Here is a 144,179-nt window from a genome sequence, read left to right as displayed (position 1 = left end):
ACATATGAGGAGAGGTTGAGTAGATTGGGACTCTACTCATTGGAGTTCAGAAGAATGAGAGGCGATCTTATTGAAACATATAAGATTGTGAAGGGGTTGGATCGGGTGGATGCAGGGAAGATGTTCCCGATGATGGGTGAAACTAGAACTAGGGGGCATAGTCTTAGAATAAGGGGCTGCTCTTTCAAAACTGAGATGAGGAGGAACTACTTCACTCAGAGGGTGGTAGGTCTATGGAATATGCTGCCCCAAAAAGCTGTAGAAGCTACATCATTACATAAATTTAAAACAGAAATAGACAGTTTCCTCGAAGTAAAGGGAATTAAGGGTTACGGGGAGTGGGCAGGAATTTGGACATGAGTCTAGGTTCGGATCGGTCATGGCCCTGTGGGTGGCGGAGCGGGCCCAGGGGCCATGTAGCCTGATCCTGCTCCTATTTCATGTGTCTAATTCTGTTAAATTCAGGAGATGGTTCTGTGATAGTGGATTGGCGGTTAGGATCAGATCAGCCATGATCTTATTGAATGGCGGAGCAGGCTCGAGGGGCTGATTGGCCTACTCCTGCTCCTATTTCTTATGTTCTTATGTTCTAATTCGAGCAAATTTGTCAAACATGACTTCCCCTTCATAAAACCATGCTGACTCTGTCCGATTAAATTATGCTTATCCAAATGTCCTGTTACTGCTTCGTTAATAATGGACTCCAACATTTTACCAACCACAGATGTTAGGCTAACTGGTCTATAGTTTTCAGCCTTTTGTCTACTTCCCTTTTTAAATAAGGGCATTACATTAGCAGTTTTCCAATCCGCTGGGACCTTTCCTGAATCCAGGGAGTTTTGGAAAATTACCACTAATGCATCCACAATCCCTACCGCTACTTCTCTCAAGACCCTAGGGTGTAAGCCATCAGGTCCAGGGGATTTATCCGCCTTTAGTCCCATTATCTTACCGAGTACCACCTCCTTAGTGATTTTAATCGTGTTTAGCTCCTCCCCCCCTATAGCCCCTTTTTTGTCCAGTGTTGGGATATTATTAGTGTCCTCTACTGTAAAGACTGATACAAAATATTTGTTCAGCGTTTTTGCCATCTCCATGTTCCCCACCACTAATTTCCCGTTCTCGTCCTCTAAGGGACCAACATTCACTATAGCCACCCTTTTTCTTTTTATATAACTGCAGAAACTCTTGCTATCTGTTTTTATATTTTTTGCTAGTTTACTTTCATAATCTATCTTCCCTTTCTTAATTAATCTTTTAGTTATTCTTTGCTGGCTATTAAATGCTTCCCAATCTTCTATCCTCCCACTAGATTTGGCTTCAGTCGGATACTATCCTTTATTACTTTACGTAGTCACGGATGGCTGTCTTTTCTTTTACGCCCCTTTTTCCTCAGTGGAATATATTTTTCTTGAAAGTTGTGAAATATCTCCTTGAATGTACACCACTGCTCATGTACTGTCTTACACTTTAATCTGTTTTCCCAGTCCACTTTAGGCAACTCTGCTCTCATACCTTCATAGTCTCCTTTATTTAAGCTTAGTATGCTGGTTTAAGATCCAATTCTCTCACCCTCCAACTGAATTTGGAATTCAACCATGTTATGTTCACTCATTCCAAGGGGATCCTTTACTAAGACATTTTTTATTAATCCTGTCTCATTACACAGGACCAGATCTAAGATTGCCTGCCCCCTGGTTGGTTCAGTAACATACTGCTCAAGGAACCCATTCCTAATGCACTCTATGAACTCTTCCTCAAGGCTGCCCTGCCCAATTTGATTTGTCCAGTCAATATGAAAGTTAAAATCCCCCATGATTATAGCTGTTCCCTTATTACAAGCCCCAACTATTTCCTGATTTATACTCCGACCAACAGAGTTGCAACTGTTAGGAGGCCTATAGACTATGCCCACTAGTGACTTTTTCCCCTTATTATTCCTTATCTCCACCCAAACTGTTTCACTATCCTGATCCTTTGACCCAATATCATTTCTCACTATTGCAGTGATTCCATCCTTTATTAACATAGCCACACCACCTCCCTTTCCTTCCTGTCTGTCCTTCCTAATTGTCAAATACCCCTGGATGTTTCGTTCCCAGTCATGGTCACCTTGCAGCCATGTTTCTGTAATGGCCACCAGATCATACCCATGTGTAGTTATTTGTACCGTCAACTCGTCTATTTTGTTACGAATGCTGCGTGCATTCAGATAAAGAACTTTTAAATATGTTTTGTGACAATTTATTCCTGCTTTTACCCCCTTTACTACTTTACCTTTATCTTTATACATTCTGTCCCTTCCTGACACGCTCTGGCTTCTAATTCCCCCACTGCTACCTTGCTCTATTGCATTCTCCGCTGACATTTTTATTTTTTGCTCTCTTGAAACTCCCCCCCACTAATTAGTTTAAAGCCCTCTCTACAGCCCTAGTTATTCGATTCACCAGCACTCTAGTCCCAGCACTGGCCAAGTGAAGTCCGTCCCAACAGAACAGCTCTCTCCTGTCCCAGTGCTGGTGCCAGTGTCCCAAGAAGCAAAACCCATTTCTCCCACACCAGTCTTTGAGCCACGCATTTAACTCTCTGATTTTATTTACCCGAGCCAAATTTGCTCGTGGCTCAGGTAGTAATCCAGAGATTATTACCCTAGTGGTTCTGTTTTTTAATTTGGCCCCTAGCTGCTCATACTCCCTCAACAGAACCTCTTTCCTTGTCCTATCTATGTTGTTGGTACCAACATGGACCACGACAACTGGATCCTCCCCCTCCCAGTCCAAGTTTCTCTCCAGCCCAGAGGAGATGTCCTTAACCCTGGCACCGGGCAGGCAACACAGCCTTCGGGACTCTCGCTCTCGGCTGCAAAGAACCCTATCTATCCCCCTAATGATACTAACCCCAACCACTACAACATTTCTTTTTACTCCCCCCACTTGAATGGCCCCTCATTCCACGGTGCTGTGGCCAGGTTGCTCATCCTCCCTGCAGTCCCCGTTCCCGTCCCCACAGGGAGCAAGAGCCTCGAACCTGTTGGACAAGAGCAAGGGCTGTGGCTCCTCCAACACTACCTCCTGGATCCCCGTACCTGCCTCACTCATAGTCATACCCTCCTGTCCCTGACCATGGACTACATCTGAATTAGTTAATCTAATTGGTGTGACTACTTCCTGGAACACAGAGCCCAGGTAAATCTCCCCCTCCCTGTTGTGTCGCAGTGTTTGAAGCTCGGACTCCAGCTCATCAACACGGAGCCGGAGTTCCTCGAGCAGCCAACACTTACTGCAAATGTAATCTCCGTGAACATCAATGGTGTCCACCAGCTCCCACATATTGCAGCAGTAACACATCACCTGCTCTGCCATTCTATGTAATTAATTAAATTTATTATTATTATTTTTAAATGATATATTTAAGGGTCTTCACACAAGACAAAACCAAAATAATGAATTTTTACAAAATACCTATTACCATATATGGAATCACGATGACCCTAAATGTAGGACTGGTACCACAATTGGCCTGTTCCCTCATTATAGGACAACCAGACATGAAACATTACCTTAAAATCTCAACCAGACCTGTAGAAGCATCCACAGACCAGGATGACAGGGAAAAACATGTTCGGACACAGCTTGATCGAACTTGCCTAGAGGGGGGAGGCAAAGACCTCCTCGAGCAACTCATTCATAGATACTACCCTTATCTACAACACCATCCAAATCAATGTGGAAAGATAGACATCAAACTCCATCCACTTGATGCTGGCTGGCACAAACCTAAAAAATAGTGGCCTATTCAAGTCCACAAAGGAAAAATGGATCTCCTAACAATGCTCAAAGAACTAACAGAACAAGATGTCTTAATCAAAATGGCATCTAGAACTAATTCACCATTGTTTGATGTTGCTAAACCAGATGGGAGGTGGAGATTAGTGGTCGATTACACAAGGTAACGGCCCCACATACTGCACAACAGCAAAATTCCACAGCCCTTCTCTCTGGAATCATGAGGGGAAAATATAAATCTTGTATTGATCTAGCAAACGGCTTCTGGTCACATCCAATCGAAAAAGCTGATTGGCCAAAAACAGCGATGACTGGATCCAATGGTTATCAGTACTGCTGGACCAGATTGCCCCAGGGATTTCAAAACAGTCCCATTCTCTTTTCAGCCCACATCATTGACCTTTTAAAAGGCCTACCTAACGTCAATTCTTATGTGGACGATATATATCTGTCACATGACAATCTCCAAGGGCACTTGAAAGCCATTGATAGTGTTTTATCCAGACTTACAACTGCTGGGTACTTAATCAACATAAAAAAGAGTCAACTAGTTAGGGAAGAGGTAGATTTTCTGGGCCTGCGAATAACTGGAAACAGTAGAGGATTAACTCAATCCTATAATGAAAAATTAGCCACCATTCAATATCCTAAAACTCTGAAAAATCTGCAAGAAAGTTTAGGACTCCTGAATTTTGCTCGATCCTTTACGCCAACCTTTGCCGAGCTCTCACCACCCCTGTATGCTAGAGTGGGTGAGGCAGCAAAAGGACCATTCATGTTTTCACCCGACGATTACTCAAAATTGCAACAATTATGCCGAATGGTACAAAAAGCAATCGACCTGGAACAGAAGGAACTACATGTTCCCCTCAATATCCATCTCAGGTCATCACCTAAAGTGGCAGTTACAGTTTTCTATAATGAAAAGAGAATAGTGCCCATTCAGTTCCATTCTTATAACTTTTCCAACGTCGAAAGGAGGTACATTAAAAAAGAAATGGCCATGACTATGGTAGTCCAATGCCTCATTAAGGCACGAACCCTTCAAGGGAAATACCCCATTACCATCTATACTGAGATTCCCGATTTAAGATCAGCATTGAGGATGGCCTCTGATGAAAAAAGAGCCACCCAGATCCGATATGATAAATGGGCATCGTTCTTGAATGATCCTACACACATTTTTAAATTCCTCTCCCCGGAAATGGACTTCGAGCGTCTCCCCATCATGGAGGATGATGATACGGAGCAGGGAATCAGACAAATACCTATGAGACCGCTTACAGAATAATATCAAGTCATTTACTGTGATGGATCATCAATGACAATTAAAAAAGGGACATCCCAACAATTCTCAGCTGGGATGGGGAAAGTAGTAGGGACTTTCTGAGATTCCTATTCTTTTTATCCAGAAGAATTACTGTCCATACCCCTTGGCCATAAGACAGCGCAATATACTGAAGCCGCAGCATTACGGTATGCTTTAGAAAAGGTAGACCCTATTAAACCCACACTAACCTGTACGGATAGTGACTACTGTAAAAGAGGATATAACCATGATCTAGTTTTCTGGGAACAAATAAATTTTACCAATCATAAGGGTAAACCCATAAAAGATAAGTCATTGTGGGAAGATATTCTCCGTTCGAGAATGGAGAAACAGAATTGTCAGGTGATTCATGTAAACAGGCATACCACTGGAACAGTACACTCAAAAGGAAACAGCCTTGCACACGAACAAGCGAAACGTTCGGTCTGCATGACACCCCCTCGAGAGGGGCCTGCCAATATTAGTGTAATCACTAGGGCAGAACGGGCAGATGATCAGGATGAGGAACTGATTCAGCTATTAGACCCAACAAAAGAGAATCCACCAGGATATCCACCAAAGTACTTTTACTTGGAAACCCCTACGGGTATTGTGCTAGTTAAATTGCCCAAGGTAAACCGAGAAGTACCCCCGAGACACAAACAAGAACAGCTTGTAAAAGAAGCTCACAAGGGCATAGGTCAAGCACATTGTGGTGCCAGATCAACATTCTGAAAATTGACCCCATTATATTGGTGGCCAGACATGCTTAAGGCCTGTAAAACATACGTGGCAAATTGTGAGCCATGCTATTTAACCAATAAGTCATCACTAATTAAGCCACCACCATTGGCTCCTGTGAAAGCTGATGAGCCAATGGGAAAATTCTTTATTGACTTTATTGGACCACTTCCCCCATCTTTGGGATACAGACATGTTCTTGTTTGTGTAGATGGATGCACTTCCTTCTGCTGGCTGGTCCCCACAAAAACTGTTTCGGGAAACGCAATGCCAATGCTATTACTGACATAATTACTGTAGCTGGTGCAACCAAAATCTTATACTCCGATCAAGGCGGAGCCTTTGTATCCAAGGTCTTCAAAGACTACTGCGAACAAAGGGGGATTGGGTTAGAGCACAGCTCGCCACATCATCCACAATCAGTGGGGCTGGTGGAATGTAAAAACCAGGAAGTAAAAAAGCTATTGGTCAAACTGTTGAGAATTAGGGGGACTAAGTGAACCACCGTCATTCCGGAGGTGCAGCTATCACTTAATAATGTGCCCGCATCTGTATCAGGGACAGTGTCCCCTAAAACTCCATATCATCTGATATATGGGGTTGAGGTGCATACACCGCTTACCCATGGTTCTTTTATTGCCTCTACACACTGAGTCCTTGACCCGACAGCGACAGTTAGATTTAAAAAAAGAAGTAACAGAGGAGATTCATCAAATTGATCAGAGGATAAGGGAGGCAAATAGGCAGAAAAAATTGACAAACAAAGCATAGCAACCCCTAGTAGGAGAATGGGTACAGGAAAAGAAGTTCAAGCAAAAACCTGGTTTAAGACTGAAATGGAAAAAACCTGTTCAAATACATTCTGTTATTAACGAAGGAACAGTTAAAATAAATATTAATCAGCCGAATGGCAAGCATATTCTTAAAACTATCTCCATAGACAATCTCAAAAGATGTCCTGCGGGATACTGAAATGGAGGAACAATACAAGGTGCAGTCGTGCACTGTCTTTAAAGACCCAGCTTGGAGCACGACACAGGAAATGGATGCAATCGAACTACTGATGATGGTCAGCCAAATGGTGTCGCCGACTCCTCCACACGATGCTTGGCAACGCATCAGGAATTGGATTCGCGAAAAGCAACAACCAAAACAAGGAAAGTTCAATGAGTTACTTCAATGAAGGAGGAAGACACCGTGGATGAAGAAGGAATCAACTGAGCGCCTGGCAAGGCCTTTATGAAAACAAGAATCAGTCCACACGCCAGAACAAAGGGACAGCGTGTCAAGCTTCAGCTAGTTCCAAATGACGTCTCCTTGACACGTATGAATAACTCACCTCTACGGAATGTACATCTGGCAATTGGACATTCTAAGTACATATTGTTTCGCTATGTGCATGACAATGTACCTATCATCCTTTTAAATTGTTTTCAATTTAAAATAAGGCAAAACATTGTCCTAGGATGACTTAAAAGGAATTTTCATGTAGCACATGATTGTGAATCTCATGAAATTAATGTGCTATTGTAACCTTATTAGTAACATTGACCAGACTCTGTCTAGATGCTTGAGTTCATTTTTTGGTCAAGAGGGGGTGTGAAGGAATAAGCAATATACCTGTTCAGAAAAATACACCATTCTATGAAAGAATTTTGACTTTATTAAAACATGACATACTGGGCTTGAAAAATCTAAAAGCCTCAACAATGGAAAAACTGTAAACAGCATACAGGATATTGAGTTAAGATAATTTGTTGACACTGAATCAATAGCCTTATTGAAGCAGAAGGTTAGAGGTTCCAGAAAGTCTGAAGCCTTGGAAAGAACACAATGGTATACCGTGTTAAAGTGGCTTAAACCAACACTTTGGAAAGAATCACATAAAATTAAAGAAAAATATGACTTCGTAAAAATAACATCAAATGAAACATGGAGACACGAACCAGTGTTACAAACAGTTGAGGTAACTAAGAAGACAATGGTGCATCCGGTTGAAGTGTTTTTAATTTACACGTTGTAAAAAGATACAAACAGAAGTCTTTGGTAAGAATGACATCAAATAGATGCACCAGCCATCACATTGTTTTTATGATAAGTTTCAAACACCTAAAGGTAGAGACATATGATTCTTAATATTACCAGCTGAACTGACTGTAAAAATAGCAGAAGTCAACAGAAAAATGACTAGAGATAATTATCTTACTTCAGCAGAAAACTTCAAAGAAAATACCACTGAGAAAGGGTATAAAAATTGGACTTTCAAATGGGAAGACAGATTCGTTTGAAGGGGCAAAGCGATTCTCGGCTTCAGAGGCAAGCTCTGTAAGTCTACAACTCTTTGAGTCTCGGGGATCAAGGTACTTGTATTTGATTTTGGTGGATATCCTGGAATAAGACTAAGAAATGTAAAAATGTAACGAAGATAAGATTTGAGAATAATGATCTCTGATAATAAGATTGTAAAAGCTTTTTGTATTTGGAACTATTAATGTTGTGATTGAAATACTTACTGAAATTACATGACGGTTCTTTAATAAATCTATTTATGTTTAGAATTGTCTCACATAGTACTTCTGTATCAAACTCACAAACTCAATCTCTGTAAACTCTTTGGTGAGGAGTTGCATAATTCTGGGGTGTTTGCCGGACCAGCATAATATCTGGAAAGTTACAGTCCAGCTAAACTTATTAAAAGTGCTATCTGGAGGATGGTAACATCTTCAGGCTGTTCCTTTCCTTTAGGAAGAGATAGTCTGGATCATTAGACCGAATTAAGCATCTTTAGGATTCAGCTACCTCTAACTTTAGTTGAAAGTAAATGTCTGGGGAATACGTCTGATCCAGGTAGCCCTAAAGGGGCTAGGACTAGTAATTATCCCTTCAGGTCGGGGGAGATCGTGGGTTGGGAAGAGATCGTGGGTCGGGGGGGAGATCATAGTTCGGGATAGATCATGGGTCAGGGAGAGATTGTGGTCGGAGGGAGATTGTGGGTCGGGGGGGAAATCGTGGGTGGGGGGGAGTTCATGGGCCGCGGTGGGGGAAATCGTGGGTCGGGGGGAGATCGTGGGTCGGGGGGGCGGGAATTGTGGGTCAGGATGAGATCGTGTTTCGGGGGGAGGAATTGTGGGTCAGGAGGAGATTGTGGGTTGGGGGAGTCATGAGTCGGGGGGATATCGTGGGTTGGGGGGAGATCGTGGTTAGGGGGGGCGAAATCATGGGTCGGGGGGGGTGAGTTCGTGGGCCGGGAACCAGGAAATCATGGGTCGGGGGACGAGTTCACGGATTGGGGGGAGATCATGGGTCGGGTAGTGATCGTGGGCCTGCGGGGGGAGATCGGATCATGGGTCAGGAAGTTTGAGGGGCCACTAGCAGTGCTGAAAAGCATTTACATGATGGTTCTGCCTGTTCTTGCCTCCCTTCAGCTGCCGAGTTTCCAGTGCACAGGGAAACCCGGCACATAGCCTCATTAACATATTTAATTAACGACCCGCCTCTCGAGAGCAGGTTAATCACCTGCCCCCCCAACCCGCCTCCACAAAAACCAGGTCGGGTTTCAAATTTTTGAAATTTTAACCCACCTCCTCCCACTCCTCTCCTACCCGTCGTGGGGGGTTAAAATTACCCCCGTTGTAAAAGAGCAGGAGAGGTGTTGAGTGGAGGCCTACAGGGGTCAGTTTCTACTCTACATTAATGACTTGGCTATTCAAACCAAATGTAAGGTTGTCAAATTTGATGATGCCACTATAAAAAGGGAGAGTACTAAAAACCGAGGATATAACAGAAGGTTTAGATTAGTTCTAGGCAGATAAATGACACAAGAAAAGTAACACTTACTACCTTAAAATTTAGAAATGGTCAAATAATATGCATCATAATTATACAATGACTGGAACTGAATTATAGCATGGAGACTTAGAACTGAAATTGGGAGTAACAGAGTACTCATCACTTTCAGTGTCCAGACGATGTGGTGAATTGGTTAAAAAAACTACCAGAATACTAAGATATATAGCAAGAATAGTGAACTCTAAGGCCGTGATATTTAATGGGATGTTGTGGGTGAGTCCAAAAATATCCGAGAAACCCGGAAAGACCTCATTAACATTTTCAATTCCGTTTTCCGCCCGCCAACTGGCCAATTGGACAGCCTGGCCAAAGGGCAGGAGGGAACACCAGTGGCAGGAGACCGCAGCCGGGAAACCTCGGGGACGGACCCCTTTAATCGGGAGGTCAGAGAGGGCCGTGATTGGGAAGAGGAGAGGTCTGTGATCAGGAGGGCTGGGGGTAGGCTGGTGATCGGGAGGGCTGAAACGAGGCTTGCAATCGGGACTGAAATGAGGCTGACAATCGGGGATGGGGGCGGCTGGTGATCGGGTCTGGGGGGCTGGTGATCAGGGCTGGGGGGTGGGCTGGTGATCGGGCTGGGGGGCTGGTGATCGGGTCTGGGGGGCTGGTGATCGGGGCTGGGGGGCTGGTGATCGGGGCTGGGCAGCTGGTGATCGGGGCTGGGGGAGTGGGAGACTGGTGATCCGCGCTGGGGGGCTGGTGATCGGCGCTGGGGGGTGGCTGGTGATCGGGGCTGGGGAGCTGGTGATCGGGGCCGGGGGGCTGGTGATCGGTGCTGGGGGGTGGCTGGTGATCGGTGCTGGGGGCTGGTGATCGGCGCTGGGGGGCGGCTGGTGATCGGCGCTGGGGGGGCGGCTGGTGATCGGGGGAGGCTGGTGATCGGGGCTGGGGAGCTGGTGATCGGGGCTGGGGGGGGCTGGTGATCGGGGCTGGGCGGCTGGTGATCGGGGCTGGGGAGCTGGTGATCGGGGCTGGGGGGGGCTGGTGATCGGGGCTGGGCGGCTGGTGATCGGGGCTGGGGGCTGCTGATCGGCGCTGGGGGGCTGGTGATCAGGGCTGGGCGGCTGGTGATCAGGGCTGGGGGCTGGTGATCGGCGCTGGGGGGCTGGTGATCGGCACTGGGGGGCGGCTGGTGATCGGCGCTGGGGGGCGGCTGGTGATTGGGGGAGGCTGGTGATCGGGGCTGGGGAGCTGGTGATCGGGGCTGGGGGTGGCTGGTGATTGGGGCTGGGCGGCTGGTGATCGGGTCTGAGGGCTGGTGATCGGGGCTGGGGGGCTGGTGATCGGGGCTGGGGCGGCTGGTGATCGGGGCTGTGGGGGTGGTGATCGGAGCTGAGAGACTGGGCAGCTGGTGATTGGGGCTGGGGGGCTGGTGATCGGGCCTGGGGGGCTGGTGATCAGGGCTGGGGGGCTGGTTATCGGGGCTGGGGGGCGGCTGGTGATCGGGGCTGGGGGGCTGGTGATCGGAGCTGGGGGGGGCTGGTGATCGGGGCTGGGGGGGGCTGGTGACCGGGGCTGGGGGGCTGGTGATCGGGGCTGGGGTGGGCTGGTGATCGGGGCTGGGGGGCTGGTGATCGGAGCTGGGAGGGGCTGGTGATCGGGGCTGGGGGCGGCTGGTGATCAGGGCTGGGGGGCTGGTGATCGGGGCTGGGGGGGGCTGGTGATCGGGGCTGGGGGCAGCTGGTGATCGGGGCTGGGGGGCTGGTGATCGGGGCTGGGGGGAGGCTGGTGATCGGGGCTGGGGGGCTGGTGATCGGGGCTGGGGGGAGGCTGGTGATCGGGGCTGGGGGGCTGGTGATCGGGGCTGGGCGGCTGGTAATCGGGGCTGGGGGGCTGGTGATCGTGGCTGGGGGGCTGGTGATCGGGCCTGGGGGGCTGGTGATCAGGGCTGGGGGCGGCTGGTGATCAGGCCTGGGGGGCTGGTGATCAGGGCTGGGGGGCTGACAATTGGGGCTGGGCGGCTGGTGATCGGGGCTGGGGGGCTGGTGATCGGGGCTGGGGGGCTGGCGATCGGGGCTGAGGGGCTGGGCGGCTGGTGACCGGGGCTGGGCGGCTGGTGATCAGGGCTGGGGGTGGCTGGTGATCGGGGCTGTGGTGGTGGTGATCGGAGCTGAGAGGCTGGGCGGCTGGTGATCGGGGCTGGGGGGCTGGTGATCGGGGCTGGGGGGCTGGTGATCGGGGCTGGGGGGCTGGTGATCGTGGCTGGGGGCGGCTGGTGATCGGGGCTGGGGGGGTGGTGATCGGGGCTGGGGGGCTGGGCGGCTGGTGATCGGGGCTGGGGGTGGTTGGTGTTCGGGGCTGGGGGGCTGGTGATCGGGGCTGGGGGAGCTGGTGATCGGGGCTGGAGGGAGAGCCCCTAGGTTGGGAAGGGAGAGAACAAAGGCTACCTTAAAGGGCCCAGGGGAGCATGCCTGCTCTTCCTGGCCCACAAGGAATCATTGAAAGAGGCACTGACCTTGTTGAGTCAGCAGCTCCCGCCTTTGTTTCACTGCCAGGTTTGCTGAACCCTGGGAAACCCGTGCTGCAGCTGTCAATTTTAAATCGAGCTCCTAATTTCACTGTTGTCCAGCTGGGTGGGACTGCACTCGCTTGGTTCCATTTTAGCTATCTAATCGTAACCAGAGAATCACCTGCAATGGCTTCTCTTCCTGCTCCCGCATCATTACCTCTGGCGTCCCCCAAGGATCTATCCTTGGCCCCCCTCCTATTTCTCATCTACATGCTGACCTTTGGCGACATCATCCGAAAACACAGTGTCAGTTTCCACATGTACGCTGACGACACCCAACTCTATCTCACCACCACTTCTCTCGACCTCCTCCATGGTCTCTAAATTGTCAGACTGCTTGTCCGACATCCAGTACTGGATGAGCAGAAATTTTCTCCAATTAAATATTGGTAAGACCAAAGCCATTGTTTTCGGTCCCCACCATAAGCTTCGTTCCCTAGTCACTGACTCCATCCCTCTCCCTAACATCTGTCTCAGACTGAACCACACTGCTCGCAACCTTGGTGTCATATTTGACCCTGAAATGAGCTTCTGACCACATATCCGCGCCACAACGAAGACCACCTATTTCCACCTCCGTAACATCGCCCGTCTCCGCTGCTGAATCCCTCATCCATGGCTTTGTTACCTCTAGACTTGACTATTTTAACCCACTCCTGGCTGGCCTCTCACGTTTTACCCTACGTAAACTTGAGGTCATCCAAAGCTCGGCTGCCCATGTCCTAACTCGTACCAAGTCTTGTTTATCCATCACCCCTGTGCTCGTTGACCTACATTGGCTCCCGGTTAAGCAACACCTCGATTTCAAAATTCTCATTCTTGTTTTCAAATCCCTCCATGGCCTAGCCCTTTCCTATCTCTGGAATCTCCTTCAGCCCCACAACCCCCCCGAGCTATCTGCACTCCCCTAATTCTGCCCTCTTGAGGATCCCTGATTATAATCGCCCAACCATTGGTGGCTGTGCCTTCTGTTGCCTCGATCCTAAGCTCTGGAATTCCCTGCCTAAATCTTTCCGCCTCTCTGTCTCTCTTTCCTCCTTTAAGACATTCCTTAAAACCTACCTCTTAGATCAAGCTTTTGATCATCTTTCCTAATTTCTCCTTATATGGCTCGGTGTCAAATTTGTTTATCTTATAACACTCCTGTGAAGCGCCTAGAATGTTTTACTATGTTAAAGGCGCTATATAAATGCAAGTTGTTGTTGTTGTTGTGGGAGCCTGATTTAAATATGTTAATTAGGTGCCCTGCCTTTTCATATCGAGGCACTTGTACGCCTCAATATCCACCACCATAAAAATTGCAGCAGGTGCATGCGCAGTGGGTTGGGGTTGCGTTCCTTATATTTCACTCTTTAATGCCCCCGCCCTTCACCGGCCCATCATGGGGGGTTGGTATCGAGGCCTATATCTCCGACAACTACTCTCTTTTTCTATTTTTTAATCAACTTCTTATTCTTATCAACTTCTGTCCTGGATTGCTATGTATTTTAGTTTAATGAGTTAGCTTTCAAAGTCCTCTGAAACTCCAAATCATCTATATCATAGTATGTTCCATTATCTATAGCATCCTCAAAGGAGTCAAACAAAATTAACTTCAGGACGTTGCCCTTCTAAATGCATCGTGGCTGTTTTTTATTAAATTATTACTATATAGGTACTCCTCCAGCATAACCCTAAGAATAGTTTCTGTAGTGTATGTACGTTTAAGAGAGAACTACTTTTACAGCTCCTGTATACTGTAGTACCGGCAGTAACCACACCTGTATATAAGCCCTGAGCAGGCATCTGTACTGTTAGTTATTAGACTACCCTCATCCAGTAAACACCTGTTGATTGTTGATCTGCAGTCTCCGTCTATTTATTGAAGAACACCATACCTTAAGATTCACGGATTTAATAGCGGCAACGAGGTCGATTCGAACCTACCTGCAACTCTGCATTTCCTCCCAAGGATTCGCTCCTGGAGGACAGTGGAAGAAAGTCGAGGCCAGAAGCACGGGCGTCAACCACGAGCAACCGCCCAGTCATCCGGCAGATAGTGAGCATCGCAGGGGAGGCTGTTGAGAGCTGGGCTTGGTTCTCCAGCCACGACGATCCAGCAACAGGCTGGCAACAGGTACAGTGCAGGCCCTTCCCGGACAGCGGCGGCTGGAGCCGACCGATGGCACAGAAAAGGCCGAGCAGCGTCGACGGGGTAAGAGAGAGGGTAAAGCGCAGTCGGGGTTCAGGACCGAGCGGCGGCAACAAGAGCGGCGCACAGGAAAACGCGCAGAGCGCAGCCAGGGCTCAAGGGCTGAGCAGCGTCCGCGGGGGAAGAAAGGAAGCGCGGGAGACGCCATTTTGAGCAAGCGGAGAAGAAGGGAGAGCACGGGAGACGCCATTTTAGCCAGTCTAACCACACCCAGGGATGCCGAAGAGTGGCAGTGTCACAGAGTTCGACAATGAAGTCGAAGATTGGGCGATATATGTGGAACGCATTGAGGTGTACTGCAAGCCGAATGAAGTGCCAGATGCCAGGAAAGCACTGGTTTTGTTGAATTCCATGGGTGCAAAAACGTATGGCTTACTGCGAAATCTAATAACCCCAGAGAAGCCAGTGGATAAGGATTTCGCCAACATAGTGGAAATCCTACAGGACCACTTAAACCCCACACCGCTGCTGATAGCAGAAAGTTTTAAGTTTCACAAAAGGAACCAGCATAAAGACGAAAGTAATGCTGAGTATTTAACGGAACTGCACAAGCTATCAAAACACTGCCAGTTTGGAATGGGACTAGCAGATACATTAAGGGACAAGTTTGTGTGTGGGCTTCAAAGTGAAGGAACCCAGAAACGGCTTCTATCAGAAAAGGATCTTACGCTGGACAAGGCTTTCAGCATGGCAGTATCACACGAAGCAGCCGCACGGGGCCCTGCAGAGATACAACGGAGACCGCAAGAATATGGCACCAATGAAATGTCATATGGAGCAGGGAAGTGCTATCGCTGCGGCAGAACAACACACGACCAAAAGGATTGTTGGTTCAAGGACCAAGTGTGCAGACAGTGTGGAAAAGCAGGGCACATAGCAAGAGTCTGCAGGTCGGGGAAGAAAACCAGCAGCAAGAAATCTCCACAAGAGAAGTACAAAAAGGTACATAAGGTGACGGAGAGTAGTTCAGACGAACAGAAAAGTGATACAGACTCCGGAAGCAAGGAGCTGGGTTGTCTGAAACTACATAATGTAATCAAAATGGAGGATCACCAGACTATCTGGGTCATGCTCAAGATAGACGGAGTCCAAGTGAAAATGGAATTGGACACAGGATCAGCCCTAACAGTCATAAACCAAAGGGACTACAAGCGGCTATTCTCAAATATACCCTTGAGAGCTACAGAGATTGTCTTGAAGACGTACACGGGGCAAAAAGTCTACCCCAAAGGAAAAATAAGGGTGAATGTGATATACAACGGCCAGGAAATACCAAAAATGGACCTATATGTATTGCCAGATGGAGGACCACCACTACTAGGACGTGAATGGATCCGGAAGATACCATTAGACTGGCATTCCATACAGGCACTGACGGTAGAGGCCAAAAAGGATGACGACGTCACACCTGGACGACTGTCAAAAATGCTAACTGACGCACAAGAAGTGTTCCAGGAGGGACTCGGAACACTAAAAGGCATAACAGCGATAATTAAAATAGAGGAAAATGCAAGCCCAAAGTTTTTTAAGGCCAGACCGGTGCCTTATGCGATCCGCCCAGCCGTCGAAGCAGAGCTGGAAGGTTTGGAACGTTCAGGAGTACTGTCCAAAGTGGACTGGAGCGAGTGAGCCACACCCGTCGTTCCTGTAATGAAGAGGTCGTTGAGTAATACGCCTGGGGAACCAAAGAAGGTTCGCATCTGTGGGGACTTTATGGTGACAGTGAACCCAGTCCCTCACATGGTACAATATCCGCTTCCGCGGATTAAAGATATTTTCGCCTCGCTATCTGGAGGAAAACGCTTCACTAAGATTGATCTGGCCCAGGCGTACCTGCAAATGGAGGTAGAAGAAGCCTCAAAACAATACCTCACGATCAACACTCACAAAGGACTCTACCAATACAACCGGCTGGTGTTCGGGGTATCATCGGCTCCAGCTATTTGGCAAAGGGCAATGGATCAAGTCCTGCAAGGGATTCCAGGGACCCAGTGTTATTTGAACAACATCCTGGTCACGGGCAAAAATGACAGTGATCACCTCGCCAACCTGGAGCAGGTGCTCACTAGATTGAAGGAATATGGGCTACGAGCTAATCGCCACAAATGCGAGTTTTTCCAGAAGCAGATCTCGTATTGTGGCCACGTTATTGATGAACAGGGGTTACATAAGTCCCCTGAGAAGATTGAGGCAGTAGTCAAGGCTCCAGCAACGGAAAATGTGTCACAACTGAGGTCGTTCCTCGGGCTGGTGAACTACCACCATAAGTTCTTACCAAATTTGTCTACAGTATTACACCCACTGAACACCCTATTGCAGACGGGGGTACCATGGAAGTGGAATGACGAATGTAAACGAGCTTTCCAGAAGTGCAAAGAATTGATCACATCAAAAGAGGTGTTGGCCCATTTCAACCCAGCACTACCAATTTGGTTGGCGTGTGATGCATCACCCTATGGTATTGGAGCGGTGCTGTCGCACAAATTCCCAGACGGGTTGGAGAGGCCAGTAGCCTTTGCGTCTCGGTCACTAACCTCAGCCGAGTGCAACTACGCCCAGATTGACAGGGAGGCCCTCAGCCTAGTATGGGGAGTAAAAAAGTACAACCACTATCTGCACGGGTAGAAGTTCACCTTGCTGACTGACCACCAACCACTTGTCTCCATCTTTAATCCAAAGAAGGGCATTCCGGTGATGACTGCGCAACGGCTACAAAGATGGTCCCTTTTTCTAGGGGCGAACCAATATGAAATAGAGTATAAGGGCACGAAACAGCATGGAATCGCTGATGGGCTATCATGCCTGCCACTGCCTACTGCGGAGGAAGCACCAGCAGTGGACCCTGTCAAAATATTTTATTCATCGATAATTGAACACTTGCCAGTAACTAACGCGGATATAGAGAAGGAGACCCGAAATGATCCGACACTGTCTCGGGTGTATGATTTGACGGTGAACGGATGGCCAACACATGGCGACTCACTGTTGCCAGCATTCTCAACCAGAAGAGAACAGCTGTCAGTATGCCAGGGGACAGTGATGTGTGGATCCCGAGTGGTAATTCCACCCAAGCTAAGGGAGAGAGTGCTCAATGAGCTTCACGAAGGCCATCTGGGAGGGGTGAAAATGAAAAGCCTTGCTAGGGCTTATGTGTGGTGGCCGGGAATCGATCAACAAATTGAGGACCTAACAAAGAGCTGCTCAGGATGCCAGAAGGTCCAAAATGCATAACCACATGCCCCTCTACACCCATGGGAGTGGCCCTCCTCTCCATGGCAACGGGTGCATATTGATTTTGCTGGTCCATTCATGGACTCAATGTTCTTAATCGCAGTGGATGCACACTTGAAATGGCCTGAGGTGATCAAAATGTCCTCCACCACTACGGAGAAATCGATTGCAGTCCTACGGACCATATTTGCCAGTAACGGCTTGCCAGAGCAGATTTGCTCTGATAACGGACCACAGTTTGTGTCCGAAGAGTTTCGGAAATTTATGAGAAGGAATGGGATAAGGCATTACACATCCGCCCCGTATCATCCAGCACAAATGAATTGGCTGAGAGGTTCGTACAAACCTTTAAAAAAGCAGTAAGGGCCACGTGCAATGACGACATTCCACTGCAGCATAAGGTGGACAATTTCCTGTTAGCCTACAGAAATGCGACACATGCAGTTACCAACCAGACCCCGACCATGATGTTCTTTAACCGATGGTTGAGATTTCATCTGGATTTGCTCAGACCAAATGTGCAAAGAAATGTTGAGAATAAGCAATTCTAGCACATCAATGAGAAGCCGACAAGGAGCTTCAATGTAGGACAATCAGTCTTGGCCCGTGACTACCGAACAGAGAAATGGCATCGGAAACTGATGAACTAACCGACGACAGGGGGCCAAAGTCGCCTCCGCACCAAGAACAAGACACTCAGGAAAGGCGCTATCCAGAAAGGATCAGGAAGCCGCCCCAAAGACTGAATCTATAAATGAACTATTTCAGTTACTGTGCATGTTAAAAGTGTTAACTGTTATTTGAATGTTATGGTACTGTTAATCTAAAAGGGGAGGAATTGTAGTGTATGTACCTTTAAGAGAGAACTACTTTTACAGCTCCTGTATACTGTAGTACCGGCAGTGACCACACCTGTATATAAGCCCTGAGCAGGCATCTGTACTGTTAGTTATTGGACTACCCTCATCCAGTAAACACCTGTTGATTGTTGATCTGCAGTCTCCGTCTATTTATTGAAGAACACCATACCTTAAGATTCACGGATTTAATAGTTTCCACCACTTTACTTGTTACGGCTGTTAGACAAATGGGTCTCATAGTTGCCAGAGTCAGGTTTATCACTCTACTTTGCTTATGGTGAGTCTGGGATTAAGTTGATTCATTTGCATTGAGTTTCTGAATCCAAGTAATTGCTGTAACTTTGAAGCAGGAGTGGTCCCAACACCAATCTGTGAGGCATCCTGCTCAGTACTTCTTCCCACCCCAACAGAACTCCAATAAGTACCCATTGCTCTCTACTCTTCAGTAACATTTCTTATCCATTCCCAAGTTTTACCTTGGATCCCAACAACTTTGAACAATTGTGGAGAATGGGGTGTGGGGTGATTAAGGCCCGGAAATGCTCAGTGGGATTGTGTTCTGGGGCCTGGAAGGACTTTGGAGGTGGCTAAGATCTGGCAGCACTAATGGGGTGGGGACTGGAGTATGGGAGTACTTAGAGGGTGGGGTGTGAATCCTCGAATCCTTGCAGAGAGGGGACTGGTGTCTGAAAATACTCAGGGGTTTCACTAGAGGGGAACACATTGCAGATGCAGCCAGCAAATACAGTTTGGGAGCAAAGCACAGTGACAGCAGAAGGGAAAACCAGCATGAGGGGAATGACTTGAGCTGGGAACAACTTGGGGTAAACCAGGATGGGCTCTGAATGACTCTGGATGAATTGGCAAGGCAGTGTGGGAAAGAATCCAGGCTGGTCATGTCAGGCCACCAACAGTGCATGAGAGTCGGTCTATCAGGACACTGAAGGGAGCATGGGAATTGGGGTCAGGTCAAACTCCAGAAGGGACCATGGGGAGTGCGTTTTTGGAACTGCAGTAGTGGCAGTGGAACCAAAATGAAGAGGGGAGGGATTTTCCATGATGTAGGCATTGATGTAGGCATCAGCAAAATAAATGGGCAATATACTTAATACTACCTTTCAGCACCTCCTCATCTTACCTATGTCATTAACTATAATGTAAATAACACTTCCACTCCCACTATCTGCACTGGCCATCTATGGACTTCCTCAATGTTCAAAATCCACGGTGGATAAGTCACCACCCTATTAAGTTTATTTTTACAACATAAGTAACTCCATGAATAGCCTACGACTGTGACTTCCTTTTTCCTCACCACAACTTTCCGCATGGTTTCCCAAACTGCTATAACTTATCTTCAATTTCTCCTTCCTTTCCTCCTCCTGAGTAACATCTTTGAATTATTCTGTGGCTGAAACCTATTTGATAGTTATGCCCTGTATTATTCCATTAATGCCTTTCCTTACTGCAACCACTCCCTGTCTCCTCTGTCAACATCTTCCTCTACTATTAATTCCCTGACATACACTTTATGCCCCTCCTCCAGCTGATCTCCATCTCAACTATTTTTCCTAGTAAGACCAGCACTAGCCACACGTAGCTTCTGTTAACCTACTCATTACCATTCACACTTGTCAAATCTGCGATCATGTGAACCCTACTTTCCAATTCCACCTCCATTCATTGATTTACAAAGAACGTTCACAAAAAGAGTTCTGTGTGAACTCCTCAACTCTGACAACTGTATATATCGTCATAGAATCATAGAATCGTTGGCCTAGAAATTGGCCTCCTTAGTACCTTCCGTTATCGCCTCCAGGGGGAACACCACTAGCTCCAAGTTCCCCTCCAAGTCACACACCATGCTGACTTAGAAGTATATCGCCGATCCTTCATCGTTGCTGGGTCACTGTGGGAGTACCTTCACCACACGGACTGCAGTGGTACAAGAAGGTGGTTCACCACCACCTTCTCAAGGGCAACTAGGGATGGGCAATAAATGCTGCCCTTGCCAGCGATGCCCACATCTCAGGAATGAATTTTTAAAATGCACTTACCGACTGGGCGTGGCGAGAAGATCGACTCCCGCTATATTTGGCGGGAGGTTTGCGGCAGCGGTATTGCATTGCGCCCCGATCTCCTTCGCCCAGAAATCATGACATCATCGGCGTGCACATCACCCCGGTAGAGCCCCGGACCCGAACTTCGGTTCCGACCCCTGCAGCATCGCCGGGCGAAAACACCGGCAGCTGCAGGAGACAATTATCGGGAGGCCGGGCACTTCGGGGGCGATCCTTAAAGGCGAGGTGGCCGAGGTAAGCGAAAAAAATTCTGAAATGCTTTTTCTCTTTTTTTTAAATTTGTCTTCATCAGCGATCAATCAGCCCGGCACTCTGCTGCAGTGCATCGGGCTGATCGGGCTGGATCACGGCTGCCATCGGGGACCAGGTAAGTTTTCTCCTGGCAAAGCCTGCAGCGATGGAAGGAGCCTTAAAATGCGCAGTGCTGCACGGCCCATTGTGCAGCGCTGCACACCCACCACCCTGCCTGCTGCCTGTTGCACTCCAGGAAGGAAGTTGCGCTCTTGATCTAGCACTCCACTTCCTTCCTGGAGCGCAAACACCAAATTTTTTAAAAGTTGAAAAACATTAGCGCCTGCCGTTAATTTTTTCAACTTTTAAAAGTTCTCCCCCATAGAAAGGTTACAACTCGGAAGAAGGCCATTCAGCCCATTGAGCCCATGCCAGCTCTCTGCAAGAGCACCTCAGCTAGTCCCACTCCCCCGCCCTTTCCCCGTATCCCTGAAATTTTTTTTCTTTCAGGTACTTATCCAACTCCCTTTTGAAAGCTGTGATTGAGTCTGCCTCCACCACCCTTTCAGGCAGTGCATTCCAGATCCTAACCACTTGCTGCGTAAAAAAGTTTTTTCCTATGTCACCTTTGGTTCTTTTGCCAATCACCTTAAATCTGTATCCTCTGGTTCTTGACACCACTGCCAATGGGAACAGTTTCTCTCTATCTAATCTGTCCAGACACCTCATGATTTTGAATGCCTCTATTAAATCTCCTCTCAATCTTCTCTGCCCTAAGGAGAACAACCCCAGCTTCTCCAGTCTATCCATGTAACTGAAGTTTCACATCCCTGGAATCACTCTCGTCAATCTTTTCTGCACCCTCTCTCAGGCCTTCACATCCTTCCTAAAGTGCAGTGCCCAGAATTGGACACAATACTCCAGTTGAGGCCGCAGCAGGGTTTTATATAGGTTCATCATAATTTCCATGCTTTTGCACTCTGTACCTCTATTCATGAAGCCCAGGATCCCGTAAGCTTTTTAAACTACTTTCTCAACCTGCCCTGCTACCTTCAACGATAGGTCTCTCTGTTCATGCACACTCTTTAGGATTGTACCCTTTAGTTCATATTTCCTCTCCTCATTCTTTCTACCAAAATGTACCACTTCGCATTTTTCTGTGTTAAATTTCATCTGCCATGTGTCTGCCTATTTAACCAGCCTGTCTATGTCCTCTTGAAGTCTATCACTGTCCTCCTCACTGTTCACTATACTTCCAAGTTGTGCCCTGTACACCCACATCCAAGTCGTTAATATATATCAAGAAAAGCAATGGTCCTAGAAACGGCCACTGGCGAACACTACTGCATACCATCCTCTAGTCCGAAAAACAGCCGTTCACCATTACTCTCTGTTTCCTGTCACTGAGCCAATTTTGTATCCATGCTGCCACTGCCCCTTTTATTCCATGGGCTTTGTGGCACTTTGTCGAATGCCTTTTGGAAATCCAAGTATGCATTGCCCTCATCAACCCTCTCTGTTACCTCATCAAAAAACTCGATCAAGTTGGTTGAACACGATTTGCCTTTAACAAACCCGTGCTGGCTTTCCATAATTAATCCACACTTGTCCAAGTTACTGTTAATTTTGTCCCTGATTATTGTTTCTAAAAGCTTCCCCACTACCGAGGTTAAACTGACCGGCCTATAGTTTCTGGGTTTAACTTTACAGCCTTTTTTGAACAAGGGTGTAACATTTGCAATTCTCTACTCCTCTGGCACCACCCCCATTTCTAAGGAGGATTGGAAGACTATGGCCAGTACCTCCGCGATTTCTTCTTTCACTTCCCTCAGCATCCTAGGATGCATCCCATCCGGTCCTGGTGAATTATCTACTTTAGGTACAGCCAGCCTTTTAGTACCTCGTCTTTAATAATTTTTATCCCATCCAGTATCTCTTCTACCTCCTCCTTCACTATGTCTATGGCAGCATCTTCTTCCTTGGTGAAGACAGATGCAAAGTACTCATTTAGCACCTCAGCCTTACCCTCTGCCTCCATGCATAGGTCTCCTTTTTGGTCCCTAATCGGCCCCCACCCCTCCTCTTACTACCTGTTCACTATTTATATGCCCATAGAAAACTTTTGGAATAACTTTTATGTTAGCTGACATTCTATTCTCATACCCTCTCTTTGCCCCTCTTATTTTCTTTTTCATTTCTCCTCTGAACTTTCTATATTTTGCCTGATTTTCAGATGTATTCTCGACCTGACATCTGTCATACGCCCCCTTTTTCTGCTTCATCTTACTCTCTATCTCTTTCATCATCCAGGGAGCTCTGACTTTAGTTGGCCTACCTTTCCCTCTCATGGGAATGTACCTCGACTGTACCCAAACCATCCCCTCTTTAAAGGCAACCCATTGTTCCACTACAGTTTTGCCTGCCAATCATTGATTCCAATTTACCCGGGCCAGGTCCATTCTCATCCCACTGAAATTGGCCTTCCTCCAATTAAGTATTTTTACTCTAGATTGCTCCCTGTCCTTTTCCATAGTTAGTCTAAACCTTATGATACTATGATCACTGTTCCCTAAATATTCGCTTACTGGCACTTGCTCCACTTGACCTACCTCATTTCTCAGAACCAGATCCAACAATGCCTCCTTCCTTGTTGGGCCGGAAATGTACTGATCAAGAAAGCTTTCCTGAACATACTTCAGAAATTCTTTCCCCTCTCTGTCCTTTACACTATTACTATCCCAGTCTATATTAGGATAGTTGAAGTCCCCCATTATCACTACTCTATAGTTCTTGCACCTCTGTAATTTCTCTGCAAATTTGCTCCTCCATATTTTTCCCACTAGTTGGTGGCCTATAGAATACACCCTAGTAGTATAATGGCACCTTTAATATTGGCCCTGAAATTCGGGTCGGTGGCTTCCCGCGGGTGCAAGCCTCCGACCTGCACTTAACTAGCGTGCCGACCGTTGTGCTGTGGGCCCGCGTGGGATTCCGATCCTGGGCCTGCTCCAACTGCTGGCACACAGTGCTTGCATATCCCAGGGGCGCAGTTAGTTCGAAGCATCCCCTAGGATCACGTGCGCCATGGGGAGCCAATGGTAGCAGGGTATAGTAATCTTGGATGTAATGCTTAAGTTATCCACCAGAGGGAGACAAATGCTAAGGGATTATAATTACTAGTATTAAGGTAATGTTGCATCATGGGAATGACTCATAGCATCCTCCATGTTGGTTTGCTCATGCAGTAGAATTAGAAGTGCATGCCTGTAGCTTGGAAGAGCTCTGTTCTCTCCTTATTCTGTGTAATTAAAAGTAAAGTTTTGAGTTCCTGAAGTCTTACTTATCGTAGTTATTGGACCTTACTACTCGGATATAACATTTGGCAACGAGGATTAACAGATCTCAACTTGAAGAAGGGAAAATACAAGATCACTGCATCTGAATCATGGCTACTCGAGTAGGAGAGATTTCTGCTTTTGATGTTCAAAATCAAACTTGGGAAGAGTACTGTGAGTTGCTGACGCATTTCTTTGTAGCAAATGAAATAGTTCATGTTGGAAAAAGGAGAGCTATTTTGCTAACTTCGGTGGGAAGTCTGACGTATAGTTTATTGAGAAACTTATGCAGTCCAGCAAAGCCTGGAGATAAATCATTTACTGAATTAGTGGACTTGCTAAAGGAACATTTCAATCCCAGACCGAGTGAGATTGTACAGCGTTCCAAATTTAATTCATGGAACAGGATACCGGGATAGCCTGTGTTGGATTATGTAGTGGTGTTGAGAAAACTGGCACATGATTGCAATTATGGGAACAGCTTGAAAGACATGCTGCGAGATAGGCTGGTTTGTGGGATAATGGATGCTCGCATGCAGAGGAGATTATTGTCCGAGACTGGGCTTATGTATGAAAAAGCGTTGCAACTTGCTCAATTAATAGAGACAGCTAACCGAGATGTACAAGAAATACTACGAAGCAAGTTGCAGGTCAGATGGTTGTGCACAAGTTAAATATGGGTCCAAAATCACAACGTGAGCATTTAAAGGCATGTTATAGATGCAATGGAGATCACCTGGCAAGGGAATGCAGGTTTCTGGAGGAAAAGTGCCACAAGTGTGGGAAAAAAGGACATATAAAACGTGCATGCAGAGCTAAAGCTACCCGGGAGGTATACAATCCTAAAGGGGGAGAAAAGCAAAACCTAGTAAGAGAAGTGAAAAAACAGGGAGCACATCACATCAGTGGAGAAGCTGAGAAAGAAGACGACGTGTTCATAATGCATAGTATGGTAGAGGACATTCCTAAAGTGGATCCTATCACTTTGCAACTGATAGTAAATGACACTAAGGTCAACGTTGAGGTGGATACTGGATGTGGTGTGACCATAATGAACAGGGAGGAATATTCAAAATTGTGGAACCGTGCAAAAGTTCCAGAGTTAAAGTCTTGCTCTATGAAGCTTAAAACCTATACCGGTGAACGAGTGGCAATATTGGGTACAGCTATTGTAACTGTGAAACACAGGGACACCGTGGAACAGCTACCTGTAGTTGTAGTATCGTGTTCTGGGCCAAATTTGTTAGGTCGGGGCTGAATACGAGAACTTAAATTAGATTGGGGAGCAATAAATCAACTAGAGGGAGGCAAACAATTGCCTTTGCAAGACGTGTTGATTGAACATGAGAACGTGTTCAAGGAAGAACTTGGAACATTTAATGGCCCCCCAGCTAAGATTTATGTTGACAAGGAGGCACTGCCAAGATTTTTTAAACAACGACCTGTGCCTTATGCCATGAAACCGAAGGTAGAGGTTGAGCTTGATCGTCTTTTGTGGGAGAACATTCTGGAACCCGTGAAATGTTCAGAATGGGCAGCTTCCATTGTACCTGTTTTAAAACCGGACAATTCGGTAAGAATCTGTGGAGATTATAAATTGACTGTGAATAGGGTGCCTAAACTAGAACAGTATCCTATTCCTAAAACTGAGGATCTTTTTGCAAACCTGGCTGGAGGGAAGAAATTCACGAAGCTGGATATGAGTCATGCATACTTGCAGATTACACTAGATGAGGAATCCAAGAAGTATGTAACCATAAATACACACAAGGGTTTGTTTACCTATAACCGCTTGCCATTTGGCGTCTCAACTAGTCCAGCTATCTTCCAGAGAACAATCGAGGGTGTACTGCAAGGGATTCCACATGTTTCCATCTATCTGGATGATATTCTGGTGACGGGAAGAACCGACCAGGAGCATCTGAGCACTCTGAGAGAGGTACTACTAAGATTGGATAAGGCTGGGTTACGGCTCAAGAGAAGTAAGTGTACTTTCATGGGGAATGAGGCCGTGTTCCTGGGACACAGAGTGGACACCACAGGGCTCCATCCAATCAAGGAGAAGGTAAAAGCACTGCAGGAGGCCCCAGATCCTACAAATGTGACTGAGTTAAAAGCTTACCTGGGACTGCTAAACTATTATAACAGGTTTTTGCCAAACTTGTCAACAGTGTTAGCACCTCTTCACAAACTACTGCACAAGGAGACACAGTGGCAGTGGGAAGAGGAACAGAGGGTTTCATTTGAACAGTCCAAGAAACTGATGCTGTCCTCGGATGTGCTGGTTCACTACAATGCAGAGAAAGACATCATTCTCTCTTGTGATGCTTCACCTTACAGGGTGGGGGCAGTTCTTTCACACTGTATGGAAGATGGAACAGAAAGACCGATTGGGTTTATGTCTCGAACTCTGACCCCAGCAGAAAAAAACTATTCCCAGTTAGATAATGAGGGATTAGCAGTAATGTTTGGGTTACAGAGGTTTCATAAGTACATATATGGCAGGAAATTCACCATATGCACAGATCATAAACCTCTTCTATCTCTTTTTAATGAGATGAAAGCAGTACCACAGATGGTGTCACCCCGAATCCAGAGATGGGCAGTGACGTTGAGGGCGTATGAGTATGTCATCGTTTACAAAGCGGGCAAGCACCATGGGAACGCAGATGCCTTGAGCCGTCTTCCGCTATCAGGTACACCTATCCGTGCAGCTCCAGAGGGCAGAATTTTGATGTTGGAGGACACGGACACGGCAATTGTGACCGCAGAACAAGTAAGGACTTTGACTGGTAAGGATCCAGTACTGTCTAGAGTCCGAGACTATGTAATGAGAGGTTGGCCTCAACACCCGGGAGGGACTGATTTCACACCTTACAGTGTCAGGAAAACAGAGCTGAGTGTGCAGGATGGTTGCGTGTTGTGGGGAGCTCAAGTGATTATTCCACAGCCAGCACGACAGTCTATCCTAGTACAGCTACATCAGTGTCATCCTGGAGTTTCGCGCATGAAAGCCTTGGCAAGCAGTTACTTGTGGTGGCCAAAGCTAGATGAGGAGATAGAAAATCTTGTCAAGACATGCAGCACTTGTCAAGAACACAGGAAGGCACCGGCAGCGGCTCCACTCCACCCCTGGGAGTGGCCGGATAAACCATGGAGGAGATTACATGTAGATTAACAACAGAAAATACTGGAATAACTCAGCAGGTCAGGCAACATCCGTGGAGAGAAATTTGAGTTGACGTTTCGGGTCGAACCCTTCTTCAAAACTGGAAAGAAAAGAAATTAGGTTGAAGGCAGGGCTGCGATCGGACAAAAGAAGTGAAAGAAACAAAAGAGCTAGACGAGATGGTAATAGGCTGAGATTAGGTAATCTTTTCTTTCCAGTTTTGAAGAAGGGTTCGACCCGAAACGTCAACTCAAATTTCTCTCCACGGATGTTGCCTGACCTGCTGAGTTATTCCAGCATTTTCTGTTGTTATTTCGGATTTCCAACATCTGCAGTATTTTGCTATCTTACATGTAGATTATGCGGGTCCATTCATGGGAAAGATGTTCCTCATAATCATTGATGCACATTCCAAATGGATGGATGTGTATCCTGTAAATTCTGCTTCATCTACAGTTACTATAGACTGCCTGCGTAGGAGTTTTAGTAATCAAGGGATACCGGAGATCGTAGTAAGTGACAATGCCACGTGTTTTGTGAGTACAGAAACAAAAGAGTTCATGAGAAACAATGGCATAGTGCATGTGACTTCAGCTCCATATCATCCGTCTTCAAATGGACTTGCGGAGAGAGCCGTACAAACATTTAAGGAGATGATGAAAAAAAGAGCGGAAGGGAGTTTGGCAGCAAAGGTGTCACGAGTTCTGTTCAGCTACAGAATAACACCTCAATCTACCACAGGACTCTCTCCTGCTGAGTTATTGTTAGGACATCGACTATGCTCCACTCTTGACCTGGTTCACCCAGATCTAAAAAGGAAGGTGGAAAACCGACAAATCAAACAAAAGGAGAACCATGACAGAAGGACAAAGAGCCACAGTTTTGGAGTAGGAGATGCGGTCCTTACCAGAAATTTCAGTTATGGTCCAAAATGGATTCCTGGCGTCATAGATTCAATGACTGGTCCAGTTTCATATAAGGTCATGTTGGGAACTGGTCAGGTAGTGCGCAGACATGTGGATCAGATACTGACCAGACAACGGGAGATCGAACTGGAGGTTCCAGAGGGAAGGTTGGAGGACAGGTTGGTCCCCAGTTATTTAAATGCATTGGTGGTCCCACCACCACGAACAGAGACAGTTATACCTGGACCCCTTAATCAAGAGGAAACCATCGTAGCAGAGTCAGATACTCTGAGTACTGCTCAGGAGCAGCAGGTGGCTTTACCACAACCAAGCAGGGACTTGACTGTAAGACGTTCAACAAGGTCTCACAAGCCACCAGAGCGATTGATCACGACCTGCTAAATTCGTTCAGGATGGACTATCATTAAAGAAGTTTCCTTATGGACTTTTTCAGAATGTTGTTAAGAATTGTTGTAACATAAGGGGGGGGATATAGTAATCTCGGATGTAATGCTTAAGTTATCCACCAGAGGGAGACAAATGCTAAGGGATTATAATTACTAGTATTAAGGTAATGTTGCATCATGGGAATGACTCATAGCATCCTCCATGTTGGTTTCCTCATGCAGTAGAATTAGAAATGCATGCCTGTAGCTTGGAAGAGCTCTGTTCTCTCCTTATTCTGTGTAATTAAAAGTAAAGTTTTGAGTTCCTGAAGTTTCACTTATCGTAGTTATTGGACCTTACTACTTGGATATAACACAGGGAATCTGTATTCATAGATTTGACAGGAAGACCTGTCAAATCTATGAATACAATTCAACCCCAAAACACAACTAAAACTTCAATACATTTTTTTAATCACATTTTTAAAATAACTATAAATTACATAAAATAACTATTTTAAACAATAATTTAAATTTTTGAAAAAATTAATTACACTTTCTAACGGAGCTAAAAATAAACTTACCTTTCTTTAAAGTATTTAAAAATAATAAACCTGTGGAAAAAATGTTTTAATTTTAATTAATTCAGCACTTACCTTGTTAAAAGCAGGCCTTGCGACTGCTTTTTATAAGCGTAGTTGCTGCAGACTTACCCTCCCGAAAAAACCTGAAAAAAAACGGAAGTTCCAGGCGTACGCGCTGCCTCTCCAGTGCACGCGTTCGACCTGTGAACCCCTTCCTTTACGGGAACGGAAGTTCCAGTTTCCCACACATGCAGACTGCATGCACGAAACCGCCACTTTCGTTGGGCCTACGCATGAGTACCCAGCGCGTACTCACCTGTGGGGACCCGAATTTCTGGGCCATTATTTCTTAACTCTAGCCATATAGGCTGCGATCTTACCTGAAGAGGTGAGTTGGGAGCGGCTCAGCTGACTTGTGGGTTCCGATCCCGCCCCCAACGATGCCCGACGCACAGACGCTATTATGCATCAATTGGCCTTGTTAAGCCTGCCCTGCGGGTTTGCTGGCCAATTAAGAGAAAGCCGGTGTCAGATGACGTCAGTTGATGATGCGTCATCTGCCGGTTTTCTTAAAGGGGACAGACTCATTTTTGTTTGACAGATGACTTTTCAGTGTTTGACAGCATTGAGGTGCTGCAAACACTGCCAATCACTGTACAAAGGTGAGCCCTTGCACCCAGGCTCTCCAGAGAATCTCTCCTTAGGCTAGAACAGATGGCAGCTGCAGGTGAGGTTACAGAAGCGATCTGTCACTGGTGAGAGAGGTTCTTCCAATTAGGTGGGACTACACAAACACTTCAAACCTTATTACCTACAGAAAAGTCTAAATACATTTAAAATGATTTTCCCAGCATTTCCTTCCTCTGAAACTCACCAGTGCACCATTGGATCCTTCACACCACTTCTGCAGCTGTCATCAATGAAGAAACATTACAGCAGACTCACAACACGCCATACTTACCTGACATGGTGTCCGGACGTCGGCAAGCCTGCAGTTGACCTGGCATAATTGGAAAAAGCATCTTAACTGCCTGTTAACTACCTGAAAACAAGCAGTTAAGTGGCTATGATCCTCTTCCAGCCGCCATGAGTCGGGTCCATGTGCAAATCGGGGACCCAACTCCCGGGAAGATTGATTGGAGGCAGGTTGGAAGCGGGTTCAGGACCCACTGCCAATCTTTTTGATTTTGCCAGCTGTCCCGCCTCCAAACTTGACCCCTGAGTGCTGGCAAAATCGCTCCCATAGATTCTGCTTGACCCCTCCAGGACATCTCCCCTCTCCAGTACTGTAACATTCTCCTTAACCAACACTGCCACTCCACCTCCTATCTTTCCTTCCCTATCTTTCCTGAACACCCTATATCCAGGAATATTTAGTACCCAATCCTGCACTTTATTGAGCCAGGTCTCAGTTATTGCCATGACATCATATTCCCATGTGATTATTTGCGCCTGTAGCTCACCAACCTTGTTTACTGCGCTTCGTGCGTTTACACCCATACGCTGTAAACCTATCTTAGACCATCCTGTGTTCCCCCTTAGTCTGACCCCACCTAATACCTTACTATTTCTTACTTTAGTGCTTTCTGTCTCTCCCAATCCTTTGTGCCCTTTGTTTCTCCTTTCTAATGCTACATCCTGGTGCCCATCCCCCTGCCAACTCAGTTAAACCCTCCCCAACAGCACTAGCAAACCTCCCCGCGAGCATATTGGTACTGGCTCTGTTGAGGTGCAATCTATTATGTCCGTGTATAATTGAGACACGGACTGCAGGAGTTGATTATAACAAGTCTTTACTGAATGGAGACAACCTGGAAACTGAAACTACAGAAGCCTGCTAGGGCCTTTTATACAGGGGTGGTCACTGCCGGTACTGCAGTCTGAGACCAGTTACTCCCTTAAAGGTACATACACAACAATTCCTCCCCTTTTAGATAAATAGTACATAACATTCATTTAACAACTAAATAATAACTCATTACAATTACAATTACGGTTGCTAGATACATTGGTTGAAGTTAAGCAATTATAAGTTCAGTCTTTGAGGAGGCTTCCTGATTCTGTCTGGATAATGCCTCTTTGGGATATTAGGTTCTTCTGGCAAGGTTGAGTCGGGATCAATGTCGTTGTTTGGTTCGTCTGCTTCCAATATCACCGATTCTGCGGTAGATGCAATTGGTACTTCGGTTTCATCGTCAGGTGTATCAGATCGTGGTGTGGAGTTGACGTTTTCCAGTGACTCTAGAATCTGGTCAGCATGGCGTCTTACAATGCTCTCCCCAACGCCCACGGTATACATTAGAGGTCCTTGCCGTGTACAGATCGTTCCCGGGCCAAAACTGGTTGACCGATCTTAAAACTCCTGGTCGGCCTTTCATTCATATTCTGAAACTGCCTGTTCTCCACATTTCTTCTGACGTTTGGCTTAACCAAATCCAAGCGGCATCGTAGTCTTCAATTGAAGAACATCATGGCTGGAGTTTGGTTGGTAACCGCATGTGTCGCATTCCGATAGTCAAACAAGAAGTTATCCATCTTGTGTTGAAGGGGTATATCTTCATTACACATTGCCTTGATAGCCTTCTTGAATGTTTGAACAAACCTCTCGGCCAATCCATTAGTGGCTGGATGATATGGGGCGGATGTGTAATGCTTAACACCATTGTTCTTTAAGAACCTCCGGAACTCTTCAGACACAAACTGTGGTCCATTGTCAGAGCAAATCTGTTCAGGTAGCCCATTCCTGGTGAATATGGTTCGTAAGATTGTGATAGTTTTTTCTGTGGTGGTTGAGGACATTTTTATTACCTCTGGCCACTTTGAATGTGCATCCACCACAATTAAAAACATCGAGTCCATAAAGGGACCAGCAAAATCAATGTGCACCCTTTGCCATGGAGATGAGGGCCACTCCCATGGATGTAGAGGGGCTTGTGGTGGGGCGTTTTGGACCTTTTGGCATCCTGTACAGCTCTTGGTCATCTCTTCGATTTCTCTATCGATTCCCGGCCACCACACAAACACTCTGGCTAAGTTCTTCATTTTTACCCCTCCCAGATGACCCTCATGAAGCTCATTGAGCACTCTATCCTTCAATTTGGGTGGAATTACTACTCTGGATCCACACATCAAGGTTCCTCTGCACGCTGACAGCTGTTCTCTTCTCGGCGAGAATGCTGGCAGCAGTGGTTCGCCATGTGCTGGCCATCCCTTCACCGTTAAATCATAGACCCAGGAGAGTGTCGGGTCATTTCGCGTTTCCTTTTCTATGTTTGCATTCGTCACAGGGAGACATTTGACTATAGTCGAGTGGAATAACTCCATTGGATCCACTGCCAGTTCTTCTTCCATCGTCGGCAATGATAGACGCGACAAGCCATCAGCATTCCCATGCTGTTTAGTTCCTTTGTACTCGATGTCATATTGGTGAGCCCCTAGGAAAAGGGACCACCTCTGTAGCCGTTGTGCCGTCATTATCGGGACGCCCTTCTGAGGGTTGAAAATGGAGACGAGAGGTTGATGATCAGTTAGTAGAGTAAATTTCTGACTGTGCAGGTAGTGATTGAACTTCTTCACCCCCCACACCAGGCTGAGGGCCTCTCTATCAATCTGGGCGTAGTTACGCTCGGCTGAAGTTAACGAGCATGACGCAAAAGCTATCGGCCTCTCTGAACCATCAAGGAATTTATGTGACAGTACCGCCCCAATGCCGTAGGGAGACGCATCACACGCCAGTCTTATCGGTATTGATGGGTTGTAGTGAGCCAATACTTCTCTTTAAGTGATTTGGTCCTTACTCTTCTGAAAGGCCCGCTTGCATTCATCGCTCCATTTCCATGCTACTCCCGTTCATAGTAGGGCATTCAGTGGATGCAGAATTGTGGACAAATTCGGCAAAAACTTATGGTAGTAATTCACCAATCCGAGGAATGACCTCAGTTGCGACACATTTTCAGGCGCTGGAGCCTTAACTATCGCTTCAATTTTGTCAGGGGACTTATGCAACCCCTCTTCATCAATCACGTGACCACAATACGATATCTGTTTCTTAAAAAACTCGCACTTGGGGCGATTGGCTCGTAGCCCATGTTCACGTAGTCTAGTGAGCACCTGCTCTAGGTTGGCAAGGTGTTCACTTTCATCTTCACCTGTCACTACGATGTCGTCTAAGTAACACTGAGTCCCTGGAATCCCTTGCAGGACTTGTTCCATCGCTCTTTGCCATATCGCCGGAGCTGATGCTACTCCGAATACCAGTCGATTATACTGGTAAAGACCTTTCTGAGTGTTTATCGTGAGATACTTCCTAGAGGATTCTTCAACCTCCATCTGCAAATATGCTTGTGCTAGGTCAATTTTTGTAAAACTTTTCCCTCCAGATAGTGAGACGAAGATATCTTCTATCCTTGGAAGAGGATATTGTACTGTGTGAAGGAATTGGTTCACCGTCACCTTGAAGTCCCCACAGATGCGAACCTTCCTTGGCTCCTCAGACTTATTGTTTAACGTTTTTTTCATGACAGGAACGATGGGTGTCGCCCACTTGCTCCAGTCTACCTTAGATAACACGCCTGCATTCTCCAGATTCTCCAGCTCTGCCTCAACGGCTGGGCGAATTGCATATGGTACCGGTCTTACTTTGAAAAACTTGGGAATTGCATTCTCCTCTATTTTTATCGAGGCGGTTACGCCTTTAAGAGTGCCCAGTTCTTGTTGAAATACCTCTTTGGCGTCAGCTAAGATTGTTGACAATCGTCCAGGAGTGACGTCGTCATCCTTTTTACCATCCACCGTCACTGCCTGAATGGAGTGCCAGTCTAAACTTATCTTTCTGATCCATTCACGTCCCAATAACGGTGGTCCACCATCTTGCAGAATGTAGAGATACAATTTCCGTATTTTCTTGCCGTTGTATTCGACAGGCACCCTTATTTTTCCTCTGGGGTATACTTTTTGCCCCATATACGTCCTCAAGACAATGGATGTCTCTCTCAAGGTTATGTGTGAGAATAGCCGCTCGTAGACTCGTCGATTCATGACGGTTAGAGCTGATCCTGTATCCAATTCCATTTTGACTTGGGACCCTGCTATCGCGAGGGTGACCCAAATGGTTCGGTGATCCTCTTTTGCGATTACGTTGTGAAGTTTGAGACAGCTTAGTCTCGTTCCCGGATTCACTATCGCTCACCTGGTCTTCGTAACTACTGTCCGTCATCTTTTGTACTTTCCTGTACAGTTCCTTAGTAGCCTTTTTGTTGTCGTTGGTCTTCTTCCCAGACCTGCAAACTCGTGCAATGTGTCCCATCTTTCTGCATTGCCTGCATATTTTGTCCTTGGACTAGCAGTCCTTCTGGTCATGGTTTGTTCTGCCGCAGCGATAACATTTCGTGGGTGCTGTATTCCTGTGGCTTTTGTTGTATTTCCGCAGCTCCCCTTGCTGCTGCTTCGTACGATACTGCCACGCTGAAAGCCTTATCTAGCGTCAGCTCTTTCTCTGAGAGTAACCTCTTCTGGGTTCCTTCACTCAGGAGTCTACAGACAAATTTGTCCCGTAAGGTATCTGCCAGTCCTGGCAGTGCTTTGATAGCTTGCGTAGTTTCATAAGGTAATCAGCATTGCTCTCATTTTTATGCTGATTTCTCCTGTGGAATTTAAATCTTTCTGCTATCAGCAGTGGTGTAGGATTTAGGTGTTCCAGTAGGATAGCAACAATTTCGTTAAAACTCTTTGCCTTCAGTTTGGCTGGAGTAATCAGGTCCCGCAATAGGCCGTACGTTCTTGCGCCCATTAAATTTAGCAATACCGATGCCTTTTTCTCATCGGGTATTGCGTTTGCCTCGCAATATACCTCGACTCTTTCCACATACATGGTCCAGTCTTCTATTACATTATTGAAGGCAGTGATATCGCCAGTCTTTGGCATCTTGAAAATCTAAGATGGCGCCTCCCGCGCTTTTCCTTCTTCCCCGCCGAGTTAAGATGGCGCCTCCCGCGCTTTCCTGCCACTGCCGCTGCTGCCAACGCTGTTGCTGGCGATTATATTTATTTTTCTATCGCGCTTCAATATTTGCTCCGTTAATTGAAGAACCGTTCCCGTCGTGGAGCGGACCCTCTGGGACACTTCCCTCCCTCTTCTTAGGTCCGAACGCTGCCCGGCTTCGAAGCACCGGCCGCGCCCTGTGTGCTCCACCCTCTCTCTCTCTCTTTGCTTCCCGACTCGCTGCCCAGCCCCGTTGCAGAGCCACCCGATCGAGCTCTAGCCTGCCGCAGCCCAGGAAGGATCAGTGCACTACCTGCCACCAGCCCGATTAGCTGGGAAACCACAGACTGGAGAACCAAGCCTGGCTCTCGACAGTCTCTCCTGCAATTTTTCAATTCGATGATTTGGAGGGCGGTTGCCCACAGTCGACGCCCGTTTCTCGAGTTTCTTTGGATTATTTTTTTTTTTTCTTTCTTCTGGCTCCGACCTTCAATAATGTCGTCTGAGGTGCTGCCGAGTTGCAGGTAAGTTTGTTTCTTACTCATCGCCAGTATTATGTCCGTGTATAATTGAGACACGGACTGCAGAAGTTGATTATAACAAGTCTTTACTGAATGGAGACAACCTGGATACTGAAACTACTGAAGCCTGCTAGGGCCCTTTATACAGGGGTGGTCACTGCTGGTACTGCAGCCTGAGACCAGTTATTCCCTTAAAGGTACATACACAACACAACCCATCCGGCCTTTACAGGACCCACCTTCCCCAGAACTGGCCCCAATGCCCCAGAAATCTGAAGCCCTCCCTCCTGCACCATCTCTAAGCCACGCATTCATCTGCGCTATCCTCCTATTTCTATACTCACTCACGCATGGTACTGGGAGTAATCCAGAGATTATTACCTTTGAGGTTCTGCTTTTTAATCTCTTTCCTAGCTCCCTAAAATCTGCCTGCAGGACCTCATCCCTATTTCTACCTATGTCGTTGGTACAAATATGGACCACGACCTCTGGCTCTTCATCCTCCCCCCTCAGAATGTTCTGCAGCTGCTCGGTGACATCCTTAACCCTAGCACCAGAGAGGAAACATAGCAAGCTGGAGTCACGTCTGCGGCCGCAGGAACGCCTGTCTACTCCCCTAACTATCGAATCACCTACCACTATTGCTTTCCATATCTTCCTCCTCCCCCGCAACCGTACAGCTGAGCCACCCGTGGTGCCGTGGACTTGGCTCTGGCTGTACTCCTCAGAAGAACCATAGCCCTCACCAGTACTCAGAACAGAATACTGGTTGGAGAGTAAGATGCACTCAGGGGATTCCTGCACTACCTGCCTCGTCCTCCTCTTCTGTCTGGCGGTTACCCATTCCCTCTCTATTGTAGTACACATAGAGCATTGCTTTCACTTTATCTTAAATTTATTTCTGTAGCTGAAGCCCATATCTATGTGTTTACACATTTGTCTCCGATGGTATCTTTTCCCTCCTCCACATGAATATTTTAAACTAAGTTCAAATGTAGATTGGAACCGCGAAGTGTGTTGCTTGTTCACGCTGTTGGGTATAACTGTATAACGGTTTTTCAATGTTCAGTCACATGTCACGCTCTTTCATCTAGTGACCCAGCTGTCATTAATATTTTCATGAAAAAATGATCTTGATTTATTCCATCTGCAACAGAATTTTGGCCCAGAACTTTGGGTCCCCACGGGTGAGTACATGCTGGGTACTCACGGATAGGCCCAACGAAAGTGCCGGTTTCGTGCATGCACTGCGCATGCGCGGGAAACCGGAACTTCCATTCCCTTAAAGGAAGGGGTTCACAGGTCGAACGCGTGTGCCGGAGAGGCAGCGCGTACGCCTGGAACTTCTGTTTTTTTTCCAGGTTTCTCCGGGAGGGTAAGGGGGCGATTTTCTTACAGGTGTGGGGAATTGTCGGGTTCCCCGAATGTCGGGGTTCCCACACGAATCTAAATGGGTCTGCCAGATTGATGCAATTTTCCCTCAATTGGCCAATTCATTTCCAGCGTGTGGGAACCCTTGCTAATTGACTATTTCCAGTCAGAAAGTCGCACAGTATGATGTCATCATTCGTGGTGCTTTTAAGGTCCACAGCAAGCATTCCTCCCTCTGCAGGCTTCCAAACGAACCATACAGGATGGCAGAGGAGCCTGCAGCAGCTGTGGCCAGTGCCAGACCCCGAGCTGCATCCAAATTCGACGAGGCTTCACTGCAGGCATTATTGGATGGGGTTAGGGCCCACAGGGAGGTCCACTTCCCTAGATCAGGGAGGAAGAGGCCTCAAGGCTGCATGGATGCAGGTGTCAGCAGATGTCAACTCACTGGGAGTCACCAGAAGAACCTGGATACAGTGTCAGAAACAATTCCATGACCTTCACCGTATAGGAAAAGTAAGTATGAAGTTTCCATCACCCTCAAACTGATCCCCATTGCCTTTCCCCACCAGCACTCAGCTTTAGCAATCTCTTCTTCCACATCCCATTCCCTCTCTCTCTATGCTCACATTCACATAACTATTCCATCATGCAGCCCTCACACTCCCTCTCACTCTGATGCTTTGAACACCACTGACAACACACAGGGAGGGCCCTTGGTCTTGCAGCCTCACACCATCTTTGTCTCCCTCTAAGTATCTATGCTATGCAATCTCTACACTCACTCCTTCATTCTCACTCAAACTCCACTTGTCTCCCTCATTGCAAGAAAAGAGAGCTCACAACAACAGAGAGCGAGCCAGGACTGGAGGAGGCCCACCCTCAATAGCCCACCTGACCCCCTGGGAGGAAGGAGTGCTGGAAATTGTCGGGGCTGATGTGGCTGCGGAAGTTGGGAAAGGAGAGACAGGGGGAGTCCCACAAGCTGGTGACAGAATAGTTTTCCATCTCTCTCATTGACATAGCATGAGCCGCTGTTATGATTCTGAAGCTACATCAATTGGACTTATGAACATCTGCAAAATCCAATGTGCCTGTAACCTTGGCATCACATCTCTAACTCTTTCCTTTACTCCCCCACAGGACCACCCAGAGCCCCCGTCCCCACTGTGGAGGAGGAAGAGGCTGAGCAGCCAGACTCCTCAGAGGAAGCTCCAACGTCTGAGGGCGCAGCGTCAGCAGAAGAAAATGCACCCAGCACCAGCGCAGACACTCACACCTCAGGGGGACCTTCGGGACATAGAGTAGTGTTGTCACCTGGTGTTTCACAGCTCACAAGTGAGCATCAGCAGATTGTGGAGACAGGGACAGCAGTGGAGAGGCCTCGTCAGAGGGCGCAGTACTCTGCCAGCTCAGCTCAGCTGCATGTCGACCCTCTGCCTCTGGGTCCATCCGCAAGAGAAGAGGTGATGGATCTCCATGCACAGATGCAGGAGTCTCTGTCAGGTTTTGTCTCCAGGGTCGCTGCAAGTGTGGAGCGAATGGAGGATTCCATAGCGAACATGAGCAGAGCTTTTGTGGAGTCATTGGCGCATGAACGCATCACCATGGAAAGGATGGCAACCTCCGTGGAAAGGATGGCTACAGTAGAGGAGAGGATGGCTACAGCCATGGAGGAGCTAAGTCACTAGAGTGTTGAAAACATGGTGAGTGTTCAGAATAGACTGACATCTCTGGAGGAGCGATGGTCAGCTACTGAACAGAGAAACCAGACCTTCATAGCAAGCCCTCTGAGTAGGACTGCCATTGTAGAAACGGGTCCCCATGGCCCCCCTGATGCGCAGCAAGCTGCTCACAAGCCACTTGCAGGCACGGAGGGGGACCTGACCCATGAGAGGGAGGTTGGTGGCAGACCTCAAGGAAGTGGGGGCTCCTCTCCAAGCGCTCACACTTCCCTGCCACTGCAAAGCCCTCGGTCAGAGCCCTGCCGGAGTCCACACCCAACAGAGATAGAGGTCTCAACGCCTGCACAGCCGCAGGTGCAGCAGACTGCTGGCGAGCCCTCACAGGCTCGCCATCCCAGAGGACACCCGCCAAAGGTGTCGAGACAGGAGCAGCAGGAAAGTGAGCAAGGGGCCTCCACATCTGCTGAAGCCACAGGGGAACCACTATGTGGGAGCACGTGTAAGAGGAAAATAAAGCACTAATAGTCACAAGGGTAGTCACTTGGGTGAAATGTGGTGTTTATTTTTAAAATGCCATCAGTTGGTTATTGTAAATAAAATTTCTGATGGCAACTTCTGCAGTTGTGGCATGTGTCATTTCGCGGATGGGGCTGGAGGTCCTCTAATGCCAAGAGGGGAAGGAAAAAAAGGCCTCCCATGCTTCTGGTAGGTGCCTCAGTTGAGGAAGCGCTGAGAGAGGGTGGTGAGAGGGGCTTCCCAGGAGCTCACACTGGAGAAGTGTGTGAGGCTCCAACCTTCCATAGCTGTGCCTAAGCCTGGAACAAGTTGCCCCAAGCCTGAAACAACAAGGTCCTGCAACCTACAAATGACGTCTGATTAAATCTCTTCTTTCCTGATTGACCTGCAGCTGATAGTCAGCAATCCGATATTTTTCACACCAGGTTTCATCAGCGGGGTTCTCACCAGGCGTGTTTACCGTGGGAAAAGGCTGAAAATAGCAAGGGCCCCTTAAAATGGCATTATAGATGCCAATTATTGGTGATTAAGGTGCCTGAAGACCAGTCCCGCCTGCTGCGGGCGGGACTTATTCGGGACGGACAGAAACGCCTGGGTGAAAATCGGATGGGGCGGGGAATCTGGCGGGGGGGGTTGCGACCCCCTATTTTTGCAATTTTCCCCCTCCACACGCCTGAAAGCCCGCCTGACAGCTCCAGGAAAATCGGCCCCTAAGTCTCCAGGAGCTACATTTCTAAGAAGCAGTCGTAAGGCCTGCTTTTAACAAGGTAAGTGGTGAATTAAGTAAAATAAAAACATTTTTTCCACAGATTTATTATTTTTAAATACTTTAAAGAAAGGTAAGTTTATTTTTAGCCCTGTTAGAAACTGTAATTAATTTTTTCAAAAATTTAAATTATTGTTTAAAATAGTTATTTTATGTAATTTATAGTTATTTTTAAAATGTGATTTAAAAAAAAATGTATTTGAAGTTTTAGTTATGTTTTGGGGCTTATCAAATCTATGAATACAGATTCCCTGCTACCATTGTCTCTCCATGGCCCACGTGATCCCAGGGGACGCTTCGAACTAACTGCGCCCCTGGGATATGCAAGCACTGCGCGCCGGCAGTTGGAGCAGGCCCAGGATCGGAATCCCACGCGGGCCCACAGCACAATGGCCGGCGCGCTAGGTCGGGGGCTTGCACCCGCGGGAAGCCTCCGACCCGAATTTCTAATAAGTATTTCCCAATGTATACATTACACTTGCATCCATGTCTAACATGGGTATTTCGTTCTTCACACATATTGCAGCACACACCGATGTAGATTAAACTCATCAGTGTTAGTGCCTCCATGTACATTAGTCATTTCAAGCAACACATTCTGAAAAAATATTAAATATTAAGAACGCAACTTCTATTGAATCTGGTCTAGCTAGAATACATTAATGCCTGGTTTGAGTGAGACTTATAACTCCAGTAAAGTACATCATGTAATTATTAAGAATTTTCAGCGTGCTTAAAGTTTATTGAATCCACCTCCATTAATTGGAAGCTTTTAGTCCACCAGCATAGAATACTGCCAGTAAAGAAAAAAGACTCCCTGAAGGTTTTAAGCTCCATTGCAAATGCTGTACTGCTGTGACTGTGAAATTTGCCATATATAATTTAGAATGGACGGTGGAGTATTTAAAGAATTTATATTTACTCCAGAATCATTTTAAACATGTCGGAAGTCCTTGAAACTTCACCAGGTTAGGTTTGTGTCTTCTAATACAAAGTACATATTCCAGTGTTGTTTCTAGCTAGCTGTTGAAGAGGAACAGAATTTGGTTTTTTCCTGGCCTTGATTGGGAGTAGGTATTGATTCCTGTTGAACTCACTGACATCCATCTGGAGATGGACCCAGTAATACATCATCCAGAGAGCCAACATGGCATGCTCATTAACCTGCATATTCACTGGTATAAGTACCTTGATTTTCCTTTATATAGCACCTGCTTTGTAACACAAAACTGAATAAAATGGGGCAATAATGGTTACTGCCTCAAAGGCACACAAGGCATAACATGAGGTCCCGTCAGTATGCAATACATTGAGCCTACCAAATCCAGAGACAGCTACCTGGGAATTACTGAAGAGCAGTGCTTCAGGGGCCTGAGGGCAAGTATGGAGGCTGAGACAGAGCTGTGCCACTTTCTGAAGGAAAACCTCTGACAGGATCAACTATGCACATGGCACTATCAGTGACCATCAAAGTCACCATAACCCTCAGTTTTTATGCGTCATGCTCCTTCCAGGCTCTCTGGTAATGTCTGTGCGTAAATCTGTGTGTAAATCATAGAATCATAAAATGATACAGCACAGAAGGAGGCCATTCGGCCCATGATGCCTGTGCCGGCTCTTTGGTACAGATATCCAATGAGTCCCACTCCCCTGCACTTTCCCCATAGTCCTTTAAATTTTTTCCCTTCAACTATTTATCCAATTCCCTTTTGAAAGTTAGAATTGAATTTTCTTCCACCACACTTTCACTGCCAACTTGTACATACACCCCCAGTCTCTCTGTTCTTGCACCCACTTTACAATTGTACCATTGAGTTTATATTGCTTAGAATCATAGAAAGTTACAGCACAGAAGGAGGCCATTTCGGCCCATCGTGTCCGCACCGGCCAACAAAGAGCTATCCAGCCTAATCCCACTTCCCAGCTCTTGGTCCGTAGCCTTGCAGGTTACAGCACCCCTAGTGCACATCCAAGTACTTTTTAAATGAAGTTAGGGTTTCTGCCTCTACCACCCTTTCAGGTAGTGAGTTTCAGACCCCCACAACCTTCTGGGTGAAGAAATAACCCCTCAAATCCCCTCTAAACCTTCCACCAATTACTTTAAATCTGTTTTTGACCCCTCTGCTAAGGGAAATAGATCCTTTCTATCCACTTTATCTCGGCCCCTCATAATTTTATGCCCCTCATAAGGTCTCCCCTCAGACGCCTCTGTTCCAAGGAAACCCAACCTATCCAGTCTTTCCTCATAGCTAAGATTCTCTACTCCCGGCAACATCCTTGTAAATCTCCTCTGTACCCTCTCTAGTGCAATCACATCTTTCCTGTAAAGTGGTGACCAAAACTGCACGCAGTTCTCTAGCTGAGGCCTAACTAGTGTTTTATACAGTTGAAGCATAACCCCCCTGCTCTTGTATTCTATGCCATGGCTAATAAAGGCAAGCATTCCGTATGCCTTCTTAACCACCTTATCTACTTGGCCTGCTACCTTCAGGGATCTGTGGACATGCACTCCAAGGTCCCTTTGTTCCTCTACGCTACTCAGTGTCCTACCATTTAACGTGTATTCCCTTTCCTTTTTAGCCCTCCCCAAATGCATCACCTCACACTTCTCCGGATTGAATTCCATTTGCCATTGTTCTGCCCACCTGACCATTTTATTGATATCTTCCTGCAGTCTACAGCTTCCTTCTTCAATATCAACCATACAGCCAATTTTAGTATCATCTGCAAACTTCTTAATCATATCCGCTATATTCAAGTCTAGATCATTGGTATATACCACAAAAAGCAAGGGACCTAGTACTGAGCCCTGCAGAACCCCACTGGAAACAGCCTTCCAGTCACAAAAACACCCATCAATCATTACCCTCTGCTTCCTGCCTCTGAGCCAGTTTTAAATCCAACTTCTCCTTATTCTTCCTACCAAAATGAATCACTTCACACTTATCTACGTTAAATTTAATCTACCATGTGTTTGCCAATCCCACCAATCTGTCTATGTCCTCCTGAAGTCTACTACTATCCTGCTGACTATTTACTACATTGCCAACTTTTGTATCATCCATAAACTTCGAAATTGTACTCCCTATACCCAAGTCCAGGTTATTTATATATAACAAGGCAAGCAATGGTCCTAATGCTGACCCCTGGGGAAGCCCACTGCATACTTCTCTCCAGTCTGAAAAACAACTGTTTACCATTACTCTCTGCCTCCTATTCCTTAGCCAATTACGTACCAAGTTACCACTGTCCCTTTAATCCCATGTGCTTCTATTTTCTGAATAAGTCTGTTAAGTGGTACTTTATCAAATGTCTTTTGAAAGTCCGTAAATGCAACATATACTGCACTACCTTCATCAACCCTCTCTGTTACTTCATCAAAAAACTCAATCAGTTTAGTCAGACACAATTTGCCTTTAATAAATCCATGCTGGCTGTCCCTTATTAACCCATGCTTTTCCAAGTGAGAATTAATGTTGTTCTTGACAATGGTCTCTAGTAGTTTTCCCACGACTGACATTAGACTGACTGCCTTGTAATTATCAGGTTTGTCCCGCTCCCTTTTTTGAACAATCCTTCAGTCCTCTGACACCACTCCCATATCCAAGGAAGTTTGAAAGATTGTGGTCAGAGCTTCTGCTGTCTCCATCCTAGCTTCCCTCAGCAACCAAGGATGTATCTCATCTGGACCAGATGACTTGTTAACTTTGAGTGACACCAACCTATTTAGCTCTTCCTTTTTATCCAGTTTTATCCTATCCAATATCTCTACTCCCCCCTCCTCTACTGCAACATTTATTTCTTCCTCTTCTTTTCTGAAGACAGATGCAAACTATTCATTCAGTAACTCAGTCATGCCCTCTGCCTCCACAAGAAGATTCCCTAATCGGCCCCACCATTCCTTTAACTATCCTTTTGCTTTTTATATGTTGATAAAAATATTTGAATTCCCTTTTATGTTTACCTGCTAATTTTTTCTTACATCCTTTTTCAATTTCCCCTGCACTCTTTGTAGTCTACTGTTTTTTGATTGTATTCTGTACCTGACATTTGTCATAAACCTCCTTTTTTCTGTTTTATTTTAACCGCTATTTCCTTTGTCATCCAGGGAGCTCTTGCTTTCGATGCACCACCTTTCCTCCTTATGGGAATATGCTTGGATTGTACCCAAAATATCTCCACCTTAAAGGCCTGCCATAGCTCGTTTACTATTTCCTTTAGGTCTTACTTAGATTTCTCTTCATGTCAGTGAATCATAGAATCATACAAATTTATATTACAGAAGGAGGTCATTGTATTGATTTCCTTGTGGGTTCAATGACGAGACATTTATGAAAGAGAATGACTTTTAATCTAAAGCTTGTTCAACTCTTTTATACAGCTTTTACAGGAGACACGATGCTTGTGATGCATCTAGAACGAAACTGAAACTAAACCAAACTGCTTGTCTCTCACATGACCTCTGCTGGTCAGGCATAAGTAATCAATACCTGCAAACATGCTGGTAAGGCATCATAATCAAACAGGCAAATAACATCACTATTTGCTGATATCATTACATCTCCTTTTCTTAAAACAAAAGTATTTTACTTTTAACTAACAACATGTTTTCTTTGTATAAATCTGCATTTTAACTGTAACACTTAATGAACTTACATTATCATTATCTTGATCAAGGTTTTTTAACCTTGTTTTGTGTGTTCACATGAAATATGTCAATACACTAGAACTTGAAGAAAGAATAAGATAACATTACTTCCTTCTATAACAATAGTCCTTAAATTTGCTCAATGAGTCTCTCAGGAGGCTTCACGTGTCTTGAGGATTTTCTGATTGATTGTCCTTGAATCTGAGTTGTTGCCTCAGATGATGTGTTCTCAGCTGTGTGATCAGGTTGTTCAACAGTATCAGTCTCTTGACCTGCTGTGGCTGGCCCCATGAGAAGATCTCAATGATTTCTTCTCAGAACAGCACCCTCATCTGTCTGAATGGTGTATGATCTTGGTTGAACTTCACTCAGGACAGTTCCCTTCGGAGTCCATGTGTTTGTTTTGTCTTTGAACCTTACTTGGTCACCAGTGTGGAGTTCAGGTAGGTTTTGTGTTCCTCTGTCATAGTAATACTTTTGCTTTTCTTTCTGTTGCTCTTTGAACTTCCTCACTTTCTCCCCCTCTTTTGTTTTCAGGAGGTTCTCCGGGGTGGGTAGGTTTGACCTTAGCTGACGTCCCATAAGGAGTTGGGCTGGTGACTTACCACACTCGAGCGGCGTTGTGCGGTATACAAGCATGCTCTGGTAGAAGTCAGTTCCACTGTCTTTTGCCTTGTACATCAGTCTTTTCACTGTCTGGACCGATTTTTCCACTAGTCCATTGGACTGTGGAAAGTGAGGACTTGACGTTGTGTGAACAAAGTCCCACTCTTTGGCAAAGTGTCGGAAACTTGCATTGTAAAACTGGGGTCCATTGTCTGTGAAGACCTCGCTTGCCACGCCATGTCTGGAGAATATGGCTTTCATACATCTTATCACAGCATCTGCAGTGGTGGTGTACAGTCTACTAACCTCTGGATACAGGGAATAATAGTCTGTGACTACAAGATAGTCCTTCCCTTGACATACGAATAGGTCAGCGCCTACCTTCTGGTAAGGTCTGTCTGGCGCTGGGTGTGGCTTTAGTGGTTCTACCGGATTGCTTGCTCGATATTTCAGGCATATTGTGCAGGTTGACACCTCATTTGTCACATCTTGGTTGATTCGTGGCCAGTACATCACCTCTCGTGCTCTTTTCTTACACTTTTCGATTCCCAGATGTCCTCCATGGATCCTTTTTAGCATCTCTTTTCTCAGACTCTTTGGGATAACTATTTTACTTCCTTTGTAGATGATGTCTTCGACCACTGATAGCAGAGTACTGGAACTGCAGGGCGGAACTATGTCAGGTGAGCAGTCTTGCTTCATGTTGGGCCATCCATCCAAGATGCTTTTCCTCAGTCGTCTCATTGTTTCATCTTTGTTTGTCTCAGTCTTTATGAGCTCCATTTTTGCATCTGCTATGGGCAGTGCACTTGTGATCATGTCCACGTAGGCGTTCACTTTTTCATCCATTGTGGTGTTTGCGGGCTCACTTGGGTCTACAGCTCTGGACAACGTGTCTGCTGTATACATCAGCTTACCCGGTGTGTATGCAACATTCAGTGTATAGCGTTGCAGCCTGATCATCATTCTTTGTATTCTAAGCGGACAGCTATTTAGTGGCTTTTGGAACAATGCAATCAAGGGCTTATGGTCAGTCTCTACACTGATTGCTTGTCCTGCCACAAACTGGTGAAATCTTTCACAGGCGTATGTGATGCTGAGCAGCTCCTTTTCTATTTGAGCATATCGCGTCTCCGCGTCTGTCATTGAGCGCGATGCATATGCAATAGGTTGCCAGTAGTCATATTTTTGCAGAAGAACGGCACCGAGCCCACTCTGTGATGCATCTGATGATATCTTGATGGGTCTCGCTGGGTCATAAAACCTCAGAACTGGTTCCTCTGTGAGCAGTTTCTTTAGATCGCTCCATGACTTCTCATGCTCATGATTCCATTCCCATTCTATGTTCTTTTCAGTTAGTCGTCTCAGTGGCGCCATCTTTTCTGAGAGGTTGGATATGAATTTACCCATGTAGTTGATCATTCCATTAAACTTCTGCACGTCCTTTTTGCATTGTGGCTTTGGCATATTCTCAATGGCGGACACCTTTCTGGGATCTGGTCTGACGCCCTCACCGCTAAGGATATCTCCCATGAATGTCAGTTCTGTCACCCCGAGCTGGCATTTCTCTCTATTCAGCTTCAGGTTTGTTTTCCTTGTTGCTTCCAGCACTTTTTTCAGTCTCTCGTCATGCTCAGCTCTCGTGGTTCCCCATACTATGATGTCATCCATTGATGTATCAACTCCCTCCAGGTGCTCATAGATCATATGGATAGTCTTGTGATACACTTCAGGAGCTGAGGCAATGCCAAATGGTAACCTTAGAAACTTGTATCTGCCAAATGGACTGTTGAACGTGCACAGTCTTGAACTTGCTTCGTCCAGCTTCATCTGCCAAAATCCTGATGATGCATCTAACTTGCTGAAATATTTTGCATTTGCAAACTGTGCCATGATTTCCTCACATGTAGGAAGCTTGAAGTGCTCTCTCTTTATTGCTCTGTTTAGATCTCTTGGATCCAGGCAAATTCTGAGCTTTCCATTCTTTTTGTCCACTACGACGAGGGAACTCACCCACTCAGTTGGCTCATCTATCTTCTGAATCACGTTCAGGCTTTCCATCCTGTCCAACTCTGCCTTCAGTTGCTTTTGAAGAGCAAATGGAACTTTTCTGCATGGATGTATGACCGGTGTCATACTTTTATCTACTCTGATCGTGTGTTCTCCTGGAATGCAGCCTAGACCCTTAAATAGGTCTTTGTACTCTTTCATGAGTTCATCATAGACTGTCTCTCCTTCGCTTTCCACAACGAGGACTCTCTTTACCAGGTTCAGTCTCTCACAGGCTTTTAAACCTAGTATGGCTTGCACCTCCTTTGGCACCACGATTAATGCTAACGTGTGCTCTCTGTCCTTGTGTGTCACTTTGACAATGCATCTTCCTTTCACTGGTATTTCAGTACCTGAGTATCCTGTCACTTTCACTTTGATTCCATGTATCTTTGGTCTGGGACTAAGTTTCTTAAAATCAGTCTCTGATATCACATCAACTTGTGCTCCAGTATCCAATTTAAATGGAATGTGTATGTCATTCACTTTTAGTGTCAACATCCAGTCTCTTTCCTCTTTTTTGTTTTCAGACACAACATCTACATAGAACTCCTCTATGTCGCTTTCATCTACTGCATGGACCTTGCTTTGTTGCACTTGGTTCTTACAGCAACGGGCATAATGGTTGTTTTTGTTGCAACTATTGCATGTTTTACCATATGCTGGACACTTTTTTGGTGGATGCTGTGTACCGCATCAACTACATGACTTTCGATTGTCCCTTTCATTTTCGTTCGCTGGCCACGCCTCTTTTTTCACATTGGCGCTCGTTTTGTTAAACGGTTTGTATCCGTTCTTTCTCACTGCATCCACGTTGCAGCTATTGTCACTGAACAGCTCCTTTGCCTGCAACTTCACAGTCTCTGTAGCCCTACACAGTGCTGTGGCTTTTCCCAGGTCTAGATCTTGCTCTCTTAGCAGTCTTTCCCTTAGACCATTATCTGGAATACCACACACCAGTCTGTCTTTTATCAGCGAGTCTGTCAGTCCCCCAAATTCACACGATTTGCTTCTGTTTCTCAGTTCAGTCACATTCTGATCAATAGTCTCACCCGTTTTCTGTACACATGTGAAAAATCTGTGCCTCTCAAACGTCACGTTACGTTTAGGTATGCAGTAGGCCTCAAACTGTTCCATTATTTTATCTAGCTTCATTTTGTCTCCATTAGCAGCGAATGTGAAATTATTATACACCTCCAGCGCTTCATCACCCACGACATGTAAGAACACTGACGATTTCTTATTATCACTTTTGTCGTCAGCTCCGATTGCCGCTAAATACAACTCTACACGTTGTTTGAATCTCCTCCAATTTTCAGCCACATTACCTGTCAACTGAAGCGTTGCCGGTGGGTGTAAACCTTCCATTTTTCACTTCGTTAGCTATTCTCTAATGGTAAGTAACGATGTTCTCTTTTGGCTTGCTAATCTGTGGAGAGCTGATTTAACTTCAGGTTTTTCCTCTTCATCTCTTTCAATCACTTCTGACACCATGTATTGATTTCTTTGTGGGTTCAATGACGAGACATTTATGAAAGAGAATGACTTTTAATCTAAAGCTTGTTCAACTCTTTTATACAGCTTTTACAGGAGACACGATGCTTGTGATGCATCTAGAACGAAACTGAAACTAAACCAAACTGCTTGTCTCTCACATGACCTCTGCTGGTCAGGCATAAGTAATCAATACCTGCAAACATGCTGGTAAGGCATCATAATCAAACAGGCAAATAACATCACTATTTGCTGATATCATTACAGTCATTTGGCCCATCGTGTCTGCACCGGTCGACAAAGAGCTATCCAGCCTAATCTTACTTTCCAGCTCTTGGTCGTAGCCTTGTAGGCCATGGCACCTCAAGTGCATATCCAAGTTCTTTTTGAATGTGGTGAGAGTTTCTGCCTCAACCACCCTTTCAGGCAGTGAGTTCCAGACCCCCACTGGGTGAAAAAAAGTTCCCCTCAAATCCCCTCTAAACCTCCTACCATTTACTTTAAATCTATGCCCCTGGTTGTTGGCCCCTCTGCCAAGGGAAACAGTTCCTTCCTATCCACTGTATCTATGCTCCTCATCATTTTATACACCTCAATAAGGATCCCCCTCCGCCTCCTCTGTTCCAAAGAAAACAACCCCAGCCTATCCAATCTTTCCTCATAGCTAAAAGTCTCCAGTCCTGACAACATTCTCGTAAATCTCCTCTGTACCCTCTCTAGTGCAATCACATCCTTCCTGTAATGTGGTGACCAGAACTACACGCAGTACTCTAGCTGAGGCCTAACTAGTGTTTTATACAGTTCAAGCATAACCTCTTTGCTCTTATATTCTATGCCTCGGCTAATAAAGGCAAGTATCCTGTATCCCTTCTTAACCACCTTATCTACCTGTCCTGCTAGCTTCAGGGATCTGTGGACATGCACTCCAAGGTCCCTCTGTTCCTCTGCACTTCTCAGTGTCCTACCATTTATTGTGTATTCCTTTGCCTTGTTAGCCCTCCCCAAATGCATTACCTCGCACTTGTCCGGATTGAATTCCATTTGCCACTGTTCTGCCCACTTGACCAGTCCATTGATATCTTCCTGCTGTCTGCAGTTTTCTTCTTCATCCACCACATGGCCAATTTTTGTATCATCTGCAAACATCTTAATCATACCCCCTATATTCAAGTCTAAATCATTGATATATATCACAAAAAGCAAGGGACCTAGTACTGAGCCCTGCAGAACCCCACTGGAAACAGTCTTCCAATCAATCATAAACCGTTGCTTCCTACTTCTGAGCCAATTTTGGATCCAACTTGCCACTTTGCCTTGGATCCCATGGGCTTTTACTTTCGTGACCAGTCTGCCATGTGGGACCTTATCAAAAGCCTTGCTAAAATCCATACACACTATATCAAACACACAACCCTCATCAACCCTCCTTGTTACCTCCTCAAAAAATTCAATCAATTTAGTCAGACATGACCCCCCCTAAACAAATCCATGCTGACTGTCCCTGATTAATCCGTGTCTTTCAAAGTGAAGATTTATCCTGTCTCTCAGAATTTTTTCCAATAATTTTCCCACCACCGAGGTTAGGCTGACTGGCCTGTAATTACTCGGTCTATCCCTTTCTCCTTTTTAAAACAATGGTACGACGTTAGCAGTCCTCCAGTCCTCCGGCACCATGCCTGTAGCCAGAGAGGATTGGAAAATGATGGTCAGAATGCTGTGTTTGCCCCAGGAGGGTAATGGGGAGATGTCAACAATTGGCTAAAGACCTGCAGCTGCTTATACTGGGAGAACAACATTATCTGCACCAGTCAAATTCATCAGTGTCTTGGATTTCTTTACAACTATATCCTTCCATGTAGTATCTGGTAACATTTGCCATTAACCAGGCTGCAGCTCACCACACCATCAAGATAATCACAGCATCCTATTCAACTCCGAACTAAGTTTCCAACCCCATGTACTCTCTGACGTAAGAAAACTACTAGGCACTTGGTCTGAGTATTATACAAGGCTTTAATCAACTGTTTTTCAACATGGAGATCTAGTTGTGTCCTTCACTAGTTCCTGTTAAAGAATGTCCTGCACAAGCTGGGCCCATGCCCGAGTATTTATACTCTACCTGGACAGCGCCACCAACAGGCCACCCAGTATTATTACATAAGTCATTTTCACACGAATGACAAGATTCATGTCACTCTCCATCATAAAGACCGCCTACCTCCACCTCTGTAACATTGCCCATCTCTGCCCTTGCCTCAGCCCATCTGGTGCTACCTCAATCCATCTTCCACTGAAACCCTCATCAGTGCTTTTGTCACCTCCAGACTCGATTATTACAATGGTCTGTTGGTTGGCCTCCCATCCTTCACCCTTCATAAACTGCAGGTCATCTAAAACTCTGCTGCCCATATCCTATCCTGCACCATGTTCCACAAACTCAACACCCTTGTTTTTGATGATATATATTGGCTCCCTGTCTTCCATCGCCTCAAATTAAAAATTCTCATTCTCGTGTTTAAATCCTTTCATGATCTTGCCCCTCCTTATCTCTGTAACTTCCTCCAGCCCCACCTCTACCCTCAGCTTTCCATTCTGCTGGCACTAGTCTTTGTGCACCCCACCATTGGCGGCCATGCCTCCAGCCATCTAGGTCCCACACTCTAATTTCCTTCCGAATCCTACCGCCTCATCACCTCCCTTTCCTCCTTAAAACCCATTGTTTTGACCAAGCCTTTGGCTTTCATTTTTGTCTGATTTTGCCTCTATGAAGAGCCTTTGGACACTTCTCCATGTTAAAAGCTTCATTTTAGGTGTCTGGATAAATCTGGTGGAGCCCTGCAATACAGCCCAACCAGAGTCCCCAGAATCATTGTAGCTTGCTGCGTAGTACTACTAGCATTGCAATGAAGATATGCTGCTTCCAGAAGGTGAAGGAGATGATGATGAAGATGGGGCGCAGAGAGGTGGAGGTAGGCGGTCTTTGTGATGGAGAATACATGGGGTTGGAAACTTACCTCGGAGTCGCATAGGAGATGCACATCCCACTGCTTTGATAAAATACCTTATCATTCATATAATGCAAGCATTATGCGTAGGGCCTGAATGGCAACATGGTGCAATCAATTGCCTCATGGAGTCGTTGAAAATCAAGAGATCCTGTAGAATTGTGTTGCCTTATGCTGTTTCTCGTCAGTGATGAAGTGATGAAGTTTATTGGCCCTGCTCAATAGTGACCTCCTTGATACATTTGTGGACAACAAACTGGTAAATAATGTTGCTGAGCTGTTGGCACAAGTAGCCACATGGGAATACAATATAGTGGCAATAACAAAGACCTGGCTCAAAGAAGGGGAGGATAGGGAACTCAATAAATCTGGCTACATGGTATTCAGAACAGAAAGGGAAGGGAAAAAAAAGGAGGGTGGCAGTATTGATCAGAGAAACTATTATAGCACTGGAAAGCAATGATATAGTTGTGGGGTCAAAGACAGAATCTATTTGTTTAGAATGAAGGAACAATAGAGGAGCTATTACACTACTGGGGGCCTATAATATAGGCCACCAAATAGTGGGAAGGAGATAGTGTGAAGGAATGAGCCACATAACCTATTCAGAACAATACACCATTCTATGAAATAATTCGGGCCTTATTGAGACATGACAAACTGGGTCTGGAAATCTAGAAACCGAACGATGAAAAAGCTGTTACAGTTGTTCAGGTAATAGAGATAAGATAGTTGTTGACACTGAATCAATAACCTTATTGAAACAGAAGGTTGGAGGCTCCTGATGGTCTGGGTCTTTGGAAAGAAGACAATGGTATATCCCGGTTAAGGTGTTCGAAGTTACACTTCGTAAAGAGGCACATAAAATTAAGAAACATATGCCTTCGTAAAAATGACATCAAGTAAAAGAAACACCTGCTACCACACCATGTTTGTGTTAAACTTAGAACACCTACAGAGGAGAGACACGATTATGTGATACAACCAGCTAAGGTGACTAAGAATTGCATAGATCACCCTAGTTAAGGTGTTCTAATTGCAAGAGCACAAACAGAAGGCCTTAGTAACAATGTCATCAAATAGAAACACCTGCTGTCACACCGTTTTTATGGTAAGCTTGGGACACCTGGGGTAGACACATAAGTCTGTAATGCTACCAACTGAGGTGACTGTAAGAATAGCAGGGGTCAGCAGAAAAATGACGAGAGGTAATTGTTAGATCCGTGTCAATAATCAGACAACGACTGCAGGGAACGATTCAACAGGTGTTTACTGAATGAGGGTTACTCTAGAACTAAATGTACAGATCACTACTCAGGGTTTATATACAGGTGTGGTCACTGCCGGTACGACAGGATACAGGAGCTGTAAAAAGTAGTTCTCCCCTTAAAGGTACATACATTACAATTCCTCCCCTTTTAGTTTAACAGTACCATAACACTCATTTAACAATTAAATATCAAACTAATTAAAATTAACACTTTTAACATGCAACATTAGCTGAAAATAGTCTATTTATAAATTTAGGGCTAGATTTTCAGTTGCTTGCGCCAGCAGTTAGCGCCTTAAGAGAAGTGATTTCCGGGCGCTATGCGTGTAGCGCCCGGGCGCAGCGCAGTTTGCGCCCCGCCCCAAATTAAGCTGCCCGTTAGCGCCGGCGCAAAGTTTAGCGCCCGCCCGGATGCGCGCGCAGAAAATGACGTCACATCCTCGTGCAACGCCCTTTGGCCGCCCCGATTGCAAACTTCAGTCGGACCGCCCCATTGTGCGGCGGGCGGCCGGAGCGTTTGGAAAAAGGAACGCAACACAACCAGCGCGGGCCCCGGGGGGCGCTAATTAAAGGGAACGTCCTCTCCAGTATAAAGGCCATCCTTTTTTCAGAAAACAGTCTTGTGCAACGCATTTCTGGAGACACAACAAGGAGGATAGCTAACTGGTTTCAAGCAGCAAGAGCCAGGTATTTTTGGACTCAGGCAACAGCGCTGCAAGTGGCCATTTGGAAATTAGAGTGTTTGCCAGGATTTGATGGGGGTTGCATGGGGTGCCAACGCGGAGCTGCAGCTCCATGTCCGTAGGGCTCGCAGACGCATTGTGAGAGGGGCAGCCCTGGCTAGAGGCAGAGGGGGCTACAGGCATCGGCCACGTAGGCCTTACCCAGTCAGGCTATACCGCCAGCAGCGCTCCTACCTAAACATGAGTGCCGCGCGATGTGTTAAAAGGCTCCGATTCCGAAAGGGGGTGATTGCAGAGATCTGCCACCTGCTTCGCCGAGATCTGCGGCCAAAGCTCAGGTGCAGGACGTCTCTGTCGGTGGAAGTGAAGGTGACGGTGGCATTGAACTTCTATGCCACCGGCTCCTTCCAATACGCTGCTGGGGACATAGCAAACATCTCCCAGTACGGCGCGCATCGCTGCATCCGCCAGGTGACCGAAGCACTGTTCAGAAGGAGAAGCCAATTCATCTCCTTCCCCATGGCCCTGGAGAGCCAGCATCAGCGCGCATTGGGATTTTCCAGACTCGGGGAATTCCCCTTGGTGCAGGGCGCCATTGACTGTACGCATGTGGCTTTGCGGGCCCCTCTGGAGCATGGCGAGCAGTATCGCAACAGGAAGGGCTACCATTCTCTGAATGTGCAGCTGGTCTGTGACCACAAGCAGCGCATCATGGCAGTCAATGCCAGCTTCCCAGGCAGCAGCCACGATGCCTTTATCCTGCGGCAGAGTACTGTGCATGACATGTTCCAGGCACAGCCTCCCCCAAGAGGATGGCTACTCGGGGACAAAGGCTATCCTTTGTGCACCTGGCTCATGACCCCGCTCCGCGCGCCCAGGACCGCTGCTGAAGAGGCCTACAACGAGAGCCATCAAACCACCCGCAACATCATCGAGCTAACTATTGGGGTCCTCAAGCAGCGGTTCCGCTGCCTTGATCGCTCCGGAGGAGCTCTCCAGTATTCGCCGGACCGGGTCTCCCAATTTGTGGTGGTTTGCTGCATGCTGCACAACCTGGCTATCCGCAGGACTCAGGCACTGCCACCTGACGTTGGACCAGCACCTCAGGAGGAGGAGCAGGAGGAGCATGAGGAGGAGGAGGAGGAGGAGGAGGAGGAGCAGGAGTACGTTCCCAGGAGGGAGCGACCAGGGCCAAGGGCCGCACGACGCCACCTTATTACACGGTACTTCTAAGCCCCCTGTCAGGGAATGGCCAGGGGCCATGAGGGAAGATGAATGCAGCCGCTCCGCAAGCCCTCAGCCGGCGAAGCCAACAAACACTAAGAAGAACAACCATGGAGACTGCATGAATAAAGATAATTTTTTATTACACAAAAATGAAAAGCCCTTCCCACATGAATCCCCAAAAACAATAAACGGGCCCCACAAAAAGCCCAACAAACGACTCACTCCCACAAACTGGGGAGGAGCCACTCCACCTTTATTGAAACCGGGCCTCAACGTCAGCCTAACGCAAAAAAAAAGCCCTCCAAAAGCACAACCATGGGCAAAATAAAGATGGCCACCGCCATATTAAAGGGAAGCTGGCCACACCCTCTACTGAGTGGCCCGCGAGGGCGAGACCTTGGCCAGCATTTTGCCTCCCCTGCCCTGCCTGCTGCTCCTTCGCAAGCTCTGCCCAGTGGCTGCTGCGAGGCTGGGGGAAGGCGCCTGAGGCTCAGATGCCCTTCCGCCAGATGCCGCTGGGGGGCGGCCTACACGGCGTTTGGGCCTCGAGGGGCCGTCTCCTGAGTGGCGCACCTGAGCCTGGCCACCATCAGCTGCAGCCGCTTGCCCTTGATGCCCCAGAGGGGGAATGGCGGCGACGGATGGCGCAATGTGGGCCAGCTGGCGTCTGGGATGCGCTGGCTGGTGCTGTGGCGCGGTGGCACTCGGCCGGGCCCGCACTGCAGGATCCGCAGCAATCAGCCGACGGCCGGCTTGCTGGGATGGTCCAGCGCGGCGCCTGCCCTGGCGATGCCTGCCTGAGACAGCGCGTGTGGCAGCAGTGAGTGGCCCTGTGGTCCTGGTGTGCGCGCGCATCACATCCGCCAGGGTCTTGACGGCATCAGTTAGCATGCGGCCAGTCGCGGCAGTTGCTGCCCCGAACTCGCGCACACTGGTCGCCAGCGACTCGATGGCCTCAGGCATGCGCCCCACCACGCTCATGAGCTCCGTGTGGCGCCGGTCCGAGTCGTCGGCCATCTGATCGAGCTTCCGCACCTCCTCCGAAGTGAAGGTGTCCGGACTGGAGTCGCGACTCTCCCGCTGGGGAGGAGGGGGCCGAACTAGGGGACCCTTGCCGCGTTGGTGACGGCGAGTGTGCCGAGCAGCAGCACTCCCCTCTGATCCTTCCCCCCTTTGGGGGGAAGGCCGCGGGCCACGCGCACGGCTGCTGGGTGGCTGGACGCCACTGGTCCCAGAAGCTGCATTGCCCTGCGACAGTTCCTCCAGGCACTCGTCCAGTGAGGAGGTGTCAAGCATTTCCTCCTCTCCTGCGGGACGTGACTGTTCCCCCGAAGGTCCGGCTTGCTCCTCCTCCTCCTCCTGGTTGGAGGTGCTGTCACTGGCAGCCTCAGGGTCCTGGTCGTCACCAGCTGAAAGCAGGAATGCACAAGAGTCGCTTCAGAGTGAGGAGACGGCGTCAGCGAGGGAGTTAGGACTGGTGGGATTCAGCGCATTGGTGGGACAGTGGCAAAGGAGGTAGCTCGGATGGGCCAGTGCGACGCGAGAGGGCCAAAAGGCGAGGTCCTTACCATTGCCGGGCAGTGGAGGGTCGGATACACCGCACGCTGTGGGGACAATCACACGGGCTCCCATGAGCACACACACGCGCTCCTCCAGCCGAGTGAGCTTCTGCAGCTTGGCGCGGCCACCCCTGGCACGGGCCTGGCGATTAAACGCTACTTTAGCCTGCAAGAGAAAGGACGGGCTGTAAGTGCGCAGTGAAGCCCTGATGTAGTGTGCACTGCCTCCCATGGTGGAATAGCTTGGACAGAGTGAAGCCCTGATGTAGTGTGCACTGCCTCCCATGGTGGAATAGCTTGGCCAAAGTGTAGAGTGCCGAATGGCCATTTGATGCTCATGACTGTCCCAATGCTGCTGGCTGAGGGCTGGCCAAAAGGACTTTCAGGTCCCTTTGCCCATCATGTCAGGTGTACATGCAAGAATGAGGAGGAGACTGGAAAGGCTACTCACCCTCACAATCCTGGTCAGATCGTTGTATTTCTTACGGCATTGTTTGTGGGTCCTGGGGGCCTCGCCGGTGAACGTCACCCTCTGGGCGATCTGCTTCCAGGCTTTGGTGTAGTCGTGGTGGGTTGGATTTCTCCCACTCTCTGGAAACAAGATCTTGCGCCTCACCTCCAGAGCTGTGACCATTATGTCCAGATCACCCTCTGAGAAGCGCAGGGCACGCTGACGGGCCTTCTCTGGCGTTGCCATGACTCCCTGGGGCTGAGCAGTAGTGTTGAGGCCTCTTTGCAAGGCTGCAGTGTGCAGGGCGTGGCAGCAGACCAATTCGTCCCTTCCCCCTTTAAGAGCTGGTCGGCACCACGGGGTCTGCTGTCAGTGCAAAAATGACCGCACCCGTGCTGCGCCCCGCCTGGGCGCTATCCCTCTGGACCGCCGGCTTAGCGCCTAAAGAGAGTAGTGGAACGCCTCTTTTAGCGCTCCACCAACCTCTTAGGGCGAAGCCACTGAATTCCCGGCAACGGGGCGCTACTTTGGGGCGGGCGCTAACTTCGGGCGGGCGCTAAAGCTAGCGCCCCAAAACTGCCTATACTGAAAATCTAGCCCTTAGTCTTTGGGGAGGCTTCCTGATCCTTTCTGGATAGCGCCTTTCCCGGGTGTCTTGCTCTTGGTGCAGAGGCGATTCTGGCCCCCTGTCGTCGGTTGGTTCATCAGCTTCCGATGCTACTGTTTCTGGGGTAGATGCTACCTGTACGTCAGGTTCATCACCAGGTAAGTATGGGCGAGGCATGGGGTTGACTTGTTCCTGTGGCTCTAGGATCTGGTCAGCATGGCGTCTCACGATGCTCTCCCCAACGTCCACTGTGTACAATAGTGGGCCCTGCCGTGTGCATATCGTTCCTGGCTGCCATTTTTCTGTTCGGTAGTCGCGGGCCAAGACTGGTTGCCCTACATTGAAGCTCCTTGTTGGCTTCTCATGGATGTGCTGGAATTGCTTACTCTCAACATCTCTTCGTACGTTTGGTCTGAGCAAATCCAGGCGAGATTTTAACCTTCGGTTAAAGAACATTATGGCTGGGGCCTGGTTGGTGACTGCATATGTCGCATTCCGGTAGGTGAACAGGAAATTGTCCACCTTGTGCTGCAGCGGAATGTTGTCATTGTACATAGCCTTTATTGCCTTCTTAAAGGTTTGTACGAACCTCTGAGCCAATCCATTTGTGGCTGGATGATACGGGGCGGATGTGTAATGCCTTACCCCATTCCTTTTCATAAATCTTCGAAACTCTTCGGACACAAACTGTGGTCCGTTATCAGAGCAAATCTGCTCTAGCAAGCCGTTCCTGGCAAAAATGGTCCGTAGGACTGCAATAGTTTTCTCCGTGGTGGTGGAGGACATTTTGATCACCTCAGGCCATTTCGAGTGCGCATCCACGGCTATTAAAAACATTGAGTCCATGAATGGACCAGCAAAATCAATATTCACCCGTTGCCATGGAGATGAGGGCCATTCCCATGGGTGTAGAGGGGCATGTGATGGTGCATTTTGGACTTTCTGGCATCCTGAGCAGCTCTTGGTCAGGTCCTCGATTTGTTTATCGATTCCCGGCCACCACACATAAGCCCTGGCAAGGCTTTTCATTTTTACCCCTCCCAGATGACCCTCATTGAGCACTCTATCCCTTCACTTGGGTGGAATTACCACTCGGGATCCACACATCAAGGTCCCCCAGCACACTGACAGCTGTTCTCCCCTTGTCGAGAATGCTGGCAACAGTGGGTCGCCATGTGCTGGCCATCCCTTCACCGTCAAATCATATACCCGAGACAGTGCCGGGTCATTTCGGGTTTCCTTTTCGATACAAGCGTTAGTTACCGGTAGGTATTCAACTATAGTCAAATGGAATATTTCGACAGGATCCACTGCTGGTGCTTCCTCTGCAGTAGGCAGTGGCAGGCGTGATAGCCCATCAGCATTTCCATGCTGTTTCGTTCCCTTATATTCAATCTCATAGTGGTGCACCCCTAGAGAAAGTGACCATCTTTGTAGTTGTTGCGCAGTCATCACCAGAACGCCCTTCTTCGGATTAAAAATGGAGACAAGAGGCTGGTGATCAGTCAGCAAGGTGAATTTCTGCCCGTGCAGATAGTGATTGAACTTTTTCACTCCCCACACTAGGCTGAGGGCCTCCCTGTCAATCTGGGCGTAGTTACACTCGGCTGAGGTTAGTGATCGTGACGCAAAGGCTATTGGCCTCTCTGAGCCGTCCGAGAATTTGTGCGACAGCACCGCTCCAATGCCATAGGCTGACGCATCACATGCCAACCGAATTGGTAATGCTGGGTTGTCATGGGCCAATACCTCTTTCGATGTGATTAGTGTTTTGCTCTTCTGGAAAGCTCGTCTACATTCGTCACTCCACTTCCATGGCACCCCAGTTTGCAGTAGGGTGTTCAGTGGGTGTAGTATTGTAGACAAATTTGGCAAGAACTTATGGTAGTAGTTCACCAGCCCGAGGAACTACCTCAGTTGTGACACATTTTCCGCTGCCGGAGCCTTGACTACTGCCTCAATCTTCTCTGGGGACTTATGTAACCCCTCTTTATCAATAACATGGCCACAATACGAGATCTGTTTTCTAAAAAACTCGAATTTGGGATGGTTAGCTCGGAGCCCATATTCCTGCAATCTAGTGAGCACCTGCTCCAGGTTGGCAAGGTGATCACTGTCATTTTCGCCCGTGACCAGGATGTCGTCCAAATAACACTGGGTCCCTGGGATCCCTTGCAGGACTTGTTCCATTGCCCTCTGCCAAAAAGCCAGAGCTGATGCTACCCCGAATACTAGCTGGTTGTATTGGTAGAGACCGTTATGGGTGTTGATTGTGAGGTATTTTTTTGATGCTTCTTCTACCTCCATTTGCAGATACGCCTGGGCCAGATCAATCTTAGTGAAACGTTTCCCTCCAGATAGCGAGGCGAAAATATCTTCAATCCGCGGAAGTGGATATTGTACGGTGTGAAGGACTGGGTTCACTGTTACCTTAAAGTCCCCACAGATGCGAACCTTACTTGGTTCCCCAGGCGTGCTGCTCAACGACTTTTTCATCACAGGGACGATGGGTGTAGTCCACTCGCTCCCGTCTACCTTGGACAGTACACCTGAACGTTCCAGACTCTCCAGCTCTGCTTCGACCGCTGGGCGGATCACATAAGGTACCGGTCTGACCTTAAAAAATTTTGGGCTTGCGTTTTCTTCAATTTTAATCATTGCTGTCATGCCTTTTAGTGTTCCGAGTCCTTGCTGGAACACTTCTTTCGCATCAGTTAGGATCTTTGACAGTCACCCAAGTGTGGCATCGTCATCCTTTTTGTCAGCCACCGTCAGTGCCTGTATGGAATGCCAATTTGGCTGTATCTTCCGGATCCATTCACATCCTAGCAGTGGCGGTCCTCCATCTGGCAATACATATAGGTCCATTTTTGGTGTTTCCTTGCCGTTATATATAACGTTCACCCTTATTTTTCCTTTGGGATAGACTTTTTGCCCTGTGTACGTCTTCAACACAATCTTTGTATCTCTCAAGGGTATGTGTGAGAATAGCCGCTTGTAGTCCCTTCGGTTTATGACTGTTAGGGCTGATCCTGTGTCCAATTCCATTTTCAATTGGACTCCTGCTATCTTGAGCGTGACCCAGATATTTTGGTGATCCTCCATTTTGATCACATTATGTAGTTTCAGACAACCCAGCTCCTTGCTTCCGGAGTCTGTATCACTCTTCTGTTCGTCTGAACTACTCTCCGTCACCTTATGTACCTTCTTGTACTTCTCCTGTGGAGATTTCTTGCTGCTGGTTTTCTTTCCCGACCTGCAGACTCTTGCTATGTGTCCTACTTTTCCACACTGTCTGCACACTTTGTCCTTGAACCAGCAATCATTATGGTCGTGTGTTGTTCTGCCGCAGCGATAGCACTTCACTGTTCCGTATGACATTTCATTTGTGCCATATTCTTGCAGTCTCCGTTGTATCTCTGCAGCGTCCCGTGCTGCTGCTTCGTGTGATACTGCAATGCTGAAAGCCTCGTCCAGCGTAAGATCCTTTTCTGATAGAAGCCGTTTCTGGGTTCCTTCACTTTGAAGCCCACACACAAACTTATCCCTTAAAGTATCTGCTAGTCCCATTCCAAACTGGCAGTGTTTCGATAGCTTGCGCAGTTCCGTTAAATACTCAGCATTACTTTCATCTTTATGCTGGTTCCTTTTGTGAAACTTAAATCTTTCTGCTATCAGCAGCGGTGTGGGGTTTAAGTGGTCCTGTAGGATTGACACTATGTTTTCAAAATCCTTTTCTACTGGCTTCTCTGGCGTTACTAGGTTTCGTAGTAAGCCATACGTTTTTGCACCCATTGAATTCAACAATACCAGCGCTTTCTTGTCATCTGGCACTTCATTCGCCTTGCAGTATATTTCTATGCGTTCGACATATGTCGTCCAATCTTCGACTTCATTGTCGAACGCTGTGATACTGCCACTCTTCGGCATTTTTGGGTGTGGTTAGACTGGCTTAAAATGGCGTCTCCCGCGCTTTCCTTTCTTCCCCACTGCGGCTTAAAATGGCGTCTCCCGTGCTTTCCTTTCTTCCCCGCTGCGGCTTAAAATGGAGTCTCCCGCACTGCTGCCAACGCCGCTCTCGGCGGTCCTCGTGGCAAATGGCAGCGCCTCGCGTTTTCCTGCGTGCCTCTCTCCCCCGTTGATGTTGCTCGGCCCTTGAACACCGGCTGCGCTCTGCTCTCTCTCGTCTCTCTCCCCCATTGACGCCGCTCGGTCCTGAACACCGGCTGCACCCTGTGCGCTCTGCCCTCTCTCTCTCCCCCGTTGACGCTGCTCGGCCTTTTTCTGTACCGCTCGGTCGGGCTCTAGCCCGTCGCTGTCCGGGAAGGGTCTGCACAGTACCTGTTGCCAGCCCGTTTTGCTGGACCACCGTGACTGGAAAGCCAAGCCTGGTCCTCGACAGCCTCCCCTGCGATGCTCAAAATCTCCGCTGGATAACTGGGCGGTTGCCCATGGTCGATGCCCGTGCTTCTGGACTCGACCTTCTTCCACTGTTCTCCAGGAGCGAATCCCTGGGAGGTGATGCAGAGTTGCAGGTAGGTTCGAACTTGCTCGTCGCCACTGTTAGATCCGTGTCAATAATCAGACAACGACTGCAGGGAACGATTCAACAGGTGTTTACTGAATGAGGGTTACTCTAGAACTAACTGTACAGATCACTACTCAGGGTTTATATACAGGTGTGGTCACTGCCGGTACTACAGTATACAGGAGCTGTAAAATGTAGCTCTCCCCTGAAAGGTACATACATTACAGTAATTAGCTTACATCAGCAGTAAACTTCAAAGGAAATACCACTAAAAAAGAGTATAAATATTGAGTTTTTAAATGGGAAAATAGACTCGCTGTGAAGGGGCAAAGCGATTCTCAGGCTTCAGAGGCGGCTCTGTAAATCTACAACTCTTTGTATCTCGGGGATCAAGGTACTGTATTTGATTTTGGTGGATATCCTAAATAAAACTGAGAACTGTAAAACTGTAGCAAAGTTAAGATTTGAGAATAAGGATCTCTGATAATAAGATTGAAAAGCTTTCTCTTTTTGGAACTGTTAATGTTGCGATTGACTCACCAACTGTAAAATGCATGTCGGTTCTTTAATAAATCTATATATTTTTAGAATTGTCTCACATAATACTTCTGTATCAAACTCGTGAACTCAATCTCTGTACACTCTTTGGTGAGGAGTTGCAGAATTCTGGAGGAGTTTTCCAGATCCTCATAATATCCGGAAAGCTACAGTCTAGCTAAACTTATTAAAAGTGCTATCTGGAGGATGGTAACATTTCCAGGTTGTTCCTTTCCTTTAGGGAGAGATAGTCTGGACCTTTAGACTCAATTAAGCATCTTTCGGATTCGGCTACCTCAAACTTTAGTTGAAAGTGACTGTCTGGGGAATACGCCTGATCCGGGGTAGCCCTAAAGGGGCTAGGACTAGTAATAATCCTTTCAATGGAGGATCAAGTTTTCAGGCAATTTACGGAAAGATGCAAGAACTATAGAGTAGTGATAACAGGGAACTTCAATTATCCTAATAAGGATTGGGATAGTAATAGAGTAAAGGACAAAGAGAGGGAGGAATTCCTGAAATGTGTACAAGAGAACTTTCTTGATCAGTGTGCTTCCAGCACAAGGAAGGAAGCAGTGCAGAATCTAGTTCTAGGTAATGAAGTGAAGCAAGTGGATCATGCTTCAGTGGGGGAACATTTGGGGAACAGTGATCATAATAACATCAGGTTTAGGATAGTTATGGAGAAGGACAAAGAACAATCAAGTGTAAAAATGCTTAACTGGAGGAGGGCTAATTTCAATGTGTTGTTAAGGGATCTGTCTTAGATGGATTGGAATCAAAAATGGTTAGACAAAACTGTAATTGAACAATGGGATGCCTTCAAAGAGGAGATGGTTTGGGACATACCATTCCATCAAACAACAATTTGGCTGCATGCAAAACCTAGGGCGCAAAATTCAGTTACGTCCCGTTTGGGGGGTGGTAACTGAGTTAAGGCCGGACATTTAGCACCTGGCACGATAGTAGCCATGGCTGCTAAATTTGGCATACCACCCCACACAGGATGTAGAGTGCAATCTCGGACGCTCCACTTCCTGGTGGGGCGGTAATTGAGGCAATGTCAGAGTACAATCAGCAGTGCTCTGCTGAGGCTCCGCGGAGTGCTGCCGCATTTCAATGCCCCTCCCGTTCAGTTAAAGGGGAGGGCCGCTGCACCCTCTGCAGGGCTTCCGATGGCCCACAGTAGGCCACCAGGGTGGCGTGGTGCCGTGGCTGCAGCCTGGAACAGAGACGCAATCCCGGGCTGGGCGATGGCAGTCAGGACCACGCCACTGCCTATCACGGAGGGTTGACCTGGAGGTCAGCCAAAAATAAAATGGCGGTGCGGGTTGCAGCCACACCTCTCCTTTAAATACTGCCCCACGAGCGGAGGTCGGCCCGGTTCATGACCTGCGAGGCTGGCGCTGACATTGCCTATGGCAGCCTCGTGGGGTGCAGCCGAATTTATGCCATGGGACAGTAAACGGACGCGGCAGGGTGCTAAGGGGTCATGGCACACGGTGATGACGTAATTTCCGGTGGCGCAGCAGCCTGGGTTGTACCGGCAGCGGCACGGTGCTATCGGGTACCACCTCGGCAACGCTGCGCCGAATTTCTCAGAAGGTGCTTTTTTCACCCACGCCCTCGCCCGGGCGATAAGTCGTTTGTGCTCCATTAGCGCAGCCCTGGTGCAAAGGAGCCGAATTTCGAGCTGAATATATCTCTGCATTCCTGATATTACTGCTGTCTTACACACAAAGGCCCCAATATTTACAAGGAGTTGGGGAGGGTGCCGGGATGCGCAGCGGAAATCCAGTAAGCCCGGGGACACGGAGGTCCTGCCAAATTTAACGGCAGAAGCTCATTATAATTTTTTTCTTCCATTTTCCACCCAGCAGCCAGCCAAATTGACAAGCTGGTTGGTTGCCAGGCGGGAGGTTTCAGATGAGGAACTTTCGTAACAGTCCCAGACACTCACGATTGCAGGGCAGGCTTCAGTTGTGGGGGTGGAGTCAGCCGTGATCGCAGGTTTCAGATTAGGCATTGGTGGCTGTCGGTCATCGTGGGGCAGGCTGTACATCGGGGATTGGGGCCATTTAGGACAGAGGTGAGGAGGAATTTCTTCACCCAGAGAGTGGTGAACCTGTGGAATTCTCTACCACAGAAGGCAGTGGAGGCCAATTCATTAAATATATTCAAGAAGGAGTTAGATATATTTCTTAAGGCTAAAGGGATCAAGGGATATGGGGAGAAGGCAGGGACAGGGTACTGAATTTGGATGATCAGCCATGATCTCATTGAATGGTGGAGCAGGCTCGAGGGGCCGAATGGCCTACTCCTGCTCCTACCTTCTATGTTTCTATGTTTCTATGATCGCTGATCATGGCAGTGGCTAGAGATTGGCCATGATCAGCAGAAGGGAGGCTGAATGTTTTCTTGAGGGGCCAAGGGGAGCACTCCTGCTCCTCCCAGACCACAAGGAGTGTTACAAAGAGCACTTACCTTCTGAAGCCAACAGCTCCCGCCTCCCTTTCTCTGCCAGGTTTCCCGAGCCTTGGGAAACCTGGGCGGCAGCTGTTAATTTTAAATCAGGTTCCCAAATGCACTGTCGAAGCCTGATTTAAACTAGTAAATGGGGGATGGCTCAGGTGAAAAATGTAGTATAAATAATAGTTCAAAAGCAAATAAAAGGGAAGAGAGTCGAGCAACAGTCAGAAATTGTGCTTTAGGCACTACAGGTAAATGGAAAACTAAAAGATGTAAAGTGATTAAACCAGGTGGTAAAAATAAGAAACATGTGAGTAAAACATTAGAGCTGAAGGACAGGCTAGGGTGTACGGCCCAAATAAGTGTTCTTTACACAAACATGTGGTGTATGTAACCTGTTCCACCTTAAGAGAACTTAAGCCTGTTCCACCTTAAGAGATGTACTACTTTCTCTGGCTGCTGTATACGTAATACCGGTGGTGACCACCGGTATATAAGTACTGTGTAGTGATATTGTATTTAGTATAGTCCTGACCTCCAACTAGTAAAGACCTGTTGAACTTTATTCTGTAGTCTGTGTCAGTAATTAATCTTAATACAACTGGAACACACAGACTTAACAATGGCGACGAGTCCGATTCTTACCCTGCGGCAGTTTATATCCACGGCGGCTTCATCCACAGAACAGGCGTCGAAGAGAGGCATCCACCCTCATCACCCTGCTGGAAGACACGTCGCGCGGCAGGCATCGAGAACCCGGAGTGCAGAAGACATCCAGAACTCGAAGCCTCCATCAGCGGCAGTCAGCTATCTTCTTTCTACCTCGGTGGTAGGTAAGCCGGTCAGCGACGCGAGCAGAAAGTCGGCCGCGTTGGCTGTACAGATGGGGGGAGGAAGACGGAGGAGTAAGGGCGGTGAGATCGATCACGACCGGAGATAAGGGCCGGGCCGCATTCGGGCCGAAAGGCGCAGCGCGGGGACATCGATCGCGGCTGGTGATAAGGGCCGGGCCGCTTTCGGGCCAAAAAGGCGCAGCGTCTGGGGCGACTGAAGGCGCGAGAGCCGCGGTGAAGGCGAACGCAGCCGGTGCTAATAACCGGGCTGCAAGAAGGGCTGCGAGGCGCGACATCGGGGAAGCGCGAATGCCCGAGGGAGCCGCGGTGAAGCGGAGACAGCGTCAGGGGAGTTACTAACCGCTGGGAAAGGGGAGCAGCAGCGGCACGCCAAACGCCATTGCAGCCAGTGGGTGAAGACCGCCAAGCGCGGGAAAACCGCCATTTTGTAGGCGGAAGACGAAGGCAAGAGCGGGAAGCCGCCATCTTGGGATAAAATAAATTGCAACGATGCCTAAACATGGGAACATTGATACCTTTGATGGCGACATCGAAGATTGGGCCATGTATGTAGAACACATACAAAATTATTGTAAAGCAAATAAAATCCCAGATGCAGAGAAAGCACTAACGTTATTGAACTTAATGGGTGTGAAGACATACGGGCAATTGAAACACCTTTTATCACCAGATGAATTGGCGGATAAGACGTTCGAGGAGATTGTTACTGTCCCAAAAAATCATATAAACCCCACGCCGCTGATGCTAGCGGAACGATTAAAATTTTACAGCAGAAGGCAGCTGAAGGATGAAAGCAATGCTGAATATTTAATGGAATTGCGTAAGCTAGCAAAGTACTGTCAGTTTGGAATGGGACTAACAGACGCGCTAAGAGACAAATTTGTGTGTGGATTAGTAAAAGAAGATACACAAAAGCGACTGCTCGAGGAGAATGAGCTGACGCTTGAGAAAGCGGTCACTATAGCAGCAGCACACGAATCCGCAGCGAGAGGCACGGCAGTAATGCAGCAACGGTCACCGGAACACAGTACAAATAAATTGGATTTGAGTACTGTAAAATGTTATCGTTGTGGAAAGACAACACACGATCAGAACCAGTGTTGGTTTAAAAACCAAGAATGCAGAACGTGTGGCAGGCTTGGCCACATAGCTAAAGTATGCCGGTCAGGAAAGAAGACCAGCAACAAAAAGTCACCGCAAGGAAAATACATAAAGGTGCACAAGGTGACAAAGACCAGTTCGAACGAACAGAAGTCAGATTCAGACGCTAGCAGTAATGAACTGGGTAGCTTAAGAGTACACAACGTTGGTAAGGATGCAGATCTCCAGACAATTTGGGTCACTCTTCAGATAGCAGGAGTCCAAGTAAAGATGGAATTGGACACTGGATCGGCATTGACGGTCATGAATAAGAAAAATTACAAAAGGTTATTCCAACATATTCCCCTACGGGATACGGAGATTATATTGAAAACATACACGGGGCAAAGAGTGTACCCCATCGGAAAGATAGAGGTAAAAGTGGTCCACAAGGGCGAAGAAAGCCAAGTAATGGACTTATATGTGCTACCTGAAGGAGTCCACCACTACTGGGACGGGAGTGGATTAGGAAAATGAATATGGACTGGCACTCCTTAAAAGCACTAACGGTAGATTCCGGGGAAACAGATGTCAAACCTAAACGATTGTCCAAAATATTGGATGATGCTAAAGAGGTGTTCCAGCAAGGACTGGGAACACTGAAAGGAATTACGGCAAACATCAAGATTGATGAACATGCACAACCAAAATCTTTCAAAGCCAGACCGGTACCCTATGCAATACGACCTACTGTAGAAGCGGAACTGGAAGCGCTAGAATGTTCAGGTGTACTGTCTAAGGTAGATTGGAGTGAGTGGGCTACGCCCAATGTTCCCATTATGAAACTCCCTTCGAGCAACAAGCCAGGAGAACCAGGGAAGGTTCGCATCTGTGGAGATTTCAAGATCACACGGTGCAGTATCCGCTTCCGCGGATTGAGGATATTTTTGCTTCGTTGTCTGGCGGGAAACACTTCACCAAGATAGACCTGGCGCAGGCGTACTTGCAGATGGAGGTTGATGAAGAGTCACGCCAGTACCTCACGATCAACATGCATAGAGGTTTGTACCGGTATAATAGGCTGGTTTTTGGAGTGGCATCGGCTCCGGCAATTTGGCAGAGGGCCATGGAGCAGGTATTACAGGGAATTCCAGGCACACAATGTTACCTGGACGATATTCTGATTACAGGTGATGGTGATGAAGAACACCTCGCAAACTTGGAACTGGTGCTCAACAGACTGAAAGAGTATGGACTTAGAGTTAATCGGCAGAAATGTGAGTTCTTTCAGAAGCGGATCTCGTACTGTGGTCATGTCATTGACCGGGAGGGGCTTCATAAGTCTCCTGACAAGATAGAGGCAGTTGTAAAGGCTCCCGCTCCGGATAATGTCTCTCAGTTGAGGTCGTTTCTGGGATTGATTAACTATTACCATAAGTTTCTACCGAATCTATCCACGGTACTGCACCCGCTGAACGCTCTTTTACAGAAGGGGGTACCATGGGAATGGAGCGAAAACTGTAAGAAGGCATTTCGCAAAAGCAAAGAATTGATCACCTCAGAGGAAGTGTTGGCTCACTTCAACCCGACACTGCCTATTCGGTTGGCTTGTGATGCTTCTCCATATGGTATTGGGGCAGTACTCTCACACAAGTTGCCAAATGGCACGGAAAGGCCAGTCGCGTTTGCATCCAGGTCATTGACCTCCGCTGAGCGCAACTATGCGCAGATCGATAGGGAGGCTCTCAGCCTTGTATGGGGAGTGAAGAAGTTTAATCATTACCTGCAGGGCCAAAAATGCACACTTCTGACAGACCATCAGCCGTTGGTATCCATTTTTAACCCTAAGAAGGGTGTTTCGGTGATGACAGCACAGCAACTCCAGAGATGGTCCCTTTTCCTAGGGGCACATCAATATCAAATAGAATTCAAAGGTACAAAGCAGCATGGCAATGCTGATGGGCTGTCACGCCTGCCACTACCTGAAGCAGAAGAGACGCCGAAAGTTGACCCTGTTGAGTTATTTCATTCGACCATCATCGAGTGTTTACCAGTCACCAATGCAAGTATTGAAAGAGAAACCAGGAACGACCCGATACTGTCCCGAGTTTACGAGGTGACAGTGAAGGGATGGCCAACACATGGTGATCCTATGTTACCGGCATTCTCGGCAAGGCGAGACCAGCTGTCTGTCTGCCATGGTACTTTGATGTACGGGACAAGAGTGATTATTCCTCCCAAGTTACGGGAAAGAGTTCTAAAGGAACTGCATGAAGGTCATCTGGGGGGAGTTAAGATGAAAAGTCTTGCTAGGGCTTATGTATGGTGGCCGGGCATTGACCAACAGATAGAGGAGTTGACAAAAAGCTGCGCTGGGTGCCAAAAAGTGCAAAATGCACCTCCGATCGCACCGCTACACCCATGGGAATGGCCTTCAGCCCCATGGCAACGCATACATATTGACTTTGCTGGTCCATTCATGGACTCCATGTTCCTAATTGTGGTGGACGCACATTCCAAATGGCCAGAAGTGATCAAGGTGAATACCACTACTTCAGAAAAGACAATTGCGGTGTTAAGAACAATATTCACAAGGAACGGATTGCCAGAACAGATATGTTCGGACAACGGACCACAGTTCGTGTCGGACGAATTCCAAAAATTCTTAAAGAAGAATGGGGTGAAACATTATACCTCTGCCCCATATCATCCGGCGACAAACGGGTTGGCCGAGAGATTTGTCCAAACATTCAAAAAGGCAATAAAGGCCATGAACGATGATCAGATTCCGTTACAACACAAGGTGGACAATTTCCTAATGGCATATCGAAACGCCGCTCATGCAGTGACTAACCAAAGTCCTGCCGTGATGTTTTATAACAGGAGGTTGCGGTCCAGGTTGGACTTGTTAAAACCAAATGTGCGGAGGGAAGTGGAAAACAAACAGTTCCGGCATATTAATAACAAGTCCACTCGAAGTTTCGACGTAGGACAACCAGTGTTGGCAAGTGTAAAGTCTGCAGGTATTATGACGAATTAATACACAGACTACAAGAGTAACTTTAACAGGACTTTACTATTCGAAGGTCAGGGCAAATCTGCCCAATAAATCCTGACACAGCACTTATATACCGGTGTGGTCACCGTCGGTATTACAGTATACAGCAGCCAAGATAAAGTAGTGCCACACCTAAAATAGTTCTCTTAAAGGTGGACGGTTACATACAATAGTTCTCTTAAAGGTAGAACAGTTACATACACTACAATCCTCCCTTTTTAGCTTACAACATACTTATTTCCCATTAACATAACATCATAACATATATACAACTTATGCAAAACAGTTCACAGATTCAGTCTCTCTGGAGGCTTCCTGACTCTGTCCGGATAACGCCTCGGTGGTGTAGTAGTTTTCGGCGGGGTAGTAGGTTCTTCTGGCAAGGTCGATTCGGCTTGAAGGACAGTGTCAGGTTCATCTGATTCCAGTATTACCAGATCGGAGGTAGGTGCTCTGGGTATCTCTGCTTCAACATTAGCCGTGTAAGGTTGTGGAGTAGGTTGGTCCTTTGTGGATGACCCTATGATCTGGTCAACATGGCGCCTTATTATGCTGTCACCAATGTCCACGGTATACATCAGCGGCCCTAGCCTTTTCCCAATAGTTCCAGGCTGCCATTTCTCGGTACGGTAGTCCCGGGCCAAAACTTGTTGACCTATCTGAAAGGATCTAGTTGGCCTTTCATTCATGCCCTGAAATTGCCGGTTCTCTACGTCCCTTCTGACGTTTGGCTTAATCAAATCCAGCCGGCATCTTAGTCTTCTATTGAAAAACATCATGGCGGGAGTTTGGTTTGTGACCGCATGTGTTGCATTCCTGTACGTCAACAAGAAGTTATCTACCTTATGTTGTAGGTTGATGTCTTCATTACCCATGGCCTTTATGGCCTTCTTGAAGGTCTGGACAAACCTTTCAGCTAATCCATTGGTGGCGGGATGGTATGGGGCTGACGTGTAGTGCTTGACCCCATTCCTTTTTAAGAACTTCCTGAATTCTTCGGACACAAATTGCGGTCCATTATCAGAACAGATCTGTTCCAGCAGCCCATTCCTGGCAAATATGGTCCTTAATACTGTGATGGTTTTTTCCGTGGTGGTGGAGGACATCTTTATTACCTCCGGCCACTTGGAGTGTGCATCCACCGCGATTAGAAACATTGAGTCCATAAATGGACCAGCAAAGTCGACGTGTACCCTTTGCCAAGGAGATGAGGGCCACTCCCATGGATGCAGAGGAGCTTGTGGTGGCGCGTTTTGGACCTTCAGGCATCCTAGACAGCTCTTGGTTATTTCTTCGATGTCTCCATCAATACCTGGCCACCACACAAACGCTCTTGCTAGGTTCTTCATTTTCACTCCACCCAGGTGCCCCTCGTGAAGCTCCTTTAGCACCTTCTGCTGAAGTTTGGGTGGAATCACCACTCTAGATCCACACATCAAGGTTCCTCGGCACACTGACAGCTGTTCTTTTCTTTGCGAAAATGCGGGCAGCGTTGGTTCGCCATGTGCTGGCCATCCCTCCACTGTTAAATCGTAGACTCGTGAGAGAGTCGGGTCATTTCTTGTTTCATTTTCGATCATCAAATTTGTTACTGGTAGACATTCCACTATGGATGAGTGGAACATCTCTACCGGGTCCACTGTAGCCGCCTCTTCTACTATTGGCAACGGTAGGCGCGATAACCCATCAGCATTTCCATGCTGTTTGGACCTTTTGTATTCGATGTCATATTGGTGTGCCCCAAGCAACACGGACCACCTCTGTAGCCTTTGCGCTGTCATAGTGGAAACGGCCTTGTTAGGGTTGAATATGGACACCAACGGCTGGTGGTCTGTCAGTAATGTGAACTTCTTGCCCTGCAGGTAATGATTGAATTTCTTTACTCCCCACACAAGGCTGAGGGCCTCCCTATCTATCTGAGCATAATTTCGCTCAGCGGAGGTCAATGATCGGGACGCAAATGCGACTGGCCTTTCCGAGCCATTTGGTAACTTGTGTGAAAGTACTGCTCCAATTCCATAAGGTGAAGCATCACAAGCTAGACGAAGAGGTAACGTTGGGTTGAAATGAGCCAACACTTCCTCAGAGGTAATCAACGCCTTGCTTCTGCGAAAGGCCTTCTTACAGTCCTCGCTCCACTTCCATGGTACTTCTTTCTGCAACAGAGCATTCAGCGGATGCAGCACCGTGGATAGATTTGGCAGAAACTTGTGGTAATAATTAATCAACCCCAGAAACGATCTCAACTGTGATACATTTTCCGGAGCGGGGGCCTTCACGACAGCTTCTATCTTGTCAGGTGACTTGTGCAGCCCCTCTTGGTCAATGACATGACCGCAGTACGAGATCCGTTTCTGGAAGAACTCGCATTTCTGGCGATTAACTCGAAGGCCATATTCCTTCAACCTGGTGAGCACCAGTTTCAAATTTGTGAGGTGTTCCTCCTCGTCTTCTCCCGTAATCAGGATATCGTCCAAGTAACACTGCGTGCTTGGAATACCCTGTAAGACCTGCTCCATGGCCCTCTGCCAAATTGCTGGAGCCGAAGCTACTCCAAAAACCAGTCTATTATAACGATACAAGCCTCTGTGCGTGTTGATTGTGAGATACTGGTGCGACTCTTCCTCGACTTCCATTTGTAAGTATGCTTGTGCCAGGTCTATCTTGGTGAAGTGTTTCCCGCCAGACAATGAAGCAAAGATATCCTCAATCCGCGGGAGCGGGTATTGTACCGTGTGAAGCACCGGATTAACTGTGATCTTGAAGTCTCCGAGGATGCGGACCTTTCCCGGTCCCCCTGGCTTGTTACTTGATGAAGACTTCATGACGGGAACAATGGGCATGGCCCACTCACTCCAGTCCACCTTAGACAGTACCCCTGAACGTTCAAGCTCTTCCAGTTCTGCCTCCACAGCAGGTCGTATCGCGTAAGGTACCGATCTGGCTTTGAAAAATTTTGGGCTTGCATGTTCTGCAATCTTGATTTTTGCTTTAATTCCTCTCAGTGTTCCCAGTCCTTGCTGGAATACCTCTTTAGCTTCGTCCAATATTCTGGACAACCGTTCAGGTTTGACATCTTCCTTTCCGGAATCTACCGTCATTGTGTTTAGTGAATGCCAGTCTATCTTTATTTTCCTGATCCACTCCCGTCCCAGAAGTGGTGGACCTCCCTTGGGCAGCACATACATGTCCATCCCTTGGTGATCTTTGTCCTTGTATCTCACCTTGGCTTCTATCTTTCCGATGGGGTATACTCTGTGCCCCGTGTATGTCTGCAATACTATCTCCGTATCCCGTAGGGGAATATGTTTGAATAACTTTTTGTAATCTTGCTTATTCATGACCGTCAACGCCGATCCGGTGTCCACTTCCATCTTCACTTGGACTTTTGCAATCTGTAGTGTGACCCAGATAGTTTGTCGGTCAGCTTCTTTACTCACATTGTGAATCCTCAGACTACTCAGTTCCTTGCTGTTGGAGTCTGAGTCCGAATTCTGTTCATCTGGACTCTTCCCAGTCACCTTATGTACCTTCTGTACTTCTTCTGCGGTGACTTATTATTGCTGGTCTTCTTTCCTGACCGGCATACCTTAGCTATGTGATCAAGCTTGCCACATTTTCTACATTCCTGGTTTTTAAACCAGCATTGGTTCTGGTCGTGTGTTGTCTTCCCACAACGATAACATTTCGTTGTACCTGAAGTCATTTGATCCACACTGAGTACCGTTGTCTTCCGCTGCATTTCCGCCGTGCCTCTCGCTGCGGCTTCGTGCGATGCTGCAATAAGGACAGCCTTATCAAGTGTAAGATCGTTCTCTTCGAGCAGTCGTTTTTGTTTTCCTTCCTTCGACATCCCGCACACGAACTTGTCTCTCAGTGCCTCTGTCAGATTTACCCCAAACTGACAGTATTTTGCTAGCCTACGCAGTTCAACCAGGTACTCTGCGTTGCTTTCCTCTTTTCGTTGCGTTCTCACGTAAAATTTTGATCGTTCCGCTAACATCAGCGGTGCGGGGTTAAAATGATCCTTCAGGACAGCAACAATATTAGCGAAAGACTGATCCGCCGGTTTAGCTGGTGATAGAAGATGCTTCAATAACCCGTATGTCTTCGCACCCATTGAGTTTAGTAAGGTTAGAGCTTTGTCATAATTTGCTATCTTATTGACCTTACAATATATCTCGATGCGTTCGACATACGTGGCCCAATCTTCCACATCGGAATCGAAACCATTGATGTTACTATGCTTAGGCATCTTCACACTCTTCCTGAGAAACAACAACGAAATATTTCTTTAACTTTTTTTTTTCAAAATGGCGGTTTCCCGCGCTTGTCTTCTTTCCCCGCCCACTTTCAAAATGGCGGTTTCCCGCTTCTGTCTTCTTCCCCGCCTACTGGCGGCTTCCCGCGTTTCTTCCCCTGGCGGGAGGGGTAAGCTTTTCCCTCGGGCGACGACCGCTGGCTTTCGGGGTTCGCAGCCTGCGCGTCGGCTTCAGTGCGTTCCTTGTTCCCTTTTCTCGGCAGGGCAACCGGCGCTGGGGACAACCCGTTGACGGCGAACAGTTCCAGCCGCGGGCTGGATCTCGCTCAGTCTCCCTCGCTCGGGCTCTGTCTCTCCCGCTCGCTCGGGCTCTGTCTCTCCCTCAGCGGCTTCCAATCGCGCCTCCCAGCCCTCTCGCAGTCCGGTGCTTTCCTCCCCGGCTGCGGCTGAGTTCTCCGTGATTTATTTATTTTTATATCTTCCCGCGCCTTACGATCCCGGTCGCAGCGCTTCGTGGCCTCGGTCGCTGCCGGCCTTTTTCACTCCAATCGCGCCTCCCAGCCCTCTCGCAGTCTGGTGCTTTCCTCCCCGGCTGCGGCTGAGTTCACCGCGGTTTATTTATTTTTATATCTTCCCACGCCTTACGATCCCGGTCGCAGCACCTCGTGGCCTCGGTAGCTGCCTGGCCTTTTTCGCCGGTCGCGGTCTACCTGTCTCACGACGCCGTTGCGTCTCCCAGCCCGCTTGTACCGCGGCTTCCATGCTCCACGCTGCCCCAGTCTCAGCGCCTCTGGGCCCAACTTCTGTCCGGCTCCTTTCCCCCGACCGTGGTCGAGTTCACCGCCCTTATCCTCCGTTTATTTTTTTATTTTCCCTTTACTCACAGTCACCATGGCCGACTTGCTTCTCGTGCTGATCGGCTCACTCACCACCGTGGCAGAAGGGACAATCAGTGCCTGTTGCTGATGGAAGGCTTCGTGTCTGAATTCTTCCTTCTTCCTTGCTCTGCAGACTCGAGTTTTCTCTCAGCAGAACGACGAGGGCGGTTGCCTCTTCTCGACGCTCGTTAACTGCTTCGGAAGTATTGTTGCCGCAGGGTAAGATCGAACTCGTCGCCACTGTAAAGTCTGTAGGTATTATGACGAATTAATACACAGACTACAAGAGTAACTTTAACAGGACTTTACTATTCGAAGGTCAGGGCGAATCTGCCCAATAAATCCTGACACAGCACTTATATACCAGTGTGGTCACCGTCGGTATTACAGTATACAGCAGCCAAGATAAAGTAGTGCCACACCTAAAATAGTTCTCTTAAAGGTGGATGGTTACATACAATAGTTCTCTTGAAGGTAGAACAGTTACATACACTACAGCAAGGGGCTATGGAAACGAAAAATGGCAGTCCGGAACAATTCGGGCCAGACAAGGACCTCTGATGTACACAGTAGATATTGGTAACAATGTGATAAGGCGTCATGCGGATCAACTGGTAGAATCAAGAGCAAGGGTCGAACCCATGGTTGCGACAGAGACAACTGTGGAAGACGTTAATGAACCTGAAGCATCTACCTCTGCAGGGACTGTACCTGATGATGATGTCCAATACATAGGAAACCAACAAGAAGAGTCACCTCAGCAACAAGAATCAGAGACCACTGAAAGGCATTATCCAAACCGAATCAGAAGGCCTCCTGAGAGACTGAACCTTTGAACTGTTTATACCTGAAGTTATATATGTATATATGTTATTATGTTATGTTAAATGGGGATATGACTGTTAAGCTAAAAAGGGAGGATTGTGGTGTACGTAACCTGTTCCACCTTAAGAGAACTTAAGCCTGTTCCACCTTAAGAGATGTACTACTTTCTCTGGCTGCTGTATACGTAATACCGGTGGTGACCACCGGTATATAAGTACTGTGTAGTGATATTGTATTTAGTATAGTCCTGACCTCCAACTAGTAAAGACCTGTTGAACTTTATTCTGTAGTCTGTGTCAGTAATTAATCTTAATACAACTGGAACACACAGACTTAACAAAACACACGGAGTATAAGGAATAAACTGAATGAACTGCAATCGCAAATTCAATGTGGAGGGTGTGACATGGTAGCCATTACTGAGACATGGCTGCAAGACAGTCAGGACTGGGAACTAAATATACCAGGTTATAAGGGCTACAGAAAAGATAGGGAAAATGATAAAGGGGAAGGAGTAGCCTTAGTGATTAAGGATGAAATCACTTCAATGATAAGAAAGGATATAATGAGAGATAAGCAGGCAGTTGAGACTTTATGGATAGAATTAAGAAATAGGAAAGGATTAAGACTGCAGTGGGAGTTGTGTAGAGGCCCCCTGGTAGCAGCTGTGAAGTGGTAGATTGTTTAAATGCAGAGATTAGACAAGCATGTAGTAAAGGCAGAGTGGTTTCAATGGGAGATTTTAACAGTCATATAGATTGGGATGAGCAGGCTAGCACATGTCAGAAAGGTAGTGAATTATTTGGGTGTGTCCGGGATAGTTTTCTGCAACAGTGGCCGGAATTTTCTCGGTCTCGAGCGAGTGGGTTTGGGGGTGTGTCAGCAGTAAAAGTTGCCAAAATTGCTAGTGTGTCGGGAACCCGCCATCATCCCGCCGATCTCTACATTTAACTCGGGCGCGTTTCCCAGCGCGCCACGGACCCACTCGGCAGAGGCGGGTGACCTCATTGAAGTACTTAATTATTTGTTGAGAAATCCTTGTTGAAACCCATCTCATTGAAACTTATAAAATTCTAACAGGACTAGACAGACTAGATGCAGGAAGGATGTTCCCGATGGCGGGGGAGTCCAGAACCAGAGGTCACAGTCTAAGTATAAGGGGTAAGCCATTTAGGACTGAGATGAGGAGGAATTTCTTCACCCAGAGAGTGGTGAACCTGTGGAATTCTCTACCACAGAAGGCAGTTGAGGCCAATTCATTAAATATATTCAAGAAGGAGTTAGATATATTTCTTAAGGCTAAAGGGGTCAAGGGATATGGGGAGAAGGCAGGGACAGGGTGCTGAGTTTGGATGATCAGCCATGATCTCATTGAATGGCAGAGCAAGCTTGAGGGGCTGAATGGCCTACTCCTGCTCCTATCTTCTATGTTTCTATGTTAAGAGGCTTTTTAACAGCAGCTTTTGGCTTTAACTTCTGGAGCACAGGATTCACGCACCTCAGGAACCTTGCCTGTGAAGGGGAGGTGGAAGCTCAGTGGCCATTGGGCGAGTGCATTAATTGAGAGCTGGGAAAAATGCATAAATGCTCCCACATTACACCGTATACTTGGCTAATGGAAAGGCTCTTGCTGACTCCATTTTGTGCAGAGATTTAGCTGTCAGCAGTTTGCAGGTCATTTCTGCAACCTCGGCAGCCACTCTCACCACATTGCTAGTCATGATCACAACATTGAGGGCTTGGGCCTCTGATCTCCACTTTACCTGCCATCTATTACATCAGCATGGGCGCCACTTACACTGTCTCACCTTGGACCTCAGATTTGGACCAAGATGAGCCCCACCACCAACAACACCAGCCACACCAGCAACAACAGCAACCACAACACCAGCAGCAGCAGCAACCACAACAGCAGCCTTCTCCTCAATAGCTTGATGGTCTACAGAAGAAAGGGGTTGAGTACAGTGCTGCACCGCGTTGGAGGCGATACCCCCAACAGAGGGTATACAGGCAGAGGACGAGCTTCCTGGACTTGACTGAGCAGCAGCACTTCAGGAGGCTCAGGCTATCATGCCAGGTCATCACAGCCATTTGTAGCTTGCTGGGACAAGACCTGCTGCCCTGAGGACCTGGTGGACACTCCTTACCAGTGGCTGTCAAAGTCACCACCACCCTCAACTTCTTCACCTCAGGCTCCTTCCTGTGACCTGCAGCAGACATTTGCATGATCTCGCAGTCGGTCGTCCACAGATGCATCACCCAGGTGACCGATGCCATGTTTGACAAGTCAGCCAATTATGTCAACTTTGCCACTGATGAAGCCAGTCTTACTGAGTGGGCGCTCAGCTTTGTGGCTCTGGCTGACTTCCCACAGGTGCAGGGCATCATCAACTGCACACATGTGGCCATCAAGGCACCTCATCATCACCCAGGAGTGTTTGTCAACCACAAGGCCTTCCAGTCCCTCCATGTGCAGCTCATCTGCAACCATAGGAAAATGATCATGCATGTGTGTGCCAGATTCCCTGGAGGCTATCATGACTCTTTCGTGCTGCGCCAGTCCACCCTCCTTCAGCTCTTCGCACCTCCAAACAGACATTCAGGCTGGCTGCTAGGAGAGAAGGGCTATCCATTGAAGACGTGCCTCATGACAATCTTGAGGTGGCCCAGGAGGTTTATAATGAGTGCCACATCTCCACCAGATGTGTCATAGAGCAAGCAATAGGCATGCTGAAGATACACTTTAGATGCCCTGACAGATCTGGAGGAGCCCTTCAGTACAGGGACTCCAGAATCATCGTCGTTTGCTACACGCTGCACAAAATAGTGCAGCAGCAAGGATTGGAGCTGCAGAAGGAGCAAGGCGCAGAGTGCACAGCCTCTTTAGAGGAGGAGGAGGATGAACATGAGGCAGGGGAGGAGGAGGAACCTGAGATGGAGATGGCACCAGCAGTGGATGGACTCATAATGGCCAGATTTACTTAACCTGCTCCAATGCACCCATATGGCTGCCACATGCTGTATTAAGTTCCTCCCCCCCAACTTCAACACGTAAAGCAGGCCTACAATGATCAAGCCATTCCTCTCACCCAAACTCAGCGGCTGCAGAATATTCTGAGGGGGGAAGGTGAACAGCCAGAGGTCGTGGTCCATATCTGTACCAACGACATAGGTAGAAAGAGGGATGAGGTCCTGCAGGCAGATTTCAGGGAGCCAGGAAAGAGAATAAAAAGCAGGACCTTAAAGGTAGTAATCTCTGGATTACTCCCAGTGCCATGCATGAGTGAGTATAGAAATAGGAGGATAAAGCAGTTGAATGTGTGGCTGGAGAGATGGTGCAGGAGGGAGGGCTTCAGATTTCTGGGGCTTTGGGGCCGGTTCTGGGGGAGGTGGGACCTGTACAGGCCGGATGGGTTGCACCTCAACAGAGCTAGTAATATCCTCGTGGGAAGGTTTGCTAGTGCTGTTGGAGAGGGTTTAAACTATGTTGGCGGGGGGGTGGACACCAGGATGTAGCATTAGAAAAGGGAAACAAAGGGCACAAAGGATTGGAAGAGGCAGATAGCACTAAAGTAAGAAATAGTAAGGTATTAGGTGGGGTCAGACTAAGAGAGAACACAGGATGGTCTAAGTTTACAGTGTATGTAGGTGAATGCACAAAGCATAGTAAACAAGGTTGGTGAGCTGCAGCTGCAAATAGCCACATGGGAATATGATGTCATGGCAATAATGGAGACCTGGCTCAAAAAAAGGGCAGGATTTGGTATTAAATATTTGTGTATATCAGGCGCTCAGGAAAGATAGGGAAGGAAAGATAGGAGGTGGCATGGCAGTATTGGTTAAGGAGAATGTTACAGTGCTGGAGAGAGAGGATGTCCTGGAGGGGTCAAGCACAGAATCTATATGACTAGAGTTAAGAAATAATTGAAATAAAGAGTAGATTGCCTTTCAAAAGCTAGGCTTTATTAACCTTAAAAAACCAGCAGTACATGTTGAGCACCCAGTCTCAACCAAACTGTAGAAAACTGAATTTAAGATGGCCACCACAGGTCACATGGAATCAACTAACCAATAAGTTTACAGCATATACCTCAAGGCAGGAAAACAGGCAACCAATTACAATGCTTCTTATAAAACAAGAATAATCACCACATTCACCCCTCCTTTTAAAATATACTTCAACCTAGGTAGCCTTTACAGTTTACAATTAGTTATTTATGACTAGAGCAATACATGTATAATGCCTTCAAAAATTTTAAAATTTTACTATTAAATTATTAATTATTTTAAGAGTCCATTTTTAATCGGTCGACCGGATATCTTGTTCGTGTCGACCTTCTTAGCCTTGGTGGAGTTCCTTGCCCTCCCACACCAGGAGACACAGAAATATCCTCTGCAGGGAGGCTATCAATATCCCGATTATCAACGGTTTCCGGGTTGGAAGTCCCATTAGAAGGCAGACTGGGAGGGTCATGAACATCCATCGGGGGCAGACTAAGAGAATTGTAAGTGTCTGCAATAGGATTGGAAATGTTCGTAGTATCTGTGACGACATCAACATTATCTGAATTATGGCTATTGTTAATGTCCTCAGGAGAGGGCTGGCCACCACAAGGAGCTAAGTCTTTAACTGAAACCGTACTTTCTTTCCCATCTTGGAATCGAATGTGAGCATATTGGGAATTTGCCTCCAATAGCTCCACCTCCTCCACTAAAGGATCATACTTTGACAGTCTAACATGGCGTCGGAGCAGCACAGGTCCCTGCATAGTAAGCCATGAAGGTACCGAATATCCCGTAGTGGATCTCCGCGGATAGTTGAAGAGCCTTTCATGGGGGGTCACATTAGTAGCCGTTGAAAGCAATGATCTAATGGAATGCAGGGCATCAGGCAGTACCATTTCCCACTGTGTATTCTTAAGGTTCTGGGATGTCAAAGCCAACATAACTGCCTTCCAGATCACCCCATTGTATTGTTCGCACTGTCCATTACCCTGGGGATTATACGGGGTAGTTCTGCTAGTAGAAATTCCCCGACTCTGGAGGTATTCCTTCAACTGGGAAGACATAAAAGAACTTCCCTGATCCGAATGGATATACGCAGGCATCCCAAAGATGACAAAAAGTTGAGTCAGACATTTAATAACTGTAGCAGCTGATACATCTGCACAAGGAAAAGCAAAAGGGAACCTTGAAAACTCATCCACAACAGTAAATATATATCGATTCTGAGTCGTTGAAGGAAGAGGCCCCTTAAAATCAACGCTCAGGCATTCAAAGGGAGAAGTAGCCTTTATAAGATGAGCTCGTTGAGGCTTAAAGAAATTCGGTTTACACCGGGCGCAGACAGAGCATGACGAAGTCATCCGCTTGACGTCTTCAACTGAAAAGCGCAAATTTTACTGCGTACGAAGTGTATCATCCTCGTAACACCAGGATGGCACAAAGCATTATGAAGATTAATAAGCGTATCTCCGTGAAGCACAGAACAATAAGCCCTCGACAGCGCATCAGCGGCAACATTATCCTTCCCCGGACGATAGACTATATCGAAATGGTAGCATGCCAACTCGATCCTCCACCTCATTATTTTATCATTCTTAATCTTTCCGAAATGTTTGACATCAAACATGAAGGACACAGATTTTTGGTCAGTTACTAACGTAAAATGTCGCCCAGATAAATAATGTCTCCATTTACGCAGTGCTTCTACTATTGCGTATGCCTCTTTCTCTATTGATGAATGTCTCTGCTCACTATTGCTCAGAGTACGTGAGAAAAAGGCCACAGGTCTTCCATTTTGGTTCAGGGTAGCCCCAATTGCAAAATCGGAAGCGTCCGTCTCAATCACAAAGGGAACCTGCTCATCAGTAGAATGCACAACTGCTCCAAGGATATCCTTTTTAAGATTATCAAAACACATCCTGGCCTCCCATGATAGAGGATATGTCGTAACCCAAATAAGGGGCCGGATCTTCTGCGAGATGTTTGCAATCCAATTAGAATAATAAGAAAACAGTCCAACAACTCGTTGCAAGGCCTTAGAATTAGTAGGGCAAGGTAAATCAATCAGTGGTCGCAGCCATTCTGGATCTGGTTTAATCTTGTTTCCCGAGATAATATACCCCAGTAAATTTACCTTGGTGGTCGAAAAGATACACTTCTCATTATTGAAAGTTAAGCCAACTTTTTCCGCAACTTGGAGGAATCTTTCCAGATTAAAATCGTGCTCCACCCTTGATTTGCCACACACCGTGATGTCATCTAAATATGAGAAGGTGTCAGAGAGAGAATTATCACTTATAAAAGCATCCATTGCCCGTTGAAAACAGGCGACACCGTTAGTAACACCGAATGGTACTCGGCAAAACTGGTACAGCTTTCCACCAGCTTCAAAGGCCGTATATGGTTTGTCCCTCTTAGCGATAGGAATCTGATGATAAGCACTCTTTAGATCAATAGTGCTAAAAACCTTATATTGAGATACTTTATTGATAAGCTCATCAATTTTAGGCAGGGGGTATGCATCTAATTGAGTATACCTGTTAATAGTTTGAGAGTAGTCTATCACCATTCGCTTCTTATGTCTCCCATTAGTGGTGACAACTACCTGTGCCCGCCAGGGTGAAAGACTAGGTTCAATGATTCCTTCCGATAAAAGACGTTGAACTTCAGAATTAATAAATTCTTTATCCTGACTGCTATACCTTCTTGACTTGGTAGCAATTGGCTTACAATCCGGCATCAAATTGGAAAAAAGTGATAAAGGAGAAATGAATAAAGAAGTTAATCTACAAATAGACAAAGGTGGCTTGGTTCCTCCGAAAGAAAGACTGAGGGACTCATGTAATTGAAGCACATCATGACCAATCAAAATGTCCGCACAGAGATTAGGCAGAACGGATAGGCGTATATCAGTATACGTATTACCTAGGAGAATTAACTTCACAAGGCAACAACCAGCTACTTGTGAGGTGAGAGTCGTCTGAGCCATACACACCTGATAGGAAACAGGCAAAATTTTCAAACGCTTCTCCCTCACAAACTGAAGGCTTATAAAGCTCTCAGTACTGCCCGTATCTATAAGGGCCTTCACTTCTAACCCATTAACTTGGGCCATAACTATAGCTTTGTTTAGGCCATGGGAAAAGGCGGCAGAAACTGATGCAATAAACGCCCTATCTAAAGGCTGAATGGTCGCAGAGGAGGCAACCGATTTGCAAACACGTGCGTAATGACCTCCCTTGCCGCATTTACTACACACAGCCTCCTGGGCAGGGCACTTCAGACGGGGGTGCCGGGCAGTCCCGCAAAAATAACACTTCTGAATCCTGGAGGCAACAGCTGCCGAAGTAGAAACTGTTTCGGAATCTGGCAAACCACTCCTATTAAATCCACGTAACTCCCTTTCATCCGGAATTGCCGAAACCATGGTCACAGGCCGATCAAAAAGAGCATAAGAATCCGAACTTCTCTGAGCCAAATCCAATGTAGAGGCTTGCTCAAAAGCACTCTTAAGATCCAAGATCTTATTTTCTAATAACCGCTGACAAATTGATCTAGACAGTAATCCATTAATAAATGCATCCCGTACCGACTTTTCCCTATGTTCTTCTGCAGACATAGCCTTATAATTACAATTAGCACCAAGGCGCCGGAGTGCTTGTAAATAAGCATCCAAGGATTCTCCCGCCTGCTGCCTTCGGGCAGATAAAAGGTGACGTGCAAATACCTCATTTTTGGGTTTAACAAAAAAAAATTCCAACGTAGCAATAGCCAATTCATAAGTTTCACAGTCCAAAATATACTTATACACATCCGGAGCAATGTAGTTGATTAGTATATCCAACTTATTTAGAGATTGCTGATCCAACACACCCAAAAAGTTTTTAAATGTACGATACCAATGTTTCCATTGATCATCCACTCCTGCAGAATTAGGGTCAGCATTAAATCGTTCCGTTCGAAGATATCGTTCCATTATAGCAAAAGGTTAATAAATTGAAATAAAGAGTAAATTGCCTTTCAAAAGCTAGGCTTTATTAACCTTAAAAAACCAGCAGTACATGTTGAGCACCCAGTCTCAACCAAACTGTAGAAAACTGAATTTAAGATGGCCACCACAGGTCACATGAAATCAACTAACCAATAAGTTTACAGCATATATCTCAAGGCAGGAAAACAGGCAACCAATTACAATGCTTCTTATAAAACAAGAATAATCACCACAATAATAGAGGTGCCATTACATTACTAGGGTGTATTCTATAGGCCACCAACTAGTGGGAAAAATATGGAGGAGCAAATTTGCAGAGAAATTACAGAGAGATGCAAGAACTATAGAGTAGTGATAATGGGGGGCTTCAACTATCCTAATATAGACTGGGATAGTAATAGTGTAAAGGGCAGAGAGGGGGAAGAATTTCTGAAATGTGTTCAGGACAACTTTCCTGATCAGTATGTTTCCAGACCAATGAGGAAGGAGGCATTGCTGGATCTGGTTCTGGGGAATGAGGTGGGTCAAGTGAAGCAAGTGTCAGTAGGTGAATATTTAGGGAACAGTGATCACAGTATCATAAGGTTTAGATTAGCTGTGGAAAAGGACAGGGAGCAAGCTGGAGTAAAAATACTTAATTGGAGGAAGGCCAATTTCAGTGGGGTGAGAACAGATCTGGCCCGGAATCAAAGATTGGCAAGCAAAATTTTAATGGAATAATGGGCTGCCTTTAAAGAGGAAATAGTTTGGGTGTAGTCGAGGTCCATTTCTCCCTGGGGCAACATAGAAAAATAGAAACATAGAAGATAGGAGCAGGAGTAGGCCATTCGGCCCTTTGAGCCTGCTCCGCCATTCAATGTGATCATGGCTGATCATCCAAATTCAGTACCCTGTCCCTGCCTTTTCCCCATATCCCTTGATCCCTTTAGCCTCAAGAAATATATCCAACTCTTTCTTGAATATATTTAATGAACTAGCCTCCACCGCCCTCTGTGGCAGAGAATTCCACAGGTTCACCACTCTCTGGGTGAAGAAATTCCTCCTCATTTCAGTCCTAAATGGCTTACCCCTTATCCTTAGACTATGACCCCTGGTTCTGGACTCCCGGCCATCAGAAACATCCTTCCTGCATCTAGTCTGTCCAGACCTGACAGAATTTTATAGGTTTCGATGAGATCCCCTCTCAATCTTCTAAACTCCAGTGAGTATAAGCCCAATCGACACAATCTCTCCTCATACGTCATTCCTGCCATCCCAGGTATCAGCCTGATGAATCTTTGCTGCACTCCCTCCATGGCAAGAACGTCCTTCCTCAGGTAAGGTGACCAAAACTGCACACAATACTCAAGGTGCGGCCTCACCAAGGCCCTGTACAACTGTAGCAAGACATCTTTGTTCCTGTACTCAAACCCTCTTGCTACGAAGGCCAACATACCATTTGCCTTCTTAACCGCCTACTGCACCTGCATGCTTACTTTCAGCGACTGGTGCACAAGGACACCCAGGTCTCTTTGCACTTCCCCTTCTCCCAATCTATTGCCATTCAAATAATAATCTGCCTTCCTGTTTTTGCCACCAAAGTGGATAACCTCACATTTATCCACATTATAGTGCATTTGCCATGTTTCTGCCCAATCACCCAACCTGTCCAAATCATACTGGAGTTTCCCGACATCCTCCTCGCAGCTTACCCTCCCACCCAACTTTGTGTTATCTGCAAATTTGGAGATATTACATCCAATTCCCTCGTCCAGATCATTAATATATATTGTGAACAGCTGGGGTCCTAGGACCGATCCTTGCGGTACCCCACTAGTCAATGCCTGCCACTCGGAAAATGACCCGTTTATTCCAACTCTTTGCTTTCTGTCCGCCAACCAGTTCTCTATCCAAGTCAATACCTTGCCCCAATCCCATGTGCCTTAATTTTGCATGCTAATCTCTTGTGTGGGACCTTATCGAAAGCCTTCTGAAAGTCCAAATACACCACATCCACTGGTTCTCCCATATCTATTTTACCAGTTACATCCTCAAAAAATTCCAGTAGATTAGTCAAGCATGATTTACCTTTTGTAAATCCATGTTGACTTTGTCCGATCCTGTCACTGCTTTCCAAGTGCTCTGCTATTACATCTTTTATAATAGACTCTAGCATTTTCCCCACTACCGATGTCAGGCTTACTGGTCTATAATTCCCCGCTTTTTCTCTATCACCTTTTTTGAATAGTGGGGTAACATTAACTACCCTCCAATCCATGGGTACCATTCCAGAGTCTATCGAGTTCTGGAAGATGACCAGTAATGCATCTACTATCTCTAGGGCCACTTCCTTAAGTACCCTGGGATGTAGACCATCAGGCCCTGGGGATTTATCGGCCTTCAGTCCCATCAATTTTCCTAACACCATTTTCCTACAAATACTGATTTCATTCAGTTCCTCTCTTTCATCAGACCCTATGTTCCCCGGCATCTCTGGGAGGTTATTTGTGTCGTCCATTGTGAAGACAGAACCAAAGTATGTATTTAGTTGGTCTGCCATTTCCTTGTTTCCCATTATAAATTCCCCTGATTCTGACTGTAAGGGACCTACGCTTGACTTCACTAATCTTTTTCTCTTCACATATCTATAAAAGCTTTTACAGTCAGTTTTTATGTTCCCTGAAAGCTTACTCTCATATTCTATTTTCCCTTTCTTAATTAATCCCTTTGTCCTCTTTTGTTGACTCCTAAACTGCTCCCAATCCTCAGGATTATTGCTTTTTCTAACCAATTTATATGTCCTCTCCTTGGATCTTATGCTATCCCTAATTTCCCTTGTTAGCCACGGTTGAGTCACCTTTTTTGTTTTATTCTTATGCCAAACTGGGATGAACAAATTCTGTAGCTCATCCATTCGGTCTTTGAATGTTTGCCATTGCCTATCCACCGTCAACCCTTTGAGCGCCATTCCCCACTCAATCCTACCCAACTCGCTCCTCAGACCATCGTAGTTTCCTTTATTTAAATTGAGGACCCTTGTCTCTGAGTCAACGACTTCATTCTCCATCTTAATGAAGAATTTGATCATATTATGATCGCTCCGACCCAAGGGGCCTTGTACAACAAGATTGCTAATTAATCCTTTCTCGTTACATAATACCCAGTCTAAGATGGCCTGACCTCTGGTTGGTTCCTCGACATATTGGTCCAGGAAACCATCCCGTAAACACTCCAGGAATTACTCCTCCACAGTATTGTTACTAATTTGGTTGGCCCAATCTATATGTAGATTAAAGTCACCCATGATGACTGCTGTGCCCTTATTGCATGCTTCTTTAATTTCCCTTTTAATGCCATCCCCAACCTCCACCTTACTGTTTGGAGGTCTATATACCACTCCCACCAATGTTTTTTTCCCCTTAGTATTTCTCAATTCTACCCATACAGATTCCACATCATCAGAGCTAATATCCTTCATTACAATTGTATTAATCCTTTCTTTAACCAGTAATGCTACCCCACCTCCCTTTCCTTTTTGCCTATCTTTCCTGAATATCGAATACCCCTGGATGTTGAGTTCCCAGTCTTGGCCATCCTTGAGCCACGTTTCTGTAATCCCAACCAAATTGTATTCGTTTACCTCTATTTGCGCAGCCAATTCATCCACCTTATTACAAATGCTCCTCGCATTAAGACACAAAGCCTTCAAGCTTGTTTTTTTAACGCTCTTAGACCTATTAGAATTATTATTTACTGTGGCCACGTTTGATTTAAACCGTTAATTTCTCTGACTGCCACTTTTGTTTTTCTTCTTCCTATCTTTTGCTTTTATCCTTGTTTTCCTTTCCCCTGTCTCCCTGCTCAGGTTCCCAACCCCCTGCCATTTTAGTTTAAACCCCCCCGAACAGATCTAGCAAACCTCCCCGCAAGAATATTTGTCCCGCTCTGGTTCAGGTGCAACCCGTCCGACTTGTACAAGTCCCACCTTTCTCAGAAGCAGGCCCAGTGATCCAGGAAACTAAAGCCCTCCCTCCTGCACCAACTCTTTAGGTAGGGCAACTAACATCAGAGCTCCCTGGATGATGAAAGGGATAGAGAGTAAGATGAAGCAGAAAGTATGACAGTTGTCTGGTCGAGAATTCATCCGATAATCAGGCTAAATATAGAAATTTCAGAGGAGAAGTGTAAAAGAAAATAAGAGGGGAAAAGAGAGGTTATGAGAATAGAATATCAGCTAACATAAAAGGTAATCCAAAAGTCTTCTATAGGCATATAAATAGTAAACAGCTAGTAAGAGGAGGGGTGGGGGCCGATTAGGAACCAAAAAGGAGACCTACACGTGGAGGCAGAGGGTATGGCTGAGGTGCTAAATGAGTACTGTGCATCTGTCTTCACCAAGGAAGAAGATGCTGCCATAGACATAGTGAAGGAGGAGGTAGAGGAGATACTGGATGGAATAAAAATTGATAAAGATGAAGTATTGGAAAGGCTGACTGTACTTAAAGTAGATAAGTCACCAGGACCAGATGGGATGCATCTTTGGATGTTAAGGGAAGTGAAGAAATTAATCGCGGAGGTACTGGACATAATCTTCCAATCCTCCTTAGAAACGGGGGTGGTGCCAGAGGACTGGAGAATTGCAAATGTTACACCCTTGTTCAAAAAAGTCTGTAAAGTTAAACCCAGCAACTACAGACCAGTCAGTTTAACCTCAGTAGTGGGGAAGCTTTTAGAAACAATAATCAGGGACAAAATTAACAGTCACTTGGACAAGTGTGGATCAATTAAGGAAAGCCAACATGGATTTGTTAAAAGCAAATTGGATTTAACCAACTTGATCGAGTTTTTTGATGAGGTAACAGAGAGGTTTGATGAGGGCAATGCAGTTGATGTGGTGTACATGGACATCCAAAAGGCGTTCGACAAAGTGCCACATAATAGGCTTGCCTGCAAAGTTGAAGCCCATGGAATAAAAGGGGCAGTGGCATCATGGATACAAAATTGGCTAAGCGACAGGAAACAAAGGGTAGTGGTGAACTGTTGTTTTTCAGACTGGAGGACGGTATACAGTGGACAACACAGGCTGGTAGAATGGGCGGGCACGTGGCAGATGAAATTTAATGCAGAAAAGTGCGAAGTGATACATTTTGGTAGAATGAAGAGAGGAAATATAAACTAAAGGGTACAACCCTAAAGTGGGTGCATGAACAGAGAGACCTGGGGGTTTATGTGCACAAATCTTTGAAGGTTGCAGGGCAGGTTGAGAAAGCAGTTAAAAAAGCTTATGGGATCTGGGCTTCATGAATAGAGGTATAGAGTACAAAAGTGTGGAAGTTCTGAGGAACCTGTATAAAACATTGGTTCGGCCTCAACTGGAGTATTGTGTCCAATTCTGGGCACTGCACTTTAGGAAGGATGTGGAGGCCTGAAAGGGTGCTGAAAAGATTTACAAGAATCATTCCAAGGATGAGGGACTTCAGTTACGTGGATAGACTGGAGAAGCTGGGGTTGTTCTCCTTAGAGCAGAGAAGATTGAGAGGAGATTTGATCGAGGTGTTCAAAATCATGAGGGATCTGGACAGAGTAGATAGAGAGAAACTGTTCCCATTGGCAGTGGGTCAAGAACCAGAGGACACAGATTTAAGGTGATTGGCAGAAGAACCAAAGGCAACATGAGGAAAAACTTTTTAACTCAGCGAGTGGTTAGGATCTGGAATGCACTGCCTGGTGGAGGCAGACTCACGTGTGTCACAAATATAACTGAAACTTATCACTAACATTGTTCATACACCCATGTGCAGACCCTTGTTCATCAGCATTGTCTTTTTTCTTTTCCGAGTGCGTCTACGAGGTGCTACCCCTGTGGCTTCAGCAGAGGCAGAGGTAGGCTGCTCAGTTCCCTGCTGCGACTGCGTAGACACTTTTGGTGGACATCCTCTGGGTTTTGGAACCTGCGAGGGCCCAGCCAAAGACTGCTCATCCTGCCACTGTGCGGGGGTGGACTTGGCCATTGGGATCCACGGAAGAATGTGGGGCTCTGACTGAGGGGGAAGCAACAGGGGAGAAGTGTGAACGCTTTGAGAAGAGCCCTTCTCTTCCATGTCTCCTCTCACCATCACCCCTCTCATGGGCCACCCGCACTCCCCTGCTGACAAGGAGCTGGATAGCAAGGGGTGATGAAGGCCCAAATCTACATTTATATTCCTCCTCGAGATGAGGTGTATGAGCATCTGCCATCTGTTGTCCACAGCACGTACGTTCTCGTCTGATTGGCGCATTTGCTGCTCCATGCAGGTGACCATCCTTTCCATGGAACAACACATCGTCGCCATCGCCTGCAAGATGATGGGGATCATGTTGGAGATGGACTCCTCCATTCTCTGTACATTTACAGACATCGCGGCTGCAAAAGGTGCCAGAGCCTCATGCAATTGTTGCTACCCTTCCAAGATCACCCTCTTTCTCAGTGGCCCCCGAGGCTCAGTGTCTGCATGCAACTCAGCAGAGCTTGGAGCGTCCTGCGCCTTCCAGCGAAGAGTCTCCACTGCTGTCCCTATCAACACCATCTGCTCTTGCTCATTTGTGGTGTGAGAGACACCAGGTGACAACACTATTCTATCTCACACAGGACCCACCGAGGTGTGCGTATCTGCACTGGGCCTGGCTGCGCTTGCGTCTACTGACGGTGCACCCTCAGAGGCTGGAGCTTCCTCTGAGGAGCCGTTTACCTCCTCCGGCTAGACAGTGGTTGGGGGGCACCGTTTTGGATGAGTTCACATTTATTGAAGGTGTAAGGCCAGTCAAGAAAGCATTGGAACAGTCAAGTAGGAGGTAACAAAGGTGTGGATGAGGGTTTCAGCAGCAGATGAGCTGAGGCTGGGGCAGAGTTGGGTCATATTATGGAGAAATATCAGGAAATTGAATGAGATGAAGAAAATTCATGAGCAGAAATTGTACATGGCTCATCAGAAAGAATAGAATTGATGGGTTGAATAGGCTTGTTCCATTCTATCAATCAATCAATCTATCTATCTATCTATCTATCTATCTATCTATCTATCACTGTTTAACCATCTGTTCATCTGTTTAATGGACTTTCCTATCTATCAATTTCATCCATCCATCCATCTATTTCATCTCTATTTAATCTATAACATTTAGTTTGTCTATACCAGTCATCTGCTCAATTAATCTATCTTCTTGGTGTACTCTGCGACATCTCGTTCTATATTACCTATAATTCTAGCTACATCTGTATTTTCTGTATTGCTATTCCTCTATCATAGCTTCCCTACTGCTTGGCACTTCTTGAGCTGCAACGATACTCCTCTCAAAGCCAGTAGAACTGGTTTCTCGAAACTTTAATGAACAGATCGGAGTAGCCTTGTGTTACCCCAGCGGAAGTGAGAGTTCACAGCAGTTAATAAATGGATGCCAACAGCTTTGCGCTACCTTGACTAGTCTATGAATTCACAGCTAATTAATGTGTTTCAATGAAACCATGTTTAATGAAGTTGTTTTCCTTGCTAGAACCTGACAGCTGGTTTAATGAGATGGAAGAACGGGCCACTAATTGCTTTTGGTACCTCAGACGGTGCACGTGATAATGCCACACTTGCTGAATGAGATGTCATTCTTAAGCATTTTTGCATTTATTAATATCTGAACAATTACAATTACAATTAGAACTGTCTCTAAAAAATTCAAAGTTAGTTAATTCCTTTTGGTAACAACAGTGAATATGCTTTCTAACCAATAAAAAAACACAACTTGAAATTAGAGGTGAATTCATTAGCTTCATAATGTTTGTGCCATAGTAGGGCACCTGTGTACAAGTGAGGAAGATCAGCATAATGAAGAGGGGAGAATTTCTTGTAATAATGTTTACTTTTAGAAGGGAGCCCAATATATTGAAAAATATCCTGAGAGTCTTTATTTCAGTCTCCTGCATTCTATAAACTTGAGAAGATAATAGAAAGTTGTGAGTAAGTTTATTGATTTTACATGAAGGTTTCCTCTCTATTGAACTATCCAGAACAGTGCTCAATGGGAAAAATACAGAATTTAGTAAGCCAAGAATTTATATATATACAGGTTTACATAAAACTTCAGAACTACATCAATGAGGCTCAGTTCCCCATAACAGACTTCATTCCTGCTTGGTTTTTAGTTCTTTTTTATTTCCCTTATAAAGATATGCTTACTTATCATTTACAAACAAAGACACCATTAAAAATGAAATACACAGTCATTCATCCAAGTGAAAGGAAGACTAAAAAGAAAACAGAGCCTTGTTGATATAATTATTCATTTCATTCTTTTCTCCATGAAATTATCACAACTGGTTTTCAGTTGTTTCTTAATCCTCTGGTAATTCTTACCTTTTTCATTCAAATGTGTTGCCATGACATCAAATGGCCTGCTAGGGGTAAATGTAATAATAGTTTGTAACTAGAGAAGACCATTTGATCCTATTTGAGCCAAAAGTCCATTATTTCCATGTTTGTATCAACAAATAGATGATTGGAAGGCTCAGTATTCTATAGATTCATCTTTCTTGGGTCCAAATTGGATGACCTCTCACTTTCTCACATTGAACTCTATTTGCCATTGCTTTGCTCACTCCATTACTCTGTCTCTGCCCCTTTGTAACATCCTGCTCCCATTTGCACTACTTACTGTCTCTCCTAACTTTGTGCCATTTGCAAACTTGGAGAGACAACTCTCTGTTCCTTCATCTAAGTCATTCATAAATATGGTGAAAAGTTGAGGCCCCAGAACAGATCCCTGAGGAACACGACATGTCATATCCTGCCAATCAGAGTACCTACCCTTTACCTTCACTCTCTGTCTCCTACCTCTCAACCGATTTCCAAACCAAGTTAAAAGGTTACCTCCAATTCCCTGCACTCTCAGTTTTGCTAATAATCTCTTATGTGGAACCTTGTTGAACAGCTCCTGGAAGTCCATATAGATAACATCTATAGACACTCCATTATCTACTTTATTAATGACCTCCTCAAAAAATTCAACTAGATTAGTGAAACATGACTTACCTTTAACAAAGTCATGCTGGCTCTCTCCAATCAGCTCATATTTGTTCACTTGCTCAGTCACTCTATCCCTAATGATAGATTCTAGTAGCTTCCCCACAGTTGATGTTAAACTGACAAGCATGTAGTTACCTAGTTTCTCTCTCCCACCCTTCTTAAATAATGGAGTGACATTAGCTGTGCACATCAGGGCTCAGTGAATCAGCCCTGGTGTGTACAGCACTTAACTTCTCAGAAAGTATTATTCCAATTTGAAGGCGTTAAGACACTATAAACAATTATGTGGTAATAAATATATTTACCACCTGGTACACTGTATATTTCAATGTACAACATTTTTAACTTTTTAACATATTGCCAACCCACAAAGGGATACTCAGCCATACAAGGCAGATGATAACCTTTGGGAACTCCACATTCCACCAACAGCCTAGAGGCTTGTAGAGGAGAGTATTTTCATATTGGCAATGCTCATGCTAATGTTCAATGTGGGAACAAACAACATTTTTAATGTTGTTTATTATTGAAAAACCAAGTTGAAAGGCCAAGGCCCATAAGGCAAACACCATTAAGGTTCAAAACAATAAAAGAGATTATGTAAATCAAAAAGGAGTGATTCGACAGTGCCAAACTTCAGTTTCAAAAGTCTGAAGACTCCAGGAGGAATGAAAAGGCAAGGAAGGTTAGGCTTTCCACTATTTTGAAGAACCATAAATAAATGCTTTAGGAGGAGAGATTGTACAATGAGTCATTATTTAAATGTTAAGGTATCAATGGTAGCACTCTCGCCTCTGAGTCAGAAGGTTGTGAATTCATATTCTCTCCAGAGACTTGAGCACATATTCTGAGTTAACACTGCAGTGCAGTATTTAAAGAGTGCTACACTGTCAGAGGTGCTGTCTTTCAGATGAGACGTTAAACCGAGGTGTTGTCTGCCCTCTCAGGTGGACGCAAGAGATCCCATGGCTCCATTTTGAAGAAAAGCAAGGGCATTCTCTCCCGTGTCCTGGTCAATATTTATCTCTCAACCATTATTTATTTTTATTTGGAGAAAAAACAGGAGAAAAGGAGTGATGTCAAGCAAGTGAAGCTACACCTGACATGGGCTCCTAGAATCTACCATTACCCATGGGCCGGTATCCCAGTTAGCAGTCATGATGTGTTCATTTTAAGGCAGTCGATGGTGCCAGGATTACTCAAGCCACAAAGCAGAGTTTAAGGTTGGGTTCCAGAGATGACTCTTGCTCATGATACTCATGAGACAGCCACAAACAGCAGCAGAGTGCAGATAAATGAGGTCCATGCAGCCACTGGGATCATCAGTGAACCCACAACAGGCAACCTGAAACAGTAGTTCAGATGTTTGGATAGATCTTGGGCTGACCTACAGTGCAGCCCCATCAAAGGCTCCAAGATCATTGTTATGCAGTGCTTCGACTTTGCCATCTAAAGATGTATTACAATGGAGCAGGTGGAGGAGCATGACACTTACCCACAGCCAAGAAATGAGCAAGATGAAGACAAGGGGCCTGAAGAAATATCCAGTGGAACCACATTTGCTGGCAGTTCTCAGAAACAAGAGCTTCAGTTAAGTGCTTCGGGCACCCCAATATATTAGTGGTGCTCTCAACACTTGTACTATGCAATGGTCAAGACATTATTCACAACACTGGCTTCTGAACTAACTGAACTACCATAGATTTCATTCCTTTGATCTTCTAAAACCTTAGATGATACAAACCTGTGGGTCGGTTAGATGGTTAGAGTGTGATGTTAATAATGCCAAGGTCGTGGGTTCAATCCCCATACTGACCAACTGCACTGTCTGCTGCTGTTTTGCCCGAAAGGCAGATAATGCGTTGTCAGCTATGGCTCAGTGGGTAGCACTCTTACATCTGATTCACATGGTCGTGGGTTCAAGTCCTACTCCAGAGACTTGAGCAAAAAAATCCAGGCTGACACTCCAATCCAGCACTGAGGGAGAGCTGCACTGTCGGAGGTGCTGTCTTTTAGATGAGACGTTAAACCAAGATGCCCCATCTGCTCTCTCAGGTGGACGCATGTGATCCCATGGCACTATTTCCAAGAAGAGCAGGGGGTGTTCTCCCTGTACCCTGGCCAATATTTATCTTTTAGTCTTTATTACAAAAGGATTTGACTATAAGAGTAAAGAAGTGTTACTGCAATTATATAGGGCCTTGGTGAGACCACACCTGGAGTACTGTGTACAGTTTTGGTCTCCTTATCTAAGGAAGGATATACTTGCCATAGAGGGAGTGCAACAAATGTTCACCAGACTGATTCCTGAGATGGGGGGATTGCCCATTGAGGAGACATTGAGTAGACTAGGCCTATATTCCCTAGAATTTAGAAGACTGAGAGGTGATCTCGTTGAAACATACAAAATTCTTACAGGACTTGACAGGGTAGATGCTGGGAGGATGTTTCCCTTGGCTGGTGAGTCTAGAACTAGGGGTCACAGTCTCAGAATAAGGGGTCGGCCATTTAGGACTGAGATGAGGAGAAATTTCTTCACTCAGAGGGTGGTGAATCTTTGGAGTTCTCTATCCCGGAGGACTGTGGCTGCTCAGTCGTTGAGTATATGCAAGACAGAGATCGATAGATTTTTGAATATTAAGGGAATCAAGGGATATGAGGTTAGTGCGGGAAGGTGGAGATGAGGTAGAAGGTCAGCCATGATCTTATTTAATGGCGGAGCAGGCTCGAAGGGCTGAATAGCTTATTCCTGCTCCTATTTCTTATGTTCTAACCCTAGCAAACTCTTTGGAAACAGCTGAAATTAATTGCCACCAAATTTATTCCCCTCCAATTGCTCAGTGCAGGTGTGCTTAGTGTGTTTACCTCAGTACTTGCCCTTGGAGATGGTGTATGTTGTACGTATTCCAATTCCTAATCTTGTGTTTTATCTAAGTAGCTGTCTGCTTGATCTGAGTGGGAGCCTATTTGAATTCAGGTAGTCCTCTATCTCATTAAGCTGTCCTGTAGCTGGCTGCATCACTGCACAGTGGCTGCCTGACCTGGTTGCTTTCTGTCACATCTTCTGTCAACTGGGGGATGGGGTGGCGGGGGGGGAACACTGAGGTTTGAGAGGCAACAGCCTGATATGTGTCCACTGCAGCTATTTCTATGCTCCTGGACACTCCTTCAACATGTCCACAGATCTGTGTAGGGCAATCATGCAATGAAGGCAGTGATGCAGTGTAATGGCTCTGTCGATCTGTTCTCCCAGCAGATTGAAACCAGACAAGACAGCCTCTTGGAGACTGGAGCTTAAGACTGCAATAACAACAGTCTAAGCATTCACAAAAAATAACGTGACTTGGTTTATGATTTCTATCTTTGGAGACTTTGCTGCTGATATTCCATGGTAGACTGCATGCACAGGACATGGACTCCTTCAGACTTGCCCTCAGGCCTTGAGCATTGTGGTTGATTCTGAACTGCTGTCTGAAATGGCATAGCAAACCACTCAGTTGTATCAAAGTGCTATGAAAAACAATAATAAGAATAAAACTGAATGGACCACCCGGCATTGATCTAGGCATTGAATTCGGACATGACAAAGTCAGAACCAGCCCAGTCAACCCTGCAAAGTCCTCCTCACTAATATCTGGGAACTTGTGCCAAAATTGGGAGAGCTGTCTAACAGACAAGTCAAGCAACAGACTGACACAGTCATACTCACTGAATTATACCTTTCATCCAACCTCCAAGATTTCTCCATCACCATCCCTGGGTATGTCCTGTCCATCCGGCAGGACAGATTCGTCAAAGGTGATGGCACAGTGGTATACAGTCAAGAGGGAGTGGCCCTGGGAGTCCCCAACATTAACTCCGGACCCCAGGAACCCTCATGGCAGCATGGGCAAGGAAACCTCCTGCTGATTACTACATACCGCCCTCCCTCAACTGATGAATCAGTACTTCTCCATGTTGAACACCACTTGGAAGAAGCACTGAAGGTAGCAAGAACACAGAATGTACTCTGGGCGGTGTCCATCACATAGAGTAGCTTGGCAGCACCAATTACTGACTGAGCTGGCCGAGTCCTGAACGACATGACTGCCACACCGGGCCTGCATCAGGTGGTGAGTCAACCAACACAAGGGAAAAATGTACTTGACCTGGTCTTCACCAATCTATCTGTCGCAGATGCATCTGTCCATGACAGAATTGGTGGAAGTGACCACTGCATAGTCCTGGTGGAGACGAAGTCCCTTCTTCACACTGAGGACACCCTCCATCGTATTGTGTGACACAATGACCGTGCTAAATGGGATAGATTCAGAACAGATCTAGCAGCTCAAAACTGGGCTTCCATGAGGCACTATGGGCCATCAGCAGCAGCACAAATTGTATTCCACCACAATCTGTAACCTCAGGGGCTGACACATTCCTCACTCTACCATTACCATCAAGCCAGGGGACCAACCCTAATTCAATGAGGAGCATAGAAGAGCATGCAAGGAACAGCACCAGGCATACGTAAAAATGAGGTGCCACCCTGGTGAAGCTACAACACAGGACTTCATGCATGCTAAACCTCAAAAGCAGCATGCTATAGACAGAGCTAAGCGATCCCACAACCAACGGACCAGATCAAAGCTCTGCACTCCAGCCACATCCAGTTGTAAATGGTGGTGGAAAATTAAACAACTAACAGGAGGTGGGCCATCTATGAACATCCCCATCCTCAATTATGGTGGAGCCCAGCATGTGAATGCAAAAGACAAGACTGAAGCATTTGCAACCATCTTCAGTCAGAAGTGCCAAGTGGATGATCGATCTTGGCCTCCTCCTGGGGTCCCCAACATCACAGAAGCCAGTCTTCAGCCAATTCGATTCACTCCACGTGATATCAAGAAACGGCTGAGTGCACTGGATACAGCAAAGCCTATGGGCCCAGCCAACAACCTGGTTGTAGTGCTGAAGATTTGTGCTCCAGAACTAGTCATGCCCCTAACCAAGCTGTTCCAGTACAGCTACAACACTGGCATCTACCCGACAAAGTGAAAAATTGCCAGGTATGTCCTGTCCACATAAAGCAAGATAAATCCAATCTGGCCAACTACTGCACCATCAGTCTACTCTCAATCATCAGCAAAGTGATGGAAGGTGTCATCAACAGTGCTATCAAGTGGCACTTACTCTCCAATAACCTGCTCACCGATGCTCAGTTTCCAGAGGTGAGGTGAGAGTGACTGCCCTTGACATCAAGGCAGCATTTGACCGAATGTGGTATCAAGAAGTCCCAGTAAAATTGAAGTCAGTGGGAATCAGGGGAAAAACTCTCCACCGGCTGGAATCATACCCAGCATGAAGGAAGATGATTGTGGTTGTTGGAGGTGGATTAACTCATCCCCAGGACATCACTGCAGGAATTCCTCAGGGCAGTGTCCTAGACCCAACCATCTTCAGCTGCTTCATAAATGACCTTCCTTCCATCATAGGGTCAGAAGTGGGGATGTTTACTGATGATTGCAAAGTGGTCTGTTGCATTCGCCACTCCTCATATAAGGAAGCATTCCATGCCCACATGGAGCAAGACCTGGATGACATTCAGGCTTGGGCTGATAAGTGACAAGTAACATTGGCGCCACACAAGTGCCAGGCAATGACTATCTCCAACAAGAGAGTCTAACCACTGCCCCTTGACATTCAAAAGCATTACCATCACTCAATTCCCCACCATCAGCATCCTGGGGGTCACCATTGACCAGAAACTTAACTGGACCAGCCACATAAATACTGTGGCAACAAGAGAAGGTCAGAGGCTGGGTATTCTGCAGCAAGTGTCTCACCTCCTGACTCCCCAAAGCCTTTCCACCATCTACAAGGCACAAGTCAGTAGTGTGATGGAACACTCTCCACTTGCTAGATGAGTGCAGCTCTAACAAAACTCAAGAAGCTTGACACCATCCAGGACAAAGCAGCCTGCTTGATTGTTACCCCATCCACCACCTTAAAGATTCACTCCCTCCACCACCGGCGCACCGTGGCTGCAGTGTGTACCATCTACAAGATGCACTGCAGCAACACTTCAAAGCTTCTTCAACAGCACCTCCCAATCACGCGACCTCTACCTCCTAGACGGGCAAGGGCAACAGGCGCATGGGAACACCAGCACTTGCATGTGCCCTTCCAAGTTACACACCATCCTGACTTGGAAATATATTGCCATTCCTTCATCGTTGTTGGGTCAAAATCCTGGAATTCCCTCCCTAACAGCACTGTGGGAGTACCTTCACCACACGGACTGCAGCAGTTCAAGAAGGCGGCTTATCACCACCTTGTCAAGGGCAATTAGGGATAGGCAATCAATTTTGGCCTTCCCAGCAACACCCGCATCCCATGAATGAATAAAAAAAAATGCAAGCTTTCTGATGCAAACTCTTATGACTAGAAACTTGTGTTGTTCTGTTTCTTCCATTTAAATTCCGGCACTGAGAGGTCTGAATTCAAGGGTTCAGAAGTTGTTGTGAGCTTCCCCTCTGGCCAGGAAGTTCCTGCTCCTCCACTCCATATATCACTTAATGCACCCACCTGTAACTCATAATCTAAATCCTCCAGCGGGTACACCTGTGCCGGTACTTGGAACTGGATGCGTGAGCAATGCAGGGTGCTTTGAACTGCTATCTTCCTTGATGATACTGTTTCCTGTGGCATGCCGATCAAAAGTGAAGAGCAGCATATGTTAGAATACTCGCTGCATCATACCCCTTCAAACATTCGTAACGTGAAAACAGATTGGCCTAGATTTTAACTGCCCCAAGCTAGCGGAAACTGGGTGGGGGGGGGCATTTAAAATCACGAGAGTTGGTTACCCCTTCTGATCTCATTTCCTTCCCGGCGTGTCCCCATATTAACCTGATCTTTTGAGCAGACGAACAGGACACCCGCAGGAAGGAAGCGTGGTCCAGTTTTAAATATGCAGCTCGGCCCTGATGATGTCATCAGGACCCGCTCTGCAATATCAACCAGTGGCCTGAGTGGGGCGAGGGGCAGTGTCGGCTTCCCTGTCAGGAAAAACCTGCCGGGAGCCGGATCCTGGGCCACAAGAGGCCCAGCAGGTAAGTTCAACATTTATTTTTCAGGTTTTCTTGAGGACCAGGAGGGGCTTGAGTGTTCCTCCGGGCCTCACAAGGAAATCATGGGCCTCCCTTGTTCCGGGCTACCCCACAATCGCATCAAAACCTCCCTCCAGCTCCCCCAACAACTGCCTTCTGCTCCCAAACCCCTTCCAATCTCCAGCTTCGGAGGAGTGTTATCAGACCGAAATTGACAATGAGCGAAAGAAGGAGCTATTAGGACAGGTGGCTAAAAGCTTGGTCAAAGAGGTAGGTTTTAAGGAGTGTCTTAAAGGAGGAGAGGGAGGCGGAGAAGCTGAGTGGTTTGGGAAGGAAATTCCAGGATTTAAGATGTTAGGCGGCTGAAGGCATGACCGCCAATGGTGGAGTGAAGGAAGTGGGGATGCACAAGAGCCCAGTTATGAGGATTGCAGAGTTCTTAGAGGGTTATAGGTCTGTAGAAGGTTGTATAGATAGAGAGGGGAGAGGTTATGGAGGGATTTGAGCACAAGGTTGAGAATTTTAAAATTGAGGTGTTGATGGACCAGGAACCACTGTACAATAGCAAAATACTGCGGATGCTGGAAATCTGAAATAACAACAGAAAATGCTGAAAACACTCAGCAGGCCAGGCAGCATCTGTGGAGAAAGAAACAGAGTTAACGTTTCAGGTCTGGGACCCTTCATCAGAACTGGAAAAAGCTGGAGATGTAACAGATATTGGGCCAGAAATTCGTGACCAAATGCGTGAGTACGGTCTGGGTACTCACGCATCTGGCCATTGGAAATGCCGGCGTTCAGCATGCACAGCGCATGCGGGGAACGCCGGCATTTCCAGACCTCGGAACGAAGGGGTTCATAGGCACAGCGCGTGCGACTGCACAGGCAGCGCTTGCGCAGTGAACTTCGTCGATTTCATTCATGGATTCAGTGAGGGTAAGTCTTTACAAGTTACACTTGAAAAAAGCATGTGTAAAGTTGTTCCAAGGCTGCGGAGGAAGATATATTTTATCGTGGAGCTTCTGAAAGGCAATATTTTTGTTTGGGAAAGGGAGGGAAGTTATTTTAAGAAATTTTAAGTAAGTTTTAAAGTTTAAATTTTTTTTTTTAAACGGGTTTTCAGAACGGTAGGTAGAAGGAGCAATTGTGGCTGTGTGAATTGAATGTGAAAATGAGTGTTCTAAAATGAGTAATGTAACATTTCCAGCACTTTTAAGAAAGAAACTTTTCATCAGTAATAAGTAATTATGCATGTATGTCCGCATATATTCCTTTACGTATATGTATGTATGTTTTATATTCCTTTACTTATGTGTATGAATGTATGTTTTTAATTATGATTTTCCAATAAGTTACTTTCTCTGAAAGTCATAATTAAATAATACATTCATACACATAAGTAAAGGAATATATACATAACACGCAAAGGAATATGTACAGACATACATACTTTCAGAAGCTCCACGATAAGAAATATCTTCCTCCGCAGCCTCTGGAGCAACTGTACCCATGCTTTTTTCATGTGTAAGTTGTAAGGACTTGACCTCACTGAAAGCATGAATGAAAGCGGCGAATTTTACTGCGCACGCGCTGCCTGTGCAGTCGCACGCGTTCTGCCTCTGAACCCCTTCGTTCAGAGGACAGGAAATGCCGGTTTTCCCCACATGCGCTGTGCATGCTGAAAACCAGCATTTCCTCCGGCCAGACGCGTAAGTACCCCGACCGTACTCGCGCATTTGGAAGGGAATTACTGGGCCAACATTTTACATGTCAATAGAATGAAAAATTTAACAATTGCACGATTTGCCCCCTCGCATCTGCGACTGAGGGTCCAAGGAGGTGCATTGCGCAAGAGGTCATCGTCGTACGTATCCTCACACTGTTCCCTTTCGGGAACTGTATGAAGTGGTGGAAGGATATATGGCCGTGATTAACGCTCATTCTGTGACCGTAACCATCTTTGAACCAGCCATTAGGGTGGTTAGTCCTATGGCGTGAGGGTTTTACGGGCTCCCACAACCCATCTGAGGGGGGGGGGCCACCCACACCCACGGACGCAAGTATCCCGCTGGATGTCCACCCAGAATTTATAGTTGGAACTCCGACTCCACTTGCCGGGACTGTCTGGAGTGGGGTTCGAAACCCTACTCCTTCTGGCCCAGCGGCGGGGATGCTTACTGCTACGCAAAAGGCCCACTCCACACAAAAGGTGACACCCATACGTTTCATGCGCCTTTTCCCTCCCCGTGACTGGAGCCCTATGCTGCCACTTGAAAGACCAAGCTATCATCTGCCCTTTTTGCGGCGCCTTTGACTTCTCATTACCAATGATGAGCAGGCGCTGCGCCTCCACCTCCTTGAGGAGATTGTTGAGGTCATCATCAGTTCAATTGTGAGTTCTTTTAATGCTGTGAATTGTGCTCATTCCAGCCATTTCACGTTGCTAATCGGATTGGGCCTTTGGCATAGCGGTAGGATCCCCGCCGCTGGGCCAGATCAGGGTAGGGTTTCGAACCCCGCTCCAGACAGTCCCGGCAAGTGGAGTCGGAGTCCCGGCAAGTGGAGTCGGAGCTCCGGCTCTAAATTCTGGGTTGACATCCAGTGGGATATTTGCGTCCGTGGGTGTGGGTGGCCCCCCCTCCTTGTATAGCTTGTGGGAGCCCGTAAAACCCTCCCGCCATAGGACTAACCGCCCTAATGGCTGGTTCAAAGATGGTTACGGTCACGGAATGAGCGTTAATCATGGCCATAAATCCTTCCACCACTTCATACAGTTCCCCAAAGGGAACAGTGTGAAGACACGTATGACGACGACATTGCTAAATAAATAAATGGAATTTAAAAAAATCTTTTAGGGCTTTTAAAAGTCTTTAAATTGCTTTAATTCTGTTTAAAACTACTTCAGATTCTTCAAAATAATGTAAACGTTTTTAAAAGTTTATAAAAGTTACCAAAAGCTTCCAAAAACTTCCAAAAACCTATTTAAACTGCTGCTTTGCATGTAAAAATGCTTAGCAGCTTGGCAGAAACATTGGGGGCGTGTCCTGTTAAACTGAGACCTCAAGGGGCGTGTCTCAGTTGCACAGCGCGCTCCAGGCTTCGCGCTGGCTGCACTCCTGGGCAGCGTGACGTCAAACGCTGCCCGGGATTCTTCAGATTCAAAATGGAATTCCAGGCGTCCCTGGAGGTGATCGGCAGGCGCGTCGGGTAAGTGCAAATCGGGACCTTGCACGCGCGGCAAGCCCCGTTCACGAATTTCTGGCCCATTAAGCAGGTGTAGAGACTGGTAGACGGGGGGGGGGGGGGGGGTTGGGAGGGGAGGATGGAATTGAAGGAACATAATGTGCTAAGGTAAGAGGCAGGAAAGATAAAATGTTGCAAATGGGGATGGCAAAATCATACAGCATGAAAACTGGGAGCAAGGGTTATAGTTTGAAATTGTTGAACTCTATGTTGAGTCCAGAAGGCTGTAAAGTACCTAATCGAAAGATGAGGTGCTGTTCCTCGAGCTTACGTTGAGCTTCATTGGAACAATGTAAGAGGCCGAGGACAGAGAGATCAGAGTGGGAGTGAAGCAGAGAATTAAAGTGACAGGCGACCGGAAGCTCAGGGTCACCCTTACGGACTGAACGGAGAAGGGTGATGTAGGCATAGAAATCAGGCAGGGGGATTGTGATATTCTTGAACAAATTAGTATTGAGAGGGAGGAGGTACCAGCGGTTTTAGCGGGCTTAAAAGTGGATAAATCCCCAGGCAGGCCCTGACGGGATGTATCCCAGACTGCTGTGTGAGGCAAGGTACTAGATTGCAGGGGCTCTGACACAAATTTTCAGATCCTCTCTGGCCACAGGGGAGGTGCCAGAGGACTGGAGAACAGCTAACATAGTACCATTGTTCAAGAAGGGTAGTAAGGATAAACCAGGGAATTACAGGCCAGCTAACGTAGTACCATTGTTCAAGAAGGGTAGTAGGGATAAACCAGGGAATTACAGGCCAGTGAGCCTAACATCAGTGGTAGGGAAATTATTGGAAAAAATTATGAGGGGCAGAATTAGTCTCCACTTGGAGAGGCAGGGATTAATCAGGGATAGTCAGCATAGCTTTGTCAGGGGGAGATCATGTCTGACCAATTTGATTGCATTTTTTGAGGGGGTGACTAGGTGTGTGGATGAGGGTAGTGCAGTTGGTGTGGTCTACATGGACTTCAGTGAGGCTTTTGACAAAGTCCCGCATGGGAGACTGGTCAAGAAGGTAAGAGCCCATGGGATCCTGGGCAATTTGGCACATTGGATCCAAAATTGGCTTCGTGGCAGGAGGCAGAGGGTGATGGTCAAAGGTTGTTTTTGTGACTGGAAGCCTGTGTCCAGTGATGTACTGCAGGGATCGGTGCTGGGTCCTTTGTTGTTTGTAGTGTACATTAATGATTTAGATATGAATGTAAGAGGTATGATCAGTAAGTTCGCAGATGACACAAAAATTGGTGGAGTGGTAAATAGCGAGGAGGGAAGCCTCAGGCTACAGGACGATATAGACAGGATGGTTAAATGGGCAGAACAGTGGCAAATGGAATTTAACCCTGAAAAGTGTGAGGTGAAGCATTTTGGGAGGACTAACAAGTCAAGGGAATACACAATGAATGGTAAGACCCTAGGAACGACAGAGGATCAGGGGGACCGCGCCGTCCATCAAGCCCTGTCTATTCTAATCCCATTTTCCAGCACTTGGTCTGTAGCCTTTCTATCTACCCTATCTATGCCCCTCATAATTTTGTACACCTCAATCAGGTCCCCCCTCAGCCTTCTCTGCTCTAAGGAAAACAACCCCAGCCTGTCCAGTCTCTCTTCATAGCTGAAGCGCTCCAGCCCAGGTAACATCCTGGTGAATCTCCTCCGCACCCTCTCCAATGCAATCACATCCCTCCTATGCTGTGGCGCCCAGAACTGCACACAGTATTGGTGTGCATGTACATAGATCCCTGAAGGCAGCAGGACAGGTAGATAAGGTGGTTAAAAAGGTATATGGGATACTTGGCTTCATTAGCCAAGACATAGAATATAAGAGCAGGGAGGTTATGATGGAGCTGTACAAAACGCTAGTTAGGCCACAGCTGGAATATTGTGTGCAGGTGAGGGAAGGGTGGAAATTGGAAGTAAAGTGAATGAACTTTTCTAGTTCAGGGTGAGAGCAGGAAACGGCACCGATACATTCATCAATGTACTGGAAAAAGAGGTGAAGGAGGGGACCTGAGTAGGACTGGAACAAAGAATGTTCCACATATCCCATGAAAAGGCAGGCATAGCTAGGGCCCATGCGAGTTCCCTTAGCAACACCTTTAATTTGGAGGGAGTGGAGTCAAAGGAGAAGTTGTTCAATGTGAGAACAAGTTCAGCCAGGCGGAGGAGGGTAGTGGTGGATGGGGACTGGTTTGGCCTCTGTTCAAGGAAGAAACGGAGCGCCCTCAGGCCATCCTGGTGGGGGATGGAGGTGTAGAGGGATTGGACGTCCATAGTGAAAAGGAGACGGTTGGGGCCAGGAAACTGGAAACTGTTAAAAGTGGCGGAGGGCGTCAGAAGAGTCACGGATATAGGTGGGAAGAGACTGGACAAGGAGAGAAAAAATAGAGTCGAGATAGGAAGAGATAAGTTCGGTGGGGCAAGAACAGGCTGAAACGATGGGTCTACCAGGGCAGTCCTGTTTATGGATCTTGGGAAGGAGGTAGAAGCGGGCTGTGCAGGGTTGGAAGACTATGAGGTTGGCGGCCATGAAGGGAAGATCTCCAGAGGAGATGAGGTCAGTGACAGTCTTGGAAACCACTGTAGGTCAGCGAGCACAGGGGTGATGGGTGAATGGGGCTTGGTGTGATTTAGGATACAGGCAGCAACATTTTGTTTGAGCTAAAGCACAAGAAGGGAGGAAGGTGGGGGGCCGGCCAGGAGAGTCTTGGAATAGTCGAGTCTGGAGATAACAAAAGCATGGTTGAGGATGCCAGCTGCAGATGGGCTGAGGCAGGTGCAGAGATGGTAGTAAGCAGTCTTTATGAAGGAGAGGATATGGGGTTAGAAGTTCCACTCAGGGTTGAGGTTGTGAACAGTCAGGTTCAAACTGAGACAGCGGTCAAGGAGGGGGATAGAATCAGGAGCAAGATGGCATTTGAATTTCCCATTTTTTTATCGTTCATGGGATGTGGGCTTCACTGGCAAGTCTGGCATTTTTATGGCCCATCCCTAATTGCCCTTGAGAAGGTGGTGAGCTGCCTTCTTGAACTGTTGTATATTTCTGTGTAGCAGTTTGGTACAACTGAGTGGCTTGCTAGGCCATTTCACAGGGGCAGTTACGTGTCAGCCACATTGCTGTGGAGTCACATATAAGCCAGATCAGGTAAGAATGGCAGATTTCCATCCCTAAAGGACGTTAGTGCACCAGATGGGTTTTTACGACAATCCAGTAGTTTCATGGTCCTATTACTGGTACTAGCTTTTTATTCCAGATTTATTTAATTAACTGAATTTAAATTCCCCAGCTGCATGATTTGAGCTCAGGTCTCCGGGCCTCCGGATTACTAGTCCAGTAACATAACCACTATGCCAGCATTCCCGCAATGTTGAACTAGAGGAAATTACGGCTCATTGAGGATTGGATGTCAGACAAAAAGTTTGACAGCACAGAGAAAGTAGAGGAGTTGAGAGAGGTGGTGGAGAGTATCTGGGTGTCGTCAGCGTACCTGTAGAAGTTGACCCTGTATATTTGGATGATATAAAAAACACAGGTGCAGCAAGGGGAGTGTGTGACTGTCAGTCAGTAGCGTAGGGGCAACAACAGCAACTTGCATTTATAGAGCAGCTTTAACATAGCAAAACATCCCAAGGTGCATAACAAGTGCGTAATCAATAAAAATTTGACACCGAGCCACAGAAGGAGCTATCAGAACAGATGACCAAAACCTTGATCAAAGAGGTAGGTTTTAAGGAGCATCTTAAAGGAGGAGAGAGAGGTAGAGAGGTGGAGACGTTTAGGGAGGGAATTCCAGAGCTTAGGGCCAAGTCAGCTGAAAGCACGGCCACGAATGGTGGAGCAATTAAAATCGGGGATGCGCAAGATGCCAGAATTGGAGGAGCGCAGAGATCTCCAAGGCTTGTAGGGCTGAAGGTGATTACAGAGATCGGGATGGGCAAGGCCATGGAGGGATTTGAAAACAAGGATGAGGATTTTAATAAAAGGGCAACCTAAGGGAGGTGGAGAAGTAGGTGCCGGAGACACTGGTCCTATCCAACAGGTAAGATGTACTTGCTACCTGTGGGCATAAGGGTGAAGGCTGCAGGGAGGATGGCCACAAAATAGAAAGGTTGTAGGCATAGGGAATTTGATGATTACGGGTATAGCTAGCATCCTCTGCAGTCACGACCGAGTCCAGGACAGTCTGTTGCCTACCTAGTGCAAGGGAGAAGGATATCTCGAAGCAACTGGAGAGGTACTTGGAAAGGGAGGGGGAAGATCCAGTTGTCAAGGTCCATGTCAGAACCAATGACATAGGAAAGAACAGGGAGGAGGTCCTGCTAAGGGAGTATCAGGAGCTAGGAACTAAATTAAAAAGCAGGACACCACAGGCGGTAATCTCGGATTACTCCCCAAGTCACATGCTAATTGGCATAGAGGTAGACAGATCAGGAGTTGAATGCGTGACTGAAAGAGTAGTGTGCAAAGGAGGGTTTCCATTTCATGGGATACTGGCACAGGAAGGAGCTGAACTACTGGGACGGGTGCCACCTGATGGGTACAGAGTCCTAAAGGAAAGGATAAATAAGGCTGTAGATATAACTTTAAAATTAAGACAAAAGGAGGGATCTGGTAAAATAACAGTAGCCTAAAGATAAAAGAAACAGAAACAGGAGATGAGAGTTAAGATCAGACCAGGGAAAGGAATAAGGATAATATATGATTAAAAAAACAAATTAAGTTGCCTGTACAGCAATGTACACAGCATCCAAAATCAAATGGGGGAACTGGAGACAATAATTCATAGTGAGGAGACAGATGTAGTAGGGACAAGTGAAACATAGCTGCATAAAGAACAGGATTGGCAGTTAAATATTGCAGCATTGAGAAAGGATAGGGCAGTGAGAAGGGGGCAATGGGGTAGCTGTACTAATCAGAGATAACATAAAGGTAATAGAAAAAAAGGACATAACTAACATTAAGAGAGAAACAGAATCCACATGGATTGAGATCAAAAATAAGGGATCAATCATGCTAATAGGGGTATACAACATACCACTTAATAGTGGAAGGAAAGTGAAGGGAGAAATATGTAAGCAAATCTATGAAATGAGTAAAAGATATAGAATAATAATCATGGGGGTTTTCAACTACCCCCAAATAAACAGGCAAGAAGAGATAGGGAAAGGGGTAAAGGGAATGGAGTTTTACAGTATTTAACGTTAGAAGCCCAACAAGAGAGGAATCACTGCTGGATCTCATAATGGGTGATGAACCAGAGCAGATAAGAGACATAAGCATAGGGGAGCATCTAGGCAATAGCAATTACAACATAATAACGTTTAAGATAATGATTGAGAGAGACATAAGTAAGACAAAGACCAAAGTAATAGATTGTAAAAAAGCTAATTATGAGAAGATGAGGATGGAACTGGGGAAGATAGGCTGGAAGGTAAACTCTCCGAGTGTGGGAGAGAGTAAAAGTTTTACTGGGCCAAGGGCATCAAAGGTGCAGATGAGGGAGTGACTGAGAAGTGTAGGACGTGAGGAATTACTCCTCGCCCCATCCAACAGGTTATAGAGTTCGGACTTGAGACTTATGAGAAATTACACCAGGCACACGGGTTCTGCCTTTAACTTTTTATTGTTCCTAAGACAGATTCCAGACCCCAACCACTATTCGAGCAGTACATCAATAATGTTACAAGAAGTCATACACACAACCACATACAAACAACCACCCGCAGATGATCAGTTGATTGTAGGCCACTGCAGTAGCTCTTTGCTTTTCGACTGCAGTAACTCTTCAAGTTGAGATGATCAGCCAGGACTCTCCTTCCGACTGCAGTGCCAATATTTTTATTCACTGTCATTTATACAGTTTTCCTTGCCTTTCTCATTAAATCATTCATTCAGAGATTGTGAGATGTTCCTTTAATATTCGACCTAAATTGTTTGAGCTGTCAAACTTTCACACTCACACATCATGTGTGGTTAGCCATTTATTCACTCATAAAATTTTACAGAAGTGGCAGTAAACCACTTGGTCACATTTCACGTGTTACGTTGCATCCTGTATTTCAGAACTCCAAAGGTTTGACTCCTCCCCTTTAGCCACCAAAAGTAATTCTACAACCTTGTGGCCTGTTTTGTTGTAGACACAAATTGTAGGCAAAAATTCAGCCGCACCCACTTTGCTGTGCTAACTCCACCGCAGCGCCCCCCAAAAATTAGCACCCCCCCCACGCCCGAAATTCAATGGTCGTGCACCAAGAAGGAGGGGGTGCTTCTGGAAGCGGTCACCCTCCCTCTTGGGGTGCTCCCAGGGGATATCACGGCGTTACGTGCCGCAGTGCCACGTGTGCTGGCACGTCGCGCCGTGGTACTGCAGGCCTCCCTCCCCTTACTAGCTGGGCCACCAGGGATTGGGGTGCTGGCAAGAGAGTGCTGGGCTGATGGATTGTGGCCGGCACCCCGCGGGGGGATGGCAGAGGGGGCAGGTGCTGGCAGGCAGCCAGCAAAAAAAAGGCCACCCGGCTCCTCCCCTTTAATTATCGCTGCCCTGGCTGCTCGTACACCCCCTTGACCCAGTCTGACATAGCGTCCAGTGGTAAGTCAGGGGGCGCGACCAGCTACTGCCACCACTAGCCACCCGCTGAGGCATTAGTGGCACCGCGCCCAGGCGCTAGTTGCTTTGCGTCCCGTTGGCGCCCTCTTAGGGCGCTAATGGGAGGCACAAAGCAACCAAATTTTGCCCCCAAAGTTTGCAAATCTAAGGGGATTTGTTTATCTCTGTTGTCTCTGACTACCCCCTGCAGCCACAACCATTTGTTCTGTCAGTACCTACTATCCGACACCCAGCTCTTGAAATATCTCCAACACAAAGCAGCTTGCAAATAAAACAGTTCCTTTTGAAAGCACATTTGCTCACCAAGGGCTGGATTTCATTGAGGAGGCGGGTCGGAGGCGGAACTACAACTTTTGGGGTTGTAGTCCCGCCTCCATCGAGTTCTAGCCAACCCACGCGATTTAGACTTGATTGACCTTGTTGAGCTTGCCCAGTGGGCTCAGCAGGCCAATTAAGGGCCACCCGGCAACAGGGGACATCACAGATTGAAATTTCATCTGTCAAGACCTTTTGACAGATGAAATATCAGCGTTTCACAACTGTTTGAAGCTGTCAAACACTGACAATCTGTACTCCAGGTTAATTCCTTCCTCTCAGGATGATTTAGAGATCTCCCTGGAACAGAAAGCAGAGGCTGCAGATTTTGACAGATCGCGGCCATTTTGCTTTCTGTGCCGGTGAGATGAGGGATTCCCGAGACCTGAAGAAAGGAAGGCTGTAAAGGTAAGTAAAGGTTAGTAGAACTTCTTTAAACACTTTACACAGACTAAACACACTTACCTCTGCACTCATGCACCCATCACTCACCTGAACACCGGACATCTCGAACCCTCCAAGCCCTTCATCCCAAAGGCCCGCCTTGCTAACTTGGCGTGGTTTGGAGCCGTCGGGAATCCCACATTTCAACATTGAAAATAGGGATTAGGCTAAAAACTGCCTGGTAACTACCTGTTAACAGGCAGTTAATTGGCACTAACCCCCTTCCCGCCTTGGGGAGGCGGGTCCCAGAGCGGGGCGGGTACCCACCTCCTTTGAAACTGGCACGAAGGCGGGTTGGGGGCGGGGTGGGGTCGGGACCCCTGATTTCGGGATTTTAAACCCCCACACGCCTCCAATCCCGACTCCACAGCCCAATGAAAATCCAGCCCCAAATGTTTGCTGCCTTTTAGTAAAGCACATCAAAACACATTCCATGTCCACTTATCAGTGAAAGACAGTCTGTTCATTCACCAACTTTTGTGTGTTCGCCAGCAAAGTTGCCGGTGTTACGGGGCCGTATGTGCAGCTGGGGCGGCGATAATTAAAGGGGAGGTGCTGGGCGGTCATTTTTTTTGCTGGCCGCCTGCCGGCACCTGCCCCCTCTGCCATCCCACGCGGGGTGTCGGCCGCGATCCGTCAGCCCGGCACTCCTCGAGGAGTGCCGGGCTCTTTTGCAGGCCCCCCGATCCCTGGTGGCCCAGCTGGGCCCCAGGTCACGTTGCGCAAGGCCCCTCCCCTTTAATAAGGGGAGGAAGGTCTGCAGTACCACGGTGTGATGAGCTGGTGCGCATGACACTGTGGTATGTAGCGCCGTGATATTCCCTGGGAGCGCCCCGAGAGGGAGGTGGAACGCTTCTAGTAGTGTCCCGCCTCCTACCATTGAAGTTCGGGCGCGGGGATGCTAACTTTTTCGAGGCGCTAAAAGTAGCGCCCCGGTGAAGTTAGCGCCCCAAAGGGGGCGCAACCGAATTTTTGCCCCAAATTATTTGAAATGGTGAGAAACTATTAAATGTTGATGTTCAGATTGATTTAGGTGTCCTCATACAGGAGACACAGGCCTAGAAATTGGACATTGACAAAAACCTACCAGTTTCACCGTGGCCTTGGGTTTACGGCTGCTGAAAATGGCCGCACCACTACCGGACAAAAAATTCACGCTGGGAGCTAAAGATTTTTAGCCCAACGCTAACTTACAGTGTAATGCCCTTCCAATGGCGTTAATGGAGGCATCCGACCTGAAGTTTGTGTCCAGGAGCGGCGTTCCAGCTTCTCACAATCTCTGTCTGCCTGTATGCTGGGTTTACCTGACTTCACCACTGCTTCATTTTTCTTTTCAGGCAGCGCTACTAGGACCACGAAAATGGAGGATGTCGCAGGGCACGCCAACAGCTGGCGAAAGAGGTTTCTCCACATTACATCGTGCTAACGGTTGGCGATAAGGTAGATAATTTCTCCCCCACAGAGAGTTAGCATGCAGGTACAGCAAGCAATTAGGAAGGCAAAAGGCATGTTGGTCTTTATTGCAAGGGGTTTAGAGTACAAGAGTAAGAAAGCCCTACTAAAATTGTACAGGGCTTTGGTGAGACTGTGCACCATTTTGGCCTCCTTATCTGAGGAAGGATATGCTTGCCTTAATGGTGGTGCAACAAAGTTTCACTAGATTGATTCCTGGGTCGAGCGGGTTGTCCTGTGAGGCGAGATTGAGTAGATTGGGCCTATACTCTCTGGAGTTTAGAAGAATGAGAGGTTATCTCATTGAAACATATAAGATTCTGAGGGTGATTGACAGGGTAGATGCTGAGAGGTTGTTTCCCCTGGCTGGAGTGTCTAGAACGAGGTGGCATAGTCTCAGGGTAAGGGTTCAGCCATTCAAGGCTGAGATAAGGAGGAATTTCTTCACTCAGAGGGTTGTGAATCTTTGGAATTCTCTACCCCAAAGGGCTGTGGATGCTGAATCGTTGAATATATTCAAGGCTGAGATAGATAGATTTTTGGACTCTAGAGGAATCAAGGGATACGGAGATCGGGCGGGAAAGTGGAGTTGAGGTAAAAGATCTGCCCTGATTTTATTGAATGGCGGAGCAGGCTCGAGGGACCGTATGACCGACTCCTGCTCCTATTTCTTATGTTCTTTCGTTCTTATGATTGATCCGCTGGCAGATTCCTTGGGATCAGCGGTGGGATGGATGAGTGGGACAGGAAGGAGCTTAGCAAGATTAGTCCTCAGTGGGCACGTTGGGCAGCAAGATTGGTGAGGGAGCAGGATGGGACAGTTGGGGTTGCTGCTTGTAAGGGGGCTGTGATGAATGCCTCAATGGGACCTTTTGAAACTGCTGAGAGAGGTACAGTGGGAAGCTGTGGGCTTTTCCAGAGGGAGTGAAGCCTGGGATGGCAGCAGCAGAGTAGAAAGGTGGAAGAATAGTGACTGGGTGGGGTAATGATTTGGGAGGGCAAAGTATCCAAGAGGGGAGAAATGGTAGGAGACATGACTGGGTAACAGGAAGGCAAGGAGACAGGAGAAAAGGGCCCAAGAGGGGTAACGAGAAAGAGAAAGTAATGGGCTCGGGTCCAGAGCTGCAAAATGCATGTGAATGTACACAGGGACACTTACGTTTACATAGGCATGGCAAAGATTATGATAGTTATGTCCTGGTTGCAAACGGAGAATAGGTAAGAGACAATAAAAGAGAGCTTAAAGTTAAAGTTGGAAGGCTGTGGTGTGATGAATTTGACTTGTAGATTGGGTTGAGTAAGCTTGGACCACCGATGAACAGATATCCAGGTTTGAAGACAGGTGTGGAGGGCAATTGAGTCCAGAAGATGTTTGAAGGGCAGAGTATGAGTGAGCACACTGCTGGAGGTCTTTCCATGGAAAATAGAAAGCCAAGGAGGTGTGGAGATTTGACAATGAGCCAGCATAGGTTGATCCAGAGGTCCAATGGAGATGTGTACTGGCCTCAGTGATTAGTAGTGCACACCACCAGATCCAGGTATGGGACAGGTTGTAGGCTAGAAAAAGTTACCTTAAAACCTGGTGACTGAGTAGCAAAGCAGAATTATAGCAGTCAAGTCTTACAATGCTGTTCAGTAGCGCAGTGCAGAGAAATCCAGGAGTTGGGAAGTCAGGTTTGAGCAGAACTCCAGCAGTTGAAAGGGGCATAGTGAAAACAAAGAACAGGAAGGGTCGAATGATGGGCAGTGGAGTATGCACAAGTAACTTTAAACTTGCAGCTTGAACTTGTAGATTGGGCCAAAATACACTCACTATTAGAGACAGGGGAACTTAAACATTGGAAGAGAGATTGGGCGACAAAGGGCTAAGGATAGCAACGGATGACCAAGGTTAGGGTTACAGAGCAAAGGAGCTCAGTAAGAAGCTGCCAGCCCAAAAGCCATTCTGTTGAGTCTTGGTGAGTAGAATAGTATCTGCCCTGATTTGGGGGCATGACTCTGAATTTCCTCTCCCGCACTCCCTCTATGCTCTCTGGCCCAATAATATGCAGGGAGGCATTTTCAAATGCACTCAGTGACTTGTGGTTTTGTGTGCCTCACCTAGTTTGTATTTACTTGAGAGTTTAGAAATTTCAGGAGTAACCATACTGAAATCCAAGTGGCCATCCTGCAGCCCGCTGTAGGCGGGATTACACATACATGCATCATGCAACAAGATTCAGATGAAATAATTTTCAGGGTGAAGCTCTTTATGAGAGGGGTTGCTGCTGCTGCAAAGTGTGTTCTGTTGTAAAATGAGCATATATGGTAAGCAGTCAATGGACTGTAAGATAGTGTGAGTAAAGAAAACACTTTATGAAATACAGACTTTTCCCAGCTACTTAGTGTAACGTAATGGTGGGTACTTTAACCTAAGGTGACTTGATTAGCTCTCTAAACCTTTTGATGACTTGTATCTGTGTATTCTGGGTGACTGCATCGATATTCCATACGCCCTTCTTCCACACACAATGCAATGTTTACCGAAGTAGTTGGTGAACTTTGTTCCTGACCTTTCCTGTCTCACTTTCTCCAGCAGAACCTTTATTTTACACATTCACAGGATGTGGGCATCGATGGCAAGGCCAGGATTTATTGGTCATCCTTAATTACCCTCGAGAAGATGGTGGTGAGCCACCTTCTTGAACCGCTGCAGTCCGTATGGTGAAGGTACTCCTGTGTGGTGGTGGTAACCTCTACAAGGGCATCAGCAAACCTTGGTGCTCTGCTTCATATACCTAATTGTGTCCAGCTCCAAAAACTCACCCCCATTGAACTGCTGCTGAAGTCCTTTAAATCCGCACAGCAGCACTGAATATCCTGATTGCCAAACAGTGAGCTCCCAACAGCAGACATTATTCATGCTAGGAGTTTGGTATACACTATGTATGTATGTATGAAAATAGGCCTGACTGGGGTCAGCTCTCCTCCATTCAGGGAGGTGCAAATGCACTACACAGATACACAGACACAGATACTACACACACACACACACACACACACACACACTGGTGGGGGGGGAGGTGGAATTATCAGTCTGAGGGCATGATGCTTCCAGTTATATCAGAATGTTAAGCATAGTGCTTTTGAATGACATATTCTAAACGGTTTTAACATCTGTATGACATTATGACATCTGTTCCTGGGACTAGGGACAGGGTCACTGGCAAGGCTTGGAAGCTAAACAGAGCCAGGCCTCGTTAGTACCTGGAGGGGTGACCATCAGGGAAGACCAGGTGCAGGAGGTCACGTAAGGAGCCCCGAGGAGGGGCAGTTGGTGAGAAGGTCACGGGAGGAGCGGCTGGTGAGCAGGCCTGGGCATTGGGCTGAAGATTGTCGGACAGGAGGAATGGTGGAAATGGAATGGCGGCGCGCACCGACGCAGCGGCTTTGCTTCTCCCAGTCATGGGAGCTTGCAAGATCACATTTCGTTGTTCATGTACTTGTGCAATGACAATAAAGTTGAATTATTATTATCAATCATGCTAATTATACTCCATGTGTTGATCACTCTTTGTGTTAAGAACTTCCTGATTTCAGTCTTAAATTGGCCTTTTATTAGATTGAATTTGAAGTCTTCTTGTCCTACCCTCACAGTTAATTTGAAGTAATACTCTGGATTTCCCTTTTTCATTCCCTTAACTATCTCATATACTTCAATCAGATCACCTCTCAGATACCTCAAGCTGAAAAGCCCATGGGCTAAAAATTGAGTAGCCCCATCTGGGGCACTAACTTCGCCGGGGCGCTACATTTAGCGCCCCGGAAAAATTAGCGCCCCCGTGTCGGAAATTGAGTGGTTGTGCCCCAAGAGGGAAGCGGGGCTCTGCTGGAAGCACCCTGCATCCTTCTTGGGGCACTGCGAGTCAATATCGCGCCGCGGTATTGCAAGCCTTCCTTCACTTCTTAAAGGGGAGGGGCCTTGTGCAGCGCGACCCAGGGCCCAGCTGCACCCCCCGGGATCGGGAGAGCCGGCAAAAGATCTCAGCACTCAAGAGAAGTGCCAGGCTCTTGGAGCGCAACCGGCTCTCCGCAGGGGGGGCCGTTCAGGAGGCCAGGGACGGGAGCGCAGGCAGGTACTGGCAGGCAGCCAGCAACAAAGATGGCCACCCCGCACCTCACCTTTAAATTGCGTCTCCCCAGCCGCTGGTAGGCCCTCCTGTCCCCGTCGGACATAACGTCTGGCTGTAAGTCAGGGGGCGCTCCCGAAGATCGCGGCCGGGGTGCGAGCGGGGCACTGCGCACGGTGATGACGTCATCACCGGCGACGAAGCGCCGGGGGGCACTACCGGTTAGCGCCGCTGCTAACCTCCCACCGAAGTTTGCGGGAGGCGTGGGCGGCGCCGCGCCTGGACACTAGTTGCTTTGCACCCCGTTAGTGCCCTCTTAGGGCACTAACGGGAGGCGCAAAGCAACCCAATTTTTCCCCCCAAGTATCTCCAATCTTTCCTGATAACTCAGACCTTTGACATTATGGATCAGCCTTGTGCTGTTCTGCACTGCGAACCAGTGCCTGGATCTATAATACTTGGTGACCAGAACTAGAAACAGTAGTCAAGGTGCGCTCAGAGCACTTACAGCTTTATTGGGACTTCCTTTGACTTGTATTCTACTGTTTTGGCTATGTACTTCAACAGTCTATTGGATTTGTTGATTGCTGCTCTGCATTGGTGGACATTTTGAGTATTGAGTGCACTGAGACCCACAGGGTGCTTTCAACTTTTTCCTTAGCTATTTTAACACCATTTTGGAGTATGTGTGTCGCCCATTTTTCTTCTTCCAATGTGCAGTACTTTACTTGTCAGCATTAAATTTCATCTGCATAGTTCTGCCTACATACATATTTTGTCCAACACATTCTGTAATTTCTCAGCTACTTCCTTCAATTTTACTACTTGTTTGGTATTATCTAGAAATTTGACAAATTCTGCAAATACTTTCTGTATCCCAGTCATTGATGTAAATTAGAAAAAGAAGTGGCCCAAACACTGGCTCCTGGGGCACCCAACTCAGTATTTCCCCCAACATAAGCCCTCGTGACAAACACCCATTGTTTTCTACCCTTCAAATAATTCCTTTTCCATTCTTTACATTGAATCCCCACAGCTTTGAACTTAATTATTAGCCTTGTGTGTGGAACTTTGTCAAATGCCTTTTGGAAGTCCAGACACGGCCACTGAAAGGCTTTGGAAAGACATTTGTGAGAAATGTGCTCAGAGATTTGTTTGTGGGGAATATGTACCAATTTGGACTTTGTATGCAATGGACACTGCGGCTGGAATTTTGACAGCACTCAGGGGATGGATTTGGAGGTGGGACATCCGGCAACATTGCAAAGATTGACAGCGGGTTGAAAACCCGCCGTCAATCTGCCTCCAATCAATCTTCCCAGGTGTCGGGTCCCCGATTTGCGCATGGGCCCGACACCTAGCAGCAGGAAGAGGATTATAGACACTTAACTGCTTGTTAACAGGTTGTTAACAGGCAATTAAGAGGCTTTTTGCAATTTTGACAGGTCTGCTGCGGGCGTCTGGCCACCACGCCAGTGTTAGGGTGGCGTGCTGTGGGTCTACTGTAATGTTTTGTCATTCATGACAGCGGCAGAAGTGATGTGAAGGATCCAATGTTACACTGTTGAGTTTCAGAGGTAAGAAAATGTTGGGAAAATAATTTTTAATGTTTTTAGACTTTTCTGTAGGTGACAAGTTTTGAAGTGTTTGTGTAGTCCCACCTCGTTGGGAGCACCTCTCTCACCAGTGACAGATCACTTCTGTAAACTCACCTGGAGCTGCCATCTGTTCTAGCCTAAGGAGGGAGTCACTGGAGAGCCTGGGTGCAAGGGACCACCTTTGTACAGTGATTGGCAGTGTTTGCAGCACCTCAATGCTGTCAAACACTGAAAAATCACTTGTCAAAAAAAATTGTGCATGGCCCCTTTAAGAAAACCGGCAGATGATGCGTCATCAACTGATGTCATCTGACACCGGCTTTCTCCTAATTGGCTGGCAAGCCCGCTTAACAAGGCCAATTGACGCAAAATAGCATCTGTGCGTCAGGCATCGTTGGGGGCGGGATCGGAATCCGGAAGGAAGCTGTCCCGCCGCTAGGCTGCACCGAAAGGTAAAATCCAGCCCAACATGTGTGATGAAAACAAACACAATGCAAGACTATTATGTATATACTAGCAGCATGGCTTTGCTTGCAGTTAGTTAGAAGTTTAAGGGGTATTTTGACACTTATTCATCAGTATTCGGGTGGCCCTGGGATCTGGGAGCATTTGGAAGAGGTCCTTGGTCTCACATTACTGGGATGGAGATCCCAGCGCCTGGGAGCACATTAAATTGGAAACATAAAGACAGGAACTGGGAAGCAGTGTGGTGGATACCTGAAGGTGCAAAATAGGCTGCTGATGGGTGCAGAGAACGCAATAGGGGAAGGAGGATTTGGGCTTGATAGGTTGTAAGGGACTATGGGTAGTTTGGGCCGCAACTTCCTGGGTCTCCTATCCCACAAGTATGCTAGGCTCTGATATCTCCAATACAGCCAGACTCTGCCCTCCTAATGCTCTAAATGTCCCATCCACAATCCTGGTGGGCCTCAGAACCACCTTCCCCAACCTCTCAGATCCCAGGACTTCCTTTCAGTGCTCACAAACACCTGGCCTGCATTCTCAATGCTCTCTGACTCCAGAACCATCCCCAATGCTCCAAAACACTGAGACACCCCTCCCAAATTCTCTTAAGATCCCATGACCAATTGCCCGGTGATCTGAGATTCCAAGACCTGTCTCATTGTTCCCAAAACCTTGCCCTCCAATGTTTCTGTAATCCCAGGATCCTCTACCTAGTATTTCAAACCCTGCGACACCCCTCAAAATACTAATGACACTGAAAGCTCATCCAGTAATGCCACACCTCAGGCCCCTTCTGAGCACTTCCAGGTCCCAGGACCAATCTTGGTGCTGATACTTGTCATAATGCCCATGTTCTTATAAAACCTCTGACTCACTGTGACCAACTCGATAGGAGATCTGCTGGTGTGTGTGATATATGCTGTTGCACATGAGGAGTGTTGAAAAGTTTAATCTCAATGCTCCCAAAAAAGGTAACAATTGGACTGGGACTTACAAATAAGAATTTGTGTCACATTCTGTGAATAGGCAGTCTTGCTATCAATCATATAATGAATCCTGGTCTCTTATGCATTGCACCCTCCAATCCAAAATATATAAGAACATAAGAAATAAGAGCAGGAGTAGGCCATTTGACCCCTTGAGCCTGCTCCGCCATTCAATAAGATCATGGCTGATCTGATCTTCGCCTCAACTCCACTTTCCCTCCCACTCCCCATAACCCTTGACACCCTATAGCACAAATATCTGTCTATCTCCGCCTTGAATATGTTCAATGACTCAGCCTCCAGAGCTCTCTGGGGGAGAGAATTCCAAAGATTCACCACCCTCTGAGAGAAGAAATTCCTCCTAATCTCTGTTTTAAATGGGCGACCCCTTATTCTGAAACTATGCCCCCCTAGTTCTAGATTCCCCCACGAGGGGAAGCATCCTCCCTGTATCTACCCTGTCAAGCCTCCTCAGAATCTTATATGTTTCAATAAGATCACCTCTCATCCTTCTAAACTCCAATGAGTATAGGCCCAACCTGCTCAACATTTCTTCATAAGACAACCCCCTCATCTCAGGAATCAACCTTGTGAACCTTCTCTGAACTGCCTCCAATGCAAGTTTATCCCTCCTTAAATAAAGAGACCAAAACTGTATGGAGTACTCCAGGTGTGGTCTCACCAGCGCCCGGTACAGTTGTAGCAAGACTTCCCTACTTTTATACTCCACCCGCCTTGCAATAAGTGCCAACATTTCATTTGTCTTCCTAATTACTTGCTGTACCTGCTAACTTTTTGTGTTTCATGTACGAGGACCCCCAGATCCCTCTGTACCGCAGCATTTTGTAATCTCTCTCCATTTAAATAATAATTTGCTTTTTTATTCTTCCTACCAAAGTGGATAACCTCACATTTTCCTACATTATACTCCATCTGCCAAATTTTTGCCCACTCACTTAACCTATCTATATCCCTTTGCAGGCTCAACCGGCTGGATTTTACCTGCCAAGACGAGTTGGGGGCGGGACTGCTGCCTTCCGGGATCTAGTCCCACCCCCAGCGACATCTGACGAATAGACGCTATTTTCCCTTGATTGGCGTTGTTAAGCCCGCCCTGCAGATGTAAAAAATTAAGTGAAAGCAGGTGTCAGATGACATCAGTGCATGAGCTTCACCTGCCGGTTTTCTTAAAGGGACAGGTCCCATAATTTTTTGACAGATTAATTGTCAGTGTTTGATAGCATTGAGGTGCTGTCAAACACTGACAATCACTGTCCAAAGGTGAGCCCTCGCTCCCAGGCTCATCAATGACTCTCTCCTTAGGAGAAAACAGATGGCAGCTGCATGTGAGATTGCAGAAGCCATCTGTTAATTCTCCCGATCACATGAGACTTCACAGAAACATCAAATCTTGTCAACTGCAGATACATAGAAACAGAATAAAAATATTTCTCACTACATTCTCTCACCTGTCATACTTACCTGTGCACCATTGTACCCATCACACTACCTCTGAAGGTGTCATTTGCACACTTACACTGCAGCAGATCCACAGCTCGCCTCGCTTACCCTGGCGGGGTTTCCCGTCGTTGGGAAGGCCGCATCAGCAGGTTGAAAATGGGGAACAGCCTCTTAACTGCCTGTTAACTAGCTGTTAACAGGCAGTTAATTGCCTCTAATCCCCTTCCCGCCACTAGGAGATGGGTCAAATGCGCGTGTCAGGGACCCGCCTCCCGGGAAGATGGTTCGGAGGTGGGTTGGGAGCGAGGTTTTCCCAGCAGTCCCGCCTCTAAACCCGCCTCCTTGGGGCTGGTAAAATCCAGCCCTTTGTGTCCTTCTCACAACTTGCTTTCCCACCTATCTTTGTATCATCAGTAAATTTGGCTACAGTACACTAGGTCCCTTCATCCAAGTCATTAATATAGATTGTAAAAAGTTGAGGCCGCAGCACTGATCCCTGTGGCACCCCATTAGTTACAGTTTGCCAACCAGAAAATAACCCATTTATCTCGACTCTCTGTTTTCTGTTAGTTAGCCAATCCTCTATCCATGCTAATATATTACCCCCAAACCCGTGAGCTCTTATCTTGTGCCGTATCCTTTTATGTGGCACCTTATCGAATGCCTTCTGGAAATCCAAATACACTACATCTACTGGTTCCCCTTTATCCACCCTGCTCGTTACATCCTCAAAGAACTCTAGTAAATTTGTCAAATACGATTTCCATTTCATAAAACCATGTTGACTCTGCTTGATTGCATTATGGTTTTCTAAATTCCTTAATCTATATATATAAAACGGTTTGTCTTTCTGTCTTTCCCGCTGTCTCATAGGCGTATTTACTTTTTGGTCAGACAAAAATTGTTCGGACACTATACAAAAAACGTTCAAAAATCCTCAAAAATCCACTCATTAGCGGTTGACCAATCCTTCCTCTCAATAGCGTTGACTGACGTGCTGCTTGACCAATCCTACAGTTCAGTGACCTGATGGTTGACCAATCGGTGCATCACAGGCTGGACCTAATCCTCCAGTCTCCCTAAACTTCGCCGCCATTTTTTTCATCCCCACAGGGACAGCACCAGCCAAACAAACACCCACATTGCGACTCCGGGAGCGGCAGGTGAGTTTACACACAGCGGGCGGGTCATCGGCAGCGGCCGGCCGTCAACCACGCCACCCGCGGGGGAGCTCAGCTGCGGTCCGTCTCGGCCCCACAGCCCGGCTGGGCCTCAAGCGCTAGGCCCCGCACGGCCGGTATCACAACGGCACCGGGCCTGACAGAGCGGACAGACAGGGGCAGGGAGACCGCGCACCCCAAAATTGCCCTGGCTACGCCGGGCACCCCCTGCTAGTACATAATATTCCAGCATTTTCCCAATTACAGATGTTAGGCTAACTGCCCTATAGCTTCCTGCTTTCTGTCTCATTCCTTTCTTGAATAGGAGAGTTACAATTGCGTTTTCCAATCCACTGGGACCTCTTCAGAATCTAGGGAATTTTGGTAGATTACAACCAATGCATCCACTTCTTTTAAGACCCTAAGATGCAGGCCATCAGGTCCAGGGGACTTGTCAGCCATCAGGTCCAGGGGACTTGCCAGCCTTCAGTCCCATTATTTTGCCTAGTACTTTTTCTCTAGTGATAGTGATTGTTTTAAGTTCCTCCCTCCCTATAGCCCCTTGATTATCAATTATTATTGGGATGGTTTTAGTGTCTTCTTTCGTGAAGACTGATACAAAATATTTGTTCAAAGATTCTGCATTTCCCTGTTTCCCATTATTAATTTCCCAGTCTCATCCGCTAAGGGACCAACGTTTACTTTAGCTACTTTCTTCCTTTTTATATACTTGTAGAAGCTCTTACTATCTGGTTTTACATTTTTTGCCAGTGTACTTTCATAATCTATCTCCTCCCTCTACTATTTTTTAAGTCATCCTTTGCTGGTTTCTAAAAATGTCCCAATCCTCTGGCCTACTACTAATCTTCACAACATTGTATGTCTTTTCTTTCAATAGTTAGCCATGGATGGTTCATCCTTCTCGTAGAATCTTTCTTTCTCACTGGAATAAACCTTTGCTGAGAGTTATGAAATATCTCCTTAAATGTCTGCCACTACTTATCTACCGTCTTACCCTTTAATCTATTTTCCCAGTCCACTTTAGCCAACTCTGTCTTCATACCTTTGTAATTGCCTTTATTTAAGTTCAGGACACTAGTTTCAGACCCAGGTTTTTCACCCTCAAATTGAATTTGAAATTCTATCATGCTATGATCACTCTTCTAGAGGATCCTTTACAATGAGATCATTAATTAATCCTGTCTCATTACACGTTACCAGATCTAAAATAACCTTCTCCCTGGTTAGTTCCACAATGTATTGTTCTAAGAAACCACCCCGAATACACTCTATGAACTCGTCCTCAAGGCTACCATGGCAATTTGATTTGTCAAATCTATATGAAGATTAAAATCTCCCATGACTGTTGCAGTACCTTTCTTACAAGCCCCCATTATTTCTTGATTTATACACTGTCCTACAGTGTAGCTACTGTTAGGGGGTCTATAGACTGCTCCCACCAGTGACTTCTTTCCATTACTATTTCTTATCTCCACCCAAACTGATTCTACATCTGGATCTTCTGAGCCAATATCATTTCTCACCACCGCACTGATCTCATCCTTTATTAACAGAGCTACCCCACCTCCTTTTCCTTTTTGCCTATCCTTCTGAAATGTCAAATACCCTTGAATATTCAGTTTCCAGCCTTGGGGCTAGATTTTCAGTATAGACAGTTTTGGGGCGCTAACCTTAGCGCCCGCCCGAAGTTAGCGCCCGCCCCAAAGTAGCGCCCCATTGCCGGAAATTCAGTGGCTTCGCCCTAAGAGGTTGGTGGAGCGCTAAAAGAGGCGTTCCACTACTATCTTTAGGCGCTAAGCCGGCGGTGCAGAGCGCAACACCCGAGCTCGGGCGCAGCGCACGGCAGACACTCTGGTGCCAGTGAGCTCTTAAAGGGGAAGGGTGCATGTGTTTTTTTCAAAGGCAGAGTCTGGGGGGGAAAACAGGAGGAGGAGGAGGAGGAGGAGGAGGAGGAGGAGGAGGTGGTGGTGGTGGTGGTGGTGGTGGTGGTGGTGGTGGCCGGAAACATAAATACACCGTTCACAACAACACACTGGATCCTTCCACACAACACATGCAGACTGCCTTTTATAGTGCAGGAGGAGTGCCCTTTAATTTGCGCTCCCCAGGGTGTGTTGCGTTCCATTTTACAAACGCTCTGGACGCCAGCCGCACAATGGGGCGGTCCGACTGAAGTTTGGATTCGGGGCAGCCAAAGGGCGTTGCATGAGGATGTGACGTCATTTTCTGCGCGCGCATCCGGGCGGCCGCTAAACTTTGCGCCGGCGCTAACGGGCAACTTAATTTGGGGCGGGGCGCAAACTGCGCTGCGCCCGGGCGCTACACGCATAGCGCCCGAAAATCACTTCTCTTAAGGCGCTAACTGCTGGCGCAAGCAACTGAAAATCTAGCCCTTGGTCCCTTACAACCACGTCTCTGTAATGGCTATCAAATCATACCCATTTATTTCTATTTGTGCCGTCAACTCATCTATCATGTTGCGAATGCTGCGTGCATTCAGATAAAGAGCTTTAAGTTTGTCTTTTTACCATTTTTCTCTATTTGTGGTGCACTCTTAAGTTTGTATGCTCTGTCTCTTCCTGTCACACTCTGGTTATCATTGGGCCAAGATTTTCCTTACCTCGGCGGGTCCGGGGCGCGTGATGTCGGAGATGGATTGTGGCTACGCTGCTGGCTCCATCCTGCTCTCGAAAACAAATTTACATTGATAGGGCTTGTTTAGCCCGCCCAGCGCATTTCCCGGTCCAATTAGAGGAAGCGGGTGTGGTGATGACATTCATGACGGGTCATCAGCTGGTTTCCTTAAAGGGCCACATTTCTTTTGACATTTGTGCTGTCAGTGTTCTACAGAATTGAAGCACTGCAAAACTGACAATGACTGCACAGGGGTGCAAGGTTGCACCTAGATTCTCCCATGACTCCCTCCATATGCTTGGTCCTCTTCCCTTCCAATGAGCAGAAGACACCTCCCCAGGAGACCAAAACAGCCTGGTTGCACATTGCAGAGGAGGGCACAAGCAGGGATGTGGTCAGGAGGACCTGAGTAAAGTGGCACAAACGTTTCAATGATCTCATTAGATCACAAAATGTTAGTGCAAAGCCACACTCAACCTCCTGTTGTGCCTCTCATCACATCCCCGTCACTCTGCCTTCCCTACCCTACTCCTACACATCCTTATTCACACTAACTTACCTTGCACCTCCACCCATACCAACCCGCTGTCAAAAAAAAAACACTTTCCCATCCGACCTGCCACCGATCCCACCCACTGACACCTCGTTAAATTCCGGCCCTGGTGTTTATTTGACTCAGAAGGAAAGAGGTCTTAAGCTGCAATTTGGCAGTTGTAGTGCACTGCTGCATTTTGGAAGTCTTGCCCATAGAGCGACAGTGATGCATTCTGGGAGCTGCTGTCTGTTACCTGGTCAAGCCTGTTCAGGCACCTGACAAAATGATAGTTCTAGGAAGTCCCATGAGCTCAATGCCCAGGGTTCTCTGAAAGAGTTAGGCACCTGAAAGAAAACATTTCAAAACTCAAAACATAGAAACATAGAAGATAGGAGCAGGAGTAGGCCATTCGGCCCCTCGAGCCTGCTCCGCCATTCAATGAGATCATGGCTGATCATCCATAAAAGGAACTATACAGGTAAGTCTAATCATTTTCTTGTGAATTTTGTAATGTTTTATGCCTTTAATGTGTTGGAAATATCACAGAGTGCTCACATAACTGAAAATTCAAGGGGGGAGAAATTGGGCTTTATAGGCCATCTTGGTAAAGGGGTTTGCATGTGCGCACCTAATGACTGCTGGCAGCATGCAGAGCGGGCATATTATGACGTCAGTCAGTGTGCAACGCTTATTTGACACCAGCACTGCCATTTGTGAATTCCATGCTCCAGCCTATGCCCTGCCTTAACCTTGCACAGCTGAACACAATGTTAGAAAGCATGAAGGACCCCCTTAAAGGGATCATGGACTACTTACAGGTTAGTTGCTGGATTAGTTCTTCTGTCTGCTGGTGTAATTGTATGCGTTTTTAGATTTTTCCTAGACTTTCCAAGAGTTTCAATAGTCTACAGGGAGTGGTCTGGCTGGCCCTGAAGTGCTTTTTTGTTCATTTAAAATTTGTGCTGAAACAAGTTGCTTCCAGATGTGGCTGTCATGGTTGAATAGCTGCCAGTGTGTGCGAGCCGTGTGTGTTGTGGGTGCTTGGCTTGCAACAGTGTGCCAGGGTGATATAAAGCATATGAATATTAGGGTTGAGTACTGATTGATAGAGATTGTTGGTAGATGGGTGATGGGGATGTAGTGAATTGAGCAGTGGCTGAGTCTAGTGGTGTAGCTGGTACGATGTGCCATATGATGAACTCACTGACCTTGACAACTCGTGTAAGATCATTAAATTTCTCCCTGCACTGCATTCATGTTCTTGGAGCAACACTCCTGACATTGACTTCCGCTGCCATTTGTTCCCACTGCCTCCTGGACATCTGTCTGGAGGGCCTCCTGCTCCCTGCAGATACAAGACTCTTTGGGCTCAATTTTCAGTGAGCCATGGAGTAGGGCTTGGAGGCATGCGGGGGGTTAAAATCGCAAAAACTGGCGGGCGGGTCCCCCCCGCCTGGTTCCCGACTCCGAGCAATTTTAACTCGGGCGTGTCTGATGGTCCTGACTCCGTCCTGCATCCAACAGGCGGGACTGGTCTTTAAGGCCCTTAATAACCAGTAAATGGCCTCTATAATCCTATTTTAACAGGCCCTTGCAAATTTAACCCTTTTCCCACGTAAAACACGCATGCTGGGAAACACGAATTTGAAACCTGGCGGGAGCACTGTTGGATTGCTGACTATCAACTGCAGGTCAACCATTAAAGAGAAGATTTGATCAGCCATCATTTGCAGGTGGCAAGACGTAGTGGACTCAGGTCTGGTGCAACTTTTAGAAGGCTTAACCATGCCTGTGGAAGGTTGGAGCCTCACACCCATCTCCAGTGTGACCCCCTGGGAAACCCTTCTCACAACCTTCACTCAGCACTTCCTCAACGGAGGCATATACCAGAAGCATGGGAGCCATGTACTTCCTTCCCATCTGGGCATTAGAGGAGCTCGAGCACCAGCAGTGGCACCAGCAGAACCAGGAACAACAGCAGCACCAGCAACAGCAGCAGCAGCAGGAGCGCCAGGCTGCTGCTCACCCACCTGAGGCTGCACAGGCCAGAAAGGGCCAGCGCCTGGAAGCCCGTCGGCGCATGAGATACCCCCCAAACAGGATCTACAGACACAGGGTCAGCTATCTCAACGGCCTAGAAATTGAGTTGACGCCGCGCCAGGGCTTTAGCGCCGGAAATTTAGCGCCGGCGCTAATTCCCTTGCGCGCGCCAAAAATTCAGTAGCGCCGCGCCCAGACGGCTGCCGGCGCTACTGGCGGGCGTGAGTGCCTCCCAATGGGCGCTGAGTGCCGAATTGCGGCGCTAATCCGGCGCTGCGGCACCCGATGCGGTGCGGCAGGCTGGGGAAGTGCAGGCCTCCTCCTCCCGTTAAGGAGGCGCTGCCTTCACCCGATCGCTGGCCGTTTGATTTTTTCAAAAATGAGCCCGGCACCTCGGACAAGTGCCGGGCTTGCAGGCCAGATGCATCTGTTCCGTGGGGGGGGTGGTGGAGGAGTCCGGGGAGGGAGGTGCGGGCAGGCGGCCGGCGGGAAAGCGGCCGGCCGCCACGCGACCTTAATGCGCCGGCGCTAACTTGTGTAAGACTCGGTTGCCAGAGTCTTAGTTGCGGCTGCCACGGGCGAGGCGGCCGCAACTGAATTTCGGCGCTGGGGCCCGTCGGCATGGCAACCGGGACGCTGCGCACACCGATGACGTCATCGGTGCCGGCGCAGCGCTACCGGTGCAACGCCGCTTTAGGGCCCCAGGGAATTTTTCAACTGGCCATAACTCTGGCGCTAGTCCCTCTAGCGCCTCAAAAGCGGCGCTAAGGCTAGTGAATTTCTAGGCCAACATGTCTGAGCAGCAGTGCCAAAGGCGACTCCGACTGACATCTGCGCAATGCTACAGAAAGACCTGCAACCCAGAGGACCAGGTGGACAAGCATTACCAGTGGCCATCAAAGTCACCACCGCAATCAACTTTTTTGCCTCAGGCTCATTCCAGGGATCAACAGCAGACATCAGTGGCATCTCCCAGGTGGCTGCACACACTTGCATCACGCAGGTAACCGATGCCCTCTTTGCCCTCACGCACAATCACATCCATTTCTCCAAGGATCGAGCAAGTGTCACAGCGCGAGCGGTTGGATTAGCTAATCTGGCAGGCTTTCCAAGGGTGCAGGGCATCGTTGACTGCACACATGTGGCCCTTAGGGCACCCCATCGCCATCCAGGTATTTTTGTCAACCGCAAGGGCTTCCACTCCCTCAACGTTCAGCTGGTGTGTGACCACAAGAAGGAAGTTTTGCCTGTTTGTGCCATGTACCCTGGCAGTTGCCATGACTCCTTCACACTGCGCCAGTCTAGTGTGCCTCCACTATTCAGTCTGCCAAACCAACTTAATGGATGGCTACTTGGAGACAAGGGCTATCCCCTGAGGACGTGGCTAATGACACCATTGAGGAGGCTAGCCAACGAAGCTGAGGAGAGCTACAGCTCCAGCCACATTTCCACCAGATCCATTATCGAGCAAACCATCGGTTTGCTGAAGATGCGCTTCAGATGCCTGGATAGATCAGGTGGAGCCCTACAGTACTCAGCAGCCAGGGTCTCCAGAATCGTCATGATTTGCTGTGCACAGTGTCGTGGCATGCAGATTCCTGAGGACCAAGTGGCTCCTCATATATCCTCCTCAGATGAGAAGGAGGAGGAGGAGGAGAGCAAAAATGAACATCTTGCAGAGGCCCATCAACAAGCGGTAGCAGTACGTGAGAACATTGCTGCCCGGGATGCAAGGAACGCACTCATCCTGGCCAGATTTGCAAACACTTTTGCCTTGTTGCTTCTTACCAGAGCATTGACAATGGCCAAGAACCAGAGGATTCCTAGCACTCTGACCACCATACTGACAGTTGCAAGTATGCTAAGCTCTCAATGTGGAAGTACCACTAGCGAAATGACAGATGATACAACTGCAACATTTGCCATCAGAAATTTTATGTACATTAACGAAGTGATGGCATTTTTTCTGCAGCTCCCTCACACTGTACAGTCAAGAAGCTTGGCAGTCTGCAGAAGAAGCAAGGCTTGCTGTGGACCTTAAATGCAGCAGCAATGATGACATCATCAGAGGGGACTTTCAGTCATGAAAAACCCATTTGCAAAGGCTTCCCACACGTTGGAAATCAATTGGCCACTTAAGTTAAAATTGCATCAGTCTCCCACATCCATTTAGATGTGTGTGGGAAACACGAAATTCAGATAACACGACACCATCCTGCACCTGAGTTAAAATCGCCACCTCTGTTTCCACCTCTTCCACCAAGACCTCTAGTGCAGTGTCTGAAAATCTTGGAGCATGCTCTCTTGCATGTTCAGCCATTGCTCAAAGTATCAGAGCAAAGATTCAGTTTTCAAATGACTCCCACCACTTCTTGCAACCACAATGCACCTCCCCTTTAAGAGGTGCAGGCTGCCATTAAGTAGCATTAGCCATTCATGATATCCGGCCCCTGCTAGTGTGTGCAGCCAATGAACACTGCAAGCAGTAATCATGTAAAACAGCAGGCAGCACGAATTTTCCGTGCTGTCTGCAATGCAATGAATGGGCAAGGGTGAATTGCATACCGTGATCCCCATGCCTTTTTTCAGGGGTTAGTCAATTTCTCCCAAGATTTTTTAATATTTTGAGTGATTTCATTGTTTTCCCTGCTGCATCTTGTTAGTTCCTTTATTTGAAGCTATTTGCTGACTGCTGATTTTTTTTTGTACTTTTTGTACACCATCGTTGGTTCTTAATTGGTAGATTTAGTGTACACTTTTACTGCCTCATTGTGGTCAGAGAGCATTTTTTTTTATTCATTCACGGGTTATGGGCATCACTGGCAAGGCCAGCATTGATTGCCCATCATCAATTGCCCTTGAGAAGATGGTGATAAGCCGCCTTCTTCAACCGCTATAGTCTGTGTGGTGAAGGTACTCCCACAGTGCTGTTAAGGTGGGAATTCCAGGATTTTGATCCAGCGATGATGAAGGAATGGTGATATATTTCCAAGTCAGGAAAAGTTGGAGGGGAACTTGAAAGTGGTGGTGTTCCCATGTGCTTGCTGACCATGTCCTTCTAGGTGGTAGAGGATGCGGATTTGGGAGGTGGAAAAAGCCTTGGCGAGTTGCTGCAGTGCATCTTGTAGATGGTATACACTGCAGCCAAGGTGCGCCAATGGTGGAGGGAGTGAATGTTTAAGGTGGTGGATGGGGTGCCAATCAAATGGGCTGCTTTGTCCTGGATGGTGTCAAGTTTCTTGAGTGTTCTTGGAGCTGCACTCATCCAGGCAAGTGAACAGTATTCCATCACACTCCTGACTTATGCCTTGTACATGGTGGAAAGCCTTTGGAGAGTCAGGAGGTGAGTCTCTTGCTGCAGAATACCCAGCCTCTGACCTACACTTGTAGCCACAGTATTTATGTAGCTGGTCCAGTTAAGTTTCTGGTCAATGGTGACCCCCAGGATGTTGATGGTGGGGGATTTGACAATGGTAATGTAGTTGAATGTCAAGGGGAGGTCGTTACACTCTCTGTTGTTGGAGATAGTCATTGCCTGATACTTGTGTGGCAGAAATGTTCCTTGCCACTTATTGCCCCAAGCCTGAATGTTGTCCAGTTCTTGCTGCATGCGGGCATGGACTGAATACTGTGCAATCATCAGCGAACATCCCCACTTCTGACCGTATGATGGAAGGAAGGTCATTGATGAAGCAGCTGGAGATGGTTGAGCCTAGGATACTGCCCTGAGGAAGTCCTGCAGTGATGTCCTGGGGCTGAGATGATTGGCCTTCAACAGCCACAACCATCTTCCTTTGAATGACTCCAGCCACTGACTTCAATTTTACTAGAGCTCCTTGATGCCACACTCAGTCAAATGCTGCCTTGATGTCAAGGGCAGTCACTGACTCCTCACCTCTTGAATTCAACTCTTTTGTCCATACGAACATATGAACATACGAACTAGGAGCAGGAGTAGGCCACTTGGCCCTTCGAGCCTGCTCCGCCATTCAATAAGATCATGGCTGATCCGATTACTCCACATTCCCGCCTACCCCCGATAACTTTTCACCCCCTTGCTTACCAGGAATCTATCTACCTCTGCCTTAAAAATATTCAAAGACTCTGCTTCTACCGCCCTCTGAGCAAGAGAGTTCCAAGGACTCACGACCATCTATGAGAAACAATTTATCCTCATCTCTGTCTTAAATGGGTGACCCCTTATTTTTAAACAGTGACCCCTAGTTCTAGATTCTCCCACAAGAGGAAACATCCTCTCCACATCCACCATGCCCAGACCCCTCAGGACCTTATATGTTTCAATCAAGTGACCTCTTACTCTTCTAAACTCCAGCCTAGCCTGTCCAACCTTTCCTCATGAGACAACCCGCCCATTCCAGGTATTATTCTAGTAAACCTTTTCTGAACTGCTTCCAATGCATTTACATCCTTCCTTAAATAAGGAGACCAATACTGTACACAGTACTCCAGATGTGGTCTCACCAATGCCCAGTATAACTGAAGTATAACCTCCCTACTTTTGTATTCAATTCCCCTCGCAATAAACAATAACATTCTATTAGCTTTCCTAATTACTTGCTGTACCTGCATACTAACCTTTTGCGATTCATGCACTAGCACACCCAGATCCCTCTGCATCTCAGAGCTCTGCAATCTCTCACCATTTAGATAATATGCTTCTTTTTTCCTCTTCCTGTCAAAATTGACATATTTACATTTTCCCACATTATACACCATTTGCCAGGTCTTTGCCCACTCACTTAACCTATCTATATTCCTTTGTAGCCTCCTTATGTCCTCTTCACAATTTACTTTCCTACCTATCTTTGTGTCATCAGCAAATTTAGCAACCATACCTTCGGTCCCTTCATCCAAGTCATTTACATAAATTGTAAAAAGTTGAGGCCCCAGCACTGATCCCTGTGGCACACCACTCATTACATCTTGCAAATCAAAAAATGCCCCATTTATGCCTATTCTCTGTTTCCTGTTAGCTAGCCAACTTCTATCCATGCCAATATGTTACCCCCTACACCATGAGCTTTTATTTTCCGCAATAACCTTTGATGTGGCACCTTATCAAATGCCTTCTGGAAATCTAAGTACAGTACATCTACTGGTTCCCCTTTATCCATAGCACATGTTACTTCCTCAAAGAACTCCAATAAATTGGTTAAACTTGATTTCCCTTGCACAAAACCATGTTGACTGCCTGATTACTCTGAACTTTTCTAAGTGCCCTGCTATAACATCTTTAATAATAGCTTCTAAAATCTTCCCTATGACAGATGTTAAGCTAATTGGCCTGTAGTTTCCTGTTTTCTGTCTCCCTCCCTTTTTGATTAAAGGAGTTACATTTGCTATTTTCCAGTCTAATGAAACAGCTGAGCACACTGGATACAGCAAAGTCTGTGGACCCCAACAATGTCCCAGCTGTAGCCTTGTGCTCCAGGACCAGCTATACCTCTAGCCAAGCTGTTCCAGTACAGCTACAACACTGGCAACTGCCCGACAAAGTGAAAAATTGCCCAGGTATGTCCTGTCCACAAAAAGCAGGACAAATCCAATTCGGCCAATTACCACAGCCTACTGTCAATCATCCATACTTGAATCAAGGCTGTAATGAGGTCTGGAGCAGAGTGCTCCTGGCAGAATCCAAACTGAGCTTTGGTGAGCCGGTTATTGGTGAGTAAATGCCGCTTCATAGCACTGTTGACGACACCTTCCATCACTTTGCTGATGATTGACAGTAGGCTGTGGTCATTGGAGCTTGTCCTGGAGCACAAGTCTACAGCTGGGACGTTGTTGAGGCCCACAGACTTTGCTGTATCCAGTGCGCTCAGCTGTTTCTTGACATCACGTGGAATGAATTGAATTGGCTGAAGACTGGCTTCTATGATGGTAGGGGCCTCAGGAGGAGGCCGAGATGGATCATCCACTTGGCACTTCTGGCTGAGGATGATTGCAAGTGCTTCATTGAGGATGGTGATGTTTATGGAGCCTCCTCCTGTTAGTTGTTTAATGGTCCACCACCATTCATGACTGGATGTGGCAGGACTGCAGAGCTTTGATCTGATCTGTTGGCTGTGGGATCGCTTTGGTCTATCTATAGCATGCTGCTTCTGCTGTTGTTGTGCATCATGAATATGACATTTGAGTCAGTTGAGTGCAAGTGACACATTTCGCTTGTGCAAGTGTTGACGCCTGAGGCATGATGAACACAGACATGTGCTAGCTGTAAAGTTAATGCATGCTGACCAGCCATTCATGTTGGAGTAGTTTTGCAACATATGTTAAAATGTGCGCTCTGGAATTTTTTCACACTTAATGTACAAATAATATGGGCTTTAATGGTGAAATCCGGGCTCATAATTTTGTAGAACTGTAGAAAGCCTTCGTAGATTTTTTTGTCTGCTTTATTTCTACCCCTACAGAATGGATTAATGAGCAATAGGAAAAATGAGAAAAAAATGAATTTTGTTTTTAAGGCCTGAAGGAACAAGTTCATATTTTGCGGTTACATGGTCAAATTAAAATCAGCGGGCTCGAAATTCAGTTATGCCCCGTTTGGGGGCGGTAACCGAGTAAAGGTCAGACATTTAGTACCCAGCACGGAAGTGCCGCCCCGGCAGCTAAACTCGGCTTACCGCCCTGCACAGGAAGTGGAGAGCAATCTAGGGCGGTACTCAAGATGATTTTGGGGCGCGACCAGAAGGGCTCCGCGGGGGCTGCCGCATTTCAATGCCCCTCGCCTTCAGCTAAAGGAGAGGGCCGCTGCGCACTCTGCAGGGCAACCAACAGCCCACACTAGGCCTCCAGGGCGGTGTGGTGCCGCGGCCGCAGTCTGACACCGAAACACGGTGCCGGGCAGTGCGATGGCAGGCAGGACCATAGAAATATAGAAACATAGAAACATAGAAGATAGGAGCAGGTGTAGGCCATTCGGCCCCTCGAGCCTGCTCCGCCATTCAATGCGATCATGGCTGATCATCCAAATTCAGTACCCGGTCCCTGCTTTCTCCCCATACCCCTTGGTCCCTTTAGCCTTAAGAAATATATCCAACTCCTTCTTGAATATATTTAATGTATTGGCCTCTACTGCCTTCTGTGGTAGAGAATTCCACAGGTTCACCACTCTCTGGGTGAAGAAATTCCTCCTCATTTCTGTCCTGAATGGCCAACCCCTTATCCTTAGACTGTGACCACACCACGGCGCAACATGGAGGGCCGACCTGGTGCTTGGCCCAAAAAAGAAAATGGCGGCGTGGGTCGTGGCCGCACCCCCCCTTTAACTACTGCCCCACGAGCAGAGGTTGGCCCGGTTCATGACCCGCGAGGCTGATGCTGACACTGCCCGCGGCAGCTTCACAGGGCGCAGCTGATTTTCTGCTGCGAGGGGCTAAATGGTCGTGGTGCACAGCGATGACGGCAGGCGCAAAGGAGATGAATTTCTAGCTTGTTCACACCTGGATTTTATGAGCTTAAGGAAGGAAAGATTCCAAAGTACCACCACAGCAGTGAAAGAAGTGAACAGTACAGGGGAGTTTTGTGCCTGCTGGTATGGGTATTGGCAGGTAGACCACAGTACACCAGGAAGGGGAAAGATGAGGGCAAGCCTGGAAAACAAAAGGCATAGGAGGGACAAGACTCACAGCAGGTGGGGGACTTCAATGTCCATCACCAAGAGTGGCTCGGTAGCACCACTACTGACCGAGCTGGCCGAGTCCTGAAGAACATAGCTGCCAGTCTGGGCCTGCGACAGTTGCTGAGAGAACCAACATGAGGGAAAAACCTACTTGACCTCATCCTCACCAATCTACCTGTTGCAGATGCACCTCTCCATGACAGTATTGGTAGCAGTGACCACCGCACAGTCATTGTAGAGACGAAGTCCCGTCTTCATACTGAGGACACCCTCCATCGTGTTGTGTAGCACTACCACCGTGCTAAATGGGACAGATTCTCTACAAATCTAGCAGCTCAAAACTGGGCAGCCATGAGGCGCTGTGGGCCATCAGCAGCAGCAGAATTGTATTCCACCACAATCTGTAACCTCATTGCCTGGCATATCCCTCACTCTACCATTACCATCAAACCAGAGAACCAACTCTGGTTCAATAAGGAGTGTAGAAGAGCATGCCAGGAGCAGCACCAGGTGTACCTAAAAAAAATGAGATGCCAACGTGGGGAAGCTGCAACACAGGACAACATGCATGCTAAAAAGCAGAAGCAGCATGCTATAGACAGGGCTAAGCAATCCCACAATCAACGGATCAGATCAAAGCTCTGCAGTCTTGCCACATCCAGTCGTGAATGGTGGTGGACCATTAAACAACTAACGGGAGGAGGAGGCTCCATGAATATCACCATCCTCAATGATGGTGGAGCCCAGCACGTGAGTGCAAAAGGCAAGGCTGAAGCATTTGCAACCATCTTCAGCCAAAAGTGCCAAGCGGATGATCCATATCGGCCTCCTCCTGAGGTCCCCACCATCACAGAAGCCAGTCTTCAGCCAATTCAATTCATTCCACGTGATATCAAGGAACGGCTGAGCTCACTGGAAACAGCAAAGGCTATGGGCCCCGACAACTTCCCAGCTATCGTGCTGAAGACTTGTGCTCCAGAACTAGCCCCACCTCTAGCCAAGCTGTTCCAGTACAGCTACAACACTGGCATCTATCCGACAATGTGGAAAACTGCCCAGGTATGTCCTGTCCACAAAAAGCAGGACAAATCCAATCCGACCAATTACCATCCCATCAGTCTACTCTCAATCATCAGCAAAGTGATGGAAGGTGTCATCAACAGTGCTATCAAGTGGCACGAAGTCACCAATAACCTGCTCACTGATGCTCAGTTTGGGTTCCACCAGAACCACTCACCTGCTGACCTTATTACAGCTTTGGTCCAAACATGGGCAAAGGAGCTGAATTCCAGAGGTGAGGTGAGAGTGAATGCCCTTGACATTAAGGCAGCATTTGACCGGATGTGGCATGAAGGAGCCCTAGTAAAACTGAAGTCAATGGGAATCGGGGGTAAAACTCTCCACTGGCTGGGGTCATACCTAGCACAAAGGAAGATGGTTGTGGTGATTGAAGGTCAATCATCACAGCCCCAGGACATCGCTGCAGGAGTTCCTCAGGGCAGTGTCCATCTTCAGCTGCTTCATAAGTGACCTTCCCTCCAGCATTAGGTCAGAAATGGGGCTGTTCGCTGATGACTGCACAGTGTTCAGTGCCATTCACTACTCCTCAGATAATGAAGCAGTCCATGCCCGCATGCAACAAGAACTGGACGACGTTCAGGCTTGGGCTGACAAGTGGCAGGTAACATTCGCACCACAGAAGTGCCAGGCAATGACTATCTCCAACAAGCGAGAGTCTAAACACCGCCCCTTGACATTCAATGGCATTACCATCGCCGAATCCCCCAGCATCAACATCCCGGGGGTCACCATTGACCAGAAACTTAATTGGACCAGCCGCATAAATACTGTGGCCACAAGAACAGATCAGAGGCTGGGTATTCTGCTGCGAGTGTCTAACCTCCTGACTCCCCAAAGCCTTTCTACCATCTACAAGGCACAATTAAGGAGTGTGATTGTTGTGTATGTACCTTTAAGAGAATAACTGGTCTCAGACTGCAATACCGGCAGTGACCACCCCTGTATAAAAGGCGCTAGAGAGCCTCTGTTGGTTAGATTCGTTTATGCCTTTCACCAGTAAAGTTCTGTTTGTTTCTCTCCTGCTAGTCCATGTCTCAATCATTCACGGACTTAACAGTGATGGAATACTCTCCACTTGCCTGGATGAGTGCAACTCCAACAACACTCAAGAGGCTCGACACCATCCAGGACAAAGCAGCTCGCTTGATTGGCACCCCCTCAGTCACCTTAAACATTCACTCCCTCCCCCACCGGCGTACCGTGGCTGCAGTGTGTACCATCTACAAAATGCACTGCAGCAACTCGCCAAGGCTTCTTCGGCAGCACCTCCCAAGCCCTCGACCTCGTCCACCTAGAAGGACAAGGACAGCAGACACATGGGAACACCACCACCTCCAAGTTCCCCTCCCAGTCACACATCATCCTGACTTAGAAGTATATCGCCGATCCTTCATCGTCGCTGGGTCAAAATCCTGGAACTGTCTACCTAACAGCACTGTGGGAGTACCTTCACCACACGGACTGCAGTGGTTTAAGAAGGCGGCTCACCACAACCTTCTCGAGGGCAATTAGTGATGGGCAATAAATTCTGGCCTTGCCAGCGACGCCCACATCCCATAAAATGAATACATTTTATTTTTAAAAGGTAATACCGCAGGCAGAAGGGCTATTGCAACAGTTTGAGGAGTTACAGGCTCACCAGAGAGGATGTGAGTCCTGAGCCATGAATGCCTACAGGAAACAGTTAGCCATCTACCAAGCACTATCACTGACAGGGAAGGTCATCACTTCCCTCAGCTATTAAGCCACAAGGGCCTTCCAGGCAAAGGCAGGGAACATCACAGGAATCAGCCACTTTGCTTTCTATACATTTCATGCTTCTCTTTCTACATAAAGAATGGCGGATTGCAAAATTTATTGGCCCAGTAATTCCGGTCCCAACACGTGAGTACGGACGGGGTACTCACGCGTGGGCCCGTTGGAAGTGCTGGATTTCAGCATGCACAGCGCATGCGCGGGAAACCGGCATTTCCTCCAAGGGTTTCATAGCTCCAACGCGTGCGCGCAGGACTCTGCGCGCACGCGTTAAACTTCCTTCTTTTTGACAGGTTTGCCCGTGTGTAAGGGCCTCAACGTTTTAGAAATGTAAAAAGGAGACGTAAGGACTTGATTCTTTAAGGTAAGTGGTCTATTATTTAAAATTATAACATTTTTTCCACAGCTTTATTGTTTTTAAGGACTTTACAGTAAGGTAAGTGTATTTTTAGACCCGATTTCTTAAAAAATTATTTTTTTCAAAAATTTGATTAATTGTTTAAAATAGTTTTTTAAAGTTATTTATAGTTCATTTAATTAGTGGGATGTTTTTTAAAATTTTATTTAAAGTTTAAGTAGTGTTTTGGGCGCCCGTAGTTTTCATGAGTTTGACAGTTCTTACTATCAAACTCACGAATGAAGTTTTCCCTCCCCTGATTGGCTGCCCAGTGCTCACCTGATCCCAGCTGGCACATCGAACTAACTACGCCGCTGGATCAGGCAAGCACAGCGCGCCGACAGCTGAACCGGGCCAGTGACAGGAAATCCAAGCAGGCCCAGGCTTCAGCTGTTGGTGCGCCGGGTAAGTGCACATTGGGGGCTTGCACGCGCGGCAAGCCCCCGAACCTAATTTCTGGGCCAAGAAAATTGAAACAATATTAATAGTGTACGTATTTAACGCATTTTGCTAGAATGTTTGCCCCTTGTATGAACATTCTCTGTGTTACTAAATGCTCTCCAGCTGATGGATTAGTACAAGTGAGTGGCTGTATAGAAGCTGCATGAGTTACAGAAGACTTCCTATCTGTATCTCCAACTAACCACGATGGATCTGCATCAGTACCAGGGATCTTCTTTGCCGGTGTTACTACATAAGAACATACGAAATAGGAGCAGGAGTAGGCCATTCGGCTCATCGAGCCTGCGCCACCATTCAATAAGATCATGACTGATCTTGTACCTCAACTCCACTTTCCTGCACTATCCCCATATCCCTTGATTCCCTTAATATCCAAAAATCTATCGATCTCTATCTTGAATATACTCAACGACTGAGCCTCCACAGCCCTCTGGGGTAGAGAATTCCAAAGATTCACGATCCTCTTAGTGAAGAAATAGCTCCTCATCTCAGTCTTAAAAGGCTGACCCCTTCTTCTGAGACTGTGACCCCTGGTTCTAGACTCCCCAGCCAGGGGAAACATCGGGCTAGATTTTTGGGGAGCCATCAGGCGGGGTTTCAGGCATGTGGGGGGGAAATCTCAAATTTGGGGTCCCACCACCATCCTGCCCAAAACCCCGCCCCACGTAAGTTTCAGGGGCGGTGGGTACCCACCCCGCACTGGGACCCGCTGAAACCAGGCGGGAAGGGCTTAGTGCCAATTAACTGCCTGATAAAAGGAAGTTAACAGGCAGTTTTTAGCCTAATCCCTATTTTGAGGGGTTTCGTGTGGGTTTCCCGATGGCTCCAAACCACGCCAGGTAGAGCAGGAGGGCCGTCGGGTTGAAGGAGTTGGAGGGGTCGCGATGTCAGTGTTCAGGTGAGTGATGGGTGCATGAGTGCAAAGGTAAGTGTGTTTGGTGTGTCTAAAGTGTGTAAGGAACTTTTATTTACTTGTACTTACCTTAGCAGCCTTTCTTCCTGTAGCCGTCAGGAGCGCATCACTCAGCCGGAACTGAAAGCTGAACGGCTGCGCTCTGTCAAAAGTGACAGCCTTCAGCTTTGAGTGCCGGTAAGAGTTCTAACTGAGTCTGTGCAGAATGACTCAGCTTAGAACTCAGAATGTCAGTGTTTCACAGCTTCAAACAGCTGTGAGACACTGATATTTCATCTGTCAAAGAACCCTTGACAGATGAAATTTCAGTCTGTGACGTCACCTGTTGCCGGGTGGCCCTTAATTGTCCTGCTGAGCCCGCTGGGCGAGCTCAACAAGGTCAATCAAGGGAAAATCACACGGATTGGCCGGATGTCGAAGTAGGCGGGTCAAAAACCCGAAAGGGGAAGTCCCGCCTTCTTCCCGACAGGTTCGGCAAAATCTACCCCATCCTCCCTGCATCTACCCTGTCAAGCCCTGTAAGAATTTTGTATGTTTCAATGAAATCACCTCTCATTCTTCTAAACTCTAGAGAATATAGGCCTAGCCTACTCAATCTCTCCTCATAGGACAATCCCCCCATTCCAGGAATCAGTCTGGTGAACCTTCGTTGCACTCCCTTTATGGCAAGTATATCCTTCCTTAGGTAAGGAGACCAAAACTGTACACAATACTCCAGGTGTGGTCTCACCAGGGCCCTATATAATTGCAGTAAGACGTCTTTACTCTTATACTCAAATCATCTTGTAATAAAGGCCAACATATCATTTGCTTTCCTAATTGCTTGCTGTACCTGCATGTTAACTTTTAGTGATTCGTGTACAAGGACACCCAGGTCACTCTGAACACCAACGTTTCCCAATCTCTCACCATGTAAAAAATACTCTGCTTTTCTATTTTTCCTACCAAAGTAGATCACTTCACATTTCTCCGCATTATATTCCATTTGCCATGTTCTTGCCCATTCAATTAGCTTGTCTATATCCCCTTGAAGCCTCTTTGCATCCTCCTCAAAATACTCAACAGATTCGTCAAACACAATTTCCCTTTCATAAATTCATGCTGATGCTGCCCAATCCTATTATTATTTTCTAAGTACCCTGTTACCACATCCATAATAATAGATTCTACCATTTTCCCTACTGCTGATGTCAGGTATGTGATCATTACATTCAGAGGTGATGCTGCCATCACTTGTGCAGGGCTGTATGATGACACAGAATTACCCCTGACATGAATGTGAACTACTGCTGGAGGGCATCTCCTCATGATGTATCGCACTTTATGTGAGAATAGGACAATGGGTTCCTGTGAAGCATCAGATTCCCTCCCTCAGCAACCAAGTGAGTTGAGGGCAGCCATATTTGCACTTGGGAATTTGGATCCCAAAGATTCTACAAGAATAATGGGAGCTTCCATGAGAGATGCTTTTACTATGCCTATGGTCTGTATAACTGATATCACTATAAAAACCATTGGTGCTGCCACATGTACAATGACAGACTGCAGCTTCACTCTAGCACCTTCTGTTATTTAATGTTTGGAGGCAAGTGAATCATCAACATTTGTCTGGCACTAATATACCCATACAACTTAAGAGGGGGCACTCAGGTTGATGGATCTCTGCTTTGAACCTGGTGGTCCCCATGAGCCCATACCACTGCTATACGTTCAGCATCCATGGGGTCCGAACCATTGCCTATGCTTCATCCTTATCTTCATTGAGACTTTCTCCCAGTATGTGTACCTTTGCTCATGCATGATTCAAGTGGATAGTAACGGTTTATGCTCAGATAAATGGTCCTCTTTTGGGTACACCTTACAGTCCACTGCCTTCTATTAGCTCAGTGAAGAGAGCAAATAGGACATTATGAGTGCATTAATAGATGTATCCATTTGGATGTTGTATTGTCATTACACGGACTATTAGGTGCTTGTTCATAAGCAATATGTATGGACACATTGTTGGCTTGTATCATCCAAAGTATACAATAAGTGTTTAGTATAGTACATACCAATAGTTCTGCACTACCTTCCAATCTCTACAGTCCAAACACCTTTTAGACGGTCCCTCCTGACCAATACAACTATTCACTCCTCATAGGAAATGAGTTATTATTCTTTTATAGGTCCACCATCTGTTCCACAGTTTGTCTTGCTACTTTATTCCAGTTTTTTCTTTAAACATAAGAGTAGTGATGATTCAGACAAAATGACTTGATCCATGGAAATTTCTTCTTGCTCTCCATTGTCTTCACCATAATGGCTTGTATAATGTAATTTGTATAACTCCGCTACTTTCACCTCTACCACATTACTTGTTACACCCTTTCGAACAGCTCTGTGTCAGCACTGTGTAATTGCATATTTTAATGGCGTTCACTGCTGACCCCAAAGTTACGCTCTGCACAAGGATCTCGTAAAAATAGAAATAAGTCAGGGAAAAATAGAAAGAAGTCAAAGCTATTTCTGAATGCATGAAGCATCCGCAACAAAATAGATGAATTAATAGCGTGGATAGAAATTAATAACTTTGATCTAATAGCCATTATGGAGTCGTGGTTGCAATGTAGCCAAGGTTGGGAACTAAATATTCCAGGATACTTAACTTTTAGAACAGATAGGCAAAATGGAAAAGGAGGAGGGGTAGCCCTGATAATAAAGGATGAGGATAAAGACAGTAGAGAGAAAGGATCTTAGCTCTGAAAATCAAAAAGTAGAATCAGTTTGGGTGGAGCTAAGAAACTGCAAGGAGCAGAAAACATTGGTGGGAGTTGTTTATAAGCCCCCAAACAGTAGTTGTAATGTAGGGCAGAGTATACATCAGGAAATTAGAGGTATATGTAACAAGGGTAATACAGTAATCATGGGGGACTTTAATCTACATATAGACTGGGCAAACCAAATTTACAGTAATAGTGTGGAGGACGAATTCATGGAATATATGCAAGGAAGTGTCCTAGATCAGTATGTTGAGGAACCAAGTAGGGAACAGGCTATTTTAGATCTAGTATTGTGCAACAAGAAAGGGTTCATTAATAACCTTGCAGTAAAGGGACCTTTAGGGAAGAGTGACCACATTATGATAGAATTTCATATTGAGTTTGAAAGTGATTTAGTTAAATCCAAAACTAGGGTCTTAAATCTAAACAAAGCAAACTACATAGGTATGAGGGGCGAGTTGGCTAAGGCAGATTGGAAACTACATTAACAGGTATGATGGTAGAGAAGCAATGGCTAGCATTTAAAGAATTAATACATAATTTACAACGAATATACATTCCTTTAAGGAACAAAAATACCACAGGAAATCTGGTGCAACCATGGCTAACAAGAAAAGTTAAAGATAGTATTAGATCAAAGGAAGAGGCTTATAATGTTGCCAAAAAGAATAGTAAGCCTGAGGATTGGGTGGATTTTAGAATTCAGCAAAGGAGGACCAAGAAATTGATAAAGAAAGGGAGAATAGAATGAGAGTAAACTACCGAGAGACGGAAAAACAGATTGTAAAAGCTTCTATAGGTATGTAAAAAAGAAAAGATTAGCAAAATTAAATGTGGGTTCCTGATAGGCTGAGACAGGAGAAATTATAATGGGGAATAAGGAAATGGCAGAGAAATTAAACAAATTCATTGGGCTGAATTTTGATGGCACTCAGAGTGCAGGTTTGGAGGTGGGTCAGCTGTCAAAATAGCAAAGATTGACAGCGGGTAGAAAACTCGCTGTCAACCAGCCTCAACGGGTGTCGGGTCTGTCTGCGCAGAACTGGCCCGATGCCAAGCGGGGAGACAATTTAGATCATTAAATAGCTTGTTAACAGTCAATTTAATGCTATTTTGAGCCTACCTTGTAATTTTGCGTGCTCCCCCATGGGTTACCCGCTGCTCGGGGAACACGCCAGCTCACCCTGGCATGAGTTGAGTCTGCTTTGAATTATCTGATAATCTGACAGCTGTAGAAGTAGTATAAAGGATACCATGTTGCAACTGTTTAGTTTCAGAGCTCAGAAACTGTTGGTTACTGCATTTGTAAGAGATCTAGAGATTTCTTTAGCTGGCAAGTGTTCAGAGCCAACTCTATGTCCAGTGGCACCTCATTCGAACAACCTCACTCACCATTGACAGATCGCTTCTGTCATCTGAACTGCAGCTGCCATCAATTCCAGTAACATCGGTGCCCTTGACAAAATCACACCTTGGTCCTCTGAATCCTTCCACGATCAGCCCCAACACCAACATCACCAGGCACACCAACAACATCACCAACAACAACACCAACCTACTCCACAATCACCTGATGCTGCATGGGACACAGGGCACCAGCACCTTACAACGTTGCTGCCCAGGAGGCCAGTGATGGCGTCACCATGGCCAGATTTACATCACTTGATGCTGTACACCCTGGCTGCCACATGATACGCCAGGTTGACACCATCCCACACCAGCACCATAAAGCATCCGTATAATGTCCAAGCCATTCCTTTCACACTCATCACGCGGGGGGGGGGGGGGGGGTGGGGGGGTGCGGGGGAGTTATGTCTCAACATTCACTGGAACTCACTAAAACACTTCTCAAGGTGCGCACAGATCTGTCCAATAAGGTGAAGTGTTGAAATTA

Source organism: Somniosus microcephalus, chromosome 20 (genome assembly GCF_052327205.1).
Source record: "Somniosus microcephalus isolate GS21.2 chromosome 20, FLI_Smic_1.0, whole genome shotgun sequence".
In the NCBI taxonomy this organism is placed as follows: domain Eukaryota; kingdom Metazoa; phylum Chordata; class Chondrichthyes; order Squaliformes; family Somniosidae; genus Somniosus; species Somniosus microcephalus.
Note: the sequence above shows the minus strand (reverse complement) of the source record.